General features: G+C 40.7%; 5 protein-coding genes across 8 annotated transcripts in view; 1 reads left to right on the forward strand and 4 right to left on the reverse strand.

Annotated features, from left to right (window-relative positions):
• EXOSC7 (exosome component 7) overlaps positions 1 to 16,915 on the reverse strand; it is a 20,538-nt gene extending 3,623 nt beyond the window's left edge. The window contains exons 1-7 of the mRNA XM_018075906.1: positions 16,814 to 16,915; positions 15,974 to 16,075; positions 15,217 to 15,311; positions 10,332 to 10,497; positions 5,871 to 5,941; positions 1,139 to 1,262; positions 20 to 175 (exon numbers count right to left, since the gene is read on the reverse strand). Of these exons, the coding sequence (XP_017931395.1) occupies positions 20 to 175; positions 1,139 to 1,262; positions 5,871 to 5,941; positions 10,332 to 10,497; positions 15,217 to 15,311; positions 15,974 to 16,075; positions 16,814 to 16,870 (771 nt within the window). The 5' untranslated portion in view covers positions 16,871 to 16,915. The remainder of the gene's footprint in view (positions 1 to 19; positions 176 to 1,138; positions 1,263 to 5,870; positions 5,942 to 10,331; positions 10,498 to 15,216; positions 15,312 to 15,973; positions 16,076 to 16,813) is intronic.
• A 15,139-nt stretch (positions 16,916 to 32,054) lies between these two features.
• ZDHHC3 (zinc finger DHHC-type containing 3) lies at positions 32,055 to 54,365 on the forward strand. Of its 4 annotated transcripts, none has more exons than XM_018075715.3 (6): positions 32,055 to 32,384; positions 34,986 to 35,110; positions 38,348 to 38,444; positions 40,331 to 40,412; positions 42,207 to 42,337; positions 50,485 to 54,365. In XM_018075715.3, the coding sequence occupies exons 1-6, from the start codon at positions 32,079 to 32,081 to the stop codon at positions 50,722 to 50,724; spliced, it is 981 nt and encodes a 326-aa protein (XP_017931204.3). In that variant the 5' UTR covers positions 32,055 to 32,078; the 3' UTR covers positions 50,725 to 54,365. The 4 variants fall into 4 exon arrangements, with proteins under 4 accessions (XP_017931204.3, XP_008929450.1, XP_017931205.1 ...); XM_008931202.2 differs by lacking the exon at positions 50,485 to 54,365 and adding an exon at positions 45,010 to 46,660; XM_018075716.2 differs by lacking the exon at positions 50,485 to 54,365 and adding an exon at positions 43,277 to 43,633.
• Positions 54,366 to 55,140: 775 nt separating this feature from the next.
• TGM4 (transglutaminase 4) lies at positions 55,141 to 80,545 on the reverse strand. The gene is made up of 14 exons (XM_018075116.2): positions 80,467 to 80,545; positions 64,701 to 64,880; positions 64,459 to 64,565; positions 64,011 to 64,140; positions 63,246 to 63,364; positions 61,778 to 61,885; positions 61,057 to 61,231; positions 60,404 to 60,542; positions 60,058 to 60,161; positions 59,077 to 59,328; positions 58,067 to 58,423; positions 56,565 to 56,734; positions 55,950 to 56,086; positions 55,141 to 55,436 (listed from the first exon to the last, which is right to left on the reverse strand). Exons 1-14 carry the CDS (start codon positions 80,543 to 80,545, stop codon positions 55,295 to 55,297), a joined length of 2,199 nt encoding a protein of 732 aa, XP_017930605.1. The 3' UTR covers positions 55,141 to 55,294.
• A 446-nt stretch (positions 80,546 to 80,991) lies between these two features.
• TMEM42 (transmembrane protein 42) lies at positions 80,992 to 87,083 on the reverse strand. The gene is made up of 4 exons (XM_029961753.1): positions 86,965 to 87,083; positions 86,329 to 86,449; positions 82,382 to 82,528; positions 80,992 to 81,553 (listed from the first exon to the last, which is right to left on the reverse strand). The coding sequence occupies exons 1-4, from the start codon at positions 87,081 to 87,083 to the stop codon at positions 81,413 to 81,415; spliced, it is 528 nt and encodes a 175-aa protein (XP_029817613.1). The 3' UTR covers positions 80,992 to 81,412.
• A 145-nt stretch (positions 87,084 to 87,228) lies between these two features.
• Positions 87,229 to 120,438, reverse strand: KIF15 (kinesin family member 15). Its single transcript, XM_018075693.3, has 33 exons — positions 120,235 to 120,438; positions 119,260 to 119,336; positions 118,080 to 118,117; positions 116,711 to 116,808; positions 116,140 to 116,319; positions 115,258 to 115,467; positions 115,028 to 115,153; positions 113,506 to 113,628; positions 112,688 to 112,811; positions 111,359 to 111,450; positions 109,824 to 110,033; positions 108,577 to 108,754; positions 108,020 to 108,161; positions 105,584 to 105,725; positions 105,057 to 105,245; positions 104,059 to 104,166; positions 103,168 to 103,273; positions 102,473 to 102,638; positions 101,005 to 101,155; positions 99,929 to 100,014; positions 99,421 to 99,496; positions 99,065 to 99,151; positions 97,994 to 98,098; positions 97,021 to 97,143; positions 95,438 to 95,584; positions 94,398 to 94,502; positions 93,944 to 94,108; positions 93,382 to 93,488; positions 91,970 to 92,042; positions 91,337 to 91,374; positions 89,468 to 89,633; positions 88,970 to 89,101; positions 87,229 to 88,672 (listed from the first exon to the last, which is right to left on the reverse strand). Exons 1-33 carry the CDS (start codon positions 120,436 to 120,438, stop codon positions 88,589 to 88,591), a joined length of 4,158 nt encoding a protein of 1,385 aa, XP_017931182.2. The 3' UTR covers positions 87,229 to 88,588.
• Positions 120,439 to 123,707: the final 3,269 nt, after the last annotated feature.

Here is a 123,707-nt window from a genome sequence, read left to right on the forward strand (position 1 = left end):
ACTGCTCAAAACTCCTTACCTCCATCATTTCAAAAATACTCTCAGGATCCAGGCTACCTTTCCCCACTTTCTTCATAGAAGTGAGGGCACCTTTACTGGTCACGGAAATAAGCAGGCTTGCCAAAGAACAGGCTTCTTCCTGAAGGGTAGCATCCACCACATGCCTATATCCAATCTGTAAGTTAGTGACAAAATGATGTATCAGTTGGCAGTTTTCTAAGGGCTTCCATTAAGAAGTTAACCTGTGAGTGGCAGCTTTGTTAGTTACCTCAGTCTCCCATCCTAATATCATGTGGCCTTTTTAAGTGGTCTGAGACTGACTTGATAACTTGATAGCACAGTATTTAAACAGCCTCTGACCCCAAATTGTGTACCTTACACAACAGAGGCGAGATAAACATGTCACTATTTCATACTGTTTTCCTCTCTACCATCCTTTCCTCTATATGAAACTCCCTATTCCTCTTTCCCCCCTCAACTCCAAGCATGGACTTTGCTACCCTCTAGGTGAAAATTACACATCCCGAGACTCAGGTGAGCCCTCACTTCAGCAAAGGCCTCTGCTATTTATGCAACTTGCTTAAAAGAAATGCCACATAAACTTTCAGGTAACTAAGCAAATCACTAACACTTGCAATGGAACTTGCAGCATCCATAAAATCAACTGTGTTGGCTGTGTGCCATATATGGAAAACCTGTTTGAAAGGGAAGGCACAGTACTGCACCCCTGAAAATGGAGTTCTGTCCCCAGTAACAAATACTCATCATGTAATTCCAGGCAGATGACACAACTTTTGCACCTCACAACAATGGCCACTTGTTCTAACACACTGAAGTATCTGCTGCTACACATGTTAAGCAAGGAGTAGATAAAAAACAGTAAACAATTCCTCTGAATGCAAGAAGAGGCATTTTAAGAGCACATCAAGTAGAAACCTACAAGTCAGAGATGCAAAAAAACCCCTTATTCAGTAGAAGTTCTTCTTAATTAGGAGGCAAAAGACAAACAAATATCTACATAGTGGACACTGACCATTTCTGTAACACAATTTTTATCTCTAGGGAAATAATAACTGGCAGGTGAAACTAATAGAAACTGAACTTTCTAGGTAGAGGGTGAGAAATTTGTCATGCTTACTTTGCTTAGCGTGACAATACAGGGCACTTCCTCTACATTAAGTCGAATACAATCATAAGGGTCATCAGACAGCTCAATCTCTTTGGTGCCTTCTTCATCCTCCAGAACACGCACTTTGGGTATTCTGTGGAAACAAAATGTGCAAAATCATTGCCAGAACAGATAACAAATAAAGCTGCTATACAGTCACAACTCCATGAAGTGCTTTTTCTTCTAAATGAGGCAAAATGTTTAGAAAAAAAGTCCAGAACGTGATCAAAGTACTAACAACTCACTCCCCAAGACTAGGAAAAAAACATTGTAAGTTCGAAGACATTTAGGATGAGATCATCATATTTACATCATTCAAACCGTTAGAATTTGAGTTGTTTTTTACACTATTATATGGGGAGAGATTCTTTTGGAATTTGCACAAATCAGTTCTGAACAATTCTTTGTACTTCTGCTGGATGTATAGGAGAGAAATTACCAAGACTGAATCCTTTCGTACAGTGGCTCTCAACTTTGCAAACAACAGTAAAGTTGACAGAATTAGAGTAATTACATTGCTTGGCAAAGTTGTGACATCAGTAGCAAATACAAGTAGTAAAGTCCTTCAGGAAAGAGCAACACTAATTAAGGGAGACTTGGGGTAAAGAGAAAGATGACATCAGTAAAATCCTTTCTCTTTAGCAAGATGGGAAGATTGGCAGGATATTCTCATTCTTTAAGAAGCCAGAAGACTCTACTGTTCTAAGGAGAGATATACAAGGGATATATAAAATATAAGGACAGGGCAGGAATAAAAACCCAGGCAGAAATCCAAGAAACGCTTTCTTCTCAGTAGCAAATGATGAACTCTCTCACAAATGAACTAAGACAGGCTCCTTATCAGTGGCAAATGTATTGTATTTGTGATAGACATTTAATGGGAATTTCATGGGATGACTTAAGGTACTTTTCTTAGCATAATGAATAAAATAATTTAAAACAATTTAGTAGAAGATGGTACCTCAAGCTGCCAAGAACATCAGCATCTTATATACCCTCATTTATCCAGGTGCCTGTTAGGATGGAGTACTGACTGAGAGACTTTGCATTACGGGCCAGTAAAACCCCCACACAGCTCCCATATTACTTTTTTTTTTTCTTTTCCACACATTTGCACTTGAAAACAAAATATTTCAAGACGTCCCCTGACAGCTAACTTCAGTAACCACAATCTGGTTTTATATTAGTACTTTTACAGTAGCACTGTGTTTATAACTAGACTCTGGAGGTTACATTCTTTTATGCCGTCTGTAAGAAACCTCTCCTTTTGGAGGAGGAGGAGATAGGGACTGATTTAATGAACATCTCCCCCACCAATACAAAGTGACTTTTTATTGTTCCCTGGAAGAGTATGTTAGTTATTTGTGGCTAAAAGTCCTAGTGGCAAGTACTTCACAGCAGCTAACCCTGCTCCAGTGACAACAAATTCCCTACAAGCACAGTGGCCTGGACCAAGCCAAAACTAAGACTTTGAGTAAGCAGAACAATTGTGAAGTGTACTTTTTCCTGAAACAAAATTCCAAATGCTTTCCAACGCATTAGAAATGCCTCAAAGCCTATTTTCAAGTTTAAAATATTCCATTAAAAATTGATGGAATAAAGTCACAAGGTGACTGATCCTCAAGCTACGCAGGACAATGGACAACACTGGAAAACAGCCTAGTCAAGAAGTTTATGTGCCAAAGCAGTGTTAAAAAACAAAGAAAGATTTCAGGAAAATCTGTGAGATTAAGCAATTTTTAATTCCATTCTAAAATAGTCATGAAACCAGAGCAGTGTTTGGTCTGCAAGAAAAAGTTGCCAGAATTAATACCTGAAAAAATGCCTGCAAGGAGCTTTTTTGGCCAAGCACGGATGAAAGAGGTGTAAATTAGAACTATTGCAAAGGCAAAAAGATCAGACACAAGAATCATAGTTGCATAAAAAAGGGGGTATATGGACACAAAAACTAGGAAAAGTGAACGCAGCACAAAGTATTTCCAGAACACTGGAGATTTCCTCTCTCAGCTTGTGAATATTTGTCTTAAGAATTAGCTGTACATGTTTACTTTGCAACTTTCATTTTTCTATTTTGATTCCTGTAACTAATCAGGGCAGAAATCTGTACAGCAAGACTCAGTCAAGTAATAAACAACGCTCTTTCCTATGTGCTGCAGACCCAGATTTCACAACTGCAAAACCAGTTCCACCCTTGCAAGCAGGCATCAGTTCTGCCTCTACCATGCTGTTCAGCAAAGCTGTTGTGTTATAAACTCTTTAGTCTTTGTAACTTGCCTAGTTTCTGCAGCCTCTGTGGCAAGGAGACACATTTCACAGAACCAAGTTTAATGTCCTGACACAGTAGCTAATATTGCATATTTTGCAATATCTACTTCCATCATGAATAAATCCATCCTTAAACACCTTGGAGACAGGGGTAAGAAGTAAGTTTGATGCCTGCTATCTTTTGCACATGATCTTGATATAGTTTTTAGAACATGATGAACTATACAAACTTGCAAGGAGTAAATGTTCCCCCTAAAACAGTCATATTGTCATTGTTCCATGCCTGAAGGGGATATAATGAGTCACGTCAGGCATTCAAAGGATTTAAATCCTGCCAGTCTTGCGTAAAATTCCTTAAATCATGATTTTGGATTTACTTAGCTCTAAAGAAAAATGTGTCCATAGCTATTATACAAATGCTTAGAGCAAGATTTTAAAGATGAAGCTGAAGTTTTCAAATGCCTATCTGAATATCTAAAATTTTGTAGCATCCAAGAAAAACAGCAGCTTGAGCTCTCTGCTCTTTGTTTCAAGGCTGCAGTCAAGGCTGGCAAAGATCTGGAAACACTTCTAACAAAAACCTGGTTGTAAACAAAGTATGAAAAGCAAGTAAGACTTAAAGAGGGACACATGTCAAGCAAAGTTCAGAACACTTAATCTGAAGCAATTTTCAAACTGACATCTTGTCTTGTTTGGACAATAAGATTTTATGGAGAATGGGAAGCTACTCTTAAACAGCCTCGTGTCAATCCAAAAAAAACTCAGTAGCTACCAAGAGAAAGTGAGAGGAATAGTGAAGGAGGACAACAGGTTTTCACTTTGAATTTCACCTCTTGACTTTCTGATCTTTTATGAGATTAGATGTATGGCTCAACTCAGTAAGACAAGGTTTTCACAGGTAAAAAATCAACAGGCTCTCCATTATGTCATACTGTACCACATTTTGATACAATACCCAACTTTAACAAGACTCTGGATGTTTTCCATAGATTACAGATTATATAAAGGACACAAGTTGTCAGAAAAATCAAAATAAAGCAGAATCATTAGAATAATTACACCCTCCATGTTGCCCATGTTCCCAAAGCAACATTTTCTTCTACTTGCTTATTTAATTCATTACTTTTTATATGATCGTCTCTGTTTATTCTGGTTAAAATAAGAAAAAAGACCCAGTTATCTTATAAATAAAGTATGTGCCTTGGATCTGCAAAACAACTTACATGGTAGTAACTGTTTTAACTATACAACTTTTGCATCCAGGCAGAAACACAGTACTTCTTCCCTTTAGAGTACTGCCAACTCCTTTGTGAGCCATTATATTTGTGACAGTATTTCTTGATGTTATAAAAACAATCTAGTGTTAAAAGTTACTGTTGAGAATTTGATTAACATGAGAAATTTCTCAGGAATATACAAATTCTAGTCTCAGATGGATTCTTCCCTCATCCCCTTTTAAAGTGTTTATAACCTGATATACTGCCTGTCTTCAAAAGCGTATTTTCCTCTTCTTTTTGCACATACTTTTCCAGATCTAGTGCATTGATTTCCTGATAAATAAGCCAGAACTACACTAGTGGCTTTAGCAAATCTCTAATTTAATGCTGAAGAACAATTTGAAATCCACTTTAAAAACACTTATGCTTGTAAGAGTCTAACTTTTGCACCTCTTCCCGCTATTGTTGCCACCTAAGTTTTTTGGCAAAGCCATTCACTAGCTTTTTTTCTCAAGGGTGCTACAAAACTCTGTACTCCCTTCCACCTACAGATGAAGAAGATAAAAACAATAGAAAAAATATGAGCAAAACATACCAATTAAAAACCACACAGAGAATTTCCATCATTCATTCTACTAGATTTTGTTTTTCCATTCTTTGAATTGAAATGCACGGGTCAAAGTTCTTTTAAAGACACATCGTTTCCCCCTCCCCACAATTTCTCACTACCATAATTTTCTTCTTAGTTTTAAAAAGAACTCTAGACTAAAAATTAATGAGAATGAAATCAGAAGAGAAACATCAAGGCTAGTTATAAATCACTAGTCACATTGACAGAGGGTTTCTTAATCAAGAGCATCACATATCAGTAAGTACTTCTTCAAACCCACAAGGCATCAACACAAAGTCCTCCAACTACCTGCAACAAAATCTCATGGTCAAACAATTTTTTCTGGATCAGGCTACAGAACAGAAGTTATATTGTGAACCTGACTGTGCATACAATCACTATGCAATATGACACTTGATTATTAGAAACTGAACTAAATATTAGTTCATATGACTTGCATGAAAATGGACTGCCTTGTATCTGAATGCAAGCTGCTTTGGGTATTTCTTATTTAAATAACTAAGCATTAAAAATGCTTTGCTCACAGAGAGTACTTCTCTTCCATTTCCCATGCCACTTTCACTCACATGAAATGAGATTTGTGCTTTACCTTGTGTTAAAGAGAGCTGCCTTCACTGCGATAGAGATTGCATCAAAGATGTTCCCACCACATTCCAATAACTGAGGAGGAAAAGAAGAATCTCTTTAAAAGAAAATTGGACTAGTGCCTTTAAATGAAGTCTTTATTTTATTTAAACCTACTTGAAAAGGAAGAAAATTAATAACCAGAACAGGTTTTTAAAAAACAAAGTTGTCTTTAAAGCCCATCCATGAAAAGAAACAGATAGGAAATTAAGATTTTGGCTAACTGTATTATACATGCAAAATAGAAGAGTTAATATACTCCGTAATAAAATTAATGATAAAATTTAATAATAGAACCTGAAATGAAATCACCTCTGTTCTTAATCTTCTTGTGCTAAGGCTCTGAACTAGACTATGACCAGAATTCTCTTTATAAACCCATCACATTCATTCTTTAATATTAAATCAAACCAGTCAATTTTTTATACTTTATTTCAAAGAGGAGCCTTTTTAAAATATCAACTGGACAAAACCAACTGGGAGAATTGCTTTTAAAGAAGCAATGCAAATTGTCACTGAGAACACAGTATGAAAAGGTAGTTACAGAAGTTATAGTTATGAAGGTACACTATGATTTATTCTTCTTAAGGAAAAGAGTCATCATCAGGTTTGTCTTGTAGCTGAAAATGATCCAAGGAAATCCTGATGTCAAAGTCTAATTCAAACATCAGTGTTATCAAACAAGTGAAGAGTGTCGAGGGAGTCTAGCTTAGTTTCTTCCCATGAAGATCAGGAGAACAACAGTCAAAGAGAACAGCAGCACTGCATACTAGGCAAAAAGGCAGGGCTCCCAAAACCACAATACCTTCTATAGGCTGCCAGACAACTCCACAGCTTATTGTTAGTTCTCTGACAAGCTCCGCTCTCAGCTGCTAGTACTATTCTGTGAGAGCACACACACACAAAGGCACACACACAGAGTAAGCATTTGAAACTACTTCGGCAAGAACATATGGTTGCTTCTCCATGACATCAATCTCTGCTGTATGATGAGAGCAAAACAAGTTTTGCAACACTGATTGCATTGATTGTTCTTCAAAATCTATTTAAAAATGAGATAAACTCCTGCACTGGGACTAAATCATAAATCAGGTATTCTGTAAAGACAGTTTCTTTATGAAGACAGACTGAATAGTGTAAAAAGAATGACAAAAAGTTGGAATAGAAAGCTAAATACAAAGGTGATTAGATTATTTCTTCGCAAACAGCTGCTGGATACAGAGAGGTTAACCTGCCACTTTCAGTCATTATTGGATTTTACTGGATAACACAATAAGTCCCACAATATCTTTGTTATTAAAACCCAATAATGGGATATGTCTGCACTGTTGCTAGGCTTGTGCTCAGGCTGCTATTCTAAAACCTTATCTGTACTACAGTGGTGCCTACAGGCTAGGAACACAACCTGTAATAAGCATGATGCCAGAATTCCTCCACACAGAACTGAACACTTTTCTCAGCTGAAGCACCTTGTACTGAGATCTCCCCTGCTGTTTATTTATTTATTTATTTATAGAAATAAGAAAGTCTGCACAACTGCGAGTTATGGGAAGCAAAGGATTCTTTAGAAAGGACTGCTTTTAATTAACTGATGTACAAATAAAAAAGTTATTGGCAAAAATAGATAAAACGTTGTAGACCTTGCCTTATTCAAAGAAGCTTTTCTTCCAAAGGACAGATTCCTAACTTCTTTTTTTATCAAACTTGGGAGGAATAGAAAACATGAAGAAATCCTGAGAGGTGCTCAGTAGTGAATTGCTAGAATTTCAACAGAACCTACTGCACCCCTTCCCCCCAACACACCATCTACTGAGAAGGGAATGATAAGAGATTGCACACTTTGATTTTCCTTGCTCAGCATGACAGACTGCTGGGCCAAATTATGTGGAGAAGGTTATACATATATCAAAACACACTCAAAAATGCCAAAATCTTATTTCTGACATCAATGGCTTAGAAAGAGAAATAAATCAAGGGAAACAGAGAGTGAGAACAAGCTTACAGTTTTGTGATACTGTTCTCCACATTCACGACCTACTATTTGGAAGTGGAATGCCTTACATTATTAAGAAAGAATGCATCTATTTTGAAAGGTCAAGGTACATATTCTTGACCTTTGTCACATATCTCAATGTGGCCATATTTCTGCTTCTTTGTGGTGTGTATGATTGAAATTATTTTCTTTCCAGTCTGACTGTACACAATTATAGCAAGTCTCAAGTACACTGACCACTAGAAAATATTTGAGAGATGTTTTTAATTGATAAGCCGCATGACTTTGCAAAACACACCATTTTCTCTTTTGAGGTTGCATATGTCAAATATGCTTCAGTCAAAGTGCACATGGCTAAATTGCATAGCGTGAAACTTCCAGGTTCATAAAATTTTTGGGAGGTTTTTATCTTTCAGAACAAGACACTTCCAAACAAGTACCTTCCCATCTGACCACAAAGTACCAGTATTTTCAGGCTTACAACAGACTTCAGGCTTATTTTCCCTCTAGCTTTGCGCAACACAAACACCAACGTAAACAATTTCCAGGAACTCTGAAGGAAAATACCACCCAAAACACTCTCTATGAGCATTGTTATTATAGTTAGAATCTGTCTCCCTCAAACACTGAATAATATGACTTGCACCTTATACTAGCCCAAGTATTATACTCCCACCATGTACTATTAAAGTAAGATTCTACAGGAACGATTCAGCAGGAGCAGCTTCAGCAAAATCTGTAGGTATCAAGAATCAACATCAAGTATACACTAACACATGTGATACACATCTTCCATTTAGAAAAGGAAATATTACAGTGACCTCAAAAGTGTGAAAATACAGACACCTGAGGTGGAAAAAGAATGGGGGTGAGGCAGGCAACAGAATAAGAGACTAATGTTAACGGTGTCTTCTTCTAAATGTACCATCAGCTCTTCAATGGCTCACACAAAAAATCCCTGCAGAATATAACATTAAAAAGACTCATCAAGTTCAGTCGTAATTATGAACCTACAACAGACTGTTTACTGGCATTGTAAAAAAGCTAAATATAAAATTCCTCACATAACACAGGTCCTGATGTTCATAATTCTGATACAGTCAGTAGCATGAAAATACCAAGGCTGTTTTTCTCTGTAGTTGTGGACAACCAAAAAATCTGTCCAGGAAGAATCAAACAATAACCAATTATATCTCATGCAGAAGCTATACAGAACCAATTCTGCACTAGTCACCTTTATGCAAGTCTTTGTTTATGCTGTGTTTATGCAATGTTAAGCAGTACATTGCTTAAATAAGCACAGCATTTAATATTCTGTACCTCTGCTTGTAATTACCCAGTAACTAAAGTCCCCAGTGTGATTTCTCAGAACTAACACTTCATTCTCTATTAAACTATGCCAAGCTCCAATAAGCTGGCGACTTGGGCTGTTAAAGCCCTCAGCAGTGGCACACACTCAGTCGCTCTGTACGCAGACTGTCGCAGTATGTACCATATCTGCTATAATTAGGCTAATGGTACTGCTTTTTAAACACCTAATGAACTAATTTTCACATTTATTTAGGTCTTAGTCTAAATGTTCCTGTTTAACAAAATCCTGTATTTAATTTTCCTGGCCATACAGCTTAACGTTTTGCAAATCATTTATAATACATACTAATGGATTCCTGTGAGTAAGGTCCCTCAACACATTTTCACTTCCAAATTTGACAAAGAGAAACTCAATTTTGGACCAATAAGAATTGGGAATAATGCTCAGGAGAGTCTGACTTGCAGACTTCTGTTAAAATTCCTGTGGCTGAGTGGTTTAAAAATGGCATAGTTTGGAAATCAAGCTGCTACATGCATGAGATCTGTATGCATAAAATTCAGTTTCCATTTTTTAATGGGAACAAATATTCAGTTTATCTTCTACATTCAATACATGTATACAACTTCCATCAAAAAGTGTCTAAGTCAAACGTAGCTTTTGCCAGAAAAGTTTCTATTTTTGGTTACTGAATCAGTACTGATAATAGTGCAAAGAAGCAGACAGGATGGACAGTTACCTTAGGGCTAACATACATAATACTAATTTACATTCAACAGAACAATACATTTGCTGTTGCAACTAGCCTAGGAGAAAAGTTTAGCCTTCTTTAGTGGCAACCTCCTTGCTAGTATAAGATCACTGATTTTCATCTGAGACAGATTTGGAGCATTCAGTGTTTTATTAGCTCTGCAGTGGAGCATCAGCAACAAGAAGAGTAGGAAAAGAGCAAGCTGCAAACAGTGATTAACTATTACAGGCAGATTCCCAAGAAAATGGTCATTCGTTTTGTGAAACATTATATCACATTATGAGAAGCTTTTTTTAATAAGAAAATACACAAGGTTATGCTAAGTCAGTCTCCGCCTTAAATCTTGAATCTTAGTTTTCATTTCCTTACTTACCAATACATCGACATAGAGAACCCAGCAGTGCTCTCTGGGATTAATACAGAGGGATTTTAAGTCTACACTGTTCTCGCAGCTAAATACTCTGTAGAGTGTATTTGCTATATCTGTGCCAAGTTCTTCTCCTCCCCGGCCTTCCAATTCAGGAGTAGCGTTTGAAGAACTAGATAAAGAAAGAAAAAATACTTTCATTCCTGTGGCAGCCAATACCCAAAGAACATTTCTTAAATATAGAGCATTAAAAATATCTAAGGATTTATTTGTACAAGAATAAGCATCCTATTTGAAAAGAAAGTATTTCCATTTTGCATAAGAGAATGTCCTGATGCAGATAATATACCAACATTTTGTTACAAATACTGATACCAACTAAATTCCACCACTATCTTCAGTTCCCAAGTTGCAATGCTAAAGTTGGTGAATTCTTTCAGGGATTATTTCTTCAGCACTGTCATCTTCTATCACCTCAACCCTTTAGAAAAACAAAAAAGTGAGAGAAATCTGTGCTAAGTTCAGAACAGCTAACAAGACAGTCTGGTGAGAGTTGAATGTTAAATTATTAAGAGGATGGCTAAGAAGAAGATGCGATTATATGACAAGTAGAATACACATTTCTTTTAAAGTAACATGACTGCCTGACTTTAATTGGTAATTTCTTTACTGAAGGGTACTGCATGCTATCAAGCCCCTTACAGAAAGCAGCTCATTATTCTCAGCAACTGCAGCTTATGAAGAGCTGCAACTGAAGAACATATTTTCCAGAGGAGGTCTGACAAAAGTCTTTGTCTTCACTTCCCTGATTCCAACATAACTAACTTTACTTATGAGTAGTCATACAGGAAAGTCCTTGGGTACTGATGCCTTGTACACAGCTAAGAACAAATTTCTAACAATAAAAGAAAACAGGCCTACAAAAAAAACCACCAAAACCCCCCACACCAACCCAAACCAACCAATCAAAAAAACCCCAAACAACAAACCTCAAACCAAACAAAAAATGCCTCTCCTCCAAAGCACAATAAAATAGAGCAGAATTGTCCAGAGATGCATATACTGCAAAGTAGTGAACAAAGATTCTGAACCCAATCTCTGGTTTATAGAGAGAAGAGTATTCTCAAGCAGTGGATCCGTAGCAGCATTAAAAATGTTGTTTTAAAATAAATCAGTCACACCTCTCCCAAATTAATTTCTCATTGCAGAATATAGGAAAGAAAGTGGCTCCATAGAAGTAGTTTTGGTATGTTCCAAATCTGTAATAGTAAAGCCTTGTATTTTCCTGGCTGGGTACTTCCCAGGGCCAATTTCTCCTGCATGTTCTGTGTTTATATGATGATGCAAAACTTCAGCTCTTCTAACAGGCACACCAGGAGTACAAAAATACAGCAGAAAACTAAGTCTTGGAATATAATCCCTTCACCTTAAAAAAAACAACAACTAAAGAGTCACATTATCAAAGTATGACTTAAATCATCAAGTGAACTGTATCAACAGTACTGCAGAACCTATAAGCTTATATATAATTACCTACTATTACTCTTACCTACAAGAATTACCTAATTCTCCCAACTTGTTTTGCAGTTTATGAAAACTCAGAATACAAGGAAGAGCTACTGGATTTTATAGAAGTTATCTGCTGCCATTATAAATAGATAGCACTATACATGCTTAAAAAACAAGGAAAAGCGTTACTGCCAATGAAGCACTGACCTAGGCTTCCAAACTACATTTGCCACACAAATAAGCAGTGCAAATATGACACACAATATTATTCATGGTCGCATTAATATTAGACACCAATTTTATGCAATAAGATCATATTTGAGTATAACTCAGTGCTGAGTCAGGTCTTCAGGTTGTATTAAACAAGCCCTTATCCATGGAAGCAGCTTTTATGCAAGTTAACTAGATCATTCTGTTTAAACCTTTCCGTTTGAAGCATAGTTATGCAAGCATTATGATCCCTATGATAAGCTGAAAAGAATTATACAAACTTCAATCTATGCCTCATTATTATTTCTAAATACAAACTTTTATCAAATGTTGTATTTTTTGATTGTAAGTGGACACTTTCTTTGACGGTGAGTAGCAAGAACACAACACTCAATTGGAATATCATGTTTCACTGCATCTTAATTCCATTATTATTTTAACACTTCGGTTCCTTGCAATCAAAGCAAAATAAAGAACTAAGGTTAGCAGGGTACTATTATAATAACTATATGGTAGATACTGCCACCTAATGCCTACAGATTATTACAGCAATATACTGGGCAAAAATTGAAAAGGGGTTGTCTAACACATTAGAAAGAGAAAATGCAAAAAAACTTGGTTTATGGAGCACAGAAAAAAACTAGCAGTGGCACAGAATTTTTACTCCCAAACAAAATGTAAATTTCAAGACTATCAAGATCATTTTAGTGTTACATTGCCTAACAATCAAGATTCCTCCTAAAGCACAATGATGCTTCTGCCACAGATTTCTGCTCAATTTCAAAACTCTTGCTGTTAGCAGAAAAACCTTTCTCTCACAGTAGTTAAGCACTTTACACCTGTTGCTTAGGCCATTAATATACACTTGAACAAATATATTCCTAATTCCACAAACAGAATCAAATGCATTCAAGGAATTCAGATGTCTGCTTTTCTTTTTGTTGTTATTTCTTACAGTTTGGAAACAGTAACTCAGAACAGCCCCAAAACTCAAACGTGAGAAAAGCAGACAGCAGTCTTCAACATCAATGGCCAGGATGAATGTCCTCTCCAGTGATGATGGGCAGTAAGGATATCACAGAGGACAGGGACTTGATCTGTGGTAATTAATTTCCAGGCTCACAAATCAGTGCCCAAAATATCATCCCTTCCAGAGACGTGCATTAAAGTCTATCTCAAAATGTGACCAAATGTGCTTCTCAGATTTTAGGTAAAGGACTCGGAGCAGAAAAAAAGAGAAACAGAATTCTGGGGCAGAGAAATATATAACTAATCCAGCAAGTGATTATTTTAATCAGGAAAGGAAACCATGAAAGTTTCGGGAAATAAGCAATTTAAGATAGTAATCACTGCACTCTGAGTTTTTATTATTAGTTTCAACAACATAAAAGCCAAGTAGAACACAGAAGAACTTCACTGGGAGATGCAGGGTATCGGACTATGTGCAGTTACTACCACCCAGTGGCAGCCTGCAAAAGCATCAGAGTACTGACAGCAGCTCATTTCCCTTTACAGAGAACAAGCTGCCTCCACTTCACATTTGTCTTGGATCTTTCTGGAGGCTAGAGGACACTTTTCCCTGTGCACAAGCATGTGAGAAGTTAATACACTTCTCTAAAGTTTAGGCTTTTGCTCTATGTTGTCACAGAAATTAACAATTCCCTATTTCTAGAACTGACAAAATCCATCTTGCACAATATTGCTGCACATCTCCCATCTTATGAAGCAGAGATTAACAGTTAGAAAATACAACCTAATGTTAATCTAATGAATTGAAGTGTTTCTAACATTTATTTACATATGCAAGAAGTGTCACAGAATTGCCACATGTGCACAGCCCACTTGTTTAAGTACGGAAACATTCCTGCTGCCATTGGACTTTCTTCATATAGAAACCATCAGAAAAAAACCTCCATGTACTGTTTAGGATATTTCAAGCATGCGTTTCATAAAGCAGTCAGGCTCAGATCCCCTGTAATAGCAGGACCACATCCAAGATCATCTTCCCACCTTGTATTTTTTGAATAGTAATTGTAGGCAAACTACTAATTCGTAGGTGAGTCCTTTCCTCTACAATGCACAAGGTGTCCACAGTTAACTAGTACATCGTGAGGTACAGAGGCAGTCTTAGATAAGGCCGCATAATGTGACACACAAATGTTAAGGCAGATACAGCCAGTTAGGTTAGCAAGATTACCAGATATACATTTACTTAGTAGCTCTCATACCTTAGCTTTACCAATGGTATATCGGTTTAATGTCAGAGTAGCAACATTTTTGGCTTATAATAAAAATAAAAAGAAATGTCACATGCAAAACAGCTAACTTGACAGTGCCAAGGCTCTAATGAGAGGTTCCCAAAACACATTACTTCATAAAGGACAGTTTTAGGAAGTCTGCACGACATGGATACCGTAGTTGCAGACCACAGACAGTCTAGAATAACACTGAGATGTCACTATGCTATCTCAGAGCAACCCCAAAGTAAGAGTTCTCAGTTTTCTTCTAGCTTCCTTCATAATTCGAGCAGTATGAAGACTGTAAGGATAAACAATAGTGCACTTGTAGGAAAAAGCAAGGAATATGATTAAAACAAATACCATTTTAGTTAATGAAGCACAGATTCTCTGATAAATGCATAACTAAATTTTCTAATTAGCTTTTGCATCTGAAGTTCACATTTTCCTTTTTTTAAACAAACGAATTTGAACAAAACACACTTCAACTTTTTCCACTGCTTTATCAGACAAAGCAAGCAAACCTTTAAGTACAGTTAAAGAACAGTCAATTCTTTTCTTCTGGAATACTTACTTTTTTTGAAAGAGATTTTCTCTGTCATAGTAAAAACAACAGCTGACATTGTAGTCATGAAGTCATGTTAAATGCATGTGTCATTGGACCATTACTCTTTCCCAGCTGCAGTGATGTTATGCAGTTTGGGATTGCATTCATTCTTTAAATCCTATTGATTTGCTTATTTTGGGTCTGCAAAATCAGTATAAAGTTTCTGAACATTCACTGCTACAGGAACAGTAAAATAACTTTTTTCTCTTACTCAGACTCTTACCGGAGGTTAGTGGAATGAAGGTATAAACTTCTGAAGAATGGTAAGATCTGATTAGTCATTTATTCCAAATACTAGATCTATTTCATTCTTTTCTGATATACTAACCAGTCAACAAAGAATTCCAGGTATCCTTCGTCGGGTTTCTCTAACTTTGGTGTGCCCATTTCAGCTTTTATGCCTACCAAGACATCAGTGTCTCCCTGTTAAAACAAAAACTTATCACACAACTGAAATTATAATTACAGAACTACTTGTTTAATTTAAATGTCTATAGTAAGCTGACATTTCTACCTTTCAGTTATCTGATTGTTCTATCAGAGTGAACTTAAAATAACATTAAATTTTTTAAAGAAGAAAAGGCTTTAGAAGGACAATATTAAGCTTAAGAAGATTCTTCAAATAATTACCATACATATTAGCTTTCTCTAGGTTAAAAAGACACTCTTAATATCCAAGACTACTTCTCTCATTTTGGTTCTGGAAACATCTCTTACTGCAGAACCACTATAATACTGCACATGCCAAAAGTAATTTCACTTCACTCTGAAGTAGTAGAATTATTTTTTCCCAGGGATTAGGCACAATAGTGATTGCAGTTTTCGAGATTAAATGTTAGATCAACTCAAACTAAAGGCTGTCCAGGTACTTCATGGTAAATCCAGCCCTGCTTAACTTTTTTTCATCATCGTGATAATAGTTAAGCCAGCCAAAAAGCATTATATATGCTGTAATTATTTCCTTAACCATAGTTTCAGTTACTGCTATGCACACACACACAAATAACCTCAGCTTATCTTAAAACCAGTCATATAAACTAGAAACTTCATTAGCGAGGCACACGGTCCCTAAGAAATTTACCTACCAGCTTTACTCTTGCAGATCCGCTTGTGTTTGATACAACATCTGTTTCTACTTCTGCACATCTGTAGTCTTCACAGCCACGACCATCCACACGAAGATCCTCCTAAGTATGACATCAATATATTGTGCTTAAGGGAATCAGTAGTGAAAACTTAAAAAAAAATAATCTCTATATATCTATATATCTATCTATCTATATATATCTGCGACTTGAAACTTTCCTTCTCCTATACCAAACACAGCAGTAAAAACAACATGAAAGCATCAGCTCATGGTTTCATCACAGGTTTTTACTTAAGACTACATCAGGCCTTTCCTGGGATGCGCAAGTTCTGTACTTTTATAGCAGTAATTAGGACCAGGCAGGAAAAAATAACCCACTGGCCTCCCATATGTTTTCATCTGTATTTCAAAAACGGGTATTGTGCATCCTCTGATACTATACACTCGCCTCCACAGAAATAGGTTGTTTTTCAGCAAAATTCGGTAAAAATACAGTCTTTGTACCACCGGCGTTTCTCCCCCCACATCCTTCACTCTTTCTTCCTCCTTGGTCCACTCACGTTCCTTTGCAACGCGGCAGGTTAAAACTCTATGAAACGGCAAAAACTTGAGAAAGAGCCAGGGAAGAGGTGGAAAGAGCAAAGAAAGAGAGGTAAAGGGGGACAGAAGTGAAAGAAAACAAATCCACGTTCTGCTCTCAGCCAGCTTCCCGTTCTGATGCTCAGCGTGCTCGGACGATTACTACCGCAGAGATTCGCGTCCAGACACCACGACGGAAGGCTCCCTGCCTCCCTCCTCCCCAGCCTACCCTGTAACTCGCCCCCTGCCGCTCCGGTACCTGCACGCCGTGCACGATGTAGAGCTTCTCCGCCTCGCTCAGCACCACGGACGCCATTCCTGCCGCCGCCTGCGGACCGCAGCTGCGCAGTGCCCTCCTGCCTCCCTGCTTCCCTTCCTTCCTTCCGCCCGTCCGCGCCGGGAAAGCTGCCGGCTGTCCACGGCTGCTGTCCCGCTCGCCCGCCCAGCCGGCACCGGCACCTCACATTGGGTTGGAAGGGACCTCTGGAGATCACGCAGTCCAACCCCCGTGCCAAGGCAGGGTCACCTCGAGCGGGTGACACGGGAACGCGTCCAGGGGGGTTTGGAATGTCTCCGCGACCTCCCTGGTCAGCCTGTTCCAGTGCTCTGCCACTCTCAATGGAAAGAAGTTCTTCCTCACGTTGATGTGAAACTTGTGTTTTAGTTTATGGCCATTGCTCCTCCTCCCCTCCAAGAAAGCGAACCCTCATGTTAAAGCAAACAGGCAGCGCCTACCCGCTGCCCTCTGCCAAAAGCTCCCGAAGGAAGCTGTGGAAATGCCCAAGTGCTCGGGAAGGTATAGCGTACTGATAAATCTCGCATTTCCTCATTTTCCTTGTAGAGTTTTCACCTCGGAAGGGTCCGAGCAAGGTGTGGTGTGCAGGGAAGGTTGGTGCAGGAGCAGGGAAGAAAACAGATGCTTTCGGTTAGGAGAGCGCTGTTGGTCCTGTGCCAGATATCCCTGGGAAAGTGGTGTGGGAAATGTAATTAAAAACTCACATTATATATTAAAACAGTAATGAAGGGTTGGGGTTTTTTGGACAGCCTTAATTGAAAGCCTCATAACAGTCATTAGTGTAAGTTTTACACCTTTTTGCACAGCTCCTGTGTATAATTTTGAGAGTATTTAACAGGTTGCTATGTGACTTCATGCTCATGTTTGCTTGGATGAGAATGACCCATGGCTCCCAAGTACTACACATCACACTGCCACAGTCTATCCAACTCTCCACAACTCCCTGTTCAATCAAGTGTACAGAGCATTCCTGGCTGTGCCTACTTGAGCAGGTGGAATGATGCAGTAGAAACAAACCTCAAGAGCAAGGGATGTTTTGGAGATTTTAGCTTGGGTTAGCTCTGATCAGGTCCCATTGGCAGGCTGCATATCTGTTAACAGTCAGAGCAGAGCAGATGCATTTCTAGGGCGCTTCCCATGGCTTACATGCATCCAAAAGGAGTCGAGTTTCTGCACACTAGGGTTGTTGCATGGGGATTGCTTACTGTTTCTCAGTGGGGAGAGACAGTGGTGGAGCTTGGCAGAGCTGGGAGCTGAGGCTTGGGTAGCTTGTCCTCCCTGCTCACCCTGGGGATGTGAGCAGGGCCAGACCCCCTTCCTGGGCCAGGGGAGTGCCAGACAAAGGCAGTGCCCATGCGTGAAAGGGATCTGATTTGTATGTTCTCTCTAAATAGCATCTGCCAGTGCTGCTGTCCAGCACAGATGGACCCTGTGATTGACCCATAGTGTGATACTTGTGGCCTCACATTCCTCAGTCTGAAACAAACAAGAAGTAAGATGTTAGAAATTCCCTTGTAAATGTGAATTCCTGATCTGAAACACACTGTTAATGCAGACACACACAATGATTTCCACTGAGAGCACAGGGAGATGACATTCTGACTCCTAGTTCTGCCTATCTCATGGCTTAGCCCACAGCCGCTCACAGTCCCAATTGCAAGGAAAAAATTACTTGTTAGTTTTTTTCTCCCTCTGCCATCCCAGCCTGGACTCTACCTAATGTTAATCAAATTCTTGCATAATCCAGAGACTCAGCTAGCAAATCTTGTTCACACGCAGACAGCATTTTTCCAAAGGCTGGAAGAGCCCAGGTTTGGCTCGTTTTTTAGGGAGGGCAGAAGGCATCCTCTTGCTCTAAAGAGCATTTGTTTCTGAGAGCATTCAAATTCCAATGCAAGGCTGTACTGAAGGCTACCAGACAAAAAAGAATGCCACCAGTTTCTTGGTTTTGTTTTGTTGTTTTGTTTATTTTTTTTTTAACAAAGGCAAAGCAATGTCTTTTCCTCTAGCCTCATTATAGTAAATGAATGACACGAGTTGGCAAAAATAAAAGCCAGCCTGAGGGAACCCCCTGGAAGATTCACACTATGTGATTAATGCCTGGTGAGGCCACAAATACTGAAAGCAGCCACTGAACGTGGAGAGTGTCAAGCAAACTCAACCCCTGCTCGCGCTCCAAACATGACACCTGCAGCAGCATGCTCTGTCACAGAATCATAGAATGGGTAAGGTTGGAAGGGACCACTGTGCATCATCTGGTTCAACCTTCCTGCTTAAGCAAGGAACACATGGCACAGGATGGTTCTTGAATATCTCCAGTGAGGGAGATCAACAACCTCTCTGACAACCTGTTCCAGTGCACAATCACTCCCAAGTAAAGAAGTTTTTCCTCATACTCCGGAGGAACTTCCTGTACATCAGTTTCTGCCCATTGCCTCTCATCCTATTGCTTGGTACTACCAAGAAGAGCCTGGCTCCATCTTCTTGGCATCCTTCCTTTAGGTATTTACACAAATTAATGAGGTCCCCTCTCAGTTGTCTCAGCCAGCAGTGTGCCCAGGTGGCCAAGAAGGCCAATGGCATCCTGGCCTGTATCAGGAACAGTGTGGCCGACAGGTCCAGGGAAGTGATTCTGCCCCTGTACTCAGCCCTAGTGGAGCCACACGTCAAGTACTGTGTCCAGTTCTGGAAGGACATTGAGGTGCTGGAGCAGGTCCAGAGAAGAGCAACGATGCTGGTGAAGGGACTCAAGCACAAGTCCTATGAGGAGAGGCTGAGGGAGCTGGGGTTGTTCAGCCTGGAGAAGAGGAGGCTCAGGGGAGCCTCATCACTCTCTACAACTCCCTGAAAGGAGGTTGTAGCCAGGTGGGGGTTGGTCTCTTCTCCCAGGCGGCTGTCAGTAAGACAAGAGGGCATGGTCTTAAGCTGTGCCAGGGGAGGTTTAGGTTACATATTAGGGAGAAATTCTTTACAGAGAGGGTAATCAGGCACTGGAATGGGCTGCCCAGGGAAGTGGTGGATTCTCAGTCCCTGCAGGTTTTTAAGATGAGACTGGATGTGGCACTTAGTGCCATGGTCTAGTAACCATGGTGGTAGTGGATCAAGGGTTGGACTTAATGATCTCAGAGGTCCTTTCCAACCCAGCTGATTCTATGATTCTGTGATTCTTCTCGAGGCCAAACAGGCTCAATTCCCTCAGCCTTTCCTCAGAGAGATGGTCCAGTCCCCCAGTCATCCTCACTGCCTTCCACTGCACTCGCTCCTTCTTGGGTGCTGAAGGATTTTGGATACCTGCAAGCCGAAACCACCCTGAACCTGACTGGGGGCTCAGCGGTGCGCAGTGAGGCAGAACCATCTGCTCCCATGTAAAAACAAAAAAGTGTTAGGGCTTTTTCCCTCACAAAACCCTCACGCCCGAGAGGCGCCCATGGCACAAGCGCGCCCCAGCGGCGCCCGGTGCCGGTGCCCGCCCGTGGGTCGGCGAGGACAGGGCAGGGCAGGGGTGCTCTGCCTCCCGCCCGCCCGCCGTTCACTTCCTTGGTTCGCGTCCCCGCGGGCCGCTCCACCTACCTTCCTCGCGAGCCGCGTAGGGCGGCGGAATGGGGTGGTGCCGTCCGGCCGTGCCGCTGCCGGCGCGGGGGCGCGCGGCGGGGCGCGCCGGACCCGCGGCGGCGGCGGCGGCAGTGGGTAGGTGGGTGCGACATGACACGCGGGGCGGGGGGGGCGCCGGGAGGTGGGTGCGCCGCGCGGAAGTGGGGCGGGGTGGGCGGCGGTGAGCGGGAGGCTGGGAGCGAAGAGCCAGGTGGGACGGGAGCAGGCGCCGCCGGCAGCTTGAGCGGCGCGGCCATCCCGCCGCCGCCTGCGCCGCGCCGACCAGCTGCCCCTGCCCTGCCGCTGTCCCGCTGTCCGCGCAGCCCCCCGGCGCTGCCCCGTGCGGGAACCGGCAGGATGCCCCGCCGCCCGGGGCCGAGCGTGCCCGCATTCCTCCGCGGGGCCCCCGGGCAAGGCTGGCGTGCGGGATCGTGGTCCGCGGCTGACAGCATACGGCATCTCCAGGAGCTTCTGGCATCGGTCGGGAAACGGGAGGTGGGCTCCCGCTCTCCCTTCGCCGCCGTCCAGCACTGGGCTTTAAATACTGCGAGGCTAAACACGTTAAATAATACCGGGCTAAATACGTGGTTTAGGTCTGCTCCGCGGCCTTTCGGAGCAGCGTCGAGTCCCCCCGGCAGGAAATTTAAACTCGAAGTCTCCAGCGTTTTCGTCGGGGTCCTGTGACTTGTTAATGGATTGCAGTGGTGGAACGGGGTCCTGTAACCTGTGCGTGCGTTTCAGCGATGGGACGTGTCCAGCGAACAGCTGGACAGCGAGCGGAGCTCACCCTCTCGCTTTGGTCCAGCGAACAGCTGGACGGAGAGCGGAGCTCACACTCTCGCTTTGGAGGTGGCCGCGGTCACCCGGCGTGTGACTGCACCTGTCCGATGGGACCATCGGCCGGGTGTGACCTCGGCGTCGGGAGTAACCTGTGTTGAAACCATGGCGCTGCACTGCTGAGGGTTTAGTTGAAGTGGATGGTGAGCTACATGGCAATAGGAAGCGATCCGGACTTGTTTAGAACAGCAGTTTCTAAGTATTACTGGAGTAGTTCTGTAAAGTAATTTTTAAGAAGCAAGAGTTCATGATGGATCATTAGAAAACAGTCTTCAAGAAAACAGGCCTTGGGGAGGAGGAGGCAGCAATCTGGTCCGTGGTAGGCTCTCCCGCTGCCTGTGTGCCACTGAGGGACACAGGATGGACACTAAACTTGTTTAGATTTCTTTCCTTTGATCCTAATTTAGAAAAGATAAATTGTGTTTTTCAGTGTGCAAAAGAGTGATTTTTTGCCGAATTCTTGACACGGCAGAGGTGTGCAATGTCAGATCTGTAAGGAAGGAACCCAAATTCGGATGGTTGTTCTGATACAGTGGATTGTTCTGATACTGACTGGTGGGTTGTAATGAGTGACTGCATTGGGTGTCCGGTGGTGTAGATAGTAAGGCGTTAGTGAGTACCGTGTTTTTCTTTGCTTAACGAAAGCAACAAATAAGTCTTCTGTGCAGTGTTACAGGCATTTTGGTGGTAAGAGTCATCATAAGAGGAGCCATGCCATTCATATGTCATTAAAGATGCAGCCCCCCTGTGCAATAAAGAGCCGGTCCTTCAAACACTATGACTGTCAGCGTAGCTCTTGGTGCTGTCTCACTGATGCAATAGTGTTTGTCACACCGGCGGGAGCTGCTGGTGGTAGGAAGTTGTGTCTGACTGAATGCTCATTGAGATTTAGAAGGTGTGACCCAGAAGCTAAGTGCAGTTGTAGGTTTATAAAAGGGCAAATATAAGGTCTACCTAAAGGCCAAAATATTTGTTGCAACATTTAATACCTACTGAGTATTTTTGTGTATGTTTCTATTCCTTTTAATTTTCATTTTAGGTGGTGTAATTACAGACAAGGGTGTGTATTTCAGTTTGGAATTGCTTGTTTGGTAGTAGACAAAAATACACAAATGTAATTTAACTATCGGAAGTAGGTTGCAAGAAGATGAATGCTTAATTCCTCAGCAGATGCATGTCTGCTGTGCCCAAGTACTTATGTGTCTTTTCTGGGCAGCTCCCCTTGTGTTAGCAAAGAAGAATTTATAGTCTTCAGCAGTATGTGTGTATCCTGGGCAAAGGTAACTCAGCTTTGGTGAATCTTTTTCATATCTAAGATGAATTTACTTTTCTTGATGGGTAGATTGCTGTGCATCTCCCAGCAGAACAGAAGCTAGCAGTGTCTCTTAGTCACTGCAGTTTAAACACATGTGTTGCGTTTTTTCAGGAAAACTTGCTCATGGAGCAATGAAGCTTTATTGTGCAGACATTTCCCATATATCTGTGACGGGGCATCTCTCCTGTAGAAGAGACTAGATTGGCTCCCACAGTGGTGTCAGTCTGAAAATGGCTTGGCTGTAGCTCAGCCAGTCTCTGCAGATGTTAGTTGGCTGAGCTTACACTTTTCTCTGGTCCCTCTGCAGTGTAGACATGACCTTTTTCTTAGGGTGATATTCTGGAATACAGTTGTTCTGCCTTCCTGACAGAAGACAGCAGGTAACGTAAAATATGACACGATAGAATAGCGTTTTGTCAGGTTTTATTTTCTCTGTCCTGTGCTTAGCTGGCTGAAGAAAACTAAATGTGAATGATCGCACCTGGAACATCATATTTGACTTGTCCATGTAACTAATCTGAAGCTTAAGGTTGTGTTAGAGAAAATGAGAAGTTAAAGCTTTCCTAATTAGAGCTGCATGTTTGGGTTGTGCGGATAATACGAAAAAAAGATAGCCCTTAACTCGACTGGAACTGCAGTGCAGCAAGTCTGCCAGTAACACTTTACACGTTGTCCTTTTGAGAGGGAGTCCAAAAGAGCGAGCCAGCTTGTCTCTGCAGGCTGTGGGTGCCAAAGACCTCCCCACACAGCAGCAATTTCCTGCTGTTGGGTGCAAGGTGTTACAAACAAGGTGCAGCCAGGTACTCTGGCTCTTACTGCATAGGAGCACTGGCGTGTTAACTCCCATCGCTTGCTCTTGGCTGTGCCCCCAGGGTGAGGGGGTACTCAGGAGTGCTTTTGGGGGCTGAAATGACAGATTTATCTAGGCTTGTAGCCTCATGTCTCTTTGCCCCACCAGGTTACAGGGTGACCATATAGAACTGGTGCTGCTGTGGGAGAAGGAGTGTAAGAAAAGGGGAAAAAAAATAGCAGAGGATAGGGATGGGAAAGTATGGAAATAAGAGGGAAGGCTACAGCAGCAGAGTTCAGCTAGAAAAATGTTGGGAAATGCTGTTCCAGGAGCAAGTAAAACAGCAACTAAAACAAGGATGTGGAAAACTCACTGTTAATACCCGTGGACAACAGAGGAATGTTGAATGAGAGGAAACGCAGGGCCCTTGTTGATGTTTTTGCTGCTGGGCTGGTGTTTGTGAAGTTCAGCTGTGAGTTTTGCAATAATGCAGAACTGACAGGGGTGACCAATCTTAAATGTGGTGCAGCATGCAGAAGTTAAAGCAAATGGACTCTAGCTGAAACAGTATGAGTGAATAAAGGTAGGGTAAAGTACTATGCTATTTAAAAAGAAAAAAAAAAAGACATATACAGGCCCAGTGGAAAGGCAGTAGTACCAAAACATAGATACAGAGAGAGCTATAGCAGGTGTAAAGAAAGATAGTAATGTGATATACATCTTTGTGTTCTTGCAATGACTGCTTGAATTACTGATGTCCAATACAGAATAGAATAGATAAATAGCATATTATATATTGTAGTTGGTCTGGGCTTGAACTCTCAGTATTTAAAAGGATAACAAAATTAAGGTTTAGACATAAAAATTGTATATTTTATGGAGGCAGGGATCCCTTCTGCTTGCTAATGCAACCGTGAGCAAAACTTAGTTTGCCAACTCAGATGTCCTTTGCTACATTTCAAAAGCTTTAACATACAGCAACTTTGAACCTGCAGGTTTTTCCAGTTCTCTGAAGTAGCAGCATAGGCTTCTTCTAGTCATGATTTTACCTTCAGACCTTTGCAGGATAGAGGTGATAATTTTTTCGTCCCTGTGTTATTTTTGTGTTATTTTAATGTATGCTCTGTGTATTTTCTGTGTTTGGTTTAGGTATCTGCTTAGGTGTAGTATTTAGATTTAAAAGCTAAATACCTTACAGCCTTCATACCTGTGTCTTACTTACTCCTGTGTGGTAAGGAAGAAGAACAAACTGCAAGTGGGGGAATAAAATCAGGGAGAGTGAGTGACATGCTTGGAAAGGGGTGGCTATAGCAGCAGCAGATGAGAGCCAGATGCAGCATTAGACCATCTTGAGTGAAAACGTATGTCTGATAGTTATAAGTGCTCTTTCTGACTTGAAAGATAGTATTTAGAATATTTTTTTGGACCAGAGAGATTCTGCCAGCTTCTTATTATGATTAAAACTTTAAAGCTGTAACTCTTCTGCTTTGGAAGATATATTCCTTTTGCCATGAAAGTTGTGTAGCTTTTAAAATAGATGCTAAAAATAATACTAGTTGTATAGATAAACCTTCCCCTTTAATTTTTGTCTTTTGTTAAAAAAAAAATTGATACAGGACAAATTGTGAATTTAAATTCCCTTAATCCAGGGGTTTGCTGTTTTAAGTCTTGAATCATCATCAAAATTGCAAAGCTGTCTAGAAGACCAGGGCAGCTTCTTGTGTTTTGTCTCTCGTGAGGCTGTGTATTCAGGATAACTGCAATGCTGTGGGAAAGCATGACATCCCCATCTGTTGTTTTCTGTTTCCTAGTGCAGTCCCTCCTGCAAGATTGCTCTTTCTTTCTGATGCTTAACTCCAGATAGGTGACGATGCAACAAAGATGGTTTGTATGTTCAGGATTAATATTTCTCTTTTGACATAGGTTAGGTAGCTTGTGTGTATTTAGTCTTACTGGGAAACTGTAAGATTGAAGTGACAGAATTTCTCTGTTCCCCTTGCAGCTCTGATAGGGAAAAAGTTACATTATTTTGTAATAGTTCATACTTAATGACAGTATTATAAAGTACCTTCTGTCTCTGATCAAAGCCTTATTGAGATCACTAACTTTGTGATCAGACCAAGTGAGATTCAAGTCTGACCTCAGTCTCTGTTGCCCTTGTGATTTGTGTCCTGTTCCTAGATATTGCCCCAATTTTGTCACTCATCTATAGTGGTCCAGTGTTTTTGTACCTTGGACAGTAACTACATTGTCTTTGCTCTCCTTTGCTCAAGCTGGCAGCTGACAGGCCTTTTAGGTGGGGGTGCAATCATTTACCAGATAATTCAGACTCTTAGGTCAGTCTTAATTGCATTATCATTTATTTATACAATACATATCTATTAGTTAAACAGAAAGGATGCAGACATTAACCAGGAAGCTGTTACTGTCTGCCCTGAGAGACTGCATACCACAACCATCAGGATAGGGAAACCCCTATGTTTGTAATTGAGAAAACATGGCCTTATTTTCCTTACGGTTCTAATGCAATTCCTCTGGCACTGTTCAAATTGCTTCTTGTCTGGACTGACATAAATTAGGGCAGGACTGAGGGGTTTGTGCCCTATGTGGCTGCATCCCTCTTGAGCCTGTCACTCTCAGCCCAATCCAGGGCCTCAGAATAGAGTTTCCAGATCCTACAGGCACCTTTGAGGTAATTTCCCCCTCCCCTTGCTCTCCTTAGGGAGGAGTTCCCTTGATGTATTTGTACTCCTATTCAAATGTGTTCTTCAGAAATGCATGACTTCAATTAAATCTTCCCCTCTATTAAGATGCTTCTAGTAAATATAATAAGATTTTAATGATTTTAGTGTGATCCATTTTTACTAAGGTCTTGTTCATGCGTGGCCTCTTCAAAATAAGAAATTAGTTAAAAATAGAAAATATTGATTCATCAACAGAAAATTATGATTCATCAAAATAGTTAATGATATAAACAGTTTTCTAAACTCTGACTATAAAGCATTGTTATACATCCTCTTACTCTCTTCATGTACAGAAAAATGTTATAAAAGGGTTACCATCTGGTTTTATGTACTCTCTTTTCCCCTTTTCAAGGGAGGTAATCCAAGCCTGTGCATTTGTCCTCAGGAAACATAAATTTATTTTAAGCCTTGTAATTTTTTAAAGATTATTTTTAATAGATTTAATACAATTGACATAATGATTTCTTTGTGCCGTTTTTCTTCAGCATGGGAACTGAAACTATTGAAATTGCATGACTTCAGGAGCCAAAGGTTTCAGGGGAATCTCGAGATGTTTGTGAACCTCTTGCTAAAAGCATATGGGTAGCTGGTAATGTCGTACTTAGGCTGTAACTATACTCCTTAATGTAGCTGGAATTTCCAGAAGAAAAATGAAAAAGTATCTGTGGTAGGCACAATCCTGTTATCTCCTCCCGGGGTGTCTGGAGTAGGGCTAGCAGCACTGACTTTGCACTGTGATCATTTGATCTGAGTCATCGGGTGTCCTGTAAGCGCAGTGTTAACTTCTGTGCCCAGTTCTTCCCTATTGCTTTTGCCATTTTAACCCAAGAGCAGGTTTTTACCTGTTTGAGGTTTTGAATTGGGATCAGGTTTGTTTTGTTGGTTGGTTGGTTGTTTTTTTTTAACCATGTGTAGAGTCACAAAAACATTCCAATGGAGGTACAGCTCTCTATAGCAAATTTAAGCCTGCTAATAATAGGCTTGCTTTTTTTAGCTGCCTTTCATAGACCTGTTAGAAATGTCCCATTGACCCTCCAGAGTTTTGTAAACCAGAGGTTGGAAACTGCCATGCTGATGGATATCTGGATGAATCTACAGGAGACTGCCAAAAATTCTCAGCATAGCTGGGCTGTTTCATTCCACTCCTGCTGATCAGATAGGCCTTGCAGGAGCCATTAGGAAACAAAATATATAAATACTGATATTCCTTTATTATTATCCCTGCTAGAACGTGCTCTGGCAAGTTTTGATAAGCTTGTTGTTAGATTTCGGCTGTATGGAGGTGTGACAGGAGGGAGAAGCATAGGTAAATATCCTGTTAGAAAGCACACTTCCTTGCATGTCTGTTGCAAAGGAAGATTAAATACCCAGTTTTTTAATCAATGCAGTTTTATGTACAGAAAAATGAAATAAACTTAAAAATGAACTCTTGCAGTTTCTGTCTATCAGGTGGAGTTTGTTGGTTTTATTTAAAGGGACATCCTGTCCTGCAGATCTAAACTGCCTACTTTAGCTGTCATAAATATAGTATGACTAGTTATGTATGTTTGCTTCCTTTTGATGATGATTAAAAGTTAACTTTCGTGTTGTCAGCTCTTAAGATACTCTGTGTGTTGTAAAAGCTATTTGGAGTATGCTCGTTAAAGTGTATAAAAAACCAAACCGAGTAACTTAAAAAAATGTCAGTGATCTGCCCCGCTCTCTCTTTTCTTTTTTTTTTTTTCTCCCAGAATTGTTTTTGTGTAATTGGCTAAACTTGAAATTCACGTAGTTTATATGACAAAATGAAAATGTTACCTCTTCCTGAAGTTCAGTGTTAATGGACTTCTAATAAAGGAAATGGTTGCAATGTACTAGTAATACTGTAGTTTTGCAAGTCATACCCATGTGCTTTTGACTTTACTAGCATGAGTAATTACATGAAAATCAGCAGGTTGATGATAATGTTGGTTTTAAGCTTTTTGTAGGTTTTACACCATCAGAACCTCAGGTAGCTTTCAGGTGCTTCTTAGGGCTCACATCATTTGTTTGTTTATTTTTTGCACGTTCTTTGGTGGTCACAGGCCATGAAAAACAAGCTTTTTTGGACATGGCTTATAGCAGATCAAAAGACAGTTACTTAATTTATATAGGGTGTAATAGCATATTTTAAGTGTTCATTGTAGCAGGAAGTGGATTTTTGTTTTGTTTACATTTCTAATTTGTATATTACATGTTTTTTAGTTGTTCCTGTAGTGCCAAATGCCTTCCAGATAAAAAGAACAAGTCTTTACTCTGTCATGTCATTAAGCTGAATTGATGTGTGTGTTGTCATTGTATTCACACTTACCTAGTGGCCTGTTGTAGCCTGACACCAAGATTAAGTCCTTAAGCCCTTTGCCTACATTGTTTACATATTGTTTGCTCCAGACCAGGAGGGACTGACATATTCTATCTGTGTGATAAATTAAATTCATATGCAGCATGGTTGAAGGGCAAACCAGTTAGGGCAAGTTACTACTTCCTCCCCCCTACACTATTGTTGTTGTATTATTTATATGAAAATATTTAGTTGGACAGCATAAACAAAAGCAGATGTTTGTGTATGTAAGAACAAGGTATTAAAAAACCCTCTAATTGGGTCACGTAAGAGAGAAGCTGAGACTCTAAGCTCCTATAGATTGACTCTCAAGATAATGAACACTAAAACACACATATTTCTCAAATAAGGTAGGGTGTTTATGTACCAATTACTGATTTTTCATTTTGTTGTCTAATGATGCCTCTAAACCAAGCATTAAATAGTCAAGTACATTAAATAACAAATTTGTCCTCCAGCCAGAACTGGAGGTCTGTGCTTTGTCTCATAACTCTGCACTGCAGAAATGAGTCTCCAGACTTTCAGACTGAGGTGCCTTGAGGTTCCTTCCAGCTATAGGTTACACAGCTATAAGTTTTTCTTATGTTTTCCCCCCAGTTTAGCTCAATATTTCTGAGAGAACTGTAGAACTTTTATTGGAGTGAAACCAGTTCTTGCACTTGCAAGAGAGATTAATTTTTATTTCACTGGTAAAGTGTACTGTCCAGGACTAAACCCACAGTTTTAATCACTGTGTATTTGTTTAGCTTTCAGTCAGTCTTTGCTAATACTGACTTTGGGGTGACTTGTCAAACTAATTCTTCTGTTAAATAGGAGTTTGCTTTTCCTGTGACTTTCATTCCTTTGCTTTGGGAAACAAAACCTCAGGGGGAAAAAAAAACCACTCAGAGTCTAGGGAAAAAAACCTGAAAGTCTGTGTTCAGGACTATCCCAGTCCTGTTCAGGACTATCCCTGCTCCTGATGTGTCAAGGCTAAGACTTCTGTTTGAAAATCGAAATACCTAAATTACTGTTCTCTTTCTCATTTTTTAACACAATATGATGTTACTGTATACTAAACATTGTTGTCAGGCATGAGTCTTTAATTATGTCAGCCCTGTTTTGAGCTCGCAAACCAGCATAACAATTTTTATAAGATTATTAAATGATGCAGTGAAGGTTAACCTGTTTCCTTGAGGGAGGGGAAGGACCGAGTCTTAGAAATGCTGGTTAAGTCTGTGTGAATATATAAGTACATAATTGTCCTCACAGAAATTGTGAAAAACTGGAGAAAAGGTACGGATTTACCAGTAGGTATAGATTTATCTGAACTTAGACCACCAGATCATTTGGGTAATCACTGTTTATGAAAATTATATAGCTTGTGTTCCTAAGTATTGGGAGTCATGAGGCTAAATTATAGCTGTGGTTAAAATACACAGTAATTACAATGTGTTATGTGAATTTTGTGAATGAGGAGAGGGCTTTTTGTTGTGGTTTTTTTTTCTCGCCAAAGTAAATGACATTCTTAGAAGGACGTTTTTATCTTGATTTTTCTGTTCTGTTTGATGTATGTATAAATACAAGACTGATATGCTTTAACATTAATCCATGTGACTTTCTTCAGATTCATAAACCGTCTTAAACTTGCTTGGCAGCATACTAAATGCTCAAAGCAGAAAGATAAGAAATACCTAATTCTCCTGGTTTATTTATTTACAGTTATGTTAGCAAACAAATATTATAAATGGTCTAGTTCATCTCCTTCTCTTCACCTAGAAACTTTGTGCTCCTGGCTTTTGACTCTTGCTGTGGCAGCAGCAGTTCCAGTCGCCTCTCCCCGATGTCACTCACACTAAGGCACACAAAGTTCATCGCTTCTGCGCTTGGATGTAATTAATCATCCTGCTCATTAATAACCTTAATCTTTGGCCTTAAAAGACTAATTTTCCTCTTATGAATTTGGTCTTCTTGAAATAATAACTAAAAAGCAAACTGTCTTCTTCTTCCCTGTCTGGGTAGGGGCAATAACATTTCCTTTTTGGTTTGCATTATGCGGAATAGAGCTTTCTCCTTGTGCTTGACAGAGCTCAGCGATAACATTTGGAGAGAAGTTTAAGGTCCTAGGTAGTTTTGCAATTTGCTGACTATGTTTTCTGTAAAATTTCTCCCCTTTATATAGGCGACAGTGTAACTTTTTGAACAAGTACAAAAGCAGCTTCAGTATGAACATTTTTGGCAGAAAGCATAATTAATGGTGAGCATTGTCTTCGTTTCTCTGAAATAAAATTGCATAATGCACACTCTTTTTTTGAAAAGCCTGATGTGTTGAAATAGCAGGAGGCTGATCCCTTCTGTTCAGGTATATGCAGTTCAGTGTATTTGGTAGTAAAATTATTGTAGCCATTTTTGTAGAAGGTGGGTCTTTAGAGGTTGTAGTGTTTTTGAGTGCTTAGAGCACTGTGCAAATACTCTGTGAAGAAGTGTCTTTGGAAGAAGCTGCTGGGTGTATAAAGAGCCTCTTTCAAAGCTTAGCATTCCAGGTGTGCTCAGTTATTGAGTGGTGTACATTCACACTGCAAATGGATTGATCCCTTGCCAGAGACTTATGAGCACCTTTTCTGTTTTCTCAAATGCCTATGTTTAGTGGGAGTTACACTGAAACTACAGTAAGTGCCGCATATACCTGGAATATTACAGTTTCTGGCTCCAAGGTGGACCTTACCCTCTGGATAGGCAAGGTGCCTGCAGAGAGGAGAGGACAGGGCAATGTCAGTGTTAGTGCTCTTACTGCCGTGGAATGGAGTTGACTAGAAGTGCTAAAGGGGAGTGAAAACAAATGCCTTTGAGGGATGGAGCAAAGGTGGTGTGAGAGCCATGGCAAAGCAGAAGACTTCCAAGGATTGTAAGGCCGGAGGAAAAGGTGAGAGTAGGAGACAGCTGTTGCTGGGGAAGACCATCCTTCAACCAAGACTAGAAGTTCCCGTTGAGATCTTTGCCTGGGTTGCTTCTTGATCAATTCCTGCAAATCTAATTTTAGAGTGGTTGGGTTTTGCAGTTTTACACCAAAGCTGTGAGTCAATGGCTAAGGAGAAAGGATACTTTTTCTACTTGCTAAGTTACCCAATATCTGTAGGAGAGACCCTTCCCCAGATCTGAGGCAGCAAGGAGGAACCCTGCCAACTGTGCTAGGTCTTTCCTCTTTTCCTCACATGGCAGTGCCCAGTTCTTGCTTCAGTTCCTGTTGGGGCAGCTCCTCTTGGCTGCTACCTGATGACTTTTTCTTCATTAAAAGAAAGGCTTGTTGCCTTTCTGCAGGGGAAGGTGGAGGTGGCACACAGGTGGACCTAATGTATAATTAAGCACCTCTTAAAAGCACTTAGAGAGTCTTCTGAGTAAGAAGTGTTCCGATAAGTGAAAGGGTGTGGTTTCCAAATCCATTATTTCGCATTTGATTTATTTACCTTTTTTGCTTTTTCAACTGTCTTTCTGCAATTCTGAATTTTCCATGTGATCGCCGTGCCTTTCCGTGAGCAGAGGGCCGCATGTCTTGCAGAGCGGTGAACACTATTTCTGATTCTCTTTTTCAGATGCAAGTATGGACATAATAGCCTATGATGATTACTCCAGTCCACCGCTTCAGAGATATTGAAAGGACACCAGAATACCTCCAGCCAGAAAAGTGTGTTCCACCTCCTAGCCGCGCTTCCCTGGGAACAATGTGGTTTATTCGAGATGGCTGTGGTATTGCATGTGCTGTCGTTACCTGGATGCTGGTGTTCTATGCCGACTTTGTAGTCCTTCTTGTCATGCTAGTTCCATCAAGAGATTATGTTTATAGTGTCATCAATGGCACACTGTTCAACACCTTGGCTTTCCTCGCTTTGGCTTCACATTTTCGTGCTATGCTGACAGATCCAGTAAGTATACCTCTCTCTGTGTGTCTCGGAAAGAAACAGGCGGTGTTTTTCTTGTCTGCTAGATGTTGGGTAACTCACTTGCCGAGTGAGTGGCAGATTTAAATAATCTTCTGTGTGTCAGCCTGCTGAGTGAGGCTGCTGATGTGGTATGCTAATTTTTCATCCCACTCAAGTCAGAAGCAAAGTCAAGGACCCAGCTTTAGATTCCCAGTGTGTGAGCAGCTCCTCTTTTTCACTGGGAAGGAGAGTGTTTCTCTGACACTGTTTTCTCCCCAGTGGCAGATCTCGTGTTTGTGGCTTGTCATGTCTTGACAAACAGTAAAGCTGGAAAAGCTGGTTTTAGTTGTCTGCCTTGGCAAGTATTGCTTCAGCAGAATGGAGCAGAACGTGTGTTGTTTTGAAAAGCCATGTTACCATCTCACATTCTCCTGATTTTGTTGAGTGTATTGGACAGTGCTGAAATAAATACTGTGTGAGTGTGCTAAGAGCTGTTAGGCAAGTTGGGAAGCATCAGAGTTGTAAGACTTCCTTGTGTGGATCCGTAGGACATTGCTCAGAGAGATCTGATCTGCTGCTTTGTCATCTTTCAGCTAGTGAGAAGATACGGTTTAGCAACATGAGGCTAATGCTGAGTGGCCTGTGATGGTTTATTTGCTTAATAATTCCTGGACAGTAGATTCAATTCAAAACCCCATTTCCAATCGTCAGTGGAAGGAAAGACACACTTAGATTTCTCTTGTCCCCTTCCTCACAAGCGTTCTTGTTGCTGTTGGGAGTGGTGGTGTACCTCTGATACTCTCTTCCTTCCAAATGTCATTTCCTACTTCCAACCTTGTTAAGGTGCCATTAAGAGTTCAGAACAATCTTTGCTTCTTAGATTCCAGTTCTTCCAGAAGCCACAGCAGTGCAGAAATGGCTTTATTTGGGGCGGTCTCACAATTTATAGTAAAGACGGTTGAATTGCACACTGTTACTGGGCAGAACTGTAAGCAATAGTTTATGCTCTGAAACTTCTGGTCATTGGACTGGGCTGCAGCAGTTTGTTAGATAGTTTGTGTCCTAAGGGTGGTGGTTGTTGTTAATTACTGTATGTTGTGTGGCTTTTATGCCTAGGGACCTTCAAGTCGCTGGAATTATTTTGCAGAGTTACTAGAAACTCTTCTGAAACAAAAGCTATATTTTGAAACAGGCTACATTGGAGAAGCAGATACAATCTCTATTGAGAGTCATTTGGAAAAGATATGTTAATTCCTAGTGTGAGGTGGGATTTATTTGTGTGGAGGGCAAGAGCCAGTGGGATTTTGTTTCATTTTTTTAATGAGGAATTCAGCTAAATAAAATGCAGAAGGGAAGATACAGAGAAGGGATGCAGCAACATCTGGCAGACAGTGTGAGTCAGGGATTAAGGAAGCTGCCAGGACATGGGGAGCCAGGGGCACGTCTGGGATCAGAATGAAAGAGAAATCACTGCTGAGGCAAACAAACAAAATTCTTACTATAAATAAATGAACACCTGAGTTCTTCAGAATTGATAGCATGTGTCTCACATTTCAGGAACTGCTTCTTGCTAAAACATTCCTAAGGTTTTGAGCTTTGCTGAGTGTTGAAGAGAGAGAACGTGAGTTGTAACATTTTGGGGAAGTTGGTTTTCGTAATTTTTTTAATTGGTCAGTCCTGTTGAGAGTTTTTGTGGAAAAAACTATTGCTCTAGAAAGCCTTATAATACTGGTTCAATATGCAGTTCTCTCACTGGCGTGTATCTTTCCTGTTTATTGCTGTTAGGACGTTGTATAGATATGTTAAAAAGAGACCGTTCTGTCAGAAATCTGTCAAAATATTGCTTCTCTGTTTTTATTTTAATAAAAAAGCCTTAAATTCACAGAAGTTAATTGTACCAATGTACCAGCAGTGATTTCATACAGTATGTTTCATGGCTTTTTTTTGAGGGGAGGGAGTTTCTTTGATACAGTTTTTTTGAGCAAAAAAGACAGGAAACTCATGAACTTGGGCTCCTGCATCAGCAATATGTTACCTATTTAAAGACAGCTAAGAATGTTTTACCTAGTCTTATTCAGGTGGGAAGATTTTTAGTGTTCACTGTTTGAATGTTAGGCCCTAATTTAAATAACAAATACACAGTGGAAGGATAAATATAAATACATGAGGTGTTTACCAGCAACTCTTAGTGTACAAAATGATACTTCAGGAAGTAGCTGCTTGTATGGAAATAAAACATCTGCTGTTTCCATCTTGTGATACAAAACACTGGCATGATAAATTTGTTGATGTGAAAAGAGGGGTGAGGATTCTTTAATATTTTAAGCTTATGATAGGATTACAAAAGAATAATTGCTTAAGTGAGGATTTATTGATGTTTAGAAAAACCCAAAAAACCCCACCAGAATGATGTTTAAGTATGTGATTCCATATTTTAGTACCACATTTTCATTTCTTTTCTGAATCTTCTTGCAACTCTGTTGATCTTAGGGAAGTTTTTATTTCTTTCTTTTTCCTCCCCTCCCGTAGTTTTAAGTCATCCTGTCGTTCTTAGCAGTTGTAATGTCCACAGGTTAATCTTCTGGTTTATTTTTTTTCCTGCAGGGTGCTGTACCCAAAGGTAATGCCACAAAAGAGTTCATTGAGAGTTTGCAGCTAAAGCCAGGCCAGGTGGTTTACAAGTGCCCAAAGTGTTGTAGCATCAAACCTGACAGAGCACATCACTGCAGGTAAAGTCTCTTCTGAAGACAGCTGTATTATTAAGACCTCAAGAATTATTCACCAGTGTGCCTTGATCTAAATTGTTATTGGAGTCTGAGACTGGAGTGGGTAAATTGAGAGACTGGTATCTGAATTCTGTTGCCAATAGTGCCAGACACATTTAAGTTTCTCTGAAAAAATCTCAGGCCTTTCCTAACAAGTTTTTATCTATAGGACACTGGGGCCACTTAAAGTGAGAAACACTTAAAATGAGTGCAACCTTGGCTCCAGCCTTGTAATTGGCATTCCATAAATTTTCATGTAAACGTGACTTAAAAAGAGACATTATATACCAGAAAGCATAGAAATCTAAAAAATGTAATGTCTCTCAGAGAGTCAGTGTCTTTTCCATTTTTATTTTTCTTCACAAACCCATTTGTCGAACTGCGTATTCTATTGAGAAGTGATATTTAAGTTAAAACTAAAGTACAGATAACTGTATATATTTTTTAAGAGCTCAGACTTCCACATTTTTATTGAGTACTGTGACTTTGTTTTGTGCTATGTGATAGATCAGTATGCCTACTGATCTGTCATGTCCTTTCTTTTTCTGGTAGGATAAACTTCCCGGAAGAGAGTAACTGGTAGTGAGCTTTTTAGTACTAAAGGGCAGTGAGCAAAAAAATAACTACTTCCTAAAATTCTCTTCTGCTTTTAAAGCAAGCGAACCTGCTTTCCAGTAAGTAGTTAATGAGTTTGCACTGGTGTCACTTCCTTACCTCCTCAAAACCCAATACGTACCAAGAGAGCTTGTACCAGGATTACTGCTGATTTGTGCAGTGGTCTTGTGGGGAGGGGAATACATGGTACTGAGCTGAACAAACTTGTTCTGCTGTTTGCATTTTTCATTCTTACTTTCAGAGCTTTAGTTTGCAAATGTTTTTCTTTTTTGTTGTTTTTTTTTATTCTAATCAAAATCAGGAGTTGGTTATTCATCAGGAGCAATGTGATCATGCTTATCACTTATTAATGCTACTGTAAAATCCCCTCTGACAGCTCTTCAATTATGAATGAAACTTCACATCTAAAATGCTGTCTTGATGATGACTCACAGCATAGGTAAATGAAGACAACCCTGGCTAAACACAAAGCCTCATCACTGTGATCCTTTTTTCTGTGCTTTAAGATAAGGTTTTAGACATTAAGATTTGGGAAACTTATCCACTGAGCACTGATGCTGTTGAGAATCTTCAGTCAAAAGGTTTTCTATGGACTAGGAAGATTTATTAGACTTTAACACATCAAGGTTGTGCATATGCATCAGAAGGAGATATTGCTAGTGGTATGCCAGAGGGACCAGGATGTTTTTTGATTCATGTTCTATTTAGTGAGTTCCCTAAGCCCAGTAAGCTAGTCCTGCCAGCATTTGGAAGCTGGGTGGTCAAATGGGGGAGAGTGTCTGAGATTGGGTAATCCCTGCTGCCTGTACTTTTCAGTCATGGTTTCTATGTTTCTTTTTCCACCAGCTAGTTTCCTGTTCTGCTTGTCATCCAACTGCTTTTGGTATGTGTACAGGGAATAAAACCTCTCCTCTCAGCCTTAGCTACCTCTTCCACATCTGTGGCTTGGCTGCTTCAGATTGTCTCTCTGGGGAACTAGGACCTAGGAGCAGTTGAAGGGATTGCTTGGGTACTCCCCTATTTCAGAGTCCAAGGGAAGTGTGTGCACATCTACAGACAAGGAGGCATCCTCCTCTACACCACCTGCCCCACCTTCCCCCCTCCTTTTTTTTTATTTTTTTAAAGCAGTGGTTGATCATTATAATACGAAGCACATTATCTGGCAGATGAATTGTTTTTACTGTGCCAGCTGATTGCAGTCCCCATGTAGCTCAAAAATAATTTCAAGCTGCTTGTTCTGGCAAAATGAGACTTTTCCCGTTTTCCACTGCACCTGGGGCTGGAAGGTAATGGGGTACTTGAGCACACCTAAGGAGAAGCATCTCCTGATCTGGCCCCATGCTGAGAGGCCAGAGCCTGCCTGACTGACCTTTCATTTAGGGTCAGGGTTATAGCAACTCATTTGTTTTTCAGGCATGCAAGTATCCTTGGGGATTACTCCCTCCCACCACGTAGAGTGAGTGAAAGGCTGTTCTGACAGAGAGGTTTTCTATTATTTATTCATACGTGCAGATAAGAACATGTTTTTGTTTGAGTTTCCCTTAAGCGTTTGGGTGTTGAAGTTTATTGTTATATTAAGGTCAAAATACTTTTTGTTATAAGAAGAAAAATAAAATTAGCAGAGCGCCCAATCCTTTCTGTTTCAGGGCTGCCAGAATTGTTCTGGAATGACTGTTTCCTTTCTGGGTCCATTGTTTGTTTGCTTTGGGGTTTTGTGTTTTTTTCATATTTGATTTCTGTGCTTGTTTGTGCAATGTGGTATCAGGAGACTGCCTTTCGTCTCCTATCATATGAGAAAGCAGCAAAGAAAAAGACTTCCTTTATTATGTGAATTGAAGCAGTTACTGACTAAGCAAGAGAATGATGTCCAGACAAAGTAATAATGTTTTTCATATTTGACTTCTGGCCACAATGTGCACGCTGGCAAGAATTTGAATTTTGATTTCATTAGCCTGGTTTTGTGAAGTGCTTTAACATCTAATTTCACCTTGAATGTGTATTGTGGTACTGTCTTCCTGACTGACTGCCACAGCTATTTTATATTAGTATGTGGCTAACCTCGATGTCAAGAATCTTTTCTAGTGCCTTATTTAACTTCCTTTTCTGCAAGTTCCTGCTGCCAGCAAATGTTGGTAAATAAACCGTAGTCTGTAATTAGCAACTCTGAAAAGTATCTTTATTCATTACTGCTTTTTGTATCTTTCTGATTTCTCTTTGGTTTTAATTTCTCTTTGGTTTTAATTTATGGACGTTTTCACAGACGAAATAGGTTAAAACTAAACAAAATCACAGATTTTTTCCATCTGCCCAAATATATTGTTCAAATATTTTTGATATATTTTTGACAGAACAACTGATAATGTGGCATTAATTTTTGCAGTGGTGATTTGGTATTCTATGGTTCATTTTTAACAGACTTAGTCAAGATAAAAAAACCACAAACATAAATATGGTGACAAGTAAATTTTTTAAGATTCAGATTTCACTTCTGATTCTTTTCTGTAGTTTCTTTGTCCCCCAAACCCCAGTGAAATCTTATGTTCCTGGAATGAAAAGTGCTGTTAATAAAGACCTCTATTCTTTCAGTGTTTGCAAGAGGTGTATTCGGAAAATGGACCATCACTGCCCATGGGTCAATAACTGTGTAGGAGAGAATAACCAGAAGTACTTTGTACTGTTTACAGTAAGTATTTTGCAAGTGATGCTTGAGGCTGTCCAGTGGGAAGGACTGAAATGCAGCGTGTAGTCTGTGAGGCAGCTCCCAAAGCTGGCTTTCTCTTCCTTCCTGTTTTGGAAGAACTTTACAGGGAGCTGCTGCAGACTTCTGTTTCACTAGTTAGGGAACACACCCACCCACTCACCCACACAGACCCATCCACCCACAGCAATGGGAAAAAACATCATGGGAAGTATTTTCAAGGTTTTTTTGAGGTTTCTTTTGGCAGTTGTTGAGCATCTATATTGTAATGGGAGTGGTTTATTGTGGCATTGAGCTTTTTGATGCATGGGCCATCCTTTTACTGTGGCTGGTAGGGTCCCAGGGTGTATATAGGGCTCCTAAGCTTTATGGTTGTATGAGTACCTGTGTGGGATCATGTAATAAGAGCTGTTGCTACATCTTAAGCGAGGAGTGGGAAGTCTGCATCCCCTTTGGCAAGAATTATCCACCTTTTAATTGCAAGGGGTTTATTTTTGTACTTGAAAACCAAGGAGGTGTTTGACTTTTTGTACTATATCTGTAGCATGAGTAAGAAAACAGCAGTGCACACTTGAATGCTGCATATTTCTGGAAGGGTTGAAATGTGTTTCATCAGAGCAAACTGTGAATATCCCGTGGGAGTAGTGTGAACATTACAAGGCTGACTTTCAGTGATGCTCTGTTTTATTAATAAATCTTTTGAGACATCTGCAGGTTTGAGGAAGACTGTTCTCATATTACCAAGTAACAAGGGGGAGATTTTCAGTTAAATGGAAAGGCTTAGTGTTCTGTGCTGTGGTTTGCTAGGATGTGGATTACAGAACAAAATTAATCCCGTTTCTTTCCTTTGAGCAAGGTTGTTTTTTCACCTTGAGTGAGCTAGGTGTTTTAGTCCTATCAAAAGGATTTCAGTTTCTATTAAAACTTGACATCTACTTTCAAGCAGACTATATTAAACACTTAATGGAGTTGAGAGAAACAAACTAAGGGTTGCTGGTTTTGTTCTTGAGACCTGAGGAAGTGAAAGAATGGCAGCATACTGAACTGGAAAAAAAAATATTCCCCTATTGCCTTTTACTGCTTCCACAGGGATTTCTTTTAACAAAATCTCTCTCACTTCTAGTATCTGCTGACCTTTGTCAGAGTTTGTACGTTCAGGAGAGTCATATTTTTAGTCCTGTCTTGGTAAATTGTAATGTATGTGTAGTACTGCATATAGTTTCTGTTATAACTTTTTGTTACATACACTTTCTGTTACAAAGCTAAGACCTAGTTTAAAACAAAAAGTATTTACTACCAAGTATTAAAGCCAGAGAGAAATTTTCCATGCAAGCATCTGCCTCAGGGAAAGCGCTTATTAAACAAATACATCATTTTTCTGAGCTCAAGCTGGAAAACAGATAAAGTGCGTTTTCTGCTTAAAACAAATTAACTGTTGTTTCTCTGGGAGACTACAGGGCTCTCAAGAGCAAGGATGTAAGCTTTGACAATGTGATACCTAGATGTCAGTGTTACTGTTCTCTGAAAGCTGTGTTGTACATAGGGGAGATAAGGACACTAGACTGAGTGGAAGGCCACTCTGGGACAGGGGAGGCTGAGTTTGGTATCCAGCTGGCTTTGAACTCAGCAGTCTCCCTCCTATTTGCTCAGAGCTGTTAGTAAGGCCAGAATGAGTCTGTGTAGTCTTGGTGTTTGCCAGCTTCATGGTGCTTGTTTAGGGGAGATGGAAGAGTTTGATCGTTTTTGGAGTTGTTTGTGGTTTGGTTTTGTTTTGAAACATTAGCACTTTGCTTTATTTGAAGTATTGGGAAGATGTAGCATTTTGGTCTTTAAACTCACCTGGTACCTATATTACATCCTTTATTTTTCAGATGTATATAGCACTGATTTCCCTGCATGCTTTAATCATGGTGGGATTTCACTTCTTGTATTGCTTTGAAGAAGACTGGACAAGTGAGTACCAACAAAATACCTCATTAAGATATCAGATTAGTTTTTGAGTAAGAACTTATAATGTAGTTTACTTGTTTCAGAAGAATGCTGTCAGGGCTCTGCTGTGCTATCTCTTTTTAAATTTTTTTTAATGATCAATCCTGGAACTTTATAATTCTTTTTGACCTGCTGGGATCTCTGTCCTGAAAAGTCCTGTTTCAACTTACACCTGATACTACCTAGGAAAAAGCTGAGATGTAAAGACACCTAACAAGTATGTGTGCAATAACTTACTGTTGAAATGAACACAGCACTAATTTCCTGAATGCCAACACAAGACAAGAGGAATGCATATGCTTTTTTTAAAAGGGTAACGTGAATCATTCTTGCAAGACTGCCAAAAAAACATGCTAACTCAGATCCAAAAATCCACCCTCACAAGAACAAACAATTCCTTTCCAAAAAAAAAAAAGGGCAAACCAAAACCAGAACCCAAGCAGCTCAAAAAAGCCAAAATAAAAACTCCAGCCCTCACTCTGAATCAGCCAGTGAGTAAATTTTTATGAAGACAGTCTATATATGTTTTTAAAACCATAAATGGATATAGGAAATCCTCGAGGTAATGCTGAGTCAAACTGCAAGCTGTCAAAGAATGTGTGTGCAGATGTATGTGCTGCTTCTGAATTTTTTTGGAAAAGGATTAGGTTTTTTTTTCTTGGAATTTCAGTTGTGTTATTCAATATAATGACTGGTTTTAGTTTATACTATTGCAGAGGATATACGTATGAATTGAGTTTGACAAGGTTGTTCTGTGGTTCAAAACTTTGTAAAACAGCTGCCAACTGTCACTGAGAACTGCATTTGCCTACAGTGGCCAGGGCCATAAAGGGAAGGATACATCAAAAGGTAGTTTCCTTTACCCCCTTCCTCAGAGCCTGTTTGTGTGGGGAAAGCACTTTCCCACCTGCCCCAGGTTTAGGTGGCAGAAGAGAGCTGTTATGAGAGATGGATAGGTTGTTGCAGCTCCTTCCATTTGTGCAGATTGTGTTAGCCTCTGATTATGGTGTATTTGTTAAAGCTTAACAGCTCATGAGAAAAATACAGGCTTTTGGTGAGAGTCTTGGATTTTGAAAAAATCTGGAGATGTTCTGACATTTACAACACTCAACACTATGAGCTTGGCCCTATAACATTTTTCTTCCTCTTCCTTTCTTCTGCTTCTCTTTTGTATTTACCTTCTTGGTTTGGGTTTTTTTTTAGCTCTTACTTGAGTTTGCAGTATAGATTATGAGGAAAAATAAGAATTTGGCTTAATCTGACCTTCTTTAGGTCACGGCTTAGAGCAGTTATGAAAGAAGGATACTCTGGTTTTAGGTTGTTGCTACATATCCTCATGTCCTGACTGCCAGCTTGAGATTTCTAATTGACTTTATCACTGTGGAAAATCTGTTAAGACTGAGGTTTAAGAGAGAAGCTACAGCTGAAATGGAGTAGAATAGAGTCCTAGTCAGTATGCTGGGGAAAAACTGAAATGGAAAAGCAAGTTGAAGTGTTGCAGGGTTTGTGTGGGGTTTTTTTTTGTTTATTTGCTTGTCTGTTTGTTGTTGTTTTTTTTTTTTTTAATTGTGGGAGTGATCATTTTATGGTTGAATATCCTCAAGACTGTGAAAGCTTCCATGTGTACTTTTCTGGGAATGGTGACCATATAATTTATTTGTCAGTTTGAGTATGGAAAACTTGTGGCTTAGCAGGTGTTTTGCAGCTGCTGCATTACTTGATGTCTACCTTTCCAACTCTGTTGTTTTGTCTTCACAGAATGCAGTTCCTTCTCTCCACCGACTACGGTGATTCTTCTCATCCTCTTGTGTTTCGAGGCTCTCCTATTTCTTATCTTCACCTCAGTTATGTTTGGGACCCAAGTACACTCCATCTGCACCGATGAAACGGTGAGTGTCTCACACCCTCTCTCCTTTACCTTGTCTCTCTCACCATTTGTAGAAACAGTGAAGGGTTACAGGTTTTTACCTCATTGCACAGAAGGTTCATGCACCCCTTGAGGAAAGATCCAGTGTAATAAACTGAGCTATCACAGTGCTGGATTGTGGTCCCTGAAGGTTACTGTGGGAAGTAGTGTATGCCTAGGTATTGGCTGGGGTGCTGTTTTGATAGTACCTGCGATAAAGTAGGTATTGGTAACTGGGATTACTCTGTAGAGAGTGTTTTTCCCTATGGATTCAAGAACCTCTTTCTCTTTGCTTTTTCATTGGTATTGTCTGAAACTCAGCTGTGCCCTGATTGTCACTATTTACAGGTTAATGTACTGGAAAGCCAAGATGAGTAGGTGGGGGAGGGATACATATACACAAACACACAGAGACTTCTTTTAGCCTGGAAGATTTTCTAGTTTTGGCTACTTATTAAATAGTTCAAAAACTCTTGCCAGATGGAAAAAGAAAAGGGAGTGGAGTAGGCTCATGTAAGCCTGCTGGTTACAGTCTGCTGGAAAGCCATCAAATCATCCCCAATTCAAGGGTGGCATAGTAGAGGTTACATAGCAGTGTTGCAGCCCATCCTGTATCCCTGCATTTTCCCACTTCTGTGAAGATGGAGCTGGTGACTCCTGGGTGTGTTCCCACACTTGTGAATACTTCTAGTCTTCACCAAGCATGCTCAGATATAATTGAATTGACTGGAGTGGTTGGAGAGAAGTGATAGTCTTAAAAGAGTGACAGCTCTTCTTTCCTCCCCTGCCTCCTTTAGGTTTCTTTCCCCTTGATTGCCCATGGCCAGTGGAAGCTAGAATAGGTATATTTGCTGCCACTGGAGAGCTGTGATTGGCGTCATATGCTGTAAGAGCCCATTGCTCCCACGTTTTTTTTTTGCAGTGCTTTTTTTTAATGCTTGGCTTCTGCAAGAGGCTGATGTTCCACCTGTGGCTCTTCTATGTTCAGAGGAAGACTTCATTGTTCTTTCTGATGGGGAGCCCCAGGAAGAAATACAGTGTTCTACAGATCCTGCTGAGCTTGAGTTTATCAATAAGTGTGTAAATTAGCAATACTGCCTGTGAAATTATCATTTGAATTTCTCTGTCTTTGAAACCTGTCAAGAATTTTTAGAAGCTGCTTCCTACAGCAGGGCAACCAAATAAGTTCCCCAGATTTTCCCTTTCCCTCTAATTCTGGGGACTTATAGATGTTAAAGGAGCAATGCAACAATCTAAAATAAAAAATAAGTGAAATATGGTCTCCCCCTGTTGGGTTGTGTGTTTTCATTTTTGTTTTCTTTTTCGAATATGTACCCACAAAGGATTTAGCTCTGTGGAATGTCTCATTGTTGATTTGCTAGCATTGAGCTAACTGTGTCTGGCAAGCAATCTGTTTTGAGCAGAGGAATACTTCCAGGTGAAATTCTTCTTGTTGTGCTCTCTTGCAGTGTTTTACTTCACATTTTAGACCCTTTTTTCACCTTTCTCTTCCAATCACTGGGAGACATCATTCCTTATCTTGAGAATGCTGTCCCACCAAGATGGTTCCTTTCTGCCTGAAGGGACCCAGAGCCCTGGTATTTTGCTCTTGTCTCTGGAGGTGGCATTTACCAGGGATCAGCACAACTCCTGCAGTTGACCCATGCTGTGTTCTTCAGAGCTCCTAGCACCGGTAATTTGAGACACAAAGATGTGTTGCAGTGCGTTAATTCATAGCATAGGAGAGACATGTAGGTCAGGAGAAACCTTACCTTGCAAAAGGTGCAGAGTTAAAGAACAGAGTCATCTGCCTGCTGCTACCCGTGGAAGAGTAATGCTCTACAGTGACTGCACTTGTTCATTTTGCTTCTGTGGCAGCCAGGCATATATGGCTTTCCTGAAAGACCAAATTCACTCTGTGGGTTTTAGACACAATGTGGAATTTTTAATTTTTTTTTTTTAATGTTTTACTAGTGAATGTTTCAGCTGATTGCTTGATGGCTTATTTTTGTTCTACCTCTAACCTTTACTAAACGATGCCAATGATTTCTTCGAATCAGTGTCTTATTTAACCCTTTCTCCCTGCTGTCAGCCCATGCATGTTTTAGCAGTGATTCTAATGACATACAAAGAGGCAAGAGGTAGACTCAGCTACACTGAGCCATGGGCACTTCCTGAACTTGCTTGGTGAATCTGGGAGCATTACAGAGATTATCTTTGGGTTTGTGGGGTTTTTTGTTTTGGTTTGGTTTGGTTTGGTTTTTTGTCTGCAAGCTTATAATGGATTCTTCTAAAACTTTTCCATCTGGTTAGCACATGATGCGTTCAGCCATTAAAGCACATACTTTTTGTTTGGTTTTAAGTGGTGGGGTTTTTTTTATTTGACATCACAGACGATTGGATGTCAGGTCTTAAAATGTTTCTGAAGTATCTAGGACTGAACAAATTGAAAGTAATTTTATTTCCAATGAACGATCTACAGCCTTAATATTTTTTAATATAAAGCAGTGAGAAGAAAAGGAAAGGCAATACAGGTACATTTGTATTTTCTTACTCCATCCTTTGGATAAGGGGTAACTGAGAGTAGACTTCTCCCCGAATCCAGAACTACAAAACCTGAGTATTTGACTGAAAATGTGATATTTCTGTTTTCAGGGAATAGAACAGTTGAAAAAGGAAGAGAGAAGATGGGCTAAAAAAACAAAATGGATGAACATGAAAGCAGTATTTGGCCATCCGTTCTCTATAGCATGGCTTAGCCCATTCGCAACACCAGACCAAGGAAAAGCAGACCCGTACCAGTATGTGGTCTGAGGAATTCTTGACCAGCATTTCCACTAAAATAGAAACATATTACAGCACTACTGTTACAAATTTTCCATGAATGTTTAAAACAAAAAGCAAAATGAACTTTTTTATGTCTATTAAATGGCTGATAATTGCAGAGAAAAAAAAGCCCTGTATTCCACCATTTTAGATAATTCTATATCTCTGGCTGAAACTGCTGCTGCTTTTCTTTTTCTTTTTCTTTTTTTTCTTTTTTTTTTTTTATCACATTAACTTTACTGGCATTTGTTTCTCTCTGCTTTCTGTATGGCATAACTAATGTGAAGGGGATCCTCTCTTCTCTGTTATGACCCACCTCTTCTGAATAGATTCTCATGCTGTCTCCTGACTGTGATGAGCTCTGTGGATGACATGTGAGTGCCAACAGCCCTACACAGACACCTTTGGACTTCCTGAAGGAGCATGTTGCTCTTTCACAAGTGAACTTAAACAGGGAAGCAGATACTTCGTGTACCAAAAGGTGCAAGACAAGAAGGCAACACAGCAAAAAAGCCAGTTGACCTGGTGATTGCATACAGTTAAAGTACTTGAAGGTTGCCAACACCAGTTCCCACCCCACACTCTTTTTTCCTTCCAGCCACAGAACTGATTCCATCTTTCTGGCATTATTTTGTCTGTTCCCTCCCTAGTGTGCAGGAAATTGTTGCCCTTTTAGGATAACTGTGGCAGATTTAGAAGACTCTTTGGATTATTAAATGCCTTACACTTGCAGGAAAGGAAGAAAGCTAATTTTCAAGTGTTTAGAATAGCAGAATCATGTTCTTTGTGTGTGTTTGTCTTGGTAAATGACTTGATAGAGCAATGCCTGCTAAACAGTGTTAACGTGAAAAAAATGACATGATGCCCAGATTACTATAAAGACTCATATTGATGGGATGTGTAAGTATACCAGGGTGATTAATTCTATATTCTTAGCATTGCCCTGGTTTAGAGCTTTGTAAGTCTTTTCTGATATTTGTACATACGTGTGTGTGTGTGTGTGTAAATGCACACACATATATGTGTGTTTTAAATTGGGAAATGTTTATGATAAGGAGCATGCATGCTGTTATGAACTGTGTGGTGATGGAAGTGGGAGGGACAGAAGGCATTCCAAAAACGGGTAAAGCTAAACCATTCATAACTACAACTGACATCTTGTGTTCTGGCAGGAATTTTTTTATATTTTTGGATTGTGACTCCCATGGGCTCATCAGATGAATTGCAGACAAAGGAAGTATACAAATCAGCTGTGTCTATGACTTCCAAGGAATCTTTTCTTTCCTTGGTTTAAAATAAAATGGTATTTTTTTGGAAACTAACCTGTTTAGACTGCTTCAAAGCCACGGGGAAAGGGAGGGAGATTGGGGAAGGAGAAATTTAATGGATGTCTCATTTTGGAAGTAGTGTGAATGCTGCATCTTTTCAATCTGTCAATGCTTCCATATGGAAAACAAATGCAATAAAACTTTTGCAAAAACTTGTTTGCTGTTCTTTCTTTCTTTGCTTCAAATGTTGGGAAAAATCTGTAATGGTTTTCTGAACTTTCACTTCCATTTGTGAGCAGGCAGAAGCATACAAAAGTCAATTAACTAAGTGATCGGCTTTTAAGTTTAAAAGTGAGTTAATTGGTAATACACTGACCTGTTAATCAGGGGGTTTATGTCTCCACTTGGGAGAGGTTGTAACTCTGATTTTAGTTTGCAATGGTGTTTCTCAGAGAATCCTCCCAGCTTAATAATTAAGGGCTGGATCTTTGGCCAGGGTCAGTTCAGCCAGTGTGCGTGGTAACTTGAACTGGTAGAGAATCCGGCCCTCAATATATCTGATGCAAAATCAGATATATTGAAGGGAGAGGCTTTAGTGACTTAGGCAATTAACTAATGAATGCATCTCTTAGTTCAGTTCACTGCTTTAAAAATTTCTTCAGTTATAAATTCTACATTCCTGTTTGGCTTTATTTTAATTAACCTTGTTGGTTATGCATCTTGGAGGAAGATTGGTTATGCTGTTCTGGCATTTTGACCATTGTGGAAAAATGTGTAACTACCAAGTTTTTCTTGTTTCAAACAAATGCAAATTGTTTAACAGCATTATGCAGTATTGATGTTTTCAGTCAAACTGGTTTTTTTTTGAATGAGGCATCATCACAGAAATGCCATTGGTTCCTGTCAGGTGTGTGTGTGGCAGTAACTGAGGGTCCTCAGTTTTACTTGAGCTGTGCAACTTGATGGTACAATTTGAATGATACTAAATGGGAGTCAGTATTAATATGAGAAAGACAAATTGGTTTGCTTCTGTAAAGTATTTTCTTGGGCAGGACAACCCATTTCCAGGTGCTTGTTCTGTTTTAGCTTGGCCAAGAGAAATTGAAATGAAACTCAAATCAGGCTGCTTCTGTATTGGAAAGCTAAGTGGTACTCCAAGCAGAAATAAGTGCAAGGAAGTGCTGTAAGAAAAGTCTGCCTTAATCGTGATTTCCGATGACAATGCTTTCAGTGTCTTAACCATCAAATTGTCACAATGCTTGTCTTTTCATTTTGCTCTTTCATATTTTGAAAGTGCATTAAAAGACATTAATGCATTGCTTCTGACGTGCAAGAGCTGCCCCACAGATCGTTTCTGGGTCAGGCGACGCAGCCCACCATCCTCTGGCACTGGACAGGAGCAGATACTGAGGGCAATAGTGGGGGAAACAGGGTATATCCTCCAGCATCATAGTGGTTACAGGTCAACCTTATCTTACTGTCCCCATGTTTGCAGTGATGTACCTCTTACTGAAGTGGGAGTGTCCAGTATTTTATATTTCTTGGTTTATGTCTTTTTTTCAGTATTGGTTCAAAATTATATAACTTAGAATAGTGAAAGACCATGATGCATTATGGGAAAGATAAACAGGTGTTGGTTTAATTCGATATACAAAATTCCCACTTTCTAAAGTAATGGTGAGAGATTTTATGTAAATATAATATATATATATATTTAAATTAAGTTCCATTAAATAGTGACAAAATGTCTTCAACAGCTGTGCTTTCCTTCCATCCTCTTAAATTCTTTTTAAGGCATAACCTCACACCCTACTGACCATGTGGCTGGCAGCCAAATTAGATCAAGATACAATTATAAAACTTGTGCTTATTTTGAATACGTACTTTGAAGGGATTAGTGAGGTCAGGCTGAGAGAGAGAAAGTATGCCCCTCCCTGCTCTGATGAAGTGCTGCCTAATTGGCATTAGCACAGCCTCAGCCTGACCTTGCTTATCTCCTTGGTTAGCAGATGCTGTGCGGAGCAGGTGAGCGATGTTTTTTATGGGAGGAAAGGAGGGGTTGCTGCCCAGAAGTGTTCCAAATCTGTATTCCCAATCTAGATGGCAGCAGGGATCGAAACAGATTAAGCACGTGATTGAGGGCAGGGTTAAAGCTTGTGCTGCCAGGGAAGGGTTTAAATGCTTGGTGTCTGTCTCTCCTCCTGCTCTGTGCTACTTGTTTTCCTTCTCTCTAGATACTCACACAGTAAGTGCTGCAGTCGTGGTGCCAGTTTGTTACTAATGCATGGGAAGTTTCTGCAGTTCACTAAGGAACAGCCAACAAGCAAAGGTGGTCTTCTGCTTTCAGCTGCTAAAGCCTCTGCCTCCCGGTTGCACAGCCACTGGGTGCTGGAAATGGAGTATCCTGGAGGAAGAGCACATGGTAGTGCTAAAACGCTCTGCTGTGTGCTAGCACTGCTCCTCTCCCAGCTTGCCCAGCAGGGAGGTAAGGTCGGGCCATGGCTGCAGCAGCACCAAGTGTGGTATCCCAAGGGACCAGAGGCTGCAAGGGATTTTTCCCTGGAGCTCTTGAAACTGTACATTTGCAAGCTTGGGAGCAGAGCGAGGGGCTGCAGGCCTGTGCTTAGCATTCAAAGTCCTTCAGGGCTTGACTTTTTCCTGAAATTGCAACCCTGAAGAATTCCTATTTGGTGTCGTGTCATTCCTTTCTTCACATTCACTGCTGGGTTTCTCCTAAGTCAGCACAGAGAAACGGGGCATGAATGAAGCTCAAAAAAGCTTTGCACGTAGTGCTTCAATTTATGGTGTGTTTTCTCCTGGGTCTGCTCATGCTGACTCAATGTTATTGCAAAACTGGGCTGCTGCTATGGTGTTATTTGTAAGGCTGACTGTGAGTGCAGCTGTGCTGCTTGAGCTCCTGTGTGTATTTGTTTCCCCCCACTGCCAAGCTTTGAATGTAGTGTGTCGTTAAGAAAAATCTGTAGAATTAGGACGTGACAAGTGTATCGTTCATCCAGCTCTTCTAATACCCTTCTTTCATACAGTTTTAACTGAATTTGCTCGTTTTTTCCCTTTCCTTGAGTTTCTCAGAACTGGGATCCAGTGTTCTCGCTTCTCTAAGAACAGACTTTCTGTGGTCATTTGTATGTCATTGTGAGTGTATCCTACCCAGCTGCAGATCTGACTCCTCTCTTACATGATACAGAAGATGTGCATAAAAAATTGTGCCCTATTTCACACTGGTAACCTTAAAAAAATATATATTAAGAAAATAAATTTTAGTTCTTTATTTCTACATGGAAAAGGCTACCAAGGAAAAAATGTTGCTGCCCAGATTTGCTGTATCTGTTCTTTAAGTACAATCAAAATGTTTGCTTTACTAAAAGCAATGTTCTTGGAGGGAGAATGAATCAGAATATTGACTGACTAAGGTTCCAGTCCTTTTTTAAGCCTCCACTTCCACCTGTACAGAATTTCTCACCTCCCAGTGAGCTATCTGGCTTGCATTGTGATTTTTTTTTGACAATTTGGTAAATGGAAATTGTGTTCTTAAATATTTGCTCTTAACTGGGACAGAGCGAGCTTCTAGGTGTGGCACTGGTAAATTCCTGATTCCTGGAAAAAGGTGCAGTATTTTGCCTGTATCTAAGCTATTTCAAAAATACCCACATAAGGTGAAACTCTTAAGTTCTAACTGTATTTTGTCTCTCCTTGGAGGTATTCAAAAAGCCATGTGAGAAGAGATCCATGTTTCCCAAAAGGCTGGCTTTTCAGGAGCCGTCTCTGTACTGTAGGCATCCATAGCAACTGATGCCAAAATATGTCCACAAGATTCAGATTGTTTAGGGTTTTGTTGTTAAATTCAGAGACGAAACTCTCACTAATGCAAGATTGTTAACTTTGTTAAATTGTCTTCATTGTTAACCCGAACTCAAATAGCATCAATCTGGCTATAGATAGGCAGTTCTGTGTGTGCTACAATGCCCAAATACCTGCTATAAATGTGAGACGACCCTGAAGTCTTCTCTTCTTGCAGGGTATTGAGCGACTTAAAAATCAGAAGCCAACCTGGGAGAAGATCAGCGGCTGGGAAGGAATGAAGCTGGCATTCGGCGGTACCTTCTCTTTGGGTTGGTTCAACCCTTTTTCAAACCTGAACTGCGAGAGGCCGGCACCGGCTGAAGCGGTGGCAGCAGCTCCTGCGTCTGAAATACTGACCCAAGAAGAAATCGAGCAGTTTCTCGCTCGAGACGTTGCCATCCAGATACATGAATAAGCAAAGCATCCTCCACGATGCCAGGAGAAGCTTTCAGGTGTTTTTTTTTTTTTTTAATAACTTCTCGTGCTGGAGATTTAAGGTGTTGTTTTTTAGCATAGTTTTGGTGCATTAAAAAATTCAGGACCGTTTGTCTGGAAGCTGGGTACAGCACTAGCGGAAGCAATGCAAATCTCCAGAGAGAGCTTTATAAGTGAGGAGGTTCATAAGCTCTTTTTCAGACCTGTTCCAGCTGCTTTATTGAGCTTTTCTTACATGGCCTTTAAGGACAGTTTATAATTGTCAGATAGAATGGTTCCAGTTCCCAGAAATGTGGAAGTCTGGTTAACTAGGGTGTCTGGTTAATCTTTTGTTCTTACAGTCTTTTGGAGGACTAAATGTGTGATGGCAAGATTAGCCCAGCTCTGAAAGTTTTTGTGAAAAACGCATCCTGTTTAGCCCATCTCATCATATGGATGCTGCTTATGGGTTATGAAAGTTGCTGGTGTGCAGGTCTTAGCAGAGGTGGGATACAGGGTTATGGATGCAGCAGATGGATGAGCTCGCCCTGGGTGTAATTCCTTTGGGCTCTGAAGTATCGCCAGGGGTAAATTTTTACCCTCTGTGCTTATGGGACTGCCCAAGACTGGTGGTGCTTGTCAGAGCTGGTGGGCTTGTGGTGGTGCCAGGCTGGCCAGGAGCATTCGCCTGTGGCAAGTGCAGCCAAGAACAGGCAAATGTTGGCCCTGCCATTGAACTTTTACCCCGGTTTGTTTGCACACAAGATGTGTGGAGCAGGAGCTGCCTGGCCAACCTCTGCAGCCCAGAAAGCAGACAAATTGTCTAGGCCAGGTACCGGGGCTATTTCTGCAGTCAGAGAGAGAGAGAGAGGAACACCCTGCTGATGGAGGTACTGCCATCTCTCCATTTGACTTGTCTAATTTAGATGTCTCTCTTTTTTTTCTTTTCTTGATAGCTAGAGTTAGTTGAGAATGAATAGTGCCTCTTAATCTTACTGTGGTTTAACGTTGTCCTAACAGTACATGCCACTGCACAGGGTTTCATTACTCTAATTTTGCAGCAAGCTCCTGGTGAATTCTGTAGAAGGAACATACATCTCTCAAGGAAGGCATCACTGCAGGTGGCAGTAGTTGCAGCAAAGTCATGCAGAGGAGTTGCTAGGCCCTGTATTCAGATGCACTACAAACACTTGGCATCCTCCAGATGTCAGGGTAATTTTAATTTAGACTGTTTTTCAAGTGTTTGGGGGTTTTTCCCTTCTGCCATATCCCTTAGCTCAGTTGTCATTAGATACGTGTTCCTGGTTTTCCTACCACAGAACATGCTTGATTTTATCTCCTCTTCCCCTGTAACATGGACCAAAGATAACTGCTTCCTCTCAAAAGTAAGAGAAAGGAGGTTTTGGGATGAAAGCATGGTATTGTGAAAGACCTATATGAAATTTTATTATTTATAGGAGTGATATCAAATGGAATTTATGCAGGATTTTTAAAAACATTTTTACCCCAAAAAAGCATCTTAGGATGTATTAATGATGTGACATTCAGGGCTGCTGTGGAGGGATGAGATTCTCTCCTGGACTTGTCCTCTGCCTTTTTCTGGCAAAGGTACTGGAAACAAACGGAGTGCCTTGACTGTTTAAGAACACAGCTTGTTCTTGCTAAAATCCAGGGCGTATTTATGAACAGTTGTCCCATCCCCTCTTCCCTCTGGATGTCTGTCCTCTTTGTCAGTGAAAAATAGATCTAGAAAAAACCATTAGGAACTGTGTATTTATAACCTTTTGGGTAAAGGGAAGCACCCTGCATTTGAGGGGCAACGAGGTACCCTCTCATGTCATTTGGACATTAGGTCTTGAGTGTCTTTGCCCTGTGCAGCAGTGGGATACCGAGGGAAGAAGCTTTCCTACTTCTGTCAGCATCCCACAGGAAAGGGATGTCAGGGCCACACTCACATCTATAAGGGATTTTCTGTAGGGAGTAATGGGGATGTTGAAGGAGGAAGAGTAAGAGTGCCCTTTTTAGCTTGTGTTTTCTAATTTTGGCTTGCTGCTGTGCCTCTGCATCCAGTTAACATCCCTGCCTCTGGTGCTGTGTCTGCAGTGGGAATGGTGCTACAGGGAGAAACTAGATAATGGCTGAAAATCACCTTGAGGCAGGTATATGGGAACATCAGCCTGGGAGAGACCCCCATGTCCTGCATTTCTCAGGACACAGATGCCACTAACATGGTTTTGGGTAGGCATGGATGCAGGCAGCATATTTTCTTCTCCACTCTCAAACCTGGTTCACCTCACTGTGAGAACCAGAGTCCTTTGCTCCTGTTTCCCACCTCTTGTATTGTTCCTCAGGTACTGGCATTTCTGGATTTGTTTTTTTTTTTTAATAGGTGAAACAGAAAAATGGTGTGAAGAGGAGGGTAAGAGCCAGAACAACCGTCTCCCCTCCTCAAATTACAGTTTGAGTGAGAGATAGGGACATGTCCCTGTGCCTTATGCAGAGCATGGACAGCCAACCTAGCCCCAGCTCTGGTGCCCCCACGACCTGGTGGGGTGATTTCTTATGTCCAACACATCAGTTCTGGTGTTTCTTGGCTGTCAGTCCCCCTTGTCCTCCTCTTCTTTCTCCCCTCCCAAAGTCTCAGTACCCCTTGGTGTATCTCCTCTGTCTCAGTGTAGTGTGACAACTGTCAGAAGTCACAGAAGTCTTCAAAAGTTGGAAAAATCTGTTTTATCCACATCTTTAGTATAAACCTCCTTCTTTGATGATTTATGTGGTCGCTTGAGACCAAACATGATTTTCATGAAATTGAAACCAAACCCTCCATTTTCCTTTCCTTTGCTCCATGCTGCAATAGGTTTGTCTTGCCCCTTGTTTAATCATGCCTTCATCTTCAAGCCATGCTGCTGTAGTCCCATCTGGGTTCTGGCTGGACCTTGCTAGGTCCCAGGGAAGGCTCTCCTGGAAATGATGCTTGTGGTGGGGGGCTGGGGAGGATGCTGCCTCTGCACTGCTCAGTGTGGGACATGGTCTGCTGGCAATCCCATCACTGCTCTGATGTGAGGTGTTAATATGTGATGGACAGCGCCATGTCAGACGTGGAAAGTGTTCTTGTACTTCTTACCTGGTGTCTTCTACAGCAGGTTTTCTATGCAAGTAAAGAATTTACATCTCTTAAAAATATTTTTTGCTGTTTGTAACTCCTTTTCATGCCTCCAGTTGCTATTGTATTTACTAAAGAACTAATACTTCATCTGCCAAGGATCACCTGCTCTTCCCTACACTATGGACACGATGCACATGGACCCTGCACCCACTCTGCCTGCAGAGAGGAGCTCCCACTCTGCTGTGCCACCACAGGAGATGGCTTCTTGGGGACCCAGTGCTGCTGTGGGGCACCAGAACACCGTGAGCAGAGGGGCAGCAGGGGTCAGGGCAACCTGACCCCCTTCTGTGGCCCAGCAGCCACCTCTGAAACACAAGAGAGGGGTTAAAACTTTCTTTTTTGCCCTTCCTTTTTTTTTCCTCCTCCCTTTTTATGGGGTGGCACATAATCCGATGTAGTCACCATTTCTTTTTCCCACTCTGTGGCCTTAATGCTCGAGCATTTGCCTTTTAAATAAACAAATAAATAACCCCCTATGTTACTGTGTGACTTAATTTTCTCTTTACTCATGGAAATACTGGAAACCCCAGTGTCAGACTGCTGCTGGCCATGCTGTGGTGATGCTGTGAGGCAGGACAATCCCTTGCTAAAAGTGGGCTCGGGGGTTGCTGGAATGTGCAGTGCAGTGGTGGGCTCCAGCTGTGCACAGCTGTTGCCTTCTGTGTGACAGTGGCTGGAAGAACTCCAGATGTACATTGCCATCAAGGTTCTACCTGTAATCCAGCAGCATTCAGGGTGGAAGGGGAAGAGCAGGGGTTGTACATTTCTAGGGAAGCACTGGTAATGCAGCTGGAGATGGTACTTCTTCCAAAAATGCCTGAAAACCCCCAAAAGAGGTGGCATGGGAAGAAATGTATGAAAAATGGTGTTTGGGGTGACTGTGCCAGGTTTGCCCTTTCTGTGCTCTAAAGGCAAGAAAAGGTGCATGCCAGTACATTCTCCAGATGGTTAGCTGGGAGGGAGAGGGAATCACCCAGGAGGGATTTGCTTAAAATGTTCCTTGAGCTACACAGCAGCCCATGGTGCAGTGAGGTCCCTGGGAGGTCCCATGGAGGACCACAGCACTGCTGGCCCTTGCCCCAGGCTCACACCCATCGTTGTCTGAAGCTGGCACCATCACAAGCTCTGATCCTTAGCAAGGGGTGAGTTTGGAGCTATCCCAGTGTGGCGATATCACACAACCCAATCACACAGTCAGTTTTAACAACATTTATTGAATCACAATTAACTGCAATCAATGCAACTGTGCCCTTTAAGTCAGGCTAATTCCTTAGTTTAATGGTATTTTTGCTCTTTACTTTGAAAGTACTATCCAGCAATCAAGGAGGCAAGAAGTGCCTGAGACACCCAGGGATGCAATGTGCTTAAGCAAGGCAACTGTTTGCACCCCACCGAGGCACCGATCCTACTCGATGATGGTGATAGCCTTCTCTGCAGAGATCCCTTTGATCTGGTTTGAGGTCAGCTTGGCTACTATTTTCTTCTCTCCTAGTCTTGTTGGAGTGCATATTACTTCAGACTTCATGATCCTGCCAGGCATTATATCCCTAAGGACAAAAAAACCCAAATAATCTCAGCATGAGTAAGGGTTCTTGTTTGCTGCTTTTGAATAATTTCACTTAAAGAAATAGGCAGTGCGTGTGTTTGCGGGCAGTGCTTCCCTTTTGTCATGACCCACGTGCAGCAAGTGGGGTGTGGCATGGTGGCACTGGCTGGTGGTCCTGTTGATCCTGGGGACCTTCCCCAAAGTTAGTTCCCGCTACTGCTGAAACATTCAATTCAGCTCTGAAGGAAGCAGCTGTGTTCACACTGACCAGGCAGCACATGGCATCACAGCAGGAGCGCAGGGAGAGCCCCTGTCACGCCCCAATGCCCTGAGCCTGCCAACGTCTGTGTGCATCTTTCTCCTATGTGGACTGTGGCCAAACGTGGTGCAGTTTCAAACACAGCTGGCAAAGGGTCCTCTTATTCCAAATCCCCTAACCACTTCTCCAAGGGAAATTAAAAAAATAAATAAAGCAGAGTACTGCCAGGGTCATTTAATGGGCTCATCTCCTTACCCCTGATCAAACGTTGTCATCTTAAATATGCCCAAGCCCTCCACCATCAGCTTGCAGTTTTCCAGAGCCACGTTCAGCTTGTTCTTGAAGATGAAGGCACAGCTGAAGTCATTGTTCAGTTTGGCTACTTCGGGCATCTGGCAGAGGAGGAAAGAGAGGAACAAACCCAAAGATCAGGGATCAGAGGGGTAATAAAGGTTCCAGAGCTGCTGGAGGTTTGCTGTGCACCACCAGCATGGTGGTGCAACTCCTTCCACCCCTCTGTCCTTTCCACCCTCCTGTCCTTTCCACCCTCCCATGGAACTATGTTTTCCCAGCTGGTTTCTCTCTGATTTCTCAACATGTTTTTCCTTCAGAAAATGGGATTGGAGATGGGCTCTGTATAAACTGTCCTCTTCCATCCCCTTCCCTCCAGCAACCCCTTCCTTCCCATTTTAGATGGGGCAATAATATTTTCATTTCATGGCTACTTTCAACTTTCAGGTAAGGGTTGAATAGCCAAATAAAATGCCGAGGACAGAGCATCCCAGGAGGCAGCTGTTTGGGATATCCTCCTGTGAATGCCACACTGAGCAGGGCTCAGTTCCCCAGGAGCCTGGCTGGTGCCTGCCTCACCTGGACAGTGATGGGGGGGTACTCAAATCTCATTGACGTCTCCTTGGTGAGTTTGTCATTTGTTTCCTTGACCTCAGCAATGGCAGTGACAAGAATGAGCACTTCATCATCCACCGAGGCCAATGCCTCCATATACGCATCAGGTGCTATTTTCAGAGGGATCTGCATTTCTGCAGGAAAGAAAATACAACTTGATGCTTCATCACACACTCAGGAATTGGGTGGCAAAGTCAGCTCTGGTGGCTGGTGTCTCAGGGTGTGGGATGAGCCATATTTCCTGAGACCATCCCGCTTTCCCTTCAGGGTGTAGCCTCTGTTGGGGGAAGCCCTGGCTGGGTGGGCGGTACCTGGCACATGCAGCCCATGGGAGGGGTAGCTGAGTCCCGACCATCCCTCTGCCCAGATGAGCACTGGCTCAGGCTCACATCCAGCATCTCAGCAGCCCTCATCCCCGGCTGCCCCAGCACTCAGGAGGAGGCAGAGGAGCAGGAGATTAGGTACATCTAAACCTGTTTCCCCCAGGGATTTCTCTGAGGCACTGCTTGCTATAAAATTGCTTGCTTTCCTTTCATTTCAGATTTTATTTTTAATTGTCTGGACAAGCTTCCAGTGGCTCAGAAAAGCCCTGAAGTCAGCAGTGCTGGTGTCTGAGCATTGCTTTAGCTGCAAAGCTTCCTGGCTTCTTGGAATAAAAACAAAAATGTCTGTCCTTTTCCCTAAATGTATGTACGTATGTATATATGTTGGACACACCTTTGTGTCCTACCCTGCTGCATTTTGACAGTATTAAGACACTCAGCACTCACCAACAGCAGAGATTTTTTTTTTTTTGCAAGAGTGACTCATGCTTGGAATGAGCAAAGAGTTGTTAATTATTCATCACTCGTTAGTCTCTTATTTAGCAAATTTCAGTTACACTGCTGGGGATCAGAAATGCAACCCAGGTCACTCAAAGATACACAATGCACAGGAGCAAACAGCTCTTGGGATCAACCAGGCAGGCAGTCAGGAGGCGGAAGTTTGCTTGGGCAAAGAATTCAGAAAATACACTCACCAGCATCACCACCACCAAGATCAGAGTGGCAAACAAGAACAAAATAAGGCTGAAATTTCCAGCTATCTAAATCCTGTGAGGGATCTAATCCATCAAAACCTGCAGGGGCATCTTTGATGTTTATACAGTAAGGACAGGAGGGAGATACTCCAGCACACTTCACTCACACCACTCACACACACTCTCTCTGCCCACACTGATGTATTTCTAACCACCTCATTGAAGCTGCAGCAGGGACAGGGCCTTCATGTTTTAGTCCCTGCTACAGAGGGATCCCAGTCTGTAACTGAGACTTTCAAATGTGGTAACAAGGGAGGGAGGTAGCAGGCAGGCAATTTCTGCTCTTCACAAAGTACAGAGCCATACATTGGTCTACAGTGGAGCTATTACAAATCCCAGACTGCCACAGTAAATAGTGCACAGAACACACCAAGCTTTCTGGCCTTACCAGATTTGCCTTCAAGGTTGATGGTCTCCTTGATAGTTCCAAGGTTGGCCTGAACTTTTCCGGTATAGTACTGCAGCTGGCAAGAGCCAGCAAGATCAATGGTCCAGTTTCCAGGAGTAGATGTCTTCACTGTGATGGCCAGTTCAAGGGGATTGCCAGGATGCAAAGCTTCCGTATTGGTTATCTCAAGATGGAGCCCAGTCTTGGTGGCTGTCTCATGCAGGACCACAGGCTTGTTTGTACTTCTACGCATACCCTGTTCGTCCATAGTTGAAGCGTAACCTGAACGAGGAGTCAGTCCTGAAGGGCGTATGAAGGAGCAAGCTCTTTCCATGGACTTCCTTTCCTCTTTGGAGCCTGGACAAAGAAAAATATGGATGATATTTGTATCTCAGTCTCCTCACACAGAGCCATCTTCCCTTTATTTATGCTTCTGTTGCTAAGCAGAGAGGATGGAGGATGTCAGGGCACCTCCAGCCTCTGCTCAGGAGACCTTCCTGTTTACACTACCACCAAATCTAACTAGCATTTTGGACTAGAAGAATTTCCTGAAAGAGACACTTTTGGAGGATGGATGCTCTTAAATTTTGATATTTTTGTCCTCCTCACTGGAAAGGGTTTAATAATCTAGGACAACATGGCTGGATCTGATAATTGTCAGGAGAAAACACAGGATTTTTTGTTTCTGATATGGTGTGAGGAAAGGAAAGACAAAAAGAAATAGAATGAAGAAATAAAGCAAAGGTCAGTCTGAAGACTAGGTTCATCACTCAGCCCACTTCTTTCATTGCCTGCTAACTTGCTTGTCCCTAAAGAGCAGCCTATAGGTGTCACTGTGGGCATGAGGATGCCCAGGATAAGTGCTGCCTCCCGAGGGTCTCCAGGTCTTACACCAGGTTTGTCATTGCAGCTACTCTTGCAGTTTTCTCCTGAGACAACACGTGTTGAGGGTGACCTACATGGTCAGGGGTCTCCTCTTTAGCACTACATTAGAGGATTGAGGCAGTCACCTTCAGGGTACTTGTACTGCAGGGTGATGTCTTCCCGCTTGTTCTGCCCCACGGCCTTTGTGCTGATGTTTTTGCCGATATCCTGGGTCTCCGTGCTAACCCTGATGTACTTATCCTTGCCGTTCACCTTCTTGACAATCCAGTAGACTTTGTCAGCATTCACCTCTGCATACACAAACTTGCTATCATAGGGCAAATACACTTCTCCTTCTCGGACAGCCTTCACTGGGCACGGACCACACTGGAAAACACCTAGAAAGTGCATTCAAGACCAGCTGATTTTCCAAAAATGAGCAGTGAATCCAATTTTTATTCCACTCTCAGACACACTAAAGCAGGAATCTGTGGCCATGGTAGTTGACACTTAGCAGTAAATTGTCCTCCAACTTAGTAATGAACTCCAAAAGCTCTTATTCATTCCACAGCTGCTTGGGTTTTTTTGTAGATGGCCAAGGTCTGGTAAGAGGTTTTATGTGTTTCCCCTCACTTATACAATTTTAAGGTTAGAAAGTCGCAGCTTAGTTATGGAGTTAACTGAGTCCAGACGTCTGTGTTTGAACTCCTGGCAATATTCCACTTTCTGCACTGCCTTGAGAATTAATGTTTTGGGGGTTTTTCTGCTTCCAAATTCCCTGAATTTGTGCAGGAAGGGTAGTCACCAATTTTGGTGGTCACTCCTCCCATCTACCAATGAACAGGCTCATGATCTCCATGACTTAGGTGTGCTCTAACCTCTGAAATGACATTCATGTCCCCATAGCATTCTACAAAGTTGTTTTTCTGCCTACCAAGAGATGCTGTTCCTCCCATTCTGGCCTGAGATGGCAGGAGTGAGAACTCCTGCTTTAGGGTGTCACTGCCCCAGCGCGTGAAGATGTGCATGGAGAGTATGTGCTTTGCTGAATGGGGAGCATGGCTTTCATACAAAATGTCCCTGCCTCCCTCAGGAGTTGCAGAAGAGCCTTTCTAGGCAAATCCTACCTTCACTTTGCTCCTGAGGAGTTGCATCAATTGCCTGCCAGCCATCATACCCATCTGGCAGGTCTGTCCGCTTCATCCAGACATCGTTCCACACGTGGAAGTTCCTGCATGCATTTGGGTTGGAAAGAAAAGGAGTGAGCTGTTACAGCCTGAAGAGTCATGATCCCCTCCCTCAGGCCTTTATTAAGGGCAGATTTAATAGGTATTCGTGTGTAACCCTGTGAAACCCCAGGCTTTATCTGTCCTGGGCAATAGGGGAAATTATCAAAGGAATTACTGGGGGTGGGAAATGGGGCACTGCAAGGCAGCACAAGGGGTAGGAAGCATTAGCTCCATTTGACAGTACCAGACAGAGTCGAGAGACATCCAGTTCAGCTTTTCTCCTGATTCATTCAAGTAAATGTCAACTCTCAGGTTCTCCTCCGTATCATGTGCTGAGTTGAAGGTACTAACGCAGCGGGCTGGAACTCCCAAGCAACGCATGACTGCAGCATAGACCGACAAAACACAGGATCACAAAATCACTCGGGTTGGTGGGCACCTTTGGGGATCATCTCACCTGACCCCTCTGCCCACATAGGGTCTGCTAGAGGAGGTGCCCGGGACTGTGTCCAGATGGCTTTTGAATATCTTCAAGGATGTAGATTCCATAACCTCTCTGGACAACCCATGCCAGTGGTTGGTTACCCTCACGATGAAAAAAACTATTTCCCATGTTCAGACAGAACCTCCCATGTTTCAGGGTATGCCTATCACCTCTGGTCTTTTCACTGGGCATCACTTAGAAGAGCCTGTCTGTGCCCCACTCCTTCCTGTCAGGTATTTATACACAAGGATAAGACCCCCAGAGCCCTCTCTTCTCCAGGCTAAGCAATCCTGGCTTTCTCAGCCTCTCGTTACATGACAGACCCTGCCACCTCTGCTGCTCAGAGGCAGAGGAATTTGACTTTCTAGCACAGTAATTAGGATGTTAGAGAAGGGAGACAGTTCACTGTTTACCTGTAGTGAGGACTCCTGCGAAGACCCAACATTGGCCATAACTGACTGGCTTCTTTGTTTTGTAATACTTCTGCAAAATTGTGACACTCCCAATCCAATCCATAGGAGATGTCCCACCACTGTAATTCCCTGACCAGTTCCCCATCAGGACACCGCTGTCATCATTGGCATTAACCTGTGGCCACACACATATGCAAAGGAGAAAAATAAAGGAATGAGGCTGACTGAGGCTTAAATCCTCGTGGTCTCTGCCCTCCCTGTGTCTTCCCAGGTGTTCCACAGCGCTGTGGCACCCAGCAAGGCTTCTGGTGCTGTCTGGGGGCTCCCCTGGTTGGAAACCCTCTATCTGGGTATTTAGAGGGAGGTGGCACTGCTGCTCAGGGTAGTCAAAATTAACCCTGCACCCAGCGCTCCAAGAAGGGTCCCACCACAGAGAGCAGAAACTCCATCAAAACACAATCTTTGTGTTGACCCCACCAACACAGCTGATGAGGAAGAACAACCACTGGAGCAGCTGCAAGCTTTGGAGATGGGAAGATATTTTATTTTGTCCACCTCTTCCCTCGACCCAAAATGCCTCTGGCTCTTTTCTTGCAGTTTCTCAAAGAAATCTATTTCAGATGCTTCCTGAAATGGTGTTCACGGTCCCGGGGAAGGAAGAGCAAGTAAGAAGGAGGAGGGAGTTCTGGAGGGGCAAAGCACTTCACTGAGAGAGGCTTACCAAAGCAGACATGGCTCTGGACACAGATGCAGGATCCCTTCTATTGGCCAGACTGAGTTTGCTTTTGTCCAGTAGGTACATGCAGGCATCCAAGATGGATTCCTCAAACTGTTTGGTGAAGAAAATGGAGGCATTTTTATATGCTGCTCTAAAACAGAAGTTGCTTGTCAGTGTAAAGCAAATACTTGGAGGAAACTGTCTGACGAGCTCTAACTTCTAAACTTCCTTTATGATATTAAATTTTCAAGGCTATGGGGCTTCCCAAAGCTGTCTTCTCCAAAGAAGGGCTAAAATGAAATCCTAATCTCGAAGACAAAAGCCTGTCTCATGTATCTTGCAAACACCGTTGGAACCTGACCCAGTAATCTTTACTTCTGTGAGCAGTACTAAGTCACCAATGTCATACACCTGCAACTCTGCAAATTAATCACAAGAGTAATGAAAATTTAAGACCACTACAAATATTCCGTCTATTGACATAGGTACAAAATGAACGTTGGAAAAAAGAAAGGTACGTAAATGCAGATTATTGCAGCAAAGATTCCCAATAAGCAATTGGTGATAAGGCTCCCTGAGGTACAATTCACAGAGATGTCAAACATCCGATCCAAAGAAGCTTGGCAGAATATCAATATCAATGCTCATTGCTTAACAGCAGAATAAATATTAGGATAGGAACAGCCCTATGGATGATGCCCTTTGGCCCCTTTTGTGTAAAGGCATCAGTGAGAGCACCTTTGTTGGGCTATCTGTATCCTGCAGCTTGAAATTGTAAACTTATTAAACAAACAAAAAAATGAAAACAAAAACAAAAACAGAAAACAGATTCCAACATCTTTTTGTGGGGAATTCTGTCTGGATATGGTGCAGGATACTCTGTTTGGGTGCCTGTGTGCTTTCTACAGGATGCCAGTAAATCTGCTCTGGCATCCACCTCTTATCTCTAACCCAAGCCAATTCGACATTCCTTTCCTCTGGAGTTATCTCACAGGCAGTGTGAAGGAACACCCTTCCTGAGAGAGTGGCTGATTGTGTCCTGGACCCAGCCATCAGTGAAGGCACCACTTGAAAGGTGATAACCTCTGCCAGCACTTCTACCTTTTTTATTCCTGTTCATGATGCAACAGGTAAATAATCAGACTTTTTTCCCCTGTCAGCCCCCTCCACAGCTCATGAGCTGGTTACCAACAGCTACAGTTGCATGAGAGCAGGAATTCTCATAAGGGAATTTTTTCAACCACAGCTCTGTCCTGAGTTTCAACATTCTTTGCCATGGATCACATGATCTGACTATAAATGTGCTGTTAAACACCGTTCTCCAGCTGTAGGTGGGTTACTCTAACCAGGTGAGCCCTCCCAGTGAAGGTGGCAGGACCATTCCAGCACTTTTTGCTACTCACAGGCTTAAGCTGTTTATAAGTCTGATTGACTGAAACAAATGCCGAAGGGGCGAATAAGGGGGTTTTACCTGCCCAAAATTCCAGGGCCTATCATATATGCTGTATGCAGACCCAACATAGATGTAGCCTGTGTCGTTGAGCACATACTCCTTTCTCTGTGCCTCATTGTCCATGAAGACAGCATCATCTGGAAAAAAAAAACCCTCAGAAGTTAGGTGGTTTGCACACATTATACAAAATTTCCCATGGAAAGCTAAACTGGGGGAATCAATGGTCTGCAATATTCACACCAAATAATGACCATGTAGTACTCACATTTTTTTGTTCCTATTGTGGAAGAATTTCCCCTAAGATTAACCTTTATTTTCCCCCTGTAGGTCTATTGCTACATGACCACTCTTTTATTATAGCAAAAAGCTTATTTCTGAACACTGTAGTGAACTAGGTAGGTAGCAGAGAGAACCTGGAAACTGATTCCAACTAAGAACACATGTTTTTTTCTCTGCTTATTTTTTGTCCGAATTTTAAGTCAACTCATTCCTCTCAGTTAACCTTTGTGATGGCTCAGGGAAACAGAGAGGGGTCACAAAGAGGTACCAACAGAGGTGACAGAGAGATGGTACTCTATGTCCTGTCACTGGAGAGTGCCCAGCAAGGAGCTGGCTCATTGTTATTGCCCAGCTTCCTACTAGCTCCATGAGGTTGCTGTTCGCAGTGTTTTATGGGGAAAAAGCAATGTATGTAAGAAAGAGAGGCAAAATATGAAGAAAAGTTCTGCCAAAGGACAGTCCCTGGCAGCAGTAATTATCACCCCCAGCTGCAGGACCGCTCACCTTTACACCAGGGATTGAACAAAAGGTAGATGACACCATTTTCAGGCTTGTAAATGTTAGTCCCAGTCTTCACGTTCAGGGTGTATTTTCCCACGGAGGCACTGGGTGAGCTGGTGACAGACAGCAGGCACTGAGGAGGCAACAAGGAGAGACAGCATGAGGGACACTCCACCATGGCTACAGGCACGGCACAAACATGGTGCCACAGGACCAGCATGAGTGGCAAAGCTGGTGGCCATGGAGGTCCATGCAGGGAGGGAGGGCAAGGCAGTAGGATGGGGCCAATACTGCCTGCGCATGGGGGGAAAAATGAATTAGGCAGGGCAAGGCTGCTGCCCACCTAAAATTATAGGACTAAGGGAAAGCAGGACAGGTATGAGGATGATTTGCTCTGTAGCTTCTGGTGGGCTTGGCACTGGGCATTGAGCCCCTTGTCCACAGGCTCTACCTCTTTGCCGTTCTTCTTGACAACGGAGATTTTCCACCCATTGAAACCCTGCTCCTTCTCCGGTTTCAGTGACATCAGGCTCCCCCTGACTTTTGTTGGATTTTCACCTGGAAACAAATTCAAGACAATATGTGGGAGGGTTGCACAGGTCTGCAATGCCCGTGCAGTGCCAGGATCAAGCAGCTGGAGGCTCCCAGGGCTCTCCCTCTTTGCCCAATGTCTGCAGAGGGGATCCTACTTACCGATGGTGAAGTGCAGTGACAGCTTGTCGGCAGCCCTCAGCTCCCTGTTGAGGCTGACCTGCACCTGGAAGGGCTGCCCGCGCCGCACCGCCAGGTTCTTGATGTTGTACCCATCCGTGTGGTGCTCGCGGGTGTTCTGGCTCTTAAGAAAGTCAATCCCAGTGGCCTTCAGACTGGTCTCTGGAAAGGCATTAGCAGAAAAGGAGAGGAAAAAAAAGAGATTAATGGTAATTGCTCAGTGAAGTTTTCTTCTTCTTATTGCAGCCCTGTGAGTTATCAAAACATCTAGAGAGCCCAGTGATCCAGCACAAGGAATCACATTGAGTATCAGTATAACTAATGGATTATCAAATAATAATTAACAGTAGCTTTTACTGCTCCCCACAAAATGTAGCACACTCAGTCAAGCAGGGAGTAAACCAAATGTGCCAAAATTCAGCTCCTCTCAATTGTTGAGATCCCCAGTGTCTCTGGAATGCCAAGGACCTGGGAAATGGGACTCTTAAGGACACTGAAGCTGATTCTTTATATTTCCCCCTCAAAAATTAGTCCCAAATAACATCACAGCAGTCATCACTCAACCTCTTACAGAAATCTGCATATGTGAATATTTGCAAGGTTTGTTTTCTTTTTCCGTGGACTTGGTTTCTTTTACAACCTGAGGAACCAAAGGAAGGCTGGAAGCTAGCTGTGCTGCAGAGATGTTGCCTGCCTAGGGGGATGATAAATGTGGGGGGCAAAGCACTATAAATTATAGTATAGTATAATAATGTATAATATATTTAATATAAAATCAAATATACAAAATATATTAATATTCTTTACTGTGAGGGTGGTGAGGCACTGGAACAGGTTGCCCAGAGCAGTTGTGGATGCCCCATCCCTGGAAGTGTTCAAGGTCAGATTGGATGGAGTCTGAGGAACCTGGACTAGTGAAAGGTGTCCCTGTCCATGGTAAGGGGATTGGAACTAGATGACCTTTTAGGTCCCTTCCAATCCAAGTTATTCTATGATTTTACTGTAATATAAAATAAGATAAATAGTATAAACCAATATAAAATAATATAAATACCCAGAGGTCAACCTCAGACACCCTGGGCAGTACAGTAAGAAAGCAGAGTCATGCTGCAGCAGTCCAGGGCCAAAGAGTAGGAGGTCAAGGCAGGAGGCTGTTCCTACTCCAGGTGGATTGCTGCAGCACACTCACCACAGGGCACTGTCCCCCTTCATGACAACTAGTGCTTTTCCCATTTGACTTCAGCACAGATTTGAACTCCAGCAAGAATCCCTTGCAAATGCCTCCCTCCCATTCATTTTCAACAGAGCAGCTGATTTTGTAAGTCATAATATTTAAAATCACTGTCTCCTCAGCTGCCCTTTACTCCTGCAACTCTGGACAGAAGCAGGGCTGGGAAAAGCCTCAGCAACTCTATGCCCAGCAGCTCATGGCTCAGGGCTGTGGTGTAGGAGTGGAGCTCTGAGAGGCACAACCCAGTGATACACTTGAGCAAAGAGAAAGCCCTCAGCTTTCAGTGGTGATGAGGATTTGGGGGTCACTGCATCAGGCTTTGGCAGGCTGCCCTGGTATGACAGGGAAAGCCAGAGCATGCCGGAATGTGGCTGAGCTGTATTTCTTTGGGAGCATTTTACCTGTCTTGGACCTGCCCATTAAATATCCTCAAAGGATAAACTCCGTGTGAACAGTAGGGAGTAACAATACCTCATAAGCACTTGTCTCATGAGTGATTCAGATGAAGATATGGGAGAGGCAAAAACGGCTTACGGTAACTTAGAAGTTAGCAAGTCAAAGGCATAATGGCTGAAGGGATTAATTCACCAAATGTCTTGACAGATTTGCATGATACCAGGCAACCATGCTAACATGAGTATCAACAAGAGCCATCCCTAACATTGAAGAGTCTGAAATCTGCTGGTATCTGCTGTGGCATGAGAGATGTCACATGCAGGGCTGGACCCAGGGCAGGCTGAAATCAGTGTCACACTGCCTACTGCAACCTGTGCTGGGCAGTAACTGCAGCCTTGAGTAAACTGAACTGACCAGATTACTACCTCTGCACATTTCTTCTTAGTAACTATATAAACCATATTTATCTTAATTACATTACAGATATCAGTGCCACAGTAAATAGACTTAAAATTGACCAGCACCTTTTGTTAACTGATACAGTTCTCAAGTGCTTTTTGTTTGCTTGCTGCATGCCAGTTGCTGACCTCAGGCTGATGTTTTGTGCAACGGGGCGTGCGTATGTTTATGTCAAAAAATTTCAGCTGGAACTAGCTGCTTAATCCTCTTGAGGATGAAGAGGAAGTCCATATTCCTTAGCATTAAGAAATCTGCAAACACTAAAGCTGCTCAGCCTTGTTCTTTATGGAAACCCTGGTGTTGTGCTGAGAAGATATCAGAAAACAGCCCTGGTGATGGGAGAGGGCTACGAAGAGATGTGGGACTTGAAGCGTAGGATGGCTGTGGGAAAGGGCTCTGGGGAAACCATCCTTACAGCATTTCTTAACTTAGGAATTGCATTTCCATCCCCTGTTTCTAGACATCACCAATGTTGAGGATGTACGGAGAAAATCTGCAGACAACAGCTGCCTTGGAATACGGCCTGACAATGCTGTGCAGTGCCAAAGACCTGTCTCCGCTCAGCACTGCCCATCAATTGCACTGCATTTATTCCTGTGCAAACACACCCGTGACACCCTATGATCTGACCGGCACGGTGTCCTGCGCCAAGGAATGCCTCAGAGCGAGCCAGTGGCGCACCCATCACCACATCCGAGGGGGCTTGGCCGCAGCCTGTCTTCCCTGGGCAATCCACAACCTGCTGCTTTCAGCTTCCTGCTCTGCTCCCCGGCCAGGGCACGGAGCTGGGCACCCACACACCCCTAGTCCAGCTGCCTGCAGGCACCTCCATTTGCCAACACGGAAATTAATGATTTACAGCAGAGCTGAACATGCCAAGAATGTGCCCGCTCACGGGATGGAGGCTTGAGCTGCAAGAGGCAGTCCTGTCTGCTCTTGCTCCTGGGGCAATACAGAAGCAAACCCAAATCCCAAATGCTGTCAGATTTTTTTTCCTTCTTCTTTTTTTTTTTTTAACAGAAGAAATTTCAAGGCAGTACTTTTTTTATCTCCTAGTTCAATGATTTATCACTTATAGAGCTTGTTCGTACACTAACTCGCTGGTCCCATTGCATTGCTACCTGCTTGGAGAGATGTTCAGAGCTTCAAGAGCACAGTGATCAACCAGAACAAAACTGGGGACATGAGGACTTGGCACCGGTAAGGATCTGGGGCTGATGATGAGGTGATGTGGTTTAAAAAGAAATATTAACACGGAGCAGAATATTTATAGTAGGTCTGGTTTCAGTGAGAACAAGGGCTGCTCAGAAGGACAGGACAGAAGTGCGATGAGGACTGTGGTATTTTCAAGAGAGAACAAAATTTGGATACCCGCAGTTACTCCCGATCCTTGCCCAGCCTCCAGGTAAACACTCTCCTATCCCAGAGATGTGAGATCACATCCCAAGGATGCTGCTGTCCAAGACTTCCTGCTGTAGGCACTACCCAGCCTGCATGTGCAGCTGCTCAGCTACATCCCAAACCACAAGGATTTTGGACACCCTGGCGTTGGGCTGGCCAGTGGTAGTGGTTCGGCAGCTAAGCAGGAGTGACTCAGGTACCTTTCTAGGTATGTGCAGCATCTCCTGAGAATGGGGCAGCAGGACAGGACAGCCATGGGATGGAGCTCAAGCCCAAATAAATCCTCTTTTCAGTTATTTCACAGCTTCCATCAGATGCTATCAACTGTCACTAAAGAGCAATAATCTACATGATTAAGTAACCTGAAACAAGAGAAATTCTTTTAACCTTGATGTGGAACAAGTTTAAAAGAGCTGCGTTTTTTCCCATCATTGATAGAACCACATGCCTAGAAGTTGATGAAAAGTGATGAAAAATGGGTTGCATTATTCAGTTGGTTTGCCAATCTGTCAAAACCAGAATTTGCACAGCCAGAGCAAACTGATCCCCCATGAGCAGTGGCAACACCAAAACTCCTTTCCCCAAGGTGTCACCCATGGCAATCAGAGGGGTGAGAATCTCTGGAGCTGCCATCCTCCTTGCAGTAGACTTGCCAAACCACACATCTAACATATCATATCACGCAGTAAAAACTCACCAGCAGTGCTGCTCATGGTTCTTGTCAGAGTTTCTACCTGAGATGCCTGCGATGCCAGCAGCTTCCAAGCTCCTGAGTAGTCTCTGCCACTTGCTTCTGACTGGGGAAAAGGAAGACAGGCTGCCCTTTTTATCTGTATCTTACTCTGAGGTGTCAGCAGGTCCACTGCCAAGGGGTGGTGTTTAGAGAAAGGAAGTTCCCGTGAAAAAAAAAATGACTACAACTCCCTCTACACATAGTCAGACTGAAAAACAGCGAAACTTAAATCCCGACTCACATGGAAGGTGATTTGCACAATCAGATGACAAGTGGACAGACCCTTCACTGACAAACAGTAAAATCATGGGCTAGATGAGTAATATGAATTCACCTCTGCCCTAATATCCAGGTCACCAGGACTGCAGCTCCAACGCTAACTTTTCAAGGAAGCCCACAAACATTTAATCCTTAGGAAAACAGAGTTCCCCATTAGGACCAGTCTAACTTTCTTTGAAGTTAATGAGATTTTTGTCATCACATTTGGGACGGAAGTACTTGAAGCTGTGGGCTAAAATCCAGAATTTACACATATGGGTTGGAAAGCCCAAGGATCCTGATGCTGCCCCCCTCCACATGGGGTGAGGCAGATGTCAAGGGAGATAGCCCAGTGGGAGCACTAAGTGGGAAAGAGGAAGAACATGCTATGTCCAGGAGGAGAAAGAAATGTGATGGAACAGAAGCTGTTTGCTGGCTGCTCTTTGCTGACCAAAGAAAGGACTCTGCTCAGGAGGTGGCTGGACCCCACGTGCCCCACTGCCACCATGATCCTTGGGGCGACTGAGGATGGAGAAATGAGTCTACCCCACAGAGGGGAGAGGTGATGGTATACAGGCCAACAGTGACATGGGCACAGTGAGATGACAATGAGATATAAACATGCCCCCAGATACCTAGAAATGTAGAGGTGGTTCAGCTGTGGGAGCAGCCTCAGCCCCCTGATGCCTCCATTCATGGCAGCAGCCCAGAGTCCAGCAAGGTAGGATTCCATCCACAAGGCTGCCACATCTAAATGTAGGAAGTCCCTAAACATGATCTGCCTGTGGAAGCCTTCAAAGGCACCGACTTTTCTCCATCAATTCAGATCACTCAGTTATTTACTTTAGGAGGACTGCTTCATTTGGTGTGAGCTAGGAGCTGAGTTAGCAGATGCCACCCTTCGAGCATGTCACTGCTTGCTGGCAAGTGTATGTTGGGTGTCCTTACTTGAGAGCATGACTAGCGCATCACAGGGCATTGAGGGTTCAGTACACATCTATAATCTCGCAGGACATCTGCAAGAACATCTGAAACACCAATGTTCTTAGTAGACGGAGCATCACTCACCATTCAGCATCAGACAATGTGCTGGCAACTACATATTTCACTATTGACAAAAACACTGCAACCCCAATTTACCTTTCAGCATTGCTTTTATTCTGCACTTCCTTCCTCCTGGAGGGTGAAAGACATTTTTGTTTAGAAGCAGTATGGGATGAAGTAAAGTATACGTGGAATGTCAGTACAATAACATAACCAATAATGCATGTAATCTGAACATTTATGATGTATCTTACTGGTTTCCACTGAATTGCAGGAACAGAGTAATCCATTTCATCTGAAGTCACAGACAGTACCTTTCTAATCCAGTCTCAACCTGTTATATATATCATTCTATGCTTGGTTGGAGGCATCTTAAATTGTGTTGACACAATAATCCTGCAGCAAAAACTACAGATTTTTGCAAAAAGGAACGAATTGATGTAACATTTTGCTCTGGAAGAAAATTTTGTTAGATGTGTGCTGGAGGGTAAGCAGGAGAGGCAGGACATGTATTCACCAGGGACAGTCATACTTCAGTCTTATGGGGTTTTGCAAAAGACTGATTTCAACAGTGTGCATGTTCTGACCCTCACTTTGAACCTCAGAGTTCAAGGAAAGATTGTAGAAGTTACGTGGGTGTGGATTCTGCCCTGCCATGAACCTACTCCATCTTGGAAGGTGGCTGACATTTTTTTTGTTTTTATCAGCAGACTAGCACCTACCTTTCAGTTCTCCTTTCACTTTGTGCAGCTGCTGGTCTTGCCTTTATCTCTGCCATTATGTTTTTCTATGCACTAGTAGTATCTCAATTCAACAAAACTAAACTTGGCACATGGTTCTGCACTCCTACATGACCTTCTGCCCCTGGCTCGTACAAGCTTGCCCTGCCAGGAAAAGCCATTGAACCCTAATACTCTCCAAGACAGTTGTTGGCAAGGTCCAAGAAAAGGAATTTCAACTTAAACTACAGGAATGTTTTTAAAAGACTTTTCAACTTCTTTATTGTTGTCAGTGGGTGCTCTCTGTCTTCTTACAGGCAAATATCCTTTTGTCTCTGCTGGTCAGAGGGCTGGCTGTGGTTCAGCACCGTGGCTTTTTATTTCCTCCTTGGTGAAGCAATGAAAAAATACTATCCCTTATTAATTTCTTTTTTAAAAAAATCCCACCCAAAAGTTGTAAGTTAATCACTTCAATCTGTCTCATAAAAGTACACGCTTAATTAACAGAAGTAGGAGATTTTTTTTCGCAAGCAATCTTCCTATTACCAGTAACTTCAGCAACTCACTTCCCAGCTTGCAAAATCAGACAACAGAGGTGACCAGCCTTATCTGCATCTATCTGTTGCAAGGTCACCTTATTAGATGGAATAAGAAGGTAATAAAAGTAAAACAAATAAAATAGAATTCCCAAGTGGCTGCTCCCCTATTTACAAGCTTGCCCTTTGTCTCAGGTTTTGTTTATTTTGGGTATCAAAAATGACAAAACAAGTCAAACTTCCAGAGCTCAACCACAGGCATTGATGCCAAGTAGGAAAGACATAAGTGTAGCCCGATACTTAGGTTTACATTTTTATGCATTTGCAACCCCATGTCCAGCTATTGGAGAAGTTGCCTTTTATAATAGGCAACATTTCATTAATGTACAGACCTACATTTTTTATAAACATCAAATTACTTCTGTTTTGTCATTTTGTCTTTTTTTCAATGTCCAGTCAAAGTAGCACTCAAAATAAAACACAGATCAAAAGCACCACAGTTTTTCTTTTTGGCACTCTGGAAAGGTGAACTCATCCTCCCAACCTCTCCATGGAGTTGCTCTGAGGGGTCAGAGAGTGAGCGGTGCATCTGGCAAGGCACACACAGATACAGCCCCTGTCTGGGTCCTGAGGGGCACCATGGCGAGAAGATGTCTCCCACTGGACACGACAGGACTGCTTCCACATGTATCATCTAGCATGTGTTGAGTCCTCCCTGAATCACAGCCTAGGGACTGATAAGTAATAAGAAGTCTTGGGGGAATAAAAAGAAAAAAAAAGCACAGATGGAGAACAGCGGAGGATCATCTTGTCCATCTCTTTTGAGCTGGAACTGATGAAGTGCTATGTTGGTCCTTCTCTCATAATTTCATTAAGCTTGTATCTCAGTCTTTAGGAATGTCCTAGTATCGGGAAACATCACATCTACCTAATGATCCTGTCACGCCAGTGCTGCTGTTACTCTGAAAGGAGCATTGATTTGATCGCTTCTCACTCATGTACACCAACCATGGGCCATGACGGTGGCCTGTGCCTCCAGGGCATCCCGTGTACCCAGCAGGCAGATTCTCTTCTAATCTAACATGAGCCAACTTGTGGCAGGCATTCGGACGTCAGGGGTTGATGCAAGATGGCCAAGCCCAGATCTTAACTGATTCCAAGTCATCTGGCCCCAGCTACCTAGTAATGAGTTTCTCACAGGCAAATACCAGAGAAGTGATTGATGCCAATAAAATTATTACAGAAATTCCACTGTTCCATAGGATCATAAAATCATAGAATATCCTGAGTTGGAAGGGCCCCACAAGGGCCATTGAAGTCCAACTCCTTCCTTCTCACTGAACATTGAAAGAGGGTTTCTGGACCTAAAGTTAAGGGTATAGGTGACCGGCTTTGGGCATTTACCTACAAAAGGAATGAAAACCATATCACCCTGTGCCCAACCCAGCACCACCCAAGGACTCTGCTCCTGAAGAAGGTAAAGACAGAGATCAAACAGAGACCATAACTACACATATATCAAATGTAGGCTTAGAGCTACTCAGGCAAAATGCTCTTGTGTAGTGCCTTCTGTGCCCTGAAGAGAAGTCCTGGGGGCATGACAGATAATTGAGGTTTTAGGCCACTGAAAAAATACAGAGCTGCCTTAAGAGCAAGCCAACGTGCTGTGATGTTAAAATATTTTTTTAATGGTTATTTTTCAAGATCCCTTCCCTGGCTGAGATGCAAGAGGAAAAATTGCAATATCAGTCCAGATATACAGAGCAACGATGTTGAACTTGGAATTACAGTACTATGGCTGCTTGACCCTCAACTCTGGTTCAATTGTTGCACTGGAAACACTGAAATATCTGAAATACAGTGAAATGTACTTGTCTCTTTCAAAAAGCGGTAGTACCATCTACTGCGCCGCACTTACTACCACTCTTCCAGTCCTTCCCTCCCACTGATACATGTATGTTCCAGTGCTGAGACGTTATGCATTAATCAAAAATGACTCAGGATAAGGTACTTCTGCTTCTCAGAAAAACCTTCAGAATTTTGCAAGAAATTACGAAAAAATATCTCCATCATGTCACTTTTTCCAGAGAACAGCTTTTTTAAGAATAGAATTTCTCCCTTTTTGAACCTGAGGACCCGGTCAGCCTCTGGTGTTTCCTGCAGGCAGAAGTTCCTCAGCTGAATGACACACTGCAGGAAGAGGAAGCTCCTCTGGCTTTGAAGCTGCTGCTTGCTGGCTTCCCTTGTGGCCCCCATCCTGGTGTCAGAGGAGACAATTGACAGCTATCCCAGCTTACTTTCTCCACACAACTCATGGTCTTCTCAGCCCCTGTTATAAACCACCACTGCCTCTTTTTCACACTGAACAGCCCTAGCCTGCTAACTCGCTACTCACACCTTTGTCCCACTCCATCAAAAGACCTGAGATAGGGAGAAGGACCTCCCTCGCCATGCCATCCTGTAAACCACAGTGTGTGTTTGGAAAGGGCCCAATGGGGTGGATGCAGTTACTCCAGGGCTGTATCCACCCTACTGCCACTGACCCATGAACTTGCTTGCACGTATGACCACACTGAGTGATTGCAGTGTGAACACATAGCCACAGCCTACACCTAAAGCAAACAATATGAAAAGGCACGAGGAAAAATAAAGCAAAAGAGAGCTGCGAAAAATAAATGGTAAGGGCAAGGAAATCAACAGCACAAATATTGAACCAGGGATAAATTAGTTTATCCATGTATTAAAAACAGCTTCAGCGAACAAGGAAAATACTGACAGAATACCTTCCCACCCACAGGATATGTGTTTGGTTGCAAATGTCTAAGTGAGAAAACAGAAACTTGCATGCCAGTGTCTTCGAGTAACATTTCTTTCTGCAGGGGCGGTGTAACAGCTTCTCCCACCTGTCTGTGTGGGTGTGTATGTCTATATACACCTAGATGTACATAGTCTACAGACTGTGGATCACATTATGTCATGCCACATGGTGTCATTCCCAGCAGACAGCACTGTGACCAAAATTGTCACGTGGTGGGAAGGGAGAACCTTCACAGACCAAGATTTGCAGGAAGGAGCTGACCCTATGCAGTGCTAGAGATCTGGCTCATGCACTGTACTGGAGCAGACCCAAAGCATAGCAGGTGCAAAGGTTTTGGCCCACTGTTGGACACGAGGCTGTCGTGTGTCTCCTTGGTATGGTGGGACGGACTGAGGGCAGGAATCTGTGGCTATTTTTCCTGAAAAGCAACCAAACTGGCATATTCCCACCCATTCCTTGTCACAGCATGTGGGTTGTTGTCCTTCTCAGCAGGTCACAGTGCTCTCACCTTGGTGGACAGCTGGAGTAGTTCCATGCCCACTAGGGTTTTCTAGGAAGCACTTTCATGCAGCACTGGTTCCTGGCAGAATGATGCTTGTGAGTTGCCTAACTCTGGAGTGTCTTGAAGGGAACGAGTCATCCAAAGTACCTCCTCTCTGGATAAGGAAACAGTCGACTGGCAGCGGAAAATGTGGCATTTGTAATGCCTCATCCTTCCCTGGGGCACTGCTCATTTCTCCCTAAGTGTTGCCTTAACTTACTGAAAGCAATTTCAACTGAAGCCCTACTTGATGTTCAGATATTGCACACTGCAGGTCACAGTGGTAAGCGGAGCTGTCCGACCCTTACCTCTTCCTGCAAAACCAGAGATGCTCTGCTCATGTCAGGGGTGGACTTGAGCTGCTCACACGGCCAAGCCCCAGCCTTGACTCCCATTGGCAGGATGAAACCACAGCTTGTAGTGACCTTTGAGCCAAGTGAGACTGAGCAACAGGTTCAAAATGTATTTGTCTCTTCCAAAAACTTACTACCATTCTTTCCAGCCCTTCCCTCTCACTTATTTTCATTGTCATGGATTTATCCCCACAGGGTGCAGTGGAGCCTCTGTGTCGTGCAAGACCCGTGCAGGGCTGAGCAGGGTGTGCATCATCTCCCTGAAGCAAAACGGGAGTGGGAGGCCGCACCCAGGAGCTCCCCAGGCTTTAACCCAGAACCAGCAATCCCTCAGGACTTCAAGGGCGTGAAGGGAACTACTTAGGAAGTTTTGGCAATTAGTACAGTCACTCACAGACACCTTTCCTTAAACCTCAAGGAAAAACTGAAACATCTAAATGGTTATTAAACAGTCAGGAACCAAAAAATTTCTGGGAAAGTGAACTGCATGTCTGGTTTGCTGCTCCACGGGGCAAACACCGTCCTGTGTATGCCAAGTGCTGCTACTGGACATGGGTGACTGTGGGATGGAGTACCACAAGGTCCAGGTTTCCCTGTCACCCCCCTCAGCCAGCCCATGCTGGGTGCTGCAGCTGGTCAGCACTGCCCTGTCCTGGAAGCCATTGCTTGCATTGCACCCACCTGGATGTCCCCTCGCCAGGCAAAGGTTCAAATTCCCAAAGCCCTTCACTATCAGAGCTGAGTACAGTGGGGTCCTTCTCCTTTGATAAATTTGTTTTCAGGCTATGAATGCATATGCAAGTGTCCATTATGGTTTCTGTGGTTAGACAACAAGCCTCTGGTGACCTCGGTCTGTATGATGCCTCAAGGAGGCACAGCAGGATTTAATGGTAACAGATAAACATGGAGGCAGAAGGGCAAACCAGTTTCCATTACAGATGGTGTTGATCATGAACTCAGTCCCTAGGTCACAGACAATCCAACCGTCTGCCCAAATGCGATGGGCACCAACACCAGATTGGGTCACTTGAGGTCTTTCCCTAGCTGAGCCTTGAAAACCTCCATGGGTTTTCATATTGCCTCTGTGGGCAAGTAACATCTTAATGACATTTTTTCCTCTTAAGATGGCCATCTTAAAAGTCCCAAGACAGAACCTGTGCCTGCTGCCTCTTTTTGTACTGGCCACTTCTATGTTGCCCCTGTAACTCCTTTCCAAGCTCACGTCAGCTGCTAATAGAATCAGCCTGAGCCTCCCTTCTCCAACCTGCCCACATCCCTCAGCCTCTCCTCGCAGTCTCCTGCCATCTTGGTATCCTTGAGCCAGACCATTTTCCTATACCCCTCTTAAACTTGGGGGTCCGGCGCTGGAAAAAACAGCCATTGACTATGTCAGGGCCCTGAGGGTACCACTGCTTCCCCTGCCCAACCCCAGTTTCCCTCTCCACCCTGCCCATGGCCCAGGACCCCATTTCAGATTTTACAAAGAGGTCACTGACCTTTGTTTTTTAGTGTTAAAGTATCTAGTGCCTTAGAAAGGGCACTGAAACACCCAGCCTAACAACCACCTACTGCCTGAATCTAGAAGGTTTTGCTTTACAGTCTAAAATACTTTTTCCTTCCTCAGTAATGCATTTTCAGGAATGTTATCTTCTTCAATCCTTTTCATTAAAAAGTTACGTGGTACAATGCCTCACACACTCAATTTTTAAGGGCAAAGTCCTGGGTTCTCCCAGGAAAGCTTTTACCACTGACCTGAGCTCATCCCAGACTTTTCTCCGAGACCAAGCGAGCTGCAAGCACCACAACACTTGCTGTAAATGAGTGCCCATCCTGCGCGACTTCCCTCTGCAACTCTCAGATCCCCAAAATGAAGGTTTGCTACTGCTCTTCCGTAGAAGGCAAGCAGAGTATCTGACACCCGAAACACAGCAGGATTAGTACCCATTTACTCCTAACTTCATGGTTTTTCTGTGCCAGACATGGTCAGAGCCACAGCAGCACTCTTCCAGTGTGTTGCATCACCAGGATTTCCTTCTTCGAAAACACCCCACTGCTTGCAAGATGGTGGAATTATGTGTGCGTGTGTGTGTGAGACACTCTTGCAATCTGATCTGAGGTTTCTGAAGGGTCAACAGAGGGCACTGAACCAAATTCCTTGGAAATTTTAACTATACCACACTCGGCAGAACAATATATCTTATTTATTGCATCTACTTTTACTACTTATCACCCAGGCAAACATACCATCCTTCAAGTTATTTCAATATATGCTGTGACTGAGATGCTGTACAAACTTTCCAAGTTTCAGTGAATTCTTGTCAATGACATCAGGGACATTTTAAAGTTTTTATGTATATTTCCTTATCTAATCAGTCAAATTATGCTTTAAGGTTCAACTGAAATGTTAATTTCATTGGGCTTTGTTCCTTGTAAAGGTATACAAAGTATTATTTACCTTAGAATACAATACTCTTGGACTTTGTTTATACAATAAATTTTTAAAACACTTCCACTGTTAATTCAAGAACACTTACTTCAATCTTCATGAGTGTCACTGTGAGCCTTCCTGTTAACCATGCACCTGCTTCTTCTACTGTTTAAAGAATGACCTGGTATAATAGCCCTGCTTGAGGAAAATATGATGAACAAGATGCTGAAAAATTAGGATTGTGTTCAAGAATGCGGGGAAGGTGCAAAAAGACTCATTACAGCCAGCACTTGTGAGATCAGAGAATCATGGAATGGTTTGGGTTGGAAGGGACCTTAAAGATCATCTACTTCCAACCCCCACTGCCATGGGCAGAGACATCTCCCACTAGACCAGGTTGCTCAGAGCTCCATCCAACCTGGCCTTCAACACTGCGAGGGATGGGGCATCCACAACTTCTCTGGGCAATCTGTTCCAGTGCCTCACCATGCTCACAGAAAATATTTTTTTCTGTATATCTAACCTAAATTTCCACTCTTTCAATTTGTACTCATTACTCCTTGTCCTATCACTGCAGTTCCTGACAAAGAGTGCCTCTCCAGCTTCCCTGTAGGTCCCCTTCAGATACTGGAAGGTTGCTATGAGGTCTCCACACAACCTTGTCTTCTCCAGGCTGAACAGCCCCAACTCTCTCAGCCTGTCTTCATAAGGGAGGTGCTCCAGCCCTCATATCAACTTCGTGGCCCTCCCCTGGACTTGCTCCAACAGTTCCATGTCCTTTGGTGGGGTTCTCAGAGCTGGATGCAGTACTCCAGGTGGGGTCTCACAAGAGCGGAGTAGAGGGGGCAAGTCACCTCCCTCACCCTGCTGGCCATGCTGCTTTTGAAGCAGTCCAGGATCTGGTTGGTTTTCTGGGCTGTAAGTGTACACTGCCAGCTCATGTTGAGTTTTTCATCAACCCAAGTCCTTCTCCACCAGGCTGGTCTTAATCACTTCTCTGCCAAACTTGCAGGTGTGCCTTGGATCAAACACATGTCTCCCCAGTTCATACAGAACAGTGTGTAATGTTTTGTATGTGCCCAAGTAAACAATGTTAGTTGCTTTGCCCCTATCCACCAATGCTGTGTATACAGCATTGCAAACAAAAATGTATTTTTGTGAGATGTGCAAATAGAAGTGTATCTTGCTGGAATTTGAGTGGAAACGTGTGCCCAAGATTCTCCTCTAAAAACACAAAGTGTGCAAAAACTCCATGCAAGCACAATACTGTAGTTCTCACACAAGAGTAACCCACCTTCTGCCCTGGTAAACCAAAGTCTTAGAGTTGCCCATGATCTTCAGCCACCTTAAAAAGTCCACCACATCTGAATCACTGACTTGTCAAACCTACCTCACTCACTAGTCTCATATCACCTTTTTTCATGTGTGTGGTTTAAAATATCTGTAAATAATAAATTTCAGCCACTGAGCTTTGGACACTGTTTTATTTTGAAAATGCTCGTGCTCCTTTTTGAGGTGACTTCCAGAGGCATTTTGGATGATCACACACGAATTGTTTACTGGAAGCACAGCGCTTTGACACGCAGTGATTGCAGCCTTCCTTGCAGCCCTGGTCCCACTGGCAGACGTAGGTCAAGCCTTGTGTACACAAAGGAGGGAGATTCTGCCATAAAACACACCTGTTCGGCAATCTTTTCTTCCCATGGGAACTGGAGGAAAACTCGCTTCTGCTCTTGCCTTCAAATATTTATGACAGAATTAACAGCCCCAGTTTACGTTTATCTGTCCTAAACGTGAGGATCCCCAAGTAAAGTGCTGCCAACACCTTCTGCACATGAGCAAACATCTCCTAAACCTTGATCTCCAACAATGACGGTAACAAAGAAATGTCAGTTTTCAGTTAAAAAACTTTCCAAATGGCTTGTTAAGAAATGGGGCTCCAGCCAAATTAACCAGAGAGTCTGGTCCTTCTACTGCCATTTGCATGAAGGCAGCCATGGCTTACAGCTGGTTGGAAGTTAATAACAAGGGTTATTATCAGACTTCAATAATTTTCCATCGTGTATGAATATCTAAGGAGACCCGATGTACTTAGAAATGCAGAGTTCCTGGCTGTCATGTCTGCAGAACTATGAGGGACCGTGTCAAGTCACGGCTTCCCAGGTGGTTGGATGTGTCCCACTCTATCACAGCTGCTACCCAAAGAGTTCTGCTTCTCAAGGGTGAAGACCCATGCTGGTAAGAAGGAAAGGCACTCAGAGCACTTTGCCCTCTCCCCCACCATATATGCTTCTCCCCTCTTTGAGGAGAAGACTTAGGAGCACACAAGTGTAAAAGGCAAAGGCATTGCCCCTCCTGGGACATGGTTGCCACATGTGGTGAGCTACGATGGTCTCCTGAAGCAGGGGGCTTGGAGCAAACAGCTCTTGACCTCTTCTGGGGACTTTCCTTCTTTCTGTTACAAAGAAGAAAAAGGCATGAACCCAACTCCAATGGCATTTCCATCCACAAGTCTATTTTATGCTCCTGCTTGACACGGCAGATCTGCCAGTCATGATAGACTTGACAGGTTCTGATATGGAGGCTTACAGAAATGTGTCCTTAGGTTTTCTGCACATGCCACAACTATGACTCACTTTCTGTGGTTACAAGAAGACAGAGACAACCTAGCAAGCCCAGAGGAAACAAGTGATATGCCTGAAATGTATGAATGATGCATACATTTACAGGCATCATTATATTTCTCAATTAGGATTCCAACTACAGAAAATTTCCAAGAAAAAAAAAAAGTGGGCTGATATCTTACAAATGATAATTCATGACACATTCACCATGTCGACACCTGAATATGGAGTAATCACTGATGCCAAATTTAGCAGATATCTGGATACCAGTCATGTAGTTGATCATACTGCATGAATGGGAATCGGCATCAGAGGTGTAAAAAAACCACTGCTTGAGAAAATTCATTTTACCAAACACTAAAGAATTGTCAGCTTCAGTGGGATGGGGGATGTGTTGAACATGGACAGTCCTAGTGAAAGCAGCTGACTCTTCACATGCTGCCTGTTGTATTGTACCAAAATTACTGTTAGACCTACACACAGTAGGAATGGTGAGCAAAACCCCATCCTGGTTAAGGGTCTAAAGGAAAGAGCAGCAATCTTACAATGAGTAAGATGTCAGGAATGGGTAAGTGAATATTAAAGGTGTCAGATACAAATTGCAAGTTAAAAGGTGTATGTGAATGATAGAGGAAGCTGAAGGAATTGCTGAAAGGCTCCACAGCATTATAGGCAGCAGCAGGCATGGAGCCATTTCAACAGACAGGAAAGTCAGGAACAGCAGAACAGAAATATCAGCTGCCTTCAGCATCTACTTCTGATTCTATTTTGGGATAGATCCTTTTACGGAAAAGTACTAATGCACAGGCACCTTCCACAGCCACTATGTTTACTTTCAGCCTTCCCTGAACTGGGAAAGCTCCACAGCTGCAGGGTGTGAAGAGGAGGAGCAGCTGATAAGCCTCCGGCCCTGATTTTCACAATACTGACTCAGAGTGGATCAGCTCCCTCCGAGGCTGTCACTGCCACCACAACACTGCCAACCTGCCAGGAAAGATGCAATCAAGGTGACTTTGCAAGTCAGAGGGTCAGCAAGTGAGCAGGGGTTAGCAGGTCCATGGTTGACGTGTTCAAAGGTCGGTGGGCACTGGGGACGCCATCATGAGACAGGCTGGAGAGGGGCAGCATGGTACCATGCCCCCTCCAGCAGCTCTCACTCCTTCTTCTCTGCTGGGACCTGCACCAGCTGGGGCGCAGCTGTGTGCAGCAGCATGAGCCCACAGAGTGTAGTGGAGAGGCCGACCCACCACAGAGGCGACCACGTCTCCCCGAAGAGCAGTTTGCCCAGGATTGCCTGAAGGAAAAGAGAGACAAAAAGCTTTGCTGGGCTGAGCTGCTCCAAAGCCTCCTGCACTGCCAGAGCTGTGAGAACTTCTACTGGGAGAGACAGCCCTGGGAAAAAAATGTGCTTGAGGAAACTCATGCTGGGGTGACCAACAGAAACGGCTGCTGCGGGTGATGCTGGAAATGACTGACTCTGCCATCCAGCCTGGAAGCGCAGCTATCCTGTGGTCCCAAAGCAGGACTTTGGTAGATGCATGTGTGCTTTGCTGCCTTCCCATCACTTCTCAGGAGCCAAATCTCTTGTTGACTGGGCAACTCCAGTCGATTCTTGGACACCACCATGAGCTGTCTGCCAGTTGGAGCACAGAAACAAGGTGGACTGCTGCCAAGAGTGAAAAGCAAGCAGAAAAACCTGCAGGTCAAAGATTCTCTTGCTGTCACTAGCGGTGGTGCATCTTCACACCCAGCTAGGGTGACTGGCTTGTCACAGGTGAGGTGTTGCAAAGGAAAAGCAAAACAAAGCAAAGCAAAGCTTCTGGCTCTGGCTCTCACTGGCAGTTATTAAAGTTCAGCTGTACAGCTGCTGCAAGGCACCATGCTGGGCAGCAGTGCTCCTCCTCCTGCACCATCCAGAAAAGTTCCACCGCTTCTGCCATGAACAACTATCAAAGCAGCTGGGGCCTGATGCAATCATTTCATGTCTGCCTGTAACCCTCCCTTTGTGTCCACTGATGCTGGTTCTGCTGGGAGGTGAGCTAAGACCAGTGGCAGCCAGCGTGAGCATTCTCACATCGCTGTGCTCCTCGGGCTTCAGCGCCTGGGGAAGGGATCTACTCACCGAAGAGATGAAGTTGGAGGCTGTCGTTGTCACAGAGGCAGCAGCCAAGGAGGAAGAGAGTCGCAAGGCTTTTGCAAAGACTGTCCACATCACCGCATTGCACGCAAACACCAAGCCAACACAGCTGACGCGAAGCAGCACTGGCAGCTGTAAGACAAGAATGAAAAGCCTGTGTATTTTCACCTCACTGATTCATGGGCACTTTGGAGCCAAACCCAACGGCATGGGCTTTTGAAGCTGAATTACAGCTGCTATTAAATGAAGGTGAATATATAACTCACAGAAGGAAATGGAAATGAGGAAACAGCCCTGGACAGAGTGTGAGCCCGTTGTGTCCTGCTGTGAGTTCAGCCTCAGACTATAGGCTAGGAAGCGCTAGGACAACGTGCAGCAGCTGCTATGCCAGAAGCCAAATTTCAGAACACTCTCCAGTTCATGATGTGGTGGACGCAAAATGCAGGGATATGCCCTTTACTTATCACTATACATATACAGATGTATAGAAAATGGTGAAATTCAGAACTGACAGGGACAAATACCAAAGATTTAAATGCCGGCGCTGTGTGGGGTCCAGGACCTAACTGTTGTGAATTTGGACTGAGACCCCAATGGTCCCAAAGCACTGGTCCTCACCAGCTCCCTGGTCTGCATTACTGCTGCAGTGAGGGCAGAGCAGAGATCTTTGTGATGAAAGGGAGAGCTGAGGGGCTTCACGCCTTACCTTGCACACTCACTGGAGAGCAGATTTACTGAGAGGTCTCTACTCCAGCATTTAGCAGCACCAAAACCACCTCTGAATTCAAGGGCTGTCAAGGCCAATTAGGTCCTCAAGAAAGACCTCCCTCCTTAAACAATCTCACCAGACATGTAACAGCCTCAGTCTGAAAAAAGGGCACAGTTGTGCCTAAAAAGTCCTCACCATTCACAGTCTCCCTTGCCCCCTCCTAGTTTAAGCTACTGAGGCCATCTCCCAGCCCCTGGATACCATGTAGTTGACGTGAAGACACCAAGGGAGATCACGGGCAGAAAACGACTCTCACAAACGCTCAGGGAACACACAAGGGCAAAGGAAAGCAAATCTTTGTCTAAGCCTGCAGCAATCATGGCTTCACAGCCTGTCACCTTTCAGTCCATGGTGGGATTCGTCTTGAAGAAGACAGAAATGTAGGTGTGAAGTCACCAAAAAACACAGCTAAGCAGTGGTACCTGCCCCATGGGAATGGCTGCACTGCAGCCCCCTACCAGCTGCTCAAATCAATGGGGGCCACCAACTGTGTTCTGCTCCCACTCAAAAGAAAAAAATTATATACTGCAAGCAGACAGGGATTTCTGAAGCAAGCGATGTTGCAAGTGCACAGGAAAAGACTGCAAAGCAAATCTCTGCTCGATGGCTGGCGCAAGCTCTCCGAGGCTAACCCCATTCCAGAGAGCGACAGTGCAGGTGTGTGGTCTCATTTTGCCCCACCTGTGGCAAAGGTCTCCAACTTGATAAGGGCAACAGTTGAAATCCAATATCACTCCCACCAGTGAAGCCCTTGCTTTCCTATCCACCCTGGCCAACAATGTAGGGAGAGATAAGAGGGACAACCATTCCCAGATACTACCACTCCTCTGAGGACGAAAACTTCTGCCATGTTATGGCTCTCCATGGGATAGGGTTTGCCTCCCAGTTTCATCCTCTGCCTCTATTACCAGACAGTTTTACCTTCCTAGGGGCAGTTATGTACATCCACACATCTCTAGTGGGTAGGCAGATCTGGGAGTAAAGAGATGAGAGGGCAAAACAATTCTCTGTGTTTCACCTAAATTCAGTATATTTCCATAGTCCAGGGGTTGGACTAGAGACCTCCACAGGTATTGCCTGACTGGAATTAGTCTGTGAGACTATCAGTGGTGAAACAAAGCTGGCTCCCACCATCACAGCAACTATGCTATGTTCAAGAGTGATCTTGAACCCAAAGGTTTTTATTCTGATCTTCTTCTCTTGCAGAGCCAGGGAAACCAGCAGCAGTATGCTCTGCAGGTGGCACATGCCCAGAAGGAAGGTTTATCAGAGAAAGGTCAAGTCCCTCTGCAGCTCGGGCAGCGGTCATCCCAATGGCATGCAGACGGAGAGATAGGAACATCCCCACGTGTTTCCTTCCCCACAAGGAAGGGGGGAAATATAAATTCCTCCCCAGCTAAAGACTCAGCTGAGCCACCCCAGTGAGTCAAGGATTACTGTTCTGATTGCTTTTCTAAGCATAGATTAATTTCAGTGTACATTTCAGATAATCCAGAATTACTCCTGAAGTGGCAGAAGTAATTTTAGATGAAGACTGACAGGGGAGCGGAGAAAGCAAAGTAAAACTTTTGTTCAAGTGAAATGACCCCTCCTGGTCAGGTCACTCTCATGCTTGGCCATCCCAACACATCCTTCTGGCCAGGAAATCCCTCTTTGTGCTGTTGTTGAGTATCCTGCTACCCTACATCATAAGCTCTTAAAAGCATCAATACACTTTTAATATTTGCTGGCATGTTCCACGCTGCACAACTGACGGCTGCTATTATACTTTGAGACTTCTGTAGCTCTTCCTTAAACATAAAACTCCTTCAATCTCTTTTGCCTTGTGGCTGCTCTGCAGAAATGCCTTTGCAGCAAGCATGTAGGATTCAAAGGGAGCCTCTGAAACTCTTAAGTGTCTATAGTCCTCCACAATTTAAGCCACTAGGAAGATTACGGCATCTACATAAAACCTGGCTAGTTTTACAGCTAAACTGATTAATTTAATTGTCACCTAGAATGGACCTGAAAACTGAAGGAACCAATTTACCCAGAAAAAAGAAACAGTCACAGAATCACAGCATGGCTGAAGTTGAAAGGGACCTCTGGAGTTTATCTGGTCCAACCTCATCATTCTTAGAGCAGGCTGTCCTTGTCCATGTCCAGACAGTGTCTGAATATCTCCAAGGATGGAGACTCCATCACATCCCTGGGCAACCTGTGCCAGTGCCTGGTCACCCTCACAGTGAAAAAGTGTTTCTAGATGTTCAGAGCAAACTGCCTGTGTTTCAGGGTGTGCCCATCACCTCTAGTCCTGTCACTGAGCAGAACTGGAAAGAGCCTGGCTCCATCCTCTGTGCACCCAGATATTTATACATTTATAAATACCCTGCAGGTATTTATACACACTGATGAGATCCCCCCTGAGCCTTCTCTTCTCCAGGATGAACAGTCCCAGCTCTCTCAGCCTCTCCTCATAAAAGAGATGCTCTGGTGTCTCCATCATCTTTATGGCACTTTGCTGGACTCCTTCCAGTAGCTCCATCTATTTTTTTGCACTGGAGAGCTCAGAACTGGACCCAAAACTCCAGGTGTGGCATCATTAGGGCTGAGCAGAGGCAAAGGATCATCCCCCTTGATCTGCTGGCAACATTCCATGTCAATGACATAACACTTTGTCATAGCACTTAAAAAAAAAAAAAAAAGCACCAACCTCCCACCCCAAACAAATACGCAATATTTTTTAGAAATTTCATCATAGAAAAATACTCCGAAAAGATGCTGTCAACATTTGCAGTAATTCCATGCTCTGGTATTCTGTCAGTGCAGAGCACAAGTTGGGGATTTTTTTCTGGGGGGTGGAGGGGTTGGAAAGAGTATAAGGATTTAAATTTTTTTATTTTCCTTTCTGCCACCCTTTCCGATCTATCAGAAAAGATCAAAAGGATTGGCAGGTGCTACGTTTTTGCCTTTTTAACCTCTCTAATAATCACACGGATTGATTTTCTTTTCTTCCTGGTGCAAGGCTGGATTTTTCCAGCTCTAGTTTCAAATCCAAATGTACATTTGCCATATGAGTAACAACCTATATTGAAATTAATCTCCCCAATGTGTTTTTAGGAGACGCGTAGGCTGCCTACCTCAGCATTTCCCCACTCACATGCAACCCCGTGTACCTCCCCACCTCTGCTGTGCCTGTGCCAGAGGTCACTCCTGTAGGTAAGGACACTGCTACTGGGGTCAAGGGACAGCAGGCCCACGTAACCTCAAGCTCAAGGAGGTTTGAAAAACACAACGGCGATAAAGATCACGACCAACGAAGACACAAGGATCAGCTGAGCAGCACAGCAGAAATCAAGGGCTCCACCTGTCTGCTCTGGTAAGGACTGAGCTGTGAGAGAATAAGACGGAGAAAAGTAATGTTATTAGAAAACAGTGCACTAAGAACAAGCATTTAATACTAAAGAGTACTGACATCCTGCTTCTAAAGTAACACTGACGTAGAACTACTGCAAATGCAGGGTTGGGTTTGATCTGGGGCATTCCCGTACCACGCTTGTTGTCTTAACATCTCAGTGGCCTCGCTTCCCTTTCCCTGCTCCTCGTTTACGTCGACAGCGCGTATTAGTCAGCCCTCCAAGGCTGACTCAGCGCTCCGCTCTCCGAGACCGCCCCGCTATCCCTAGAAATCCAGGGCAGCCCCTGGGAGCGGAGGAGGAAGAACTGCCGCGCTCCCGCCAGCGCAGCCGTGACGCCCAGAGCCGCCCGGGGGGCGGCTGCACGGGAACCCACAGCACCCGCCGCCTCCCTCCTTCCTTACCGGGCGCCGGCCGCCTCCCCGCCCGGCCCCAGCGCCAGCTTCGCCGCGGCCGCCCGCCGCCGCCCCGAGCAGCCCGGCGGCCGCCGCCGCAGCCCCGCCGCCCGCCGGCCGGCCCTCATGGCGCGCGGGACCGGGCCCGCTCGCCGCCTCACGGGCGCGGCCACCGCAGCGCCGCCCGAGTACGGGCGGGCCCGCTCCTAGAGGGCCAGGGGCGGCCGGGAGCGGATGGGGGGGTTTGTGAAGAATGCACGTATGCAGTGTTCGTTTATGTACAAAGGCTTTATTTGAACAGACACAAAAGGAGGGAGTAGGAGAACAACGCAGGTCCTACCGTAGCCACATACAACACAGAAAAGGGCAGAAGCCACCTACATGGAAATAGTCCAGAAACAGATAGGAAGGCGACATTTGTAAACCTAGAACACAGCAGTAACAAATAAAGCACGCAAGGGACAACAGGTGTGTTGTCCTTGATGTACCCCTCTAGGTCTGATCCTATCTAGATTGTCTACAAGGAAAAAAAAAACACCACCTACCCCATTTAAGGTCAGCTTTTTACATCAGAGCTCAAGTGGGAGCTTGAACTTAGGCAACTTTAAAATGCGCAGATAAGCTGGTAGAAATTCTTCCCCTCAGCCAAATCATGTAGAAACTCACTAGGTCTATCCTGCCCTTTATCAGACACACATCTTCTGCTTTGTTCCATTTTCCCCCAGCACTTGTGGGCAAAAAAAATACTGTATGAAGTAGCCAAAAACTAGAATGATAGGCTTACCGGCAGTAAAAAAAAAAGCCTGTTGGATATTGCTATATAAATCAACATTTTGTGATCCACTAATAAACATTTCATGTATCTGTAATAAATCTTAAGTGCAACTAAGTGAACTTCTGCTGTACTCCTAAAATGTTCTGCATATTTTCACAGCTTCTTTCATAACATTAACTTGTTTGATAAGAAAATGGTTGCAAAATACTTGGAATTTCCTACAATTCTAATATAGAAGTCTACTATAAGTCCATAATAGGGGGAAAAAGGGTTAAAAAGCATTTTAATTTCATATAAAGAAAGAACAGAAAGGCAAAATATATTTATAGTGCTATTTACAAGGCTGTTACTAAATTCACATTTATGCTGTATTGAACAAAGTTCAGTATGAAAACTATTTTTAAACAACCCAGTAAAATCACCCTACGTTTAGCTAAAGAAATAATCACAAAGAAATTGTGCTTTTAAAATTTTGGCTCTGGTGGAAAATGTAGCATTTCAGAAGAGGTAGGAACCTGAATAAAAGCACAAAAGGAAACAAAGATCCAGGTGTGTTCCCAGTAAGAAAGCTTTTCCTTGGCAAGGTACAAAAGTTCCAAGGAAGTATCTTCCAGCACCTATACAAAATCGGTTTTGGAAACTGGAAATTACAGAAAGGTGTTACTATGTCATTGGAAGCTGCCCGCATAGCTGGTATAACATTCTTCACTAAGAGTTATTACCAGCAAAAAAAAAAAAAAAATCTATGAACTAAAATACTTGATTATTCCAGGACCACAGCAAAAGTCAAGCTTGACAAATGGCTTTTGCTTTTTCTGTACACTTTAAAAATATGGTTCTGCAGTTTTATTTGTGTCATTACAGCTGATCATAATGCCTACAAATGTCACATTTTTTTGATTCTTTCAAAAAAGCATTTTCAATTCGTAGTTTTTCAGTCTCCTGTAAAACAGAAAAAAAAAGCATGGGTATATTAAGGAAATTATCCTCATGTCTTTTATATTTCTAAATAAGCAGTATCTATATTTGTTCAAGTATTTTATACACTATATATTTGGGGAAATAAAACAGGGTGATCCTTGTCTGGGGCCTGAGAGGAGACAGACCAGCCATGACTTACTGAACTGCATAAAATCTATTGCTCTCCAAAGAAGAGCAAGAATTTTAGTTTTCATTCTCAAAGCTTGACATCTTCTATGTCAAGCCATGACTTCATCTGTATTCTACTCTGGAACTTACCTCAGTAAGTTTCGCGTTATCTTTCTTCAGTTTCACAAGATACTGAATCTTCTGGTTTAGGTTTTGATGACCAAGTAATTTCCCGTTCTCCTCAGCAAGAGAGTCAACTTGCTTCCTCAGCAATTCTATTTCCTGTAATTAATATAAATACATTGTGTATCTGTTAGCAGTAGCCTCTCCTTCTCTTTTCAGAAGAAATAGCTTCTTAGAGCTACAAACACACTAACATTTAAGTTGTTTGTAAGATATGATGCAAGAGTTGGTTCATTCAGGAAATACGTATTTGTCTTATGTGTCCTTAGATACTATGTTAGATCCTTCTAAAGGTCAAAAAAGAGCAATAATTGATTTGTATTATGAATTGCAACACTGATTTCTGTACCCAGACTTCCACTAGTGCAGAGAATAATATTACAAATACAACTAAACTGTAAGACCTCTACCTCTGCTGAATAAGATTTTACTGTAAAGACAAAAAAATTATTATACATGTGTAACCTTTTCAGTTCTGTCTCTTTCTTCATATGCTTCCTCCAGTTTTGATCTAATTTCTTCTTTTTCATTAAATGCTTTGAGCTCCAAAGTTCTCGTTCGTTGTAGCTCCAGAGTCATTTGATGACAAGCATTCTCTTGGACTCTAAGGATATTTTTGGTCTCTTCTAATCTGCCAATATAAAAGAAGCATAAAAAACTTTAAAACCAATATAAATGGCATATAAGTGAATTACTAAACCAGTCTTGGACATGGAGGGAGGCTCCTTTAAAAGTGTCCTTCTGAGACAATATATTTTTCTTAGAACTTAGTGTTAAGGGAAGGAAAAATTTCATTCTGCTTCACAGCTCTTGTCTTTGATACTATCAACTATGCAGTGTTTTGGAGATGCTCTTCTCTTTGGTAACTGTGCTCTTTGGTAACTGCAATCCAGGATATATAACTCAACTGAGGAGAACGCAGAAACAGAAGCTTCACCTACAAGAACACTTTGAATTAATCCACCAAAGGAATGTAAATTTTCCAGCTAAACTCAGCTGCTCTTCAAGTTTCCCTTAAATTGCTTGTCTGTCTGTGACTTTTCCCCCAGTGGTCCTGTTGTTCAGAAACATCTCTGAGCAGCTCTGATGGCCTGAGCTTGTTTGGCCTGGTAACAGAAGGACCACTAGTTTGGATAGGATTAAAACATTTTCAGCAGACAAGATGTCTGTAAGGCTCAGAGAATATTAAACTGTGCCATCAAACTTGGCAGCCTGTCTACTAATTATATGAACTTTAATAATTTTCCAAGTCTATTCAAATATTGTATAAATTAAATTATTTTTGTCATCAGTTTTATTTTACTGATTTTTACTCTATGAAAACAGTATTCATTTGGTACATTTGTCAAGACATGTTCTTAATGAGGAAAGAATATTTTACTTCTTTGTGCATTATTTGTTTGAATGAGACCTTGTAGCACTGTTATAAAGCGTATTTCAGAGACCAGACAGGTATGAAAACACAATGCATCAAATAGCAAAATAATCCCTAATTGCCAGACTGGGGTTTCTGGAAAATTTAATGAAAGTTACTTTTGAAATGACCATGTGCATAAAAACTCTCTTCCTTCTTAAAAGAAGTTATGTACATAGAAAGCATTCCATTAAATGTAAATAACTCAAGTATTAAAAGATTCAACCACTATGAATCCTGAAGAGTACAGATTAGGAAAAGAATAGCAGGACCAACATTTTCAAACTACTGTTTATCTACTAATTCAGTATTTTCTTTCTTTGCTACTATCCATCCAAGGCCCAAAACATTTGAATTTTGAGGACTATTTGCACAATTGCGCAAACACAATCTAGGAGTCCTCTAATAACAAAAAATTTTCATTATTCAAGATTAACTGCAAAAATTTAAACAAATAGCATAAAAAGAAAATAATTAGATTATGTTAAAATTATAAAACATTTATGATACTAATAAAGAAATGAACGGTATTTCAATTCAATTTGAAAGGGAATGTGCTTAGAATTCATTGCATGTATAAAACTTGAACACATAAATAACTTTAAACAATTAAAAATGGCTCTTCAAATTCAAGTTTTTATGGTTCTACCTATTCCAGATTATTGTCCTGATATAATGCCATCCTTTTCAGTAAATGTAGCAATAGGTGCTACTACCACCTACTGATGAGAAAGAGTAAGAACTCAATGTGTCTTGCAGAAGTGTAAACATTTCCAAATTATGTTTTTTATAAATTCAGGTATTGGACTTCTAGTGCTTAAATATAGCTTTTTTGGGACTTCTAGTGCTTAAATATAGCTTTTTTGTCATTAATTAGTTTAATACAAGTTTCCAGTTCAAGGAACAACATTTAGACTTACTCTGCTTTGATTTTCAGGATTTCCTCCATTGCTTTATTCTGTAAAAGTTCAAAAGCATTAGATACAGTCCTAATGTTTAACATACAGATATATATTTAAAATTATTTATCACTTAGTTGATGCTGTGTATCTCATTCCAGATCCTGCCAAAGTCATCCTACTGCTCTGTAGCTCACATCTCTAATATTCACTCTAAGTTCATCTCTTTACTATATGCAGGTATTTCCCATTTCATGCCAGCACAAATGACCCCCAGCCTATCTCTCTGCCCACTCACACACAGCAAAGCTCTAACAGGGGGTTTTTCTGTCTGGGAAATCCATGGCAACCTCCGCTGTGACATGAACTTCCCTTTGACACAGACCTGACATTAGCAAGTGACACAATCTTCACTTTCCAACTCTGTGGAGATGAGTCAGATTTAGCAATCCAAATCTGTTTTTGCTTCCTGTGTCATCTGACACCCAGTTCACTTGTGTCAGGCTGAGATAGAAACCCTAAGAGCTAAGTGTCAGGCTGTGCCTATTAGAATTCACTAGAAATCAGTGTTTGTTTCACTGCTGTGAAATAGAAGAAAACAGGTTAATACTTCACAGCTGGTCAACAGCAACTGACGTGAGAATGATAATATACCTTGGCAAGTCTCTCCTCAGCAATCTCCTCCTCTTTCTCTTTGAGGTGCTGAACATCAGGATGTTTCTGATCACTAGGAAATTCAAGAATGAGGAAAGTTTCTCATAAACGGAAGAAACCAGTTCTAAAGCATCTTATCCAGATTAAACCAGTAAATATGTGTAGTGGTTTTCACACGTGTTCATACTCAAAATACTGAGCACATCATGAAACAACTCTGGAAGGGTTTCTATATTCTTCTGCATTCCATGAACACCACATTTCCTTTTGTTAGAGTATGGAGAAACTACTGTTTTCATTAAAACAATTACAAATGTAATAACAATGCAACAGTTTGTTAGGCAGCTTTGCAATTAAGGTAAATGTTTTATTAGTTGGTGATGTTCAGGTGTATGTTGACTGCAGAAAGCAACTCCTTCGTATAAGATAATTTGACAAGACCACTGAGCAGTTAAGAAAGTGAAAGATTCTTGTATTTAGAAGACTTCAATGCTTTTTATTTTGTTAGTTCTTGATTAACATGACATTGGATGGAAGTAAGCAAACACCATACAATTAAAATAACCCACAAAGCAACATGCCAGTGGAACCACTTTATCCTTGTAGTGTGCCATAAAGAAGGAACTTAATTGGTTAGAAGTTTTATAATTGCATCAAATTATAACAAACACACTATTTTCAGTAACTGAAGATCTTTGTGAACAGATCAGGTGGGGTACTGAATGATGATGCTGTTTCTAAGGCCTTCTGCTTAGTTTGCAACAGACGTTTGAAAGCATGTTGTGAATTGAAACGGGAATCACAGAAAAACAAGAATGGTTATGTTGCCATGGAACACTGGATTCTGTGGCTTTGTTTTTCACACAGTTTATGGAGTAGGTGTCCTGGACCCAATTTTTCCACAGAAAACCATTACTTTTATATTCCCCACTTGTTGGATTCCTGACTTGGGACCTTGGGATATAATTTCATATGCAGTAACAATTCCCTGCTCCTGTTAGCTGATAGGAGTTATGGTTTGAATAGACCAAAGGTGAATACTATATTGGAGGTTTAAAAGTTCATTTATGTCTGTGTTAAAACTTGTGTTGAATTAATTTGGACATTTGCTATCTACTGAATCCATAACTACACAAGTGATATGGCAATGTATAATATGCAGGAATGGCTATGCATATAATTATTTTACATTCTATTTCCATTTCCTTTATAAAACTTTGTTGCATTTGAGAATTTGTGATTTAAGGGCAATAAAGTTTACAAGCCAGTAAACAGTTTTCATAGACAAGTCTGAGTCAATCTCCACAAATACAAACAATATGTAAGACTGTATTTCAAATAAACAGTGTACATCTTATCTTGCTTAATTATTTCAAGTTAAGATAGATTTTTTGTGTTTTATTTAACTTTACCTGTTCTTGCCTGGTCTCTGAGCTTCTACAAGACTCTGTAAACTCCTGTTGTTTTCCACCAATATCCGCATTTCCAGACGCAAGTTCTCCAACTCATTTAATTGTTCCTAAGCAGAGAAAAAGAAAAAAGTTTGAAACATTTTATTTGAAGACCAAATTGCGATTCCTGTTTTCATTTCCAGTTGAACATGTTTCTGAGTAAAATAGAAGACAAAACTATTTATCAGAAAACAAGCACAGTTCTCCGGCAGATGTCTGCACTACTGTTCCATTTATAGTTGCATTAAAAACTGGATTTAAAATAAATCAGAACAGTTTCAGCAGTAAAACCGATGTTAGCATTTGACATTCATGAACTCAAAACAACTCAGTTCTTGGGAAAATGAGATATATTGACATCTCAAGCCAGTTGTCACATTTTGGGCCTAGGTAAAGGGAGGACCAAAACTGGCTTTCCTGCTTTAATGGACACACTACCAAGCAGAGTTCATTCAAAATCTAAACTCTGTATTTTGTCTTATTTAAACCTTACAAATTGCCTGTAGAGATTAACTCATAGTACCTTCAGCCTTAGAATTTCATCATTTTTAGCTCTTCGTTCTTCATTCAGTTCATGCACAAGGTGCTCCAGATTTATTGCAGAAGCCCTACGATCAGCTATTTCTTGCTCATGAGTTTCCAAGAGCTTTGCCAAATTCACATCAAAATTAGGTGGAGTTTTTGGACACTGTCAAGTTAAAAGAAACAAACCAGACAAACTATTAGTAAAGAACTGTTTGCCCTATGTATTGGTTATATATTTTAATACTTAATTGGAGACATATATTAAAAAAATTCCTGACAGACAAATCATCAATAATGCAACTAAGTTACAAACTATGTGACTGGGAATTGACCATTCTTGATACACTGTAATTTTTGGTTCCAGCCTGAAGCCATGCTGTAAAGTTTGTAGTTGTTTTTTATGTGTTTTAACAGGCATTATAACAAACATGTTTCTCTCACAAATGCCATACCTGCAGAAATGTTACTAAAGATGAGTCCACAAAGCAATCTATTTGCTTCATTTTTAGTTCATACTCATTCTTCCTGTTCTCCAGTTCCTCTGTCATTTTGTCCAACTATTAGAAACACCAGTAAGAATTAAATTAGCTCAAAATAAACACAAAATAGGAAAGAAAACAGAAGCTAGATCTCCATTTTGAGCAGGCTTAAGTACACCTCAAGTTATTTTACATTAACTTAAACTTAATTTTTATAACTCTTGTATATTTAGCTAATAACTGTTAAACTTTCAATAGTTGTATGTAACAAGCATTTTTGAAAGATCTATACATTGTATGCTGTGTAGTTAATCTGAATTTTGTTTGTGTTGCTATTTTATTTTCTTGCCTTACTATCATGGTCAATGTTTCAAAAGGCTTACTAGTACAGAAGAAACTATTATGAACTTTGTTGGCAAATATTACTGGTCAAAACATGATCTGATACAAAGATTTTTGAGGTATAGATTTGATCAGTTTTCCCAAAGAGAATATGCTAACTTGACAAAAGAACTCCTCTTTTAGATAATAACTTATTAGAGTTTTTGCCAGCACAAATATATTACATAGCACTATGACAATTATGACAACTAGAGCTAAAATTTGGACAGAGGTTTAACATAGCTCTTTAGTCTGCAAAAGCTCCAAACCATTCTCAGAATACAAAATTTATAGAGCTCAACACTTATGTCTGTTAGATAATGATATTGTTTGTGGATGAGTGGAGGAAAAGGTAGATGATACTGCTGATAACCTCAGGTTGCTCAGTTGTTACAGTACTGATAATTTTACTCTGCTATCTCTAGACATCATTTCCAAAAGCTTTAAAAGTTTACCTAGCCTTTGTTCAGAAGTTTTTAGACTACTATTTTGCTTTTACAAGAAGGAGCATTGCTCTTCACCAAGAGTACTGCATACAAGATGCTGTAAAATTACATGTAAGAACTTTTCAAAAGCTAGAATTAACTACAACTCCTCTCAATGGGCTAATTATCAAAATTTCTTTGTTTTACCTGTTCCCTAAGTTCCTGGATTACTGCTTCTTTCTTTGCTATGTCTTCCTGTGCACACTGGAGCAACGAATCATGTTTCTTGGAGGCCTCTGTCAGACTTATCAGCTGATCAGCTGTATGACGCAATTCTTCACACAGAAGGTCTCTCTATTTTAAGTCATTGGATGAGTAAAGAAAGTAAAGTTATTACTCTAAATCAGTTGTTTCAAGGTGTTTTGTGATTGGTGTCAAGATTGCTAGCAGCTACAAGCATCTCTCTTTTCCTTCTACTTTTTCATCATGAATTGTAGCAAGCATTCATCTATAAATTTCTTATTTTAGCATGTTTTCATATCCATGGTCTTGGCTGCAGAACAAAAATGAGAACTTTCCCACAGCATAGTCACAGTTCTTGCGGAAGATCTTTGGAATCAACCACAGTTTTAAAGTATAATATGTACTTAAAAAGAGATACAGTTCTCTGAATAAAAAAACAGAAAATAACAAAGATTTTAATCCATGCTGGAGCGATTACAGCTTTTTTAGTGCACTCATATTCTGTAGATACCTCCGGATTTATTCTCCCACCCGATCTGATGGGGCATTATGCCTACACAAGGTGTGTTAACCTAGAAGGAGAAACTGAACTTGGTATTTTAAATGCTACCTTGGATTAGTTCTTCTTGTCCAGTCAAGAAAGCATGAAGAAATTAGTAGCTGAAGCACAAAGTCAAGGAGAAACAGTATGATTTTATCAGGAGCCATACACACCTAAGGATAATACTGGATTAAGAACTAGTACTTCAGTTAAAAAAAACCACGTAAACAAAAACCCAAAGTGGTCCCTTTGGCAGACAACTCAGTTTTGGGTTTCAGAATGTGACATTTAGGTATTATTAATAATGAATATAGTCTGTTTTTTCTTAAATAGATTTACACTATGTTCAAAGGGTTTTGAGAAACAAACACTTCTCTGGAAGACTTTATTGGTGCCATATGATTGACTAGCAAATCTAATGACAGATGATCTTGTAGAAATTACATGTAAGGAGGTGCTAGTGGTTTTGACTGATAGACACGTTCATCAAAATAAGGGTGAGAGCAGTAACAGAAAAGAGTTAAAGAAAGATACAATTTTAAAAGGCAATCCCACAGTTGAATCAACAATGCATCCTAAATCTGTTTCCAGCAGGTGGAGCTTTTAGTTAAAATTATGAGTAAAGAAAAGATGTTACTGAATATAGTAGCAGTGGGGGATGAGATAGTGTTAAACATAATATATTCTTCCACCAATTTTAATTTCTCAGCTGCATCATCTAAAGCTGCCATTAAATTCAGCTGGTGATTCCTTAGTGGTCTTAAAATTAAACCAGGCTTTTAGCATAGGCTTTTATGAAGTAGCTTATAAAATATTTATGTCAAATAACATGATAATTTAACAGAATTTGTCAGGTATCTCATGAAAAATTCTTTTAAGAACAGCTTAACTAGCTATAGTTGGAACCAAAATGAGGTTAAGTTTTACATGAATATTTTAAGCAAATGCACATCCAACTGGTCTGGTTAAACAAACAATCATAATACACCAACATTAATGTTTTTACCTCAATGTTATCAGCTATTTCTCTTCCCTCCAAGGCTTCCTTCAGTTCTTCAATCTTCTTTTCCTGATCCTCTATGATTCCTTTGCTTTCTTCTTTTGCAGCCAGAACAATATTATACTTGCACTACAAAAACCCATTAAAATAAATTTTAGAATATTTTAGAAAAACATGTTATCAAGGAAACCTGGCAAACATAATACAAATAAATGTACATCACAAATCTTATGACAATTAGAAACATTTAGAAATCTGTGTCAATGACTAAAACCAGAATGATATATCACACTTGCTAAATTATACAAACTACGTTTTTAGAAATTAGTTGTCAGAATGATAGGAAAAGATTATTAATTTAATGTTAATTAGCCACAATACATATTACCCACTAAAATCATTATTAAAAGATAACTATATATATAAATTTGTCTCATCAACGTTCTGTCTGTAGAACCTTTTGAATTTGTAGTTCACACATAATATATTATCTGAAGCATTCTGTGGGTTGTTCCATCAGTTTGCAAACCAGACCTATTTTAATAAATCAGATGCATCATATTTATTCATAGTTATTCAGCTACACAGTTTTAGTTCTTTATACTTGTTTTCAGATGTAGAACATAGTAATAACAGCAACATAAAAATTCACTCCCTCAAAAAATAAATTTACAATTCAGCTTCAATTGTTGAGGTTTTAAATTGCCAGTTTCTGAGAAAATCTAAATGTGACTGTCAGCTGAGTGTAGTTTACAAGATGTGAATAGGTCCCTTCAGAGATACGGCTTTTTACCCACCACATGGAGAGGGTTCCGTTTTCAAGACAGCCTTAGGCATAAAATGTTCAGAAGATTTCAACATGTCAAAACAAAGAAGTTTCCATCTAAAATGCTACAGCAAGTTATACTGTTTGAGACCCATGATAAGACATGTCATTTCTAAAGTACGATACCATGTCCTTCAAAATGACAGAACATACATTTATATCCTCGAGCTCTCTTGTCAACCCATGTATGGACTCAGTTTTATGATTAATTGAAGACCTCAGCTCCTGGATCTGTTTCATCAAGTCAGTTACAACTTCCTGAAACATAAAAAAAAAGTCAATCCTATAAAACATATATAAAATCTATATAATATGTTACTGGACTTTTTTTGGTATATAATTTGTCAATCCCAAATTTCAAACAATCATATGAAAATGAGGCCTCAAGTTGCACATGTAAAGGAATAACAGAAAATGTGTTGCTATATCACTGGCTTTTGCTCTAAGCACTGCAATAAAGAATTAAATAACCTGCTGTGTTCATCAGAAGAGAACACTGGTTCATTGATTTAGTATTGGCTTGTAATGGGTTTCTAATAGGAGAACAGAAGTACCGTAGTTTAAGGGTACATTTGCTTGTAATGGAAAAAGATACATTCAAGAAACACCACTGCACTGACAATACCAGGTTAGTCTGACCTTATGCATGTCAAATTTTTGGTTTTAGCATGAAAAAAACAAGGCTTATCATCGCATCATGCTGAGTAGTAAATGCACTATGTGGTTCCTTATGCCTGTTTTACATACAGGATATATACTTGCACTAGGGGAACTCTTGCTATTTAAGCTTTCATACACTGCAACAGCCTTTACATGAAAAAGTGCTTTGATTTTATTAATAAAGACACACAGTCACAATCTTAAGTCATGTTCCTTCCCTTTTCTATTTGTCCATTACAACATGACTGGAAGACCCTATTAATCATGAGGGGAATTATGCACTGTTTAAGCATTGAATGTTTTGTCCAGTAGACAGGTTTACCTTGATTTTTTTTTGTTTTAATCTTCAGTTAACTTGTGTTTTTTTCTGAGTGCATACCAGTTTTCTACCTCCCTGCAAACTCCATGCTAGGGAAAGGCAAGATTTATTTTACCTACATATACAGCCAGAATTGCCTAAGAGCACAAAATTACTAAGTATCACAGAAAGGCTCTGGGCTTTCAACTCTGCTACAGAACCGTTACCCATAAAACTGTGTACTAGTAACAGAAATAAGTCTAAACCTTGTCTGTATCATTTGTCTTCTTCAAAGAAGCAATAGTCTCTCCAGCAGCAGCCAGTTCCTGTTCCAATGTCCTCAGTTTTGCTTCCTAGAGAAAATAATATTGTGAAGGAGAGTCTTTATTACCTTTGAAGTGTGTTTTGTAAAGCCTCAAGTAATGAAAAAAAAAAAAGGAAGTAAGTTGTTAACCTTACCAGAATAATAAAGCAGTAGCTTAACAAAATGATATGTAACCTGAGTAGTCTACATTTATTTTGCTGGTAATCAATGGAACAGTCAGCACAGAAATAAAACTGCTATTAATGCACAAGCAAATCCATGAACATGCAGTTTAAATATTCGAATCTGTTGCTGTACCTGCTGCTCACACCGTGTCACCATTTCAGAGAATGGTTTCTCCACCTGTGCTTTTTCAAGTATTTTCAAGAGCTCCCTGGTGAAGAAAACATTTCTAGTGAGAAATATAATCAAAACATAAGAGAACTTTAACAAAATCAAGTCATATGATTTATTCTTATATGGTTCTTATTTGCACTTAATTTATTTAAGGGTTCTTCAGTAATCACCTTCTCAGTGCTATACAAAAGACCAATAGTTTAGTTACCTGCTGTCAGAGGTGGACTTTTATTTTTGACATGAAGATCTATATTTGCAATGAAATTACTTTTGTCATGTTAATTGAACACATTAAAATGAAGTGCCGTTCTAATTTGGATAAAATAAAAAAGCCTGTTATGTAATTATTGTCAACCACCTGGGGAAAAACACCTCTACAAACAGGATCCTCATCTGAATACAAAACATAGCATGGGACAAAAACAATGCAGTCAAATGAAAATAAACCCCACCACTAATTAAAACTTACTTTGAATTGTTTTCTTTGTCTTCTTGTAATTGCAATGTTAGTTTTTCATTATGTTCTTTTTCTGCTTTCAGAAGGTGAAAAAGGTTCTAGAATAGCAAATATATGTTGCTATAAGAAGTTACAATGGAAGGTCTTTAGAATAATCTAAAACAAAATAAAAATCTAAACAAATTCTTAAGATGATTGAAACCTGCCTCCCTGCCCCTTAATTTGAAACAGAAAGATCCTTAGCTTTGTTCTGGTCAAGTTCAAAAGTAAACTCTTATTCATATTAGGTAATTAGTTCTTTTCACCTGTCATTGATAATAATTTCATATAGCTATGATGTTCCTCAATATCCAAGGTTGTGAAGGCAGAAATTAGAATTTTCAATTGTAGATTAATTTAGGTGCATTTTTCAAATTCCAAATTTGTTCAGAATATTAAATGATAAGGAATTTATATCAATAATTTTCAGTCTGTCAGCATTCCTTTAAACACTAAAAAAGGAAAACTTATATCAAGCTTCCTGAGCAGGCACTGTGAGAAGCAGGCAAAATCATTTGCAAAAGCCCTTGAGCAACCCTATTGCTGTTTTGCAGTCACTGCAGTCTGACAGGCTTTCAAGGACAGCATCAACTAAATTGCAGGACAATGATCCACCACAAGCCATAGATCATTTTAACAAGATCACATCCACTATGAAAATTTTTAAGAAACTGCTTTGTAAAGATAGAATAAGTAGGCTAGTCCCGGTTAGCACTGAGATGAAAGGTCATCTCAGCATTTCAATCAATGTCAAGATTCTTTTCCAAAGAAGTTTCTTATTCCTTTACTAATTAACCCATCTCCCTCAACATTTCTTCAGTCCAAAACCTTACTAGTTCACGATGCTATTGGATATTTCTTGTAGCCTGTGGTTGCAAAAATCTTGCACCAAGTTTGGAAAAAGGTTTTGGGTACATCTTCCAAATGAAAGCACCAAGAAACCTATTACTACTGTGGAATCTATTATTAATGATACAATTGAATTAAACAGGAGTTAAACAATGTGGATATGGTATAATAAACTCCTTTGAAACCCTCAACTGTCTTACACAAAGCTCAGTTTTCATTGTTTCTGCTTCTTGTTTTCTGTCCTCAAGTTGTTGCTTCAGTTGATCCGTCTCAAACTTAGTTACTTCCTGCAAATTGTCATAGTCATCCTGTAGACTTGCTTTTTCTTCAAGAATCTTTTCATGTTCTAGCCTTTATAAAAAAAAACCAAATAAAAACTCTGATAAGGTTTGTGTCATTATAAAAATACTCCAATCACTTGTATTTTAAAATCTTCAAATAATATACAGAGTACAGTTATTTTAGAAAGGAGTGACTGACGTAAATGGTAACTCTCTTTTAAACTCAGAAACACCAAATTTCTGAAGGCCATGGGAGATTGAAGTGGCACTGGCAGGGAAGGCAGTGATCCCAAGAAATAAATTACTTCTTACAAAATCCTACTGAAATTTCAGTCCCTGTGTCTTGATAATGGAGTTCACCATTAAAAAAAAAATAAATCTTTTTTTTTAGGCAGTTGCTGGACAAAAGGCTTTGATAGAAGGATCCTCAGTATCAACATCTGCTTAGCTGATATTCAGATCATCTATCCCATTTAAAATCTTTATATATTCTGGACAAGTTTGGGTTATTTTTCTCTAAATTGTTGCACTGAAAATTTACTTCATTTGGTTTTTCACAAAAGTGAAAAGCAAAGAGGGGTAAAAGAACTGCTAGACAAGTGTTATGAATCATGTTACTAAAGAAGGACCTATAGAAAGAATACCCTCTACATAGTCAGTATTTCTGCTAACACTGAAGGCATCAATGAAACCATGGCATTTAGTTTCAATTCCCAGTTCCTGGTCTCACAATGCATACTCAAAAAATTACTTCAGCTAAGACGTGACCTACTGTAATGCAAAACATAGCTAAGCTTTCCAGGAAAAAAAGCCAAAACCAACATAAAGCCAAAACACAACAAAATAAACAAAACCCACCAACAGAAGCCAACAAAACCAAGTCATGCTAATGATTCAAAACCTCATCTCCCCATAATGGCCATTATTGCAGAGAAGGTAATGAGCTTTTCTGGTTTCAATAATCAAACTTCAGTTGTTTTTTATGAATTTCTTTCTGCTTGTATTTTTAGAGCAGCATCATTATGTCACCTAATTCATGTGATCAGACTGACAAATTCTTTCTCTTCAGCCACTTAACTTTTGGAGAGCAATGAGTTTATAGGTATATCCTACTCAATGGGAAAATGCTAAAGTAAGGTAAAATTAAGGCAGCCTCATTTCATTTCTTTCTGCTAATTTCAGCATGGTTCCCCCCATCATGACTCTGAAATAGGCATAGAAGAACTGAGCAAAAAGAAAAAATAAGCAAAGGACATAAGACATAAACAAACACAAAACAACTTTAAAGAAGCATGTAAAGTGCAAGTTCAGATGCAGGAGAGAAGGACTAAATCACTGTATGCATCCAGAAAGGATGTTAAGGCATTTTACCAAACTGCCAACATACCTCACACTGTCCAGCTGGAACTGTACATCCATATGTCTACCAGAAAGCTGACTCATTTCTTTCTCTTGTTTTTCCCTAAAGGCATTATATTCCAATTTTAGAGCAGACAGCTCCTTGTCTGCAGACTGCAGGACAATGCGCAAGTCATGGACTTCACTTTTTAATACTGTCAAAAAAATCCCAAATAATTTTCATGTTATTTGGAAAACTGTGCTAGGTATATGACATGTAATGTTACAGAACCTGCTGGGAAAGTCTTACAAAACTGCGCTTTTTCAGTGGAACTAACCTTGAAAGTCACACACAAAAAGGCTTTGTGAATGAAAAAGGTCAATGAAACATCGAGTTTAAGAAGTAAAGGTTTATGAAAAACATTCCAGACAATACCACTGCATTTCCATAGACCAACAGAGGATTTTTCCTTTATCTTATTTAATATTTTCTTTTTAAATACTATATCCTGTACCTCCTTCACATTCAGACTAAAGAGAGCCATTTTGAATATTGGGTACTGTGCAAGATTAAATGAAGATATTCTGCAAGTATCAAAGATTGCTTTCTTTAAAAAAAAAAAAAAAAAAATCAAACCAGTATGCCTAACAACCCCAATAGTTACTCAGCATGTGCTATTGTCGATTCAAAACAGTAAGACACCTTAAAAGTTTTTATGAAATTTCAGTATTTCATAGACTTACTATCAGCCTTGCTTTGACTGTCTTGAAATTGCTTTTCAAGTGATTTTATCTGTTCCAGGAGCTCCTGGCGCTCTTTACTCCAGTCATTCCTTTCAGATGAAAGAAGCTTGAGAAAAGAAGTAAAATTTTTAAATAGAAGGAAGTGTAGGAGTGGCTAAGTCACAGTTGTAACAATAACGTAATACTGTATTAAAGCATTTCATCACCTGACTATGAATGCAGAGCACATTTTTCTTTAAAATTAGTGACTCTGAAAACCAATACAAGTCCAAGGAAAAAAAAAATTTATATAACTGAAGATATTACCTTATCTAAAAATTTCATTTAAAAGCAACCCACATCTTAGGAGGTGAGATCTTCTCAGAACAGAGCTATCAGAAGTGAGACTGAGCAGGAAAGAATAGAGACCTAATTTCCTTTTCTATCATCAACCCCAGCGATTAAGCAGGACTTATAAATATTTGATAGATAGTTCCAATTGAGACAAATAGCATTTTCAGCTTCCAAAGTTTAAAATTTCCTTGTTACTAATGTTGTTTCCCAGAAATCATCGAGTTGGCCAAACCCAACCACAATAGGGTCTATTTGTTTATATTTAAGATCAAGCAGGTCCAGAATCACAAGATTTAAAACCAAACTCAGACTTGCAGTGTTATGTTAAATGAATGTTCCCTGCTCATTCCAACTCCAGGGGGGTTGGATTAGGTGGCCTTTGAATCAACCCAAACTATTCCGTGATTTTAAGTCCTTGCCTTCCTGCACAGCCTTGAGCCATGATGCTGTGTAAATTCTTCAAAAGTCAAAATGCAAGTAACATTGCAAGACCTCACTAGACAACACAGCAGCATGACTGTATTATATTGTTAAATGAGCCCTGAATTGTTCTCTCACCTCCTGTATTTGTGTAGAATGATGCTCGAGTTTATTAATATGCTGTTGGAATTTTATATTCTTGCTTTCCTCTTCATCCAGCTTTGTCTGCATTGTGCTCAGTTGCTCCTGTGACACAACAGACACTTAAATTTAGAGCACCCATCTTCCACTTATTCTCACATGCCATATGGCAGTCTGTGCATATTAAATATAAAAATGTCAACAAGTTTCTATTTTTATGACCTGAACCAACAGAAAACGGAACACTCAAAAAATAAACTGGTATCTGAAGTAGCTGATTTCTCCTATTTCTAACTGAACTGCCAAAACACAGGAAAATCCATCAGGGAATACAAGGACTGAATCCTATAAACAATTACTTTTCAGACATGTGTTTATCTTGGAGAAATAAGGCTTTAAAAAGAAAATTATTCAAAATATACAGTAGCTAAATTTCTTAGAGGTTCTCTGCACTATAGTCAGAATCAAAGAGGGGGTTTGGCTATTGTGCCAGGGGTTCACATGCACTGAACTTATTTCCAGCTTCTAGAGAGTAGTTCAGATAACTTTGTAGACCTCTTCTACGTGACAAGACTGCCCGCTACAAGGCAATTAATATTAACGGTGGACAAGCATTATGTGGCAGGTTTCTTAAAATAATGCTGTATTATACATTAAGCTTGTATATTGTTCCAAATGTAGCTGTCACAGGGACTTATAAAGAGGACTCCTCAGGGACAAGTTATCAGGTTAAAAAAGTAAAAGTACAAATGCCGTGTATATCTTAAACTACTTATGATATTCAACTCTCAAATCCCTTTCAGTATTTTGTTGTAAATCCTCTTTCACTTACAATGTATAATTAGAGAACTGTTTCATGTTAAGCATTCATGAAGTGCTTCAGTTTCCCATGCAAATTAAAATGTATTTGGTCAGGGGGAAGTATTTCATGCCAAAGCCCACCCTCTTATAAAATTACACATACAGACACTTCTGTTTTTATTCAGAACAATCACCTGTGCCACTTTGAGTTCCTCAGCAATGGCTTCATATGCTTGTTCACTCATCTCTGGAGGAACTGGCTCTTTCAGAATGTCATCCATCATCTCTTCAGAATACTGAAAATCTTCAGCATTATAATCTGGGCTTATTCGTGGCACTAGACGAGACCTTAGCTGGTAAGCTTTAGTTGGAGTGGTTATGTTCTGTTATAAAGATTACAAAGAAGTCTTTATGTTAACTATAAAATGAAATCAAGCCTTTGTCTGGTATTGTGCTTCATAATTCTATAAGCAGAATAATGAAACAAAATGCTCAAAGTGGTTAGTTCTAAACCACTACCACTTTTCCAGATTTGTCATCTGATTGCAGCAGCAAGTCATTCAGCTAACACTTCAGAACAACAAGTAGCCTATTTGGTTTATTGCATATGGAGAACTCTCCAGAACACTAGTTAGGTTAAGGGATCATACAAATGACTGTCTGTATTCTCATAAAACTTAGGAGTAAGTATGTACGGCTTTAAATAAACTTATTCTCATACCTTAAGGCTTTCTCTGTGTAGCTTTTGCAACTGAGACACTTCTCGGCGCTTGTGTGCTTTGGTTGCCTCCAGAATGTTTTCAAGATGTTGGTTTGCTTTGCGAAGGGATTGAAGCTCTGATTCCAGTTCCATATGCTTCTTCCTGTTTAGGAAGTATTTTACTACTGTCAAAACTATTCCAGCAGTATGCTCTTCCATCAGCAAGAATACACTGCAGCATTGCCAATAAGCAAACTGCAGTTGAACTCTTGCCCAGACATTGAAATGCACTATTTTGAGAAGAAAGTCATCACTTCTGTATTAAAAAGTAAAAATAATGTATAGAAAATTAAAAAGCTAAGAAGCTTATTTGTGCTTGCATAATGAAGCAAGCAGATGGATAACTAAACATGTCAGAAAAAAATCCATTACACGGTAAGAAATAAGCTGAGAGCTCTGCAGTTCCTTTTATGAGAAAGTGATATCACCCATACCAATATGGTTTTCAGCTTTAAAAATGTTATCCAGTTATATGAGAAGTCTGAACTGGAGCTTGCCAGGATTAAAGAAAATCCTTTAAAGACTTTCTTTTTTTTTGGGAAATGCTGCTCTGTTAAGATTATTTTGCCCTCCAAGAGTACTTTAACTGAAATCCAACAGTTGAGCAGAAATTTAGGAATACTTTTCATTAGGTATTTTGCAGAGTTACATGCTGTTACTGTGATAGTTGTGCATTAGTGACATAATGGTAGGGTCAAAGTCTACAGACAAATGGAAACATGCTATTTCATCTTTTGGCAGTTCTATCACTTTCCCTCATGTTTTTGGCATCTGCAAAAATTAGTTCTGACTGCTATTAGACAGCAGAAAAATAAGCATACATTGATTTTTGTGAATTGTTATTATACTCAGCTTGTACACTTAGAGCATATAGTTACACCTGCATGTAAAATTAAGCATCCAGTTACTCTGAAACTGGAAACAAGTTCAAAATTTAGTGTAATTTAGTGACTCCATAGGCTTAAAAGCACACTGCTCTTTGACTGAACTCCACTATGGAAATGTCAGTAATTGATAATAAAATGCATACATACTATCAAGAAAGCAAGACATGCACAAAACGTGAAATACATAAAAATAGGAATATATTTAATGGTCAGGAAAATAATTAATATATGAAGATATAAACAGACCATTGTAATTAATCATATGGGACAATTGATGGGACTGTTGAATTGATAACCTCAGTAGGTTGTAACGTTATTATTTATGAATTTCATAGGATTTGCTACACAGAAATCTAAGAATAAAAATACGGATTTGTACAACTGTCTGAGTAAGCAAAAAGAACATTAAAAGCTACTTTGCAAAAAAAAAGTGGGGAGGCAAAAATGGAACTATCTTGTGCCTGATGCTTTTCAAATTACACTCTAGATTCACTAAAATCAATAAAAAGCAACAATGTTAGGTTCAAGTTAAAAATTAATACATATAAAAAAATATCAGGTCCCTTTTGCTTTCCAAGTTTGCATTACATTTGCTGGAAATGCAATGGTTTTTCTTGTATCTCCAGTAATAAGACCTGAATTTTTCAGAAATGGGGTTAATCAAGTCAAAGTCATGTTTTATTCACTTGCATATGAATATATGTACACTGAAGGTATTAGTCAGGCCTTTCACATTATCTTGTGTTGCCCTCAAGAAGAACAATGACAGGAAAGTCTTTACTACATTAGTAAGGACAAAGTAGACCTTTATCTCATGGTTAGATATCAAAGCAAACGGACATAAATGTACTACTGACACCATGTCTTTGGGCTAATTTGAATTAAATCTCTGTTCCAATAACAAGTTTCAAGACAGTGGTATTATTGCCTTCTTAAAAAAAATCTTTGAAGCAGAGACAAAAACATTAACCGACAGGTTAGCCAAAATTTTCTGGGGTACTTGGATTCTACATTTATGGTGACTCAAACTTGCATTCTTAAAGTGGTTATATTAAAAACTCAACCCCATCAACTCTTAGTTCTTGTCACTGCTTTCATCTGTAATAATTCAATTATTAAAAAAATACTTGCTCAATGTAGAAACTAAGCCAAACTCTCCCTGTGTTGTTAAGCAGGTGGTGACTATCAGAATTGCAGGGTATGTCCAATCTCCTGCGTGTTGTGAAGCACTTTTTTATTTGCATCTTAGTATAAAGAGTGGTTTTGGAAAAGACAAAGAAATCTGCAACAGTGCAGCCATGCCTTCAGATTGAATCATGGTTGTTCCCTAGTCTGGGAGGAACTATGTTCACCAGGAACACATTCTGTGCGCATGGCATTGCTGGCCCTCTCTTTGCAAACAACAAATTCAGACTGTATGTTCAGGATTCGAGATTAACTTTCAAAAAGCAATATAAATAATTACTTAAAGACATTCAACTACAGACAATTCTATACTGTTTTGTCTCACTTGGTTAGCTCTTTAAATTCTTCATATTCTTGCTTTGAACTTGCCAGTTCAGTTTGAGTCTGTAGCAGGCGTGCTTTCAGCCTTTCAACAGATGCCAGAGAGTTGCCTTCTGCTGATATGGTGGTGGAATATAAACGATGACCTAAAGAACAAACATATACCCTCTGAAATCACAGAGTAGCTCAAATATTTTAAGTTTTACTAAAATGAAAGCATTAGGGCTTTTGAACAGCATAGCAGCAATTAATTAAATTGACGAAAACAGGTATTAGCAGCAGACCACATGATAACCAACAGACTAATTAATATTACTGCAGTCTTCATGACAACTAAGGAACACAAAATGAAATTATAAATGGCGTTCACAAGGTGCAAATCCAAATTCCTATTGCTTGAAGGCCACTATGAATAAAATGAAGTAAACTTGTTTTATCAGTCTTCACATATCACTTTGAAGAAGGCAAAAGTACATCGACAGTAACTTTCAACACTATGCAGCGCACAATACAAATATGGTAGTAAACTTACTTAGCTGAAAAAAATTAACGTATTTTTACCTCCAGTATTTTTCTCTTTGGTTGAAGCTTCCAAAAAGGCTTTTTCTAGCTCTGCAATGGTCTGAGCATCAATTTCCTCAGCCTTTTTAACTGACTGTAAAGAACGAAGTTTTTTATTCTCCTCTCTGAGGTTATGGTTCTCCATGGCATACTTTGCAATTCGTGGGTGTTGTTCCATCTGTGAATATAAGCAATATTTTATTCCACAGTTTTTTCAGACAATGCTATACCTACCTAGCTGTTACTCTAGTACCTTTAATAAGCATTAAATTGTAATGGAAGAGGAAAAATGGTATTAAAACTGGCCCCCCCCTTTTTTTTTGTTTTCTTACTGCCTTGGAATCTACTCTCAAAAAAAGACAGTGAGCTTACATCTTATGTGTTTACTCTTCCACTGGTAATAAAGCAGTAGACGCTTTCCTTGCTGCTCTTGACATCCCTTTTCAGTTTCAGCTTTGAGGTTTGGCTTTCTTAACACGGGCCTTGCATGTCATAGTAATGTTTCTATAACATTAAAGGACCGTCCTGACTTCTGCATCTCCCCATCCCATCCCTTTACTACAAAGTTCAGTTATGAGCTACGGATTCATGCTATTTTTTCAAGATGTTTATTTCTTTTTCCTACTTGTGCTTGGAGGAAATTGTTTTTCAAGAACTTGCCTTCTCTCTTGAGCTTTTCTGTTGTTCAAAACTGCCTCACAAATGAAACCACACCTGCCAGATACCTGAATAACCTGAAGCTTTCTCTCCTGAAGCCTTAGGTATGTACTTTGCTATTTGCCTTCTTCAAACAACTCCAGGACCACATCACCCCTTATTTGTCCATCTGGCATCTGTGTTATTATCCTTCAGAAACCTGCTGCATTACTTGCATCCTGTTGTCTTTCCTTTTCAACAAATGTCATATAGCTTAAAGCCTCCTATAAGAATGAGGATTTGTCATTTCTATGAGTTGCTGAAAGGATATTTAGTCCTCTACCTAACCCAGAAAAGGTGGCCTGTGGCCAGCTCCCAAGCATAACATCACCCTTACATCACCTCTCCTCTTATGCAAACTCACAAGCTCTAAACCCACCCATTGTCCCTTTTGTAGGGAAACTCTATACATTTGAGATGCTTGGAGTTAAAGGAAGCCACCACCCATCCTTTTCTTTCCTAAAAAGACTATCCACTCACCACAGAATTCCATTACACAAGCTATTCTCACAAAACAAAATGGTTCTAGAAAAGAAAAACCAAAGACTTACCTGTTCTCTGAGTGTCTGCACTTCCTCCCTCAAGTCACTAAGGAGATCATCTTGCTCTTTTGGCAATAAAATTCCACCAGCCTCTTTATGTAATCTCTCCAAGCGAACAATATGGTCTTCTCGGAATTTAACTATCATTTTATTGGACTGAACAAATTTTTCCTTCTTGGCACACAGATCTTCTAGCTGAGCAACTTTTTCTAATAAATTCTTTGAAAGTACATATACAGATTAGTGGGAAAACAGCAGTTACACTAGGTGAATTTTTAAGGTGCACATGTCACATACATATGCACAGGCAGACAAATAATGCAAAACTCAGCAGTAATTATGTGAATACACAGACTATCATTTGGAGCAGATTCATAAGAGAGCAAAGCTCATACTAAGAACCCAAGTTACACACCCTATTGCAAAAATTGTACTTAGAAATTCCAATATGATTGGGTAGACTAAGTATTCTGTTAAGTACATCAGATACAGACCAGTAGAGTGCCTGTTTCAGTTAATTTTCTTTAAAAAAAAGAAAAATAAAATCTATTTTGGCTGTTTCAGTATTACACCATGACTGAAGCACAGTAAAATGAGGATGACTGAGAGGTTTGCTTCAAAAAACACACTGTGGACCCAAATACTAAAAAGCACAATCAAAATTAAGTGAAATAGAAGTTTGTTGTTCAATTCAATTTTTTCTTATTAGAAAATCCAATAAACAACGCTCTAAAACTGAACATACTATGAAAGCTATCCTATGACTTGTGGGAATTTGAAAGACAGAATAGAAGCACAGAATCATTTGGTTGGAAAAGACCTTTATGATCAAGTCCAACTGCGAACCCAGCTCTAACCAAGTCCACAGCTAAACCACATCCTTAAGTGCCACATCTTCATGTCTTTTAAATACCTTCAGGGATGGTGACTCAACCATTTCCCTGGGCAGCCTGTTCTAATGCTTGACAACCCTTTCAGTGAAGAATTTTTTCCTAATATCCAGACTCGTGTGTGTCTAAGCGATGTATCAGAATGCTGACCATTACCCCTTGGATTATGGGGGTTTCATTCTGCTTCCCATCCCTGTCTTCCAGCTCAGGTGGCTGGGTACCTGGAGAACAACTGTTCTGGTTCTGTTAAAGACTGAGGCAAAAGTGGCATTAAGTACCTCAGCCTTTGTCACTATGTTTCCCCCTGCATCCAGTAATGGATGGAGTTTCTCTTTAGCCCTCCTTTTGTTGCTAATGTATTTATAGAAGCATTTTATGGCAGTAGCCAGATTAAGTTCAACTTGGGCTTTGGCCTTACTAGTTTTCTCCCTCCATAACCTCATAACATCTTTGTAGTCCTCCTGAGCACTACAGATTTTACCTTAAATGTCGTTTGACTAAGTTCCCTTGTTACTAAACCTTGTTAGCTTTGGACAGAGTATTTTTATTCAAACCCAAAGAAAATCATTAAGAGAGTCAGTTTCAATATGCTCACTGGTCTCTCACCAGAGAGTACCCTGAATGCACTTAGAAATATTAGTGCCGAAATATTACCTTCTTTTCACCTTCTGATTTCTCCCAGAACAGCATTGCTTCAATAAAATTGTTCATGTAATTTATGTTGTTCTTCCCTTTTTCAGCAGCATCTGTAGGGGAAGTCAAAGAAACAAATGCCATATTTATTAAAATACTAGTTAACCAGGTTTTGCTGCATATATAAAATGACAATTCTGTAAAGAACATTTAAATGAATTCTTCGAACAGTGTAATTCCTCTACAAATATCACATGCCATATCCAGAGTCTACTGTGTAGACAGTAATTCCTAGTCACCTGCAAGTGCTGATAAAGAACAGAGCTAATATACATAATTGTATAATTAACAAAGTTGTGCAAGCATTGAATGGCCTTGCAATGAACTTTTATTAAAATGAAAGAATCAGTCCATTCAGCTAAGTATATCTATAAAATGCAAAATCCCTCTGAAATTAATTTGATAACACTAAGCCATTATTAGCATTATTAGTACTGTTTGTACATATTAAAAGTGGACTGACTGGTTTATGAGAGGAAAATTCAGGAAAATAAGCATGAATTATACAGACAATTAATGGCTTACTCTGGAAGGAAAGTGTCCACACAAGGGATTTAAAGGGTTTAATAATCCACTTAGAAATTAATTCGAAATAGCTTTTCTGAATATCCTCACACAGACAGGACTACTTATTTATGGAATACTAATCACCACAGTATCTAGGTGCATAATAACTACCCCATTGTAATTTAATATATTTTAAAATGACATCATGTTTTTAGAGTATCTAGCAAGCAGATTTTATATTTGTGTGATCAACTATTACAAACATAATTTAAATGCATAGATCAAACACAGCTCTGATACATTAAGTTTTGCACGAAACTCCTCCTCAGTGTTTAAGCACCATCACTTGCTTTCCTGCAGGTCTAAAGGTTGAGCCCTCCCTCTGTCAATATTCGTATATTTATGAACAGTGATGCAGTGTCTTACATCATTACTGACTTGTTTTTACTGGTTAAATGTGTATGCAAGCAAAGAAGTACTTTTTCCTTAGGAAACCTCAACCACAGATGCTTTATGTTAGACAAAGCTTTCTAACTTCTGTCGTAACTTCTATTGCTGTATCTTGTATTTCTTGGCAAGGTCAGGACAGAGTTCACTCAGGAACACAGTAGAAGTTACAAGACAAAACTTACTACCTTGCAATCAAACGTTGTAAGGTAGATAAATACAACCTCTGTAAGTCAGTTCCTACAAAAATATAAATTGTTCAGAAACCTAATGAAGGCCTCAACCCTCCAGGCTACAGATGTAGCAAAATCTCTCTTCCTCACCCCCAGCTCTTACCTTGTGATACAGAAATACTGCGCACAGATGGCACTGAAGTAAGTTGAGCAAGTTGCTCTTTCAACTTCTTGACCTCAGCTTGCAGCTGGCTCACATTTCCTTGTGTGTCTTCATTTACCACAGCCTTTCATAAATATGAGAAAATTAGGAAAAGGTAAAAATAAAAATCTTACAGGATAAAACTCAGAGAACACCAAGCAACAAAGCTACTGAAAAGTCTGCCTATCTTAGGAAAAGAAGAACTTAGGGGAAAAGCAGTGTTCCATTTAGTAAGAAACCAGTAAGCAGCACTTGAGATAGAATTAGAGGTTAAAGTATTTAATATTTTCTGCAGAATTTTGTCTGGAGTTTTTTGACCAACAAAGCAGTATACAGCAGAGACAGTTTCAGCTAAATGCCAAGATACTTTCAAAACCCATGAGAAATTACATTTTGGGTACTAGCATATATATAAAACTAGATAACTGAAATAACATTGAATCAAAATTTTTTATGACAATTTTAATTTTCAGTACTTTTTACTTTTCCAGTTAAGTGCTCTGAGAACAAGCAATGAATACATGCTACTGTCAGCCATTACTTAGTTCCAAGATGTTGTCCTCTCTTCATAATCAAGAGCAAACAAGCCCTTTTCAAAAATAATCGGTCATTAAAAAAAATTAGAAAGCAAACTTAGTGCTTTCTAATAAGCTAAATCAATTTAAATTAGTGAAAGCACAGGAGTATTTCAATGAAAAGCTACCCTGCTTGCAGATATGTAGGCTAAATGACAAGAAACTGCTTGTTGCTCCAATAAACACATTGAGTAACTCTCTTACCTTGTTTTTAATCAACTTTGCTCGCTGAGCAAAATTAAGAGTGGACAGAGTTTCACCAAAACACTTGGATCCTGGGTGAACATTTGCAATGATACACGTTTTTGCATTACCACCAAGGGAATCCTATTTAAAAACAAGGAAGTTAGTCTTATATGCATGTTTTTGGTAACAATAGAAAACCAAGAGCTAAGAGCTCTAACCTAAGAGCAACTGTGTATCATTTTGAACAAATTGCAGAAAGGATTTCATTTAACAAATATCCATGCTAGGTAAGTTTCTCAGATTTTATTTCAAATGTGGATATAAAGGATGTGACTGTAAATAAAGACTTTATTTGGGTTTCCAAAACCTTGACTGTATTATTTAACAATTTGAAATACTTTTTACATCTGAAGAGCAGGAGAGGAAAAAATCCAAACAAACAGAAAAATATGCAGGGAATAAAGCAGATATTTCACTTTGTTAGCACTACTTTGAACATCACCTAGCCTGTAGATTGTTCCAATCTATCTTCCTTCCGGTGGCAATTGCCAAACAAACAACATCACAAATCAACAGATTCTTGATCAAGGATATAAAATGAACCTATCCATTTTACATGCACGTCTTTGGATATTTCTGTGCTGTTAAACAAGTAGCTCTTAAATCTCTGGAGAAGGCAGCAGTTATACCTAAAACTAAAAGTCTAGTGCTACAGAAAAGTCTACAAGCCTCAACATCATTCTCTCTCTTTCTCTCTCTCTCTCTCTGAGAGGGTCATGTTTATGGATTTCTTTGCAGTACAGACACCTAAAAAAAATAACCACTTAAAGTAGCAGCTCAAACACTTGCAATTCTCTTCCAGTTTCTATGTATTTTGGGTTGCATTGGAAGAACATAATTCTTCAGAGTTTCATAAATTTAAGATCTATGTAGAACTGGGATGGAATGATTGAGAAATTTTGCTGCGATCACAATATTGTGTTGTAATACAAATACTGTATTATGTACTAGTACTATAATACAAAAATATATTACAGATATTCATTACTTTTCACAGAATTTTGGTGAGTCCATAAATCTTTGACTGCTTCTGTCTTTGTTTTCTGTTCATCTGGAAAAAAGCCTATAGGCTCTCAGGTAGGAAATTGTAAATTTATCTAACTCTTAACATCAGATCAACACTTAGGCACACGTAGGCTAATTCTGGAAAGCACGTCAAATGTTTCAACACGTCTCTAAATATCACATTTTGATACACAGTATTTCCCAAATTATAGGGATGAAAATGTTACCTATTTTTCTTTGAAACCCGCAAATATGTAATAGGAGGTTATAAGCATAAATAAATTTGTCTTCAGTTAACAGCCATAAATTGACTAGAAGTCTGTTTAGGTTAAAAAGATATTTTTCAAGCTTTGTTTTGCTTGCCCAATATTGAAGCAACTATAAAGTACTTGAGTTCAGTTTTTTACAGTAAAAAAACCCAACTAAATATTTTTTCTACATTCTAAGTAGCACATAAAATCCAGATATATATTACCCGTAGCAGAAAAGTGAGCTTGGAATCCCGGTAACAAATGTGCCTCTGTTTTCCATTACCCACATCAACAAGTGCTGTGATTACTTGGCCCAGGCAACTTAGTGATCGATTTATGTTACCTGCTTCCTAAAAACGAAAAAGCCAAGAGAACAAAGGTGAATGGATTTGGAGGATGGAACAGGGCAGTACATTTGAAAAGAGAAAGATAGCAAGGATGTTACGGAACTAACCTTTAACCTCAGCCCTTCTGCATGGGTGTCTTTCTGTCTCTCGGATCCTGCCAAATCCACCAGGTTGAGCAGGGAAGACCGAATGTTAACAACCTCGTTGTTTTTCTCCATGGATTCCACTGTGATAGTGAAAACTGCATGTGATCTTGAGGATTCTCTGTTCATCGAGGTCGATGCTACACGACGGTTTCTCCAGCCCGTAGTTAATACCTAAGCACGACAAAGACAACAGATAATATCAAGTCTCTCAGACTGCAGTTTACACACAGGTGACATAAGCAGTAGTAGGCATATTTCAGTGCAACAGCTTTCAAAAATCTCAAGAACAAGGACTCTGACTATTTTCCAATAGAAGTATTTTAAAAGTGAAAAATATAGATTAATAGAAGTATTGATGACACTATTCACTTCTTTCCTCCAAAAGTACCATTGTTGTTTGAAAGCATAACATATTCAATACTGGTGTATGTTAGCAGTACTCGAAGAAAAAAAAAATTTGAAGTCACACAACTAGTATGCATATGTATATCATTCCTGGAGAAATAAACCTGACAATTCTGAAACACACACTGTCCAATTAGCAGGAAATGTAGTTTTCTGTTGCTATTTCGGAGATGTGTAGGGTAAGCACTAGGGAAGGGTTACTGTAATTGCAATTCATATATTCCAAACTCCAGAACTGTATATGATTTATTACAGGTGTGGGATAGTCAGGAAGCATTGCCTAGAAACAGCTATTTTACACTGTGTTGTAGAGTACGGAAATAGGGGAAGAAGGCATCACAGACACTGTGGAAAGAAAAATGTGCTTTAATCAGAGGAATATTTACCAAATAAACATCAAGATAAATAATCCAAACATTAAAAAGTGACAAAAAATACCTGGTATGCTTCAGCAGCAGATGACAACACCTGTTCAACAGCACCATCAACAAAGACTCCCTTCTTGATATGTTCTCTGAGAAAGAGTCCAGCTGAAGCAGAATCTAGCAAGTCAAATATCTGTTCATTGTAGATTTCAATAAATGAGCATTTGCAGAGAAAACTCTTTCCACTGCCAGCCTGGAAAAAACACAGTAATTTACATTATAAACAGATTGGTTTTATTAAGTCTGGCATTGTATGGCAGTGAGTCTCTTTTCACACATATCTAAACCTACTAGTTTGCATATATATTCTGCATACTGTACATTTCTGATGCCCAGATGACAGCCAACATCCAAAAACCTAATTGCATTTTTAGACTCAAAATAATATAAGCACACTTGTGTCTGAAGAAACTGTACTATAATTTGGTAGAGCCCTAGATGCAAGTGTTTCTCATTAACAAATTTGATGCAAGATGGCAATAATCTCAGTAACTTAACGGCTGCATACACGGTTTATCAGCCTTAGCTAATCTTTACTTTGAGACATTACTTTCACTACAATAATAAGTATAAAATAAATGTACCTTTTCTTTTTCCCGCTCAATTAGAAAAAACAAGTATTCAAAGCTCCGTGGAATTACACCTCTCAGACTGTGAGTGAAATTGTCAGAATCAGATGGTCCTAAAGAGATTTTTAATTAAAAAAAATAGTTATTAGTACTACTTCAGGAGTAATGGTTCACCTTTTCAAGATGTCATTACAGAAGATTTCAGCAACCACATTTAGTCAATCAATTTACGACAAAACTACAGAAGAACTGCAATAAAATCAACTTTCAAGATCTAAGATAATACTCCATAATCAAAGTAAAATGTAGTCTAAACAATGCTTATGGAGGTTTATTTTACCTGTCCATAGGCTACTTAAGTCTAAACTAGCATCAACTATGTGGGTTTCCATAGGAAACATGCACAGATGTGCAGGTATACCAATACAGCTATTTAATACTGATTTGAAGAACGAGAAAGAGGGGGGGGGGGATTTGTCCCTATGTTTACTAAATTTCTATGTAGTCCTCAAAAATATCAGCCAAAATGGTTTTAGTTATTTCAATACCTTTCTAATGTCAAGCACAACACTGTTTATTCTGGACAAAAGAAGGCTTAGGGATGACCTTATTGCTCCCTACAACTACGTGAAAGGGGGTTGTGGCCTGGTGGGGATCGGCCTCCTCCCCCAGGCAACAAGTGAGAGGATGAGAGGAAATGCCCCCAGGTTGTGCCAGGGGAGGCTCAGGCTGCCCTGGAAGGTGGTGGGGTCACCATCCCTATAGGTATTCAAGAAACAACTGGACATGGCTCTTGGTGCTATGGTCTAGTTGACACGGTGCTAATTGGTTGAAGGTTGGACTGGAATGTGGAGGTCTTTTCCAACCCAAATAATTCTGTGATTCTATGATTGATGCATTTAAAATCACCACTACATGAAGAATAGGATTACAAGGGGATTCCTTCACACACAGAGAGGCCTTAAATGTCTAGTTGGGTAGCAAACAGTTATTTTGAGAATCTCAACATATTTTAATATGGAAGACCCATAGTAGAACATGGGTCTATGCATACTGGAATATATTTCTACACATGCAGTCAAAAATGGAAACCAGCAGAATAATAATTTTGAGAAAACTTACTAAAAATGCTTTATTTAACTGAAAAGATTCTCTCCTGTTAAAAACAGCAAAAAAAAAAAAATCTAGATCTTCAAAAAGATTTAGGAGAGTACCTATACTTCACTCTTTTGATGTAAAGCACTGAGTACTACACCATTTCCTAGAGTTATCTACAAGAACACGAAAATGTAAATTATCCCTGGTGTTTGAGCAATACAACATTTCAACTCAAGATAAAATAATTAAGAAGCCACTGAAAGATTAATCTCTCTCGTGCACTTACCCATCATAGTAAAAGTTTTTCCTGACCCCGTCTGGCCACTAACAAAAGGGAAAAAAAAAAGTTAGATAAAGCTTTATTCTGGCTCTGAGTTTTTCATTAATCTGAAAAAGGAAAACTCAAAGCTCAAAACAAACAAACAAAAATTCTTCTAAACTGAAGGTAAAGAGACATAGAGGCAAGTTGAGAAATCAGTCAGCTGGAAAAGTATAAAAGTAGAACAGCAAATTTTACTAAAAAATTTCTTGGGATAAATCACCTTTTGTCTCCCCACCACCCAGCATTTTCTTCCTTATTTCTCTCAGAAAGTTAAATAGTGGAATTTAGCACTAAAATGAAGGCTTTCAGATGTATACAATAAACTAATTTTTGGGTATATCTTTTGAGTTTTGTGTCACTCAGTAGTGCACAAAAGGTTACATTTGACTTAGAAGTATTTCTTCTTTTAGAGCTGTTTTTGGTTTTTTAGTGTAGTTACTAATTATGCTAAAGAAGCTTCAGGGCAATTTCACTTCATTTCCCATTTGTTTATTGTAACAAAGTGGACTTCACAGTTTTGCAAAAGCTGTGCTAGGCTAAAAACCAGTACAGTTTTGATTTGATTAGCCCTGTAAATCAGCATTTCTTGACCAAAGTGCTTCATCAGTTTTCAAAATGAAAATATATTGAGTTAATATAAGGATATTCATACTCCTAGTCACAGATATATTTCTACCTTGAAAACATTCTGAAAGTTAAAATCATCATTAATGAGTTTTCCCACAGGCAGCTAAGAGTCACTAAAGAGCCGAGCTGGCCAAATATCAAGCTAAAGTAATTTTCATTCCATTTTACTATGGATATACTGAAAATAACTAGTTTTCTCTTTAATAGTACAATAAAACTACTTTTTAGACAAATAATAGTAAAATTGAAATGAGTTTGCAATCCACTTTATTAGCTGTAAGTATTAGAAGCATAACACCTGCAAATAGATTCCTCCAGAAGAGGAGTAAGAAGTACAGGAGTACTATTCAATGTTGCAAGAACATTCCTTATGTTGTGCAACAGAAGGAAGCACTTCTAAAGTTTACTATAACATTAAGCAGGCTCTGGCTCTTAAAACCACAACTATTCATTAGCACAATCTCCTCAAATGTTGCAACGGCAATGAAATAACTGTTATTGCTATGAAACGACTTACTATGCAAAGATGGTTCCATTGTAGCCATTCATACAAGATTCAACAATATTTTTAGCCACACTTGAGAACACAGACTCCTGGGGACAAGGGAGAGAAGGCACTTGGCACCACTTGTTTCGGTCTCTTTTATATCACTGTTTCCCATGTCATAACTTTACAGTGTATAAAATAGATGCATTCCTTAACATTAGATATGTACAATGACCCCTGGAGTTATCACAGCAAAACAACATATCCTAAGTCCTCATCACATAAATCACTCCCTCTGACAAAACTGTATTCCTCGACAAACTGAAAGAAAAATGCAACAACTCAGCATCATAGTAACAGCTTTTGAATATAAAATATTAATTGTGATCCAGTGGTTATGCAGTTTATATCATCAGTAGGTCAAAACTGAGCCTTATGACACTTACCAAACCTAGTTAACTTCTAACATTTGTCACTGCACAAGGGCATATTCAACAAACCTGCACAACTGTTTGCCTCATCTTGCAAGAAGAGCCTAGCTACAAATAACAGCCTACAGCAGGTGAGGGTTTTGGAAGGTTTGCTTTGGGTTTTCTGACAGAAATTAAAGGAAATTAAGAGAATTGAAGCAAACAGAAGATAAACTCATAAGTTCCTTAAATACAAATCACATCTTTAATGTCAGCTACTAACTGCCAGTTATTTTTATGTTTGTCTCAACAGGCACATTTATTTTCTATAGTGTTACTGTAACATTTACAAATGTAAACTTCAATTTTAATGCAAACTTTAATCAAAGAAATTATCAATTAAAAAAACCCCACATCAAAATTATTTAAAGAGCAAAATTTCATGCAGCATTTCTGTACTATAACAATGTGTTACCAATCTGACCCCTGCAAAAAATTACACCTAAGGCACGACATCTGTAGAAAGGCTTAGCATTAGTAGTTGCCAAAATTTGGGGAAAAACTGTAATAGATACGAGATTCTGGAAGTGATTACCTGTGTCGTTTCCATATTTGCAACATAATCAAAAGTGAAGATCTTTGGCTCAGGCTTCGAATGCAGGCGGATGGTATTTGATGAAAGCACAGATAAACACAAGCCTTGGTCTCCATCGGTTAACGCAGTTCTGTCTGAAGGGGGACGCACCCTTACAAAAACTTTGATAGCATCACCTTCAACACTGAATGAATTTTTATGCATTAGATTGCTTCAAAATACATCTATCAGCTGTCTGATAAAATATAATCACAACAATCAGATTATGCATGTGAAGTCATACAAGGGTCTCTCCTGAAATAGTACTTCTATCTGAACATCAGTTCATTACAAGGTTTCTTAAAGGTAAAAGTGTGGCAGATTTAAAAAACAAAGAACATGCTGTTACTGGAATTTATTGCTGTTGCATGTAACTTTAGCTCTAAAAGAACACATTTCACAGTGAACTTGGGATATATAAAACCAGTGTTGTAATGAAGGTTTCACTAGTTTCTAAGACTATGGGCTTCAAGCATCCTTCTTACTACTGAAAGTTTTAACAGACAAATGGAGCACTTGATGCTACAGTCCAGCAGGAAAGTTATTAGCATTTTTCTTTGCTCCTCACAGGAAGGGAATGAAGTACCAATTCTTGATCAATGAGTCAAATAAGGCATAGCAAGTCCCTAACCCTTCATCACATTTATCAATGGATAAATGTAGCATTTATCAATGGATAACTGTAGCTTGAATAAGTAACTGGACACGACTTAGATTAAAGCTTTGAGGAGTTCTGGAATAAAACCAATATACCCACAAAATATTAAAGAATTATAAATTTTTACATGAAGTGGCAACAAGCTTGGATTTACCTTTCTTCATTCTTTCCCAAAAGGCAGTTATAGCAGGAGGGTGTTATAACTGCTACTGATTTTTACTTTCAGTATACAAGTGCTGCCCAAAAAGATCACGGAGAAAAAAAGACTCCGCGTTAAGTTAAAAAATAAAAAAACCTCTGAGACATTAAAGAGAAAGGAAGAGAATAGTTTTAAAAGTGGGAAATGGTCTTCATGACTGACATATGCAGTCAGGGAGTGGCTGAGGAAAGGGCTAAAAACACAAGCAGTAGCTGAGAAAGGGAAGATGTTACACTGGATTTAAGACACACCAAACTAACTTCCCGAATATGTTTTCATTGAATAACATTATTCTGAGTTGTGGCACAAACAGCATGTATTTAGAGGAGGGCTTTTTGGTTTTTTATTAAGGTTTCACAAAATTAGAGTTCCTAGTGGAATATTTCTACAGATAAATTTCAGAGTCCAGTTGCAGAGTTTGTTAACAAATGAGAATTTACTGAACAGCAGCATTCCAAGAGGAACCCAACACCTCATAGCAACAGTTTTATTATGAGAAACTCTTTTTAAACCTATAAGGAAGTTAGGAGAGAAAGGCAACAATCTTGTGCAGAAAAAGACTGAAATAAAAAGCTTTAAATTATTTCACAAAGTCATACTAGATTTTGTTTGCACTTTTTGTGCAATGTGATTATTCTTATATGGGAACTGGCCAATACTACTTTACCTAGGTGAGTTCAATGAAGATATTGCAGAGTCACGTAAATCTCCTATAAAAGGAAAGTGAAACACACACAAATTAAACAAGATAAAATTATTGCTCAAAAAACCTGCTTAAAAAGTAAATACTGTAAGTAGCACAGAGGGAGATAAACAGAGAGCCTTATAAATATGAATGTCATGCACAAATCAGAACTGCACAAAAATACTTGGTAACAATCTTCCTTTGGCAGAAAGATTGCAGTTGTTACAGAGGTAGAGAAAGTTCCAGTCCTTGCACAAACTTGTCAGTGTATGTGCAATGAGTAGTTTCTTAATGTATATAAGGTTTTGCAAGTGTTTTGGAGAATTAGAAATATAAATGTTAGTAGTATTATATCTTCCCACTGTATTTTAAAGATTGCAAACTTAATGCAGACAAACCAAAATGAAATAGTTTTACTGACACGACTGCAAAACCTCAATATCCTAAACCTGCACAACTGACTAGCTGTGTTACTTTTACTATTATGAAGTAATATTGATCACTCTGTAATACATAAAGCTCTCCTCTACCTTATCTGGGGCAAAAGCCCTATCAGGAGCATCTGAAGGAGCTGAGGTTGTTCAGCCTAGAGAAGAGGAGGCTCTCTACAACTCTGTCACTCTCTACAATTCCCTGAAAGGTTGTAGCCAGCCTTTTCTACCAGGCAACAAGCAACAGGACAAGAGGACCCAGTCTTAAACTGCACCAGGGGAGGTTTAGGTTGCACATCAGGAAGAAGTTCTTTACAGAAAGGGTGATGAGATACTGGAATGCATTGCCCAGGGTGGTGGTGGAGTCGTCATACCTGCAAGTGTTTAAGGAAAGGCTGGATGTGGTATTTAGTGCCATGGTCTAGTTGACATGGTGGTGTTTGGTCACAGGTTGGACTCAGTGATTTCAGAGGCCTTTTCCAATCTAATTGATTCTGTGATATGAGCCTCATTTTGCATAGCTTCACATTTCAAGGAGATGGCACATATTACCCCATAGGTAGATAGGAGGACTTATTTTTTACTTAAGGGTGAATCTGACGTGAAACTATATACATATAAAATAAAGTCAAAATATTACCTAAGTAACACAACCACACTTGAAAATACGTAAAATGCAATGAAAGATGATTCCTCAAAAATAGTCCAATAATAAAGACTTTATAAAGTCTCTAAAAGTGCACAGGTTTTATTGCAGTATGATTCCTTTAAAAGTAGAACTAATAAAAACGTGCAAAGGCACTACTCTTCTCTTTAACATTCATACTACCTAAATACCCTGCTGCTATGCAAGCCTACCTGCTTTGACTCACATCAGAGAAATGTTTTAGCTTCTAAAACAGTTGGTTTTATTCAATCGCGTAAGGTATCAAGGCAAGTAGTGCATTTTAAGACTGATATCAGACCGATAAGTACTTGCATAGCCCCGGGAATGGCCTGAAGTTGTATCAGGGGAGGTTTAGGTTGGATATTAGAAGAAGGTTCTTCCCCCAGAGGGTGGCCGTTCATGGAACAGGCTCCCCCGGGAAATGGTCACAGCACCAAACCCGAGTTCAAGAAGCGTTTGGACAACGCTCTGAGGCACACAGTGTGATTTTTGGGGTGTTCTGTCGGACACACACATAGGAGTCGAACTCGATGATCCTTATGGGTCCCTCCCAACTCAGAACATTCCGTGATTCTGGTACAGGGACGACCCTCGGGTACCCCAACATCCCCGAGGGCAGGGCACTGCCCGCGGGCACTCCATATTGGAACCCCCGGGGCCACGCATGGGGCACCGGGCCCCCCCAGCAGGGCCGCATCTGGCCCCGCTGGTTCTCACACATGGGTAATGCCCTCGCAGGGCACAGCCGTCCCTAGTCCCCGCTCCGCTCCGCCCCCCTTCCCGCGATGGGAGCA

This window comes from Manacus vitellinus, unplaced genomic scaffold (assembly GCF_001715985.3).
Source record: "Manacus vitellinus isolate BGI_N305 unplaced genomic scaffold, ASM171598v3 scaffold_3_pilon, whole genome shotgun sequence".
Taxonomy (NCBI): Eukaryota; Metazoa; Chordata; class Aves; order Passeriformes; family Pipridae; genus Manacus; species Manacus vitellinus.

Excerpts from the sequence above, each read along its gene's own strand:
- ZDHHC3 (XM_018075715.3), top strand. The coding sequence starts at position 32,079 with ATGATGATTACTCCAGTCCACCGCTTCAGAGATATTGAAAGGACACCA. Across the intron at positions 40,413-42,206 it reads CTTTGAAGAAGACTGGACAA|AATGCAGTTCCTTCTCTCCA; the intron begins GTGAGTACCAAC and ends TTGTCTTCACAG. Across the intron at positions 42,338-50,484 it reads CCATCTGCACCGATGAAACG|GGTATTGAGCGACTTAAAAA; the intron begins GTGAGTGTCTCA and ends CTCTTCTTGCAG.
- TGM4 (XM_018075116.2), bottom strand. The coding sequence starts at position 80,545 with ATGATCAACTACATGACTGGTATCCAGATATCTGCTAAATTTGGCATC. Across the intron at positions 64,141-64,458 it reads TCAAGAAGAACGGCAAAGAG|TGCCTGCTGTCTGTCACCAG; the intron begins GTAGAGCCTGTG and ends TTGCCTCCTCAG. Across the intron at positions 59,329-60,057 it reads TCCTCAGGAGCAAAGTGAAG|GTGTTTTCCAGTGTGGTCCG; the intron begins GTAGGATTTGCC and ends TGCACTTTCTAG.
- TMEM42 (XM_029961753.1), bottom strand. The coding sequence starts at position 87,083 with ATGAGGGCCGGCCGGCGGGCGGCGGGGCTGCGGCGGCGGCCGCCGGGC. Across the intron at positions 82,529-86,328 it reads CTGGCACAGGCACAGCAGAG|CTGCCAGTGCTGCTTCGCGT; the intron begins GTGGGGAGGTAC and ends CTTGTCTTACAG. Across the intron at positions 81,554-82,381 it reads CCTCCAACTTCATCTCTTCG|GCAATCCTGGGCAAACTGCT; the intron begins GTGAGTAGATCC and ends CTTTTCCTTCAG.
- KIF15 (XM_018075693.3), bottom strand. The coding sequence starts at position 120,438 with ATGCATAAAAATTCATTCAGTGTTGAAGGTGATGCTATCAAAGTTTTT. Across the intron at positions 101,156-102,472 it reads TTCCAGCTGGACAGTGTGAG|GCTAGAACATGAAAAGATTC; the intron begins GTATGTTGGCAG and ends TTTTTTATAAAG. Across the intron at positions 91,375-91,969 it reads CTGAGGAGAGACTTGCCAAG|AATAAAGCAATGGAGGAAAT; the intron begins GTATATTATCAT and ends GAACTTTTACAG.